Source organism: Ahaetulla prasina, chromosome 4, assembly GCF_028640845.1.
Source record: "Ahaetulla prasina isolate Xishuangbanna chromosome 4, ASM2864084v1, whole genome shotgun sequence".
NCBI classification, from domain to species: Eukaryota; Metazoa; Chordata; class Lepidosauria; order Squamata; family Colubridae; genus Ahaetulla; species Ahaetulla prasina.
This window is the reverse complement of record NC_080542.1, coordinates 35,759,371-35,892,359: the sequence shown is the minus strand read 5'-3', so window position 1 is coordinate 35,892,359 and position 132,989 is coordinate 35,759,371. Positions and strand designations below refer to the sequence as shown.

General features: G+C 39.3%; 2 protein-coding genes across 12 annotated transcripts; both read right to left on the bottom strand.

Annotated features, from left to right (window-relative positions):
* Positions 1-44,962: 44,962 nt before the first annotated feature.
* On the bottom strand, positions 44,963-71,773 carry SLC35B1 (solute carrier family 35 member B1). Of its 6 annotated transcripts, none has more exons than XM_058180279.1 (9): positions 71,330-71,769; positions 69,406-69,509; positions 65,432-65,562; positions 60,983-61,013; positions 60,375-60,535; positions 58,383-58,509; positions 56,483-56,589; positions 54,754-54,907; positions 44,963-53,674 (listed from the first exon to the last, which is right to left on the bottom strand). In XM_058180279.1, the coding sequence occupies exons 1-9, from the start codon at positions 71,554-71,556 to the stop codon at positions 53,622-53,624; spliced, it is 1,095 nt and encodes a 364-aa protein (XP_058036262.1). In that variant the 5' UTR covers positions 71,557-71,769; the 3' UTR covers positions 44,963-53,621. The 6 variants fall into 6 exon arrangements, with proteins under 6 accessions (XP_058036262.1, XP_058036261.1, XP_058036259.1 ...); XM_058180278.1 differs by having other exon boundaries at positions 44,963-47,446; XM_058180276.1 differs by having other exon boundaries at positions 44,963-54,907; positions 71,330-71,770.
* Positions 71,774-73,778: 2,005 nt separating this feature from the next.
* On the bottom strand, positions 73,779-102,759 carry FAM117A (family with sequence similarity 117 member A). Of its 6 annotated transcripts, none has more exons than XM_058182040.1 (8): positions 102,412-102,759; positions 89,915-90,081; positions 83,072-83,161; positions 81,931-82,044; positions 79,918-80,037; positions 78,016-78,244; positions 77,560-77,680; positions 73,779-75,300 (listed from the first exon to the last, which is right to left on the bottom strand). In XM_058182040.1, exons 1-8 carry the CDS (start codon positions 102,515-102,517, stop codon positions 74,967-74,969), a joined length of 1,281 nt encoding a protein of 426 aa, XP_058038023.1. In that variant the 5' UTR covers positions 102,518-102,759; the 3' UTR covers positions 73,779-74,966. The 6 variants fall into 6 exon arrangements, with proteins under 6 accessions (XP_058038023.1, XP_058038024.1, XP_058038026.1 ...); XM_058182041.1 differs by lacking the exon at positions 102,412-102,759 and adding an exon at positions 90,819-102,223; XM_058182043.1 differs by lacking the exon at positions 79,918-80,037.
* Positions 102,760-132,989: the final 30,230 nt, after the last annotated feature.

Sequence of the window (132,989 nt, the reverse complement as noted above, 5' to 3'; positions counted from 1 at the left end):
CTGAAACCTCTAAATTAGAAGAGAGACAGCATAAGGCCATTGAAAAAGTTTTACAAAAAGCACATTCCAAGGCCGGCAAGCCGCTCATGGCTACTCCTGAAGTTGAGCCCTCCCCCAGGGTGATTTCTACTCCTCCTCCTTCTCTACCCTCTATTCTCTCTGTGGCTCCAGATATTTCAGGGGTTTCCTTGTCTCCTGATGTCCCTTCTGCTGGGGATATCCCTCCTCCAGAGGCTGCCCTCTTATTTGCTCCTATTTCCAGAAAGCTAACTTCTCCCTCACCAAATGTGCCTTTGCTTGAAACCAGTGCTCCTGTGATAGCAGTCCTGCTGCAGCCATGGCTGTTTCTCTGGAGACACAAATTCCTCCCAAACTGGCGTCCATCATTTCAGAGGCCATTCGCCCAAGGCATTCAGCTGAGACCTTCCTCTAGAGCCTCTCCTTCTGTGACCTGCCTCCTTAGGCCCAAGGACCCATGAGACGGAGGATTCTACAATACAACATGAGAGGGTTAATTCCCCACGTTCGGGCAATCAAGCCTCTATTTCTGAGGAAGGCGAAATTCCCCCAGATCTGGAATTTTCGGACTATGAGGGCCTCAAACCAGATCAACCATCTTTTATTGGCCTCGTTAGACCTCGGGTTTTTAGATCCCTGTTATACAAGGCTCAAACTTCTACCCGGATGGGCAATCCTGTTTCGTCTTCTGAGCCTACTCCGACTGGGGTAGATCCTACTACTGCTCTCTTCACAGAACATTCCGTACAAGCTGAAATGATTCCTGTTCCCACACTCTTTTCTGACATGATGCAGAGGCAATGGTCTCCTGGTTCTGGTCCCCTGCCCAATGCCCTTGATAAACGCTTATATAACCTTACTCCAGATTTATCTGATCTTCTACAGGTTCCAATTGTGGATCCTCCTGTGGTGGCTCTCTCTACATCTTCAAATCTCACTGGCCCACCTGAGGAATCCTTATGTCCGGAAGACCAACGGGCAGAGCATAATCTCATCAAGGGGCACCAAGTTGCAGCCTGGTCTGTGAAAGCGGCTTTGGCCGCATTCTTTTTTAACCGGGCTTCTATCTTGTGGCTACAGCAATTGCAGGAAAGAATTCCTACTTCAGATTCTAGATCTCACCAGGATATTAACAAAATCAGAGCTGCTATTGAATTTTCGGCAGACGCTACCCTTAATGCAGTCAGATTTGCTTCCAAATCCATAGGTTTAACTGTCACTTCCAGGAGACTGCTTTGGCTTCGACATTGGCAGTCTGATACCAGGAACACATGGCATCTTGCATCTTCTCCATATCTAGGCAACAAATTATTTGGAGCCTCACTGGATCCCATCCTGATTGAAACTCAGGATGGTCAAAAAAAATTTCCTTCCTCTTATCACAGGCCAGAAGCTCAACATCAAAGCTCCTTTCGTTCCCAGTCCTTTTGGAGTTCAGATGGTGGTTTCCACTCCCAACGTCCTCAGCATTCTTTCCAGTCCCAAGGGAGCCTCTTCCAGGACAGTCAGGTCAGATAGGGTTATAGGTACCAACCCAGGAAGTCATTCAGAGGTGGGAGGGGTCACCCCTTCTACAGGTCCAAATAACACCCCTCCTGATTCCCTCGGCGGCGGTAGGCTCTTCTTTTTCACCAGTGATTGGGAATCCACTTCCATGGATGCTTGGGTTAGGGAAACTGTCAGGCTTGGCCTTTCCCTAGTGTTCAGATCAATTCCTCTGAGTGTTTTCATCCAACGCCCTGTGTCCAAAAACGGACAGGCGGGTTCTGGTGGAATCAGCCATCAAATACTTTTTAGATATTGGAGCCATACAGCTAGTTCCTCCAGAGCAGCACAGGCGGAGGTTTTACTCCCATCTGTTCCTGGTACAGAAATTCTTGGGGGGATGGAGGGCTATTCTCGACCTTAAGTCCTTGAACCAGTATATTGTTTATCGCCGGTTCAAGATGCACTCCCTTCAAACTATTTTAGAGAGCATCCATGAAAGGGATTTCCTTTCTTCTGTTGATCTTATAAATGCCTATCTGCATGTTCCAATTCGGCCCGGCCACTATAAATTCCTCCATTTTTATTATGCTGGCACACATTACCAATATTGTGCCCAACCCTTTGGCCTTTCCTCAGCCCCTAGGGTTTTCACCAAGCTGATGGCTGCCCTTATTGGGCACATTCGTTCTCTCCCAATCCGCATTCTTTTTTGTTTGGATGATATCCTTATCCTATCATGCTCCCCTGAGTTGTCCCAGAGGTACTTGGCCACGGCTCTTCAAATTTTACAGGCTCATAGATTTTTGATTAATTGGCGCAAGAATCCTTTAACTCCCTCCACCCGACTCCTGCATTTGGGAGCCGTAATTGATACAGTGACCTCAGAGGTCTTTTTGTCCCCTGAGTGTCAAACTAGCTTAGTGGAGTTGGCTGGCCATTGTCAAAGGGACCGCTCTTTTTCCATCTTGAGATAGTCCAGGTTGCTGGGGAAGATGGTTTCAGCTTTTGGCATCATCCCTTGGACTCGCCTTCACAGCAGGGAGCTTCTCCTCCCATTCCAACGGTCTCACAGGAACACGTCATCGACCGTAATTCTCTTGTCTCCAGTGGTCATTGACTCCCTGGCTTGGTGGACGAATCCAGCAATTTACAAGGGCAGCAGGTTCCAAGAACCCCAGCAGCTGACCTTCACCACCGACACAAGCTTGACCAGCTGGGGAGCTCACTTCGGCCCTCATTTGGCTCAGGGCCAATGGTCTCCACTAGACTGGAAGCAGAACATCAACTGGCTGGAGCTTCGAGTCATTCACCTGGCTCTTCTGCACTTCTAGGTTCTGGTCCAGAACCAGGATGTCCTCGTTCTGATGGACAATGTTTCAGCCAAGGCTCACGTGAACAGGCAAGGGGGCATTTACACCCGAGCCCTTATGGAGGAGTCCTAGCGATTGGGTCTGTGGACGGAAGCTCACTTAGCTTCCCTGTAAGCTGTCCACATCTCCGGGGCGGCCAACGTTTGGGCCGATTACCTCAGCAGATCTCAAGTGGATAAAGCGGAATGGAGTCTCCATCCCACCCTTTTTGAGGAAGTCACGGTTCGCTTCAGCCTCCCGACAGTAGACCTGTTTGCATCTCAGACCAACCGTCGGGTCACCCGTTTCTTCACCAGGTTTCTTACCCCAGGGGTGGAGGCAGTGGATGCCCTTTGGAGTCCCTGGCCTCCGAATCTCCTCTATACCTTTCTTCCCCTGGCCCTTATTCCCAGGGTCATCCAGAAGCTGTTGGAGGAGAGAGAAGAGCTCATACTCATTGCTCCCCACTGGCCCAGGAGGGCCTGGTTTGCGGATCTGGTGTCTCTGTCGGTGCTCCTCACAGGTAGATTCCCGATTCCAGAATTTCTCTTCTTCAGGGGGCACTGATTCATCCAGACCCGTAGCCTTTCCAGCTAACCGCCTGGAGACTGAGCAGTGCATTCTAACTAAAGCTAAAGTTTTTCCTAAGGTAATCAAGACTATTCAGGGGTGTGGCCAGTGTTGCGACAGAACGGACATGAACCCTGAGAGCTCTGGGGTGAGTGTCAAAAATCCCCTCGATATGGGGACCATAGCTGCCCTGCAGGTGCAGCAAAGAATGAGGGAGCCGGTGGAGCGGACAGGGAAGTTGCAAATTCCCTGTAGCTCCGGCTTTTTTCCCTCGACCCAGCGAGGAGGACCGCAGCCACCACCAGCTGCCTGAAGTCGGGAAGGCCACAAGAACGGGCAAGAGGATAAAGCATAAGTACTGAAAAAGATATTGAAGCCGGGTGAGTTAATACCAGCTCACGAAGAGGCACTAGGAGCAATTTTGCCAACAAGCATTTAAAGAAAAATTGAGAAATAGCAGCTAATTTAAACAGGAAATGAAAATGGAAGAAAATAATTAATGATACCTAAAACCTGACAAAAGAAAAACTTGGAATCTAAGTCTAGAGCCCTAATTGAATAGGAAAAACAGAAAAAAAATGACTTTTAATTAAAATTGACTTTGGAGAATTTTGGAGGCTTTTATCGATTATTTAAAGAGTATAAGCAAGAAGCAAAAGAGGAATTAACTAAGATTTTAAAAATGGATTTTAATTGAGCATCTCCCAGTTCCTTTATTCTTTATAAATTTGGATTTAAAAGATTATAATGAAACTATTTAAACAGGACTGAAAAGAGGCAACAAATTGAAACAAAGAGAAAAAAGGTGCTGCTCGAAAATGGATACTTTGTTAATTGTGGATTGTAACTGTAGATTAAAGACTGACACCTAAAGGCAGAAGAAGAAATGCAAGAGGAAAATGTCTTTGTGATTTCAGGACAATTTCAAAGGAGGATTTTTGTAACCAGATGGCTGATCTTTAAGATTCATAACATCAAAAAATAAAGTAGAAAACAATAGACAATAAGAAGTATACAACTGTCATTTAAGCAAGAAATATAAGAAATGATTACAGAACTGGAATATTAAAGAAGAGGCAGGAACTCTATGCCATGAGGGCGGTGTTATTTGCACAATAACTGGGGCAGATATGGCGGGAGTGGGGGCCCATATCATGTTCGGGGGTGCGCGCTCGCTGTTTGCAAGCGATCGCGTGCTTCGGTCCCCCTGACTTCTTGTTCCCCGAGTGGTCTAAGTCCTCAGAGCCTGGGCCTTCAGTTGATGTTGTGCAATGCCAGGTCCGTGGTAAATAAAATCCCCCTCATCTGTGATCTTATTCAAGAGTGGGGTGCGGACCTGATGGGCATTACGGAGACCTGGTTGGGCACAGAAGGAGGAGTTCCCCTAGTGGAAATGTGCCCACCAGGTTTCCGTGCATTTCATCAGCCGAGGGCCCAGGGTAGGGGTGGGGGAGTGGCGGTTGTTATCAACGAGAGTCTAGAGCCAAGGGAGACCTTTGTACCACAGATTGCCGGATGTGAATCCCTCTTTGTGAAGTGGGGCCTGGGGAGGCAGGTGGGCTTGCTGATCACGTACCTGGCTCCTTGCTACGTGACAGCAGCCCTGCCCGAGCTGCTGGATGTAATCGCCGGGATGGCAGTTGAGACCCCCAGACTTATGGTCATGGTGGATTTCGACCTGCCATCAGTGGGTGAGGAGTCCATGGCAGCTCGGGAGTTCATGGTTTCCATGACGGCCCTGGACCTGACCCAGTTAGTGACGGGTCCCACTCACATCGGGGGAAACACTCTGGACTTGGTTTTCGTCTCTGGACAGTGGTTGAATGATCTGGAACTAGGGGATATAGTTATTAAACCCTTGTCATGGTCGGATCATTCTCTCCTTCAACTCGACTTTCGAACCGCCGACTCACCGCAGGGAGACAGGACCGGTTCGCTGGGTCCGTCCCAGGTGCCTGATGGACCCAGAGAGGTTCCAGATGGAGCTTGGGCCGCTACCTGAGGACTTGGCCCACGGCTCGACTGGGGACCTTATCGCTGCCTGGGAAGGGGCGGCGGTGGGGGCTCTGGATCGGGTCGTGCCTTTGCGGCCTCTGACTCGGCGCCGCTCTCGATTAGCTCCTTGGTATTCCAAGGAGCTGAAAGAGATGAAGCGCGGGAGAAGACGCCTGGAGAGTAATTGGAGGGCCACCCACTCCGAATCTGACCGGACACTAGTGCGGTCTCAAATTCAGACCTACCTGGTGGCGATGAAGGTGGCAAAACGGGAGTATTTTTCCACCCTCATTGCATCTGCAGATAACCGCCCAGCCGCCCTGTTTCAGGAACCCGCTCCCTTATTCATCAGGGAGCGTTGGAAGACCCCCTGCAGGGGCGAGCTGAGGAGTTTGTACAGTATCTGCAAGATAAAATCACTCAGATTCGGGAAGGGTTGGATGCAGATTGGGTAGGGCCGGGCGAGATGGCGGAGGCTGGTCTTGATGTTTCCATCTGGGATGAGTTCGATTCTGTGACTCCTGAGGACATGGACAGGATACTGGGGGGGCTGAATGCGACCACATGTTTACTGGATCCGTGTCCCTCCTGGTTGGTGCTGGCTACCCAGGAGGTTACATGTGGCTGGCTTCAGGGAATTGTTAATGCTTTTTTGATGGAGGGTGTTTTCCCTTCCACCTTGAAAGAGGCTGTGGTGAGGCCCCTCCTCAAGAAGCCTTTTCTGGATCCAGCCATTTTATCTAATGATCGTCCTGTCTCCAACCTTCGCTTCACGGCGAAGGTTGTTGAGAGTGTGGTCGCATGACAGTTCCCTCAGTACCTAGATGAAACTGTCTATCTAGACCCGTTCCAGTCCGGCTTCCGGCCCGGTTACAGCACAGAGACGGCCTTGGTCGCGTTGGTTGATGATCTCTGGAGGGCTCGGGACAGGGGTTGTTTCCTCTGTCCTAGTCCTATTAGATCTCTCGGCGGCCTTCAATACCATCAACCATGGTATTGCTGCAACAGCTCGGGGGGATGGGAGTGGGTGGCACCGTTTATCGGTGGTCCTCCTCCTATCTCTCCAACCGGTCCCAGACGGTGTTGGCAGGAGGGCAGAGGTCGACCCCGAGGTGCCTCCTATGTGGGGTGCCACAGGGTCAGTCCTCTCGCCTCTTCTGTTCAACATCTATCTGAAGCCGCTGGGTGAGATCATCTGTGGCTTTGGGATGCAATGTCATCTGTACGCTGATGACACCCAGCTGTACATATCCACCCCAGGCCACCACAGCGAGGCCGTTGACGTCATGTCCTGGTGTCTGGAAGCCATACGGGTCTGGATGGGGAGGAACAGACTTCAACTCAATCCCTCGAAGACCGAGTGGCTGTGGATGCCGGCTTCCCGGTACAGCCAGCTTACTCCATTGCTGACTGTTGGGGGCGAGTCGTTGGCCCCCACAGAGAGGGTACGCAACTTAGGTGTCCTCCTGGATGCATGGCTGTCTCTTGAAGATCATTTGACAGCCGTCGCCAGGGAGGCTTTTTATCAAGTTTGCCTGATCCGCCAGTTGCGTTCCTTTCTGGACCGGGTTTCTCTGCGCATAGTCACCCATGCCCTCGTTACATCTTGCCTGAACTACTGCAATGCTCTCTACATAGGGCTCCCCTTGAACAGCACCCGGAAGCTCCAACTGGTCCAGAATGCGGCCACGCGGGTGATAGAGGGAGCATCTCGTGGCTCCCATATAACACCTCTCCTGCGCGGGCTGCACTGGCTTCCGGTGGTCTTTTGGGTGCAATTCAAGGTGTTGGTTACCACCTTTAAAGCGCTCCATGGCTTAGGACCAGGCTATTAACGGGACCGCCTACTGCCATAAACAGCCTCCCATCGACCTGTGCGCTTCCACAGGGAGGGCCTCCTTGGGGTGTCGTCGGTGAAACAATGTCGATTGGCGACCTCCAGGGGTAGGGCCTTCTCTGTGGGGGCTCCTGCCCTCTGGAACAAGCTGCCTCCGGGGCTTCGCCAACTCCCCGACCTTCGGACCTTCCGCCGTGAGCTGAAGACTCTTATTTCATCGAGCCGGGCTAGCCTGATTAAGTAATTTTAAATGGGGTTTTAGTTTTTTGTATTATTTAGTTTTTTAATATTTTGGCAACTATTTATGTAAATTTTAGTCTTTTTTTTTTTTTAGGGTAAAATTTTTATTTTCCATAATAATTCCCACAATTTGACCAGTGTACAATACAATCACTTATCCAACAATCAATCCTATACTCAAATTATACTCAATCAGGGCTGCTCGACTGCCACTCCCTCTCTTAATCCTTTCTTCCCTTCTCATCCTTCTTCAACTTTCCCCACCATCCTTCTCCTCGCTTTCCTACTTCCCCTCCTCTTTCCCACTTCTCACTACCATCCTTTCTAACCCTCTATCTTCTCCTTCTTCTTCTCCTATCCTTTCTTCTCCCTCCCTTCTTTCCTACCTACCCACCTGCCTACCTACTTTCTTCCTTCTTTACTCCTCTTTCCTTACCCTTTCCCTTCGGGAGTGGTTACCGAGCAGTCCCGACTTTACACCATTCCAACTTGTTTAATTCTACCATTATTCCTGTACAATGGCAACCAATCAATTTATAGTCTTCCCCTCCCCCCCCCCCCGAGACTTCCCAGAACAGAATACAGGGTATTGTAACTAACAAACATAATCTAAAATATAACATAAAACATATTCCATTTCACACTATCCCACTATCAATTCCCTTCTTTCTTAAACTAATACATAGCAATTCCTAACTTCACTCAAAAACTAATTGATATTTTTTAATCTGATACTTATTTTGAATATAATCAATCCACTTCCTCCATTCAAAAATATATTTTTCTTGTGTACAGTCTTTCAAGTAGGCAGAAATTTTTGCCATTTCTGCTAAATTTGATACTTTACTAATCCATTCTCCAATTGTAGGTAAGTCTTCTTTCTTCCAATATTGTGCAATCAATAATCTTGCAGCAGTTATTAAATTCAGAATCAGTTTTGTCTCTATAACAGTGCAATCTGAGATTATTCCTAATAAAAGAACTGTGGAACAAACTTGATCTTCTTTTTCAAAATGTTCTGCATAATCCACCATATTTTAATCCAAAAGGCTTTAACTTTTTTGCAAGTCCACCATATATGATAATAGGTAGCATCCTCACAATCACATCTCCAACATTTTGCTTTCACATTTGGATACATACATGACAGTTTTTTAGGATCTAAATGCCATCTATAAAACATTTTATAAAATTTTCTCTTAAATTTTGTGCTTGCGTGAATTTAACATTCCTCACCCAAATTTTTCCCATGTTTCTAACATTATAGGTTGTTGAAAATTTTGTGCCCATTTTACCATACAATCTTTAACCAACTCCATTTCTGAATCAATTTCAACCAATACATTATATAATCTCTTTATATGCTGTTGACCTTGATCTTTTATTTGTTTTACCAAATTATCATCACTTTGCCTTATACCAATTTTCTGATCTATTTTCCATCTAGATTGCAATTGTCCATACTGGAACCATGTATAATTTCTCCCTTCATCCTCAATTTCTCCTAGATTTTAACTGTAATTCCTTTTCCATAGTCAAAAGCTCTTTGTAAGTGGTAACTTCCATTTTTTGTAATATATTTATATTCTCTATCATATGTCTGGGGATGGTCCATATTGGTATCTTTCCATCTAACTTATATTGATATTTTTTCCAAATCCTCAACAAAGCACTTCTGACCATATTATTCTTAAATGTCTTATCAATTTTCTTGTCATATATTACATATGCATGCCATCCATATAACAAACCATAACCTTCTATATTCAAAATCCTTTCCTCTGTTAAATTAATCCAATCAGAAATTAAAGTTAAAACAACTGCATCATAGTACAATTTCAAATTAGGCATTTTTAAACCCCCTCTTTCCCTAACGTCTTACATTATTTTTAACTTTATCCTCGGTTTTTTACCCTTCCATACAAAATTACTAATCCCTTTTTGCTGTTCTTGTAAATTTGCATCTTTCTTCAATATTGGAATCATTTGAAACAAAAATAAAAATCTAGGCAAAACATTCATTTTTATAGCTGCCACTCTTCCCAACAATGATAATTGTAACTTCTTCCATTTCTCCATTTCTTTAATTACTTTTCCCCACAATACCTCATAATTATTTTTATATAATTTTACATTCGATGCTGTAATGTATACTCCTAAGTATTTAACCTTTTTAACTACTTCATATCCAGTTATTCTTTCTAATTCTTCCTCTGATGTGTATTCATATTTTTAATTATCATTTTGTCTTCTGTTGATTCACTTTAAACCCAGATACCTTACTATACTGATCAATTGTCTCCATCAAATATACAGCTGAATGTATTGGTTGAGATAAAGAAACAACCAAATCATCTGCAAACGCTCTTAATTTATAATCTTGATTTTTAATTCTAATTCCTTTTATTCAATCTAAACCATATCTTACTCAATAATATTTCCAAAGTTAGAATGAATAATAATGGTGACAGGGGACATCCTTGTCTAGTCCCTTTCTCAATCTTGAAAGATTCTGTTAATCCACCATTTACTATTATTTGAGCTGTTTGCTTTTGATATATAGCCTTAATTGCTTGAATAAAATAATCTCCAAATTGCATTTTTCTATTACTTTAAACAAAACTGCCAATCCAATCTATCAAAAGCTTTTCGCATCCAAAAGAAGAATGCTGCTGAGACCTGGCTGTTTCTTTCCAAATATTCAAGTAAATTTACAATTTGTCTCATATTATATCTCATCTGTCTCCCCTTAATAAATCCTGATTGGTCATTATGAATTAATTGAGTCATCAGTGGCATCAATCTAGTCGCTAATATCTTAGCGAATATCTTATAATCAGTATTTAAAAGCGATTTTGGCCTATAATTCTCTGGTTTAACACCATCTCGATCTTCTTTAGGTATTAATGAAATAAAAGCTGTCCTCCATGAGGAGGAGCTTCTCCTCCCCTTTGTATTCTGTTAAATAACTCCTTAAGTGGTACAATCATCTCATTTTGTAAATTTTTATAATAAGTAGTTGTCAAGCCATCTGTACCTGGTGCTTTATTCGCTTTAAGCTGCTTAATTGCAAACACTATTTCCTCTGAAGAAATTAATTGATTCCACTCTTCCTTTGATCTACTGTAATTTCTAAAATACCGTGGTCCTGTAAATATCTATCTATATCTTTATCATTAATCACATCTCTAGAATATAACTTAGTATAATATTCTAAAAAAGCTTTTTTAATCAAATTTTGCTGATATACTTCCTTACCTCTATATTCTATTTTATCAATTATACGTCGTTTCTGTTTCTTTCTTAATAAATATGCTAACCACCTTCCAGGTTTATTAGAATTATTAAACAAATTATGTTTTGCATATTGTAAATTAGTTGCCACCTGATCTGCCATTAACATATTAAATTGACCTCTTAATATATTTATTGACTCTTTTATTTTACTATCTCCTGGATTACATACCAATAACTGCTCCTTCCTTTTAATTTCCTCTTCTAATTCTTTTCGCCTTTTGTGCAGTCTATTTCTATATTTATTATTCATCTCTAATAAAATTCCCCTCATATAAGCTTTGCTGGTGTCCCAAACTATCTCTATAGGTGTCCCTTTATCCATGTTCAAAGAAAAAAATTCCTTCATTAGAGTTTTACATTCATTTACATTTTGTTCATATTTAAACAAGTTCTCATTCATCCTCCACGACCTCCTGGCCTCTTTTTCTTGATCTAGCTCAATCCATACCGGGCTATGATCAGACAAAGTTCTAGAACAAATTTTTGTCTTCTTCACTCTGAAAAACAAATCATTAGTAATTAAAATAAAATCGATCCTAGAAAAAGATTGATGTCTGTCAGAAAAAAATGTAAAATCTCTCTCTTTTTCATTGCGTTCTCGCTATACATCTCTCAATTCTAAATCTTCCATCAAATCAAAGAATGTCTTTGGCAGTTTTACACGATTGGAAATATTTCTAAGACTTCTTTTATCTTTCTGGGTATCCATCACTCCATTCCAATCACCCATTAATATATAAGTTTTATAATCCCAAGATGTTATTCTTTTATGTAAAAACTTATAAAATTTTTCTTGTTGTTGATTTGGTGCATAAACTCCTGTTAAAAGTATTTTTCTCCCCTCCAATAAAAGTTCAATAGCAATATATCTTCCTTGATTATCCGCCTCAATTAATGTTGCAGATAAATTACTCTTTATATAAACAACTAGTCCATTCTTCTTTTCTGTAGCAGATGCAACAAAATGTATTCCCAATTTTGAATTTATCAAATATTTCTGGTCTAATGTTCTAATATGTGTTTCTTGTAAACGTACAATGTCATTTTTAAATTGCTTCAAATAATGAAACATCTTTCTTCTCTTTTGTGGTGAGTTTAATCCATTAACATTCCAAGATAAAAGTCTAATTGCCATTATCAGCAATCGGAAACTTTTGAAGCACCAGCCGCAAATCATATCTTTCTTTGGGCCTTGCTCCTCCCACTGTTTCCATCTTGGTAATAGCAGATTGAGCCTGTTGAGCCTTTTCTTCTTGTTTCTTGCGTTTGACAGCTGCTCTTGTCATCCTTGGCTCTTTTGGAATCTCTGATCCCATCTTAGACACATCCAACGCTTGTAAAAGGTCTTCTTCCATTACTATCACTTCTTTTTCTTTAATTTCGCCTTCCTTTCTCCTACTATCCGGAGATGGTGGACTTCCAGCTTTAAGCACATAAGCATAAAACTCTCGTGCTTTACTGACTGTATTAAGACGATGTGCTTTCCCTTCATAGTAAACTATTATACCAGTTGGGATGTCCCATCTATACTCAATCTGACGTTTTTTAAGTTCGTTCACCAAAAAAGCAATCTCCTTCCTACCTCTCAACATTTTGGGGGGAATTTCCTTTAGTATTAAAATATCTTGGCCAGCCGCTTGAATCTTGTCTCCTTTAAAAGAAGCTTGTAAAATCTCATTTCTCACTGTTCTAGTAGTAAAATAAATAACAATGTCTCTCGGAAGATTTCTTTGTCTTGCTATCCAGGAATTCACACAATAAATTTTATTAATATGAAAAGCCACATCTACTGGCCGAACTGCCAAAATCTCTGCAAAGGCCTCCGAAAAAATTTACTTCAAATTCTCATGTTTACATTCTTTCAGTCCATGGATTCGTAAAGCAAGTTCCTTAGCTCTATATTGTACCAAAACAATTTCATCATCAACTTTATCCATTTTACATTGAACTGCCTCAATCTTATTTTCCAATTTTAAATTAACTTTCTTTATTTCTTCTACTTCCTGCTCCAGTAAAATCACATTTGATTCCAGACCCTGTACTGCTGACACCAAACCTTCTTTGACTTCTTTATTTCCAGTTTGAATTTCTAACATCTGTTTTTTCATCTCTGACATTTCTTCTGTAATTAATTTAAACTTATCTTCTATCTGGGAAGTTTGCCAATTCATAGCATCGTTAAGAGATTCTTTCATAAATTCTTTCAGATTATCCTGAAGTGCTTCCAAATTTAGTGATTTTGTATCTGCTGTATGTGCTGGAGAGACTCCCGGTGTTAATGTTCCTGGGGTTTTTGTAACAGTTGACTTTAATTATTTTGCTGGCATCTCTTAAAATTTCTCTTTAACTTAATGTTACGTATAAACCTTTTAAGTCTTTTTTTTTAAAAAAAATCAGTCTCAGTATCTCTTCTCCCTTCTCATTACAATGTTTTAAAAAAATTTCCAGCTGGCCTTCAGCAATAAACAGCAGACAGTGAGAATTGTAGCACTTTCGTTTTCAACTGCGTAGCTCATTAAAGAACAACCACCAATTTCGCTTTGAAGTCAAATCCAAAACTTAAAAAAAATAAATAACAGGGAATTGATTGATTACTTGCTTTTATAATTATAATTTTATAATTTTAATCTGTTTTTAATGTGTATTTATTGTATTTTTAATTGGCTGTTAACCGCCCTGAGTCCTTCGGGAGAAGAGCGGTATACAAATGCAAGAAAGAAAGAAAGAAAGAAAGAAAGAAAGAAAGAAAGAAAGAAAGAAAGAAAGAAAGAAAGAAAGAAAGAAAGAAAGAAAGAAAGAAATGAGCTGCATGCAGTAATGATAGAGAAGAATATAAAAAGCATGATATAATAATGTAAAACTAAAATTTATGTTAAAGATTAGAGGATTATAAAAATGTTGAGAAGAGGAGGAATGGGGTAACAAGGAATCTAATAAATTAAGAAAATATGCAGTTTTTAAACATATGTAGTGAAATTGAAATAATTTGAGATAAAACTTCCAATAGAATATTTGAATATAACTATGGAATTATGTGAGAAATGGGATATGTTTGCTCTTTTTCATTTTGTTCTTTTTATCTTGTTTATTATTTTAATTTTTTTTCTTATTTGGAATGGGATTATGAAATAATAAGTGATGGGAGACCTTTTTGAAATTAAGGTGAGATTTAATGTAGGAGAAATTTTTATAGAGATTACCTTGTTTCTATCTTTTTTTGTTACTGGTCTGTCTTTGATAACATTAGGGATAATTATAGCTATATTTTGTTTAATGAAGAAGGGAGGGGCAAGAAAGGGGACAAAAATGTGGGAACTAGATTTGATTTAATACCATTCAGGATAAAGGGGTAGAACAGATGTTTTGATAGAAATGTGCAAATAAATAAAATTTTAAGAGGGGAAGGGAAAAATATTGGATAAACAATACAATGAGGGGGTGAAATTTGAAAAGTGGTTAATTATGTACCTGACTGATATCTTGTTCAAAAGATTTGTATGTGATTTTTTTTTTTAAATTTTCAAAAAAAAAAAAGACTATTCAGGCTGCTCATCATCCTTCTACCAACCGTATTTATGACACCACTTGGTGATCGTTCTCCTGGTGCAGGCGCCACTCATTCACTCTCACTTCTGTTTCAGTCTTACAGATTTTGGACTTTTTGCAGGATGGGCTAGATTCTGGCTGCCATTTCATCAGTCTTAACTTGCGGATCTGCTACATCCATCGTTCAGGAACCTCTAATCCATAACTTTTTGAGGGGGGCCTCAAATCTCTGTCCTCTAGTGATGCACCGGTTCCCAACTTGTGATCTCAACAAGGTTTTGACCGCTCTTACCAAATTCCGTTTGAACTTCTGAGGGAGGTTTCCCTCCAATTTCTCTCTCTTAAGGTCTCATTCTTTCTGGCCGTGACTTCGGCTCGTTGCATCTCAGAGATGGCTTCTCTGTCTGTTCGTAAGGATCTCTGCATCTTCTACTATGACAGAGTGGTTCTTCATGTGGACCCCACCTTCATCTCGAAGGAAAATTCCTGTTCTGTCCCCCTTCGCCTCCGTCCGAGTGATGGCTTAATTAGCCGGCACTATCAGCTCTGGCAACAAAATAGCGAGCGTCTGCCAAGTGTCTCTGTTATCTCCCTCGGGGCCAATGAGTCACCCAGGAACAAACTTCAGCTCTTAGTTAAGCAGTTAATTTGCCTGCTACGAAGATGCACAGCAGCTCTTACTGCCTTTATATCCTGTGGGGTGTGGCTCCATGACTCAGCACTTCCTAGGCCTGCCCCACCCCTGCTTCTGTTGTTCCCGCCTCTCCTGCCTACGAAACCTAGGGTCCAGCCAGGCCTGATTGCCATCAGCTGGGTCTGAAGACGTGGCCTGGGGGGAAAGAGTCAGGGGACGGAGGCCTTGTTATCTCTTTCACCTGGCCTGCCTCTGGCTCCTAGAGCTGAGCCAGGGAAGCCGGTGCTCCCGAGTAAGTCCTGACGGCCCTTCCCCCTCACTTTCTAAGTCACTTTCTGGCAGGAGGCCCAGCTCGGGGGGCGCAGACACAACAATTCCCTTTTTCATAGGTCGCAGGAGCTGGTGCTGCCCAATTTTTACCCCTCTCTGTCCCATCGTCTTGAGCGGCTTTAGCACACGCTGGACATTTGTAGAGTTCTCAAGATTTACATATCACATGTCAGCTTTCGAAGCAGGAGGGGTTTCGAGGCCTTTCATCTGAGCTCCATGGGCTCCAAGGTTTCTGCATCATCTTTGGGACGAAGGATCAGGGCAGCCATCTCCACAGCCTATAAGGCCCAAGACTTACCTGTGTCTCTTAACATCACCACTCACTCTACAAGGAGTGTGGCTACTTCCGCTGCATGGGCTACTCAGACTTCCTTAGAGGAGGTTTGCAGGGCTGCCACTTGGTCCTCCCTGACTCCCTTCATTCGGCATTACTGCTTGGATTCCTATGCCTCAGCTGATGCCCCCTTCAGCAGGCGGGTGTTACAAGGAGTCCATATGGATCGGAATTAGATTGCCTCACGGCTCCCTCCCGATTGGACAACAAGCTTTGGTATATCCCATGCCTGACTGTCGTTTCCCCCAAGCAGGAGAATGGGCATTGTGCTTACCTGATACACCCTTTCTCTGTAAAGGAGAGAATGGCAGTTAGCCCCACCCTGGCTGGTTGGCCGGGGCGTCAGGGAGGGTGGCCACTAATTTTTTCTCATTCCAGATAAGACACGTCAGTCTGGTTCAAGCTCTCGCCGATAAACTGGAGTACAAGCAGGAAGAGGCGGGACTTTAAGATCAGCAGACTCGGTCCTATTGGCTGACAGACAAAGTCTACCATGCCTGACTGCCGTTCCCTCCTTTACAGAGAAAGGGCATATCAGGTAAGCATGACGCCCATTCTCTAAAGAGCGAGATCTTTGCATAATATTCACATTAGGATCATTTGAACCTAGTCAATTGTGCCTCAAATGAAAAATCTGAACCAATGATCCATTGGTTTGTTTTCTTGCTGTCCATAGTATTCCCAGGAATCTTCACCAAAACCAAGTTTCAAACACTCTTTCTATTCTGCTGTCTCTAAACTTTTCCTCCTATAGACTTACTGGAAATATCATTGCTTACAGTATTCTGATCTTTATAGATATAGACCCATCACAGCATCTGAATATCTTTTCCAAGACTTTTCATGGCTGCTCTACCAAGCGCTAGTCTGCTGGCTACTTCTTGATCAAGTCAAGGTTATTTTCAGTATACAATATAAAGCCAGTATCTATAGTATCTCAGTCTCCAGTGAGAATCATTGCAATCGATACTTTAAAAATGTAAAAATAAAATGATCCCACATAAGGACTTTGCATGTTAAAAATGGAGAAAAAGGATCTTGTCACTCTCCTACTGGCCTGATAGTCTATAGGCCATCTCCATTTATCCTACCTCATGTACAGCAAATAAAAGGGATTTGCAAGGATTTTGCTCCCAGGAAGGAAGGAGTTAATCACTTCTTCTCAGTCTGCCTTCTGGACAACCATGAATAGCCTTAAAAAGTTCCCGGTCCATGGCACACTCTCATATATGTATTGTATTAATGTGTGTGGAAATGCACATTTTCCATACAGTATTGGAATTTTCAGACTTTTTTTCAGGCTGTGGAATTTTTAGTTAAATAAGAAAAAAAATCTCAAAACAGGTACTATCCACCTGTCTAAACACACAGCAGTGAATCGTTATGAATGCAAACAATCAAGAAATGAACAGTGGAGCAGCTGCTGAATGTCAGGTGACAAGACTGGATGTACTTTTGAGAAACTGCTGTGGACAATTGGTGTCCACATGGGAGCCAACAAAATATTCTATTTCCTACTTCCTATGCTGTGACTGGCATTTGAAAATGACCATCCAAGCAATATGAGGCATATACTGTAGTTGGTTTGAAAAATCGCAACAAACTTTGTGAACTTTGACAGGTCTCCAGTTATAGCATTTTGACAGCTTTTTTTGTCCTTAAATTTATTTCTAAATCAATGTCCTTGAAAGCTATAGCATGCATGGGTTTTTAACATCTCCTTCTTAATATTCACTTTCTCTTCAGTTTTTAATTATTTTCTTTCTCCATTTTTCCCTTTCAATTTGCTAAAAACGTAGAAATGTAATTAGATGAAGGCTGGGCTGCAAGAAAGCTGCCAGCAGTTCTACATCATGATTAAATATATCAGCCCTTTCTTTACTGACCAAAAAGAAAAAAGAAAAAAAGAATTCAAACAGATTTCTTGCAATTATCTCCCTGTTATCCAGGAAAGAATCAGTAACACGTACAGATAGTCTTATTGAAAATGCAGCACTAATTAAAAACTCATATAAGCTCCTGATGATCAAGGCAATACAAAAACCATAGTTATTTAATTATTTCCTCTATTTGCTAATCTTTGTTTTAGCAAAACAGGAAAAAAATCCAAACAAAACCACACTGCTTTCACTGGAGGGACTTGATAGGACTTTTATCTATGCAACAGTCAAAACAGACAATGGAAGCTCAATTTGATTCACCTCTTATGCCACTGGGAAATTTTTACAGATTATTTTCTGAAGGTAATCTTAAAAAGGAATGTTTTGCTATATTCAAAAACAGCTTTCAGAAGACTTTTTCATTTTAGATACACTTCCCTCCCCATCCTAATGCTTAATTTCTAAAAAGAGGTGCAATGCCAGCCATATGCCTAAAGGATCTCACCTGTTTTTTTAGTTTCATATATTACACAAGTGATTGTCAAATACGCCATATCTCGGATTAGCTGTACTTTATTTCCATGCTAGTGTCAGATCCAATCTAGACATTTTCAAGGGCATAGGTATACTTTGAAATAACAATTACAGGAATTGCAATTTGGACAATCCCATGACATTAGGCAATGGGCGTTCTGAGTGTTCGGGGAAAAGGTTGAATGTCAGAATGACCCATTTGGGGAACATTCTGTTTACCCTTATTTTCAATGGTTAGGTAAACTCTGTTTTCTCAGATTTTGCTGAACTGTGATTCTCAGTATCCATTACTGTCAACTACAATGAGAGGATTTACTGAGAGTAAAAGTTCTTCAATATTTGCAGCGCTGTAGCTGCACTGACTGATGATAAATCTTCAGGATTTCAGAATGGAATTGTTCCCAATCCTATCTGCCAGAAATTGAATAAAGGTTTTGTTGCATCTAAAAGGTTTTTTTTTTTTAAATCAGGTTTTTAAATCACATTTTCATGCTTGGGAAAGGTAGCTCTTCGAGGAATAGCTTAAATTATGAGAGGTTCTACACGGAGAAAAGCTAATTCTGTTACTGTAGTCCTGATATGATTGTCCCAGACATATAGGTAGTGCCAGACCTATGACCATAATTGAGCCCAAAATTGCTGCTTTCTTGCCATAATTGTTAAATGAATCATTGCACTTGTTAAATTAGTGCTATGGTTGTTAAATGAATCTGGCTTCCCCATTAACTTTGCTTGTCCGAAGGTCACAAAAGGCTGTTAAATGACCCCAGGACACTGAAGCTGTTACACATCTGAGTCAGTTACCAAGCGTCTGAATTTTGATCACATGACCCATGGGGATGCTGTAATGGTTGTAAATGTGAAAAAAGTTGTGTCATTTTTTTGTGCTGTTATAGCTTTAAATGGTCACTAAATGAACTGTAGTATAGTTAGATTTCTTAGCACCATATTAGATTGTATAGTATTATATCTAATGTGGCCTTTGATGAAACAATAATGTATCTAATGACTGCTATATTAGTATAGTCTGCTAACAGGCAAAGCCTGGCCAACTATCATAACTAAAATGATAAATCTGTTTCTGATTGTTTGCATGAAATGCTGAGCCAATGCAAAAAGTTCATAGACTTATTACACTGCCACCATTTACAATTTTTTAACTAGGATTAGATGCTTTTTTGAGGTTTTTGTAATCTAGACTTGGGGTGGGGGTGGGGGGTTGGAATCGAGAAACAAACTTCTGTGTAAGTTCTAGTTTACATTTCACAAGGTGATAAGAACTAATATTTCAACATCCCTTTAAGGCTTTACCCAAATATATTGTTATTTTTTTATATTGCAGTTATTTTCTATTTTAGTTTTGTTTCACTAACCCAGACATTTTACAGATTGATTAGTCAATCTACAAATATTGTAATTAATATGTTTGTGTGTAAGCACACACACACAAACAAACACATATATCTTGGAGGAATTATTTTGCATAAGATAGCCCACACATATTTTCAAAATTCCAAATGTGCCTACCAGCCAACTAAATTTAGGAAATATTGGACTATAGATATTGCTATCTTGGGTCAAAAATGTGGCTTTAGTCCCCAAAGGCTAAGCAGAGTCAGATCTGTTTAGGATTTGAAAGAGAATCTACTAGGGAAAAATAGAATGGAAAGGTTAAAAGATAGCTTGGGAGAAGACAATTATTGCTTTATCCCTGTAATTACCGGTAATTGGGCAAGATTTGAAAAAAATATTTTTTTAGAATTCACTTGAAATTTATGTAAGTGGCTCCAAAAATAACCGGAAAATATGGGAAATAGAAATTGTGTACTTTTTAAATTAAGCATAGATTGAAATGAATCTGGAAGGATTCCCATTTTTTATCAATTATAATATTTTCTAAAGGTTGCTTTCTGTATTTCAACAAGCATTTAGCAGTAAGAGTTTCATTTAAAAAGCTGATTAGAAATTTGGACATGCTGTGACTGGTTTAATTTAACGGAGGAAAGAATTTTGAATATAGAAGGTTATGACGTTATATGGATGGCATGCGTATTTATTTTATGAAAAAAAAGTGGATAGGGCTTTTAAGAATCATGTGTTGAGAAGTGCTCTTTTGCGGGTCTGGAAGAAATATTCTTATAAATTAGATTACAAGATTCCTATATGGGCGAGCCCCAGACATGCAATAGAGAATATAAATATAGAACAGAAACAGGAAATGATTACTTATAAAGAACTTTTGTATGCTGAAGGAGGTAGATTGCAATTAAAATCATTACAGGTATTAAATGAAGAAGGGAGGAATTATACTTGGTTTCAATATGGGCAAATAAGTGCTAGATGGAAAGAAGATCAAAAAATTGGTATAATGCAAAGGGAGGAAAATTTAATAAAGCAAATTAGAAATCAGACCCAGGAGCATATAAAGAGATTGTATAATGTGTTGCTTGAAATAGATTCGGAAAAGGATTTGGTAAAGGACTGTATGATAAAATGGGCACAGAATATTCAGGAACCAATAATGTTGGAAACATGGGAGAAAATCTGGGTTAGAAATGTTAAGTTTACACAAGCACAGAATTTAAGGGAAAATTTTTATAAGATGTTTTATAGATGGCACTTAGATCCCAAAAAATTATCATGTATGTATCCTGATATCCAAGCAAAATGTTGGAGGTGTGATTGTGATGATGCTACATATTTTCATATTTGGTGGACTTGTAAGAAAATTAAGGCCTTTTGGATAAGAATTTGGTGGATTATTCAAAATGTACTGAAGAAGAAGATAAAGTTCCTGCCACAATTTTTCCTTTTGGGAATTATAACGGATTGTACAGGGATTGAGACTAAACTGATTCTGAATTTAATAACTGCAGCAAGACTGTTGATTGGACAATACTGGAAGAACCTACAATAGAAGTATAGAATAGAATAGAATAGAATAGAATAGAATAGAATAGAATAGAATAGAATAGAATAGAATAGAATAGAATAGAATAGAATATACAATAGAAGTACCTACAATAGAAGTACCTACAATAGAAGAATGGATACTGAAAGTCATTAATTTGGCTGAGATGGCTAAAATCTCAGCTTTTTTAAAAGACAATACGCAGGAAAGATATTTAATTGAATGGAAAAAATGGATTGATTATCTACAAAACAGATATCAGATTAAGAAATATCAGATTGCCTTTGAATAATTAGGAAGTTATTTTATGTAATGGGGAGGGGGTTGGGAGATGAAAAGCTTTGGATGAGGTTAATTGGATTGGAAGGGAAAATTTTATTCTATGTTTGGTTTATGTATAACAATACCTTGTGATTGACCGGGAAGCCGGGGGAAGGGGGTTTTCTGGGAGGGAGGGGGGAAAAGGGGGGGGAAATGTTTTTGTTTTTTTAAAACTTTTTCAATTAAAAAAAAAAGAAATTTGGACATGCTCAACTTTTCTTTTTTCTCTTTTGTTAAGTAAAATAACTTTTAATTTTAATAATGTAATTATATAACATGATCTGAGATTAATTTTGTATCATAGTGACATTGTATTCTTTTTTTACCCATTACAGCAATGTTTAAGAAACACGTGGCCAAAGCATATTATGGTTTGACTTATCATGTGTGAATATTTATCTACTATAATTTATCTACAATATTTATCTACTATAAAATCCATTTTCGCAACTGGTTCTATCAATATTAAAGCAAGAAAGTAGCAAAAAAATTGCAAAAATTGCAGACTAGATTTTAGTATATTGTGAATGTAACTTTTGTGATTCATTCAGAAAACCATTGTTTTCATGCGAGAGATAGAAATTCACATTAAAGAATTGGTAACTGGATTTACCCATTGCACAAAGTTAGGACCAAACACTGGTCTCGAATCCAGATTCAAATTTCAGCTGGGCATGTTTGTAAATTTGCTGAATATGATTTAGTATTAAGAGTAAGAAGCCTATCGGTGCTGTTGATGCAACACATTAACTTTAGTTGATATAATTTGCTTGTCCCAGCCACTCCAACAAATATACCAGACATCTGAGGATTTTTTCCAAAAGTGTGGGGGGGGGGAATACAAGTATACTTATTTTCTAAGAGGCTATTTGCTTAACCACAACTAGCTAGCATTCTGGGTCAGACAAGGTGTAGACCCATGTTTTATTGATTAAGCCATCTTATATATACTGATTATGGTCGGGGCATTCTGTATTAACACAATCTTGAGGAAGATATAGATTTAGTTTATGGACTAAACCCATTAACAATGCAATTTTAGCATAGGTATAGCCATTCTTTCAATCTGTATGTTGAAGTTATCTATGCTGAGTGGATGGCAGGATTGATTGAGTTACTATTTATTTAAAGCATGGGTGCTTTTGAACCCCTCCTTCCCTACACACTTGAATTAATCCTGCTGAGCCCAAGCCACAAGCACTGATGAAAAGGGAGGTGAGCACAGTGAGCAAACATCTTATTAAACCATCAAGGTCAGCATTTCCAGCTGTGGAACTTTGCATTGCAGATGCTAAGATTAAAATGTCTAGAACGTATTGCCTGCAGGCATGGCATGAGATGAAACTAGCTTTGTTAAATTGACCCGTGAGCAATTTGGGTTCTTTATTTTTATCATGCTTAATATGATCTGGGGATTTTAATTGGCTGTGTTTCAGATGAAACCTTTAGGTACACCTATGGGTTGCAGACATTGAAGATTATTATTTTTTTTGAGAGAGAGAAATGAAAATTAGACTTTAAAATGTGTAATTCTGAGGAATCAACTCTTATGCCTCAGAGTCTGTTTCTTGTTTCTTGTTAGAAGCATCTTTATCCTCAGTTCCCTGGTGAGCCTATCTCTTGTTTTCAGTGGCTAGTTGCCTTGAAGATATGTTTGATCCTGCATTCATTAAAATTTGATCCTGCTGCTTCCCAACAGCCCTAATGGTATGTGAAATTATTCCCCCCCCCTTTTTTTTTTTTAAGATACCACTAATTCAGTCACTGTCCAGAGGGCCAAGGAACACAATGAGCATGTGCCTGCTCACTCATGCATACCATACTGTACTTGTCAAAAGTCTGCCTGATTTATTCAAATCTGCTTTCCACCACAGAAAGAGAAATTAATCTTCGGACTTATCTGGGCAATTTGCTTTCCACAAAGGAGAAGCAGAAGATGACTGGAAGTAGTCTGAAGGCTTTTATTGGAAAGTTTTCTTTCCATCCAGAACAGGATAATTGGCCAAAAAGCATGGTAGTTGAAGAAAAGGGTGATCTATCTAGTATGACAACTGGCAAGAAATAATGAAAGCACAACTACTACTGCTGCCGCCACAGCAACAAATGAATACAAGGAGAAAGTATGCCATAATGGAAGGACAGATGATGAATGAATGAAGGCATGAATGGTGCAAGCTGGAGACAGCTACTACTTTGCAGATGCCAAGGAAAGAAAGAGAAGCATGTTTATAAAAGCAACATTTATTTTAAAAGCTGTGTACCCAGAGTATTATTAAGGATTACAGAGCAATTTGCAAGCCACGTGCATCTGCAAGAAAGATACCTTAGATACCTTCCAGAATATATTCTACTGTATGTGATGTGTAACTAAATCTCATCGCTTCCATTCCTTTCTATATATACAATGCATATAATAACATGAAATATGTTCACATTCATATTATGTTATGGTCAGCTTAACCATGGTTTATTGAATCGCCAATGCTTGGCTGAGTTTGCATAACATAGTTGTCAACAATGTTTACAAACAGCTTAAACCAAAACCAACAGCTACCTTCTATTATTTTTATGCACACCTTCAACTAACTCGTTGCATGCTAGGAGTTATAGTTTGACAACATCTGGATAAGCACTGATTCATTCTGCCTCTCCTTTGCTCCACGATAATGTTTTACAAGATGCTTTGCTCCCTCAATTCAAAAGAGGAAAAAAGAAAAGTTAGGGTTATTATTTAGCAGCAAGAGAAATGTCAAGTGTAATCCTTGTATTGCTTACATAGAAATGTGTTGGGTTTTATGAGCTTTATTTTCAGTGAAGCATGTTTAAGATTAAATATTCCAAAGCAGCAGCAGCAGCAGCATTATTATTATTATTATTATTATTATTATTATTATTATTATTATTATTATTATTATTATTATTATTATTATTTTCTTCCACACTAAGTGGTAATTAACCATAGTCTTTGTTCTTTTCATATGAAATAATTTGATAGTTGGTGGAGCCATATATTTTGATGATGATTATACGGTTTTTGACTGCCTCCTTCCTCCTCATCTGTAAATAATAGTGAAACAATCACTACCTGATGATTTACCCTTTCTGTCTGGAAACATGGTTTGAGTCTAAAGGAAGAGACAAGTAATCAATAGCTGCAACTTGGCAGAGGAGGATATACTTGAAAATTGGATCAGGTTAAGGTATATGGTAGGAAAATTGTAACCAAATTGTTGGGGCAAGTAGGCAGAAAAAATCCACAAGCCAAAAAGGCACTAACATTGCCAAAAAGGCACTAAAAGTTGTTAACCTAATCTTGCGTAGCTTCTTCTCTGGTAATATTATACTACTAACTAGAGCATACAAAATATTTGCTAGACCAGCTCATTTGTCTGGAACCCGCACTGCATATCGGACATAAATACAATCGAGAGAGTCCAGAAATATTTTACGAGAAGAGTCCTCCCCTCCTCTACCCGCAATAAAATACCTTATGCCACCAGACTCCAAATTTTGGGCTTAGAGAACTTAGAACTACACCAACTTCAGTCTGACCTAAGCATAGTACATAAAATTATCTACCACAATGTCCTACCTGTCAATGACTACTTCAGCTTCAACCACAACAATATACGAGCAAATAATAGATACAAAATCAAGGTAAACCGCTCTAAACTTGATTGCAGAAAAGATGACTTCAGTAACAGAGTGGTCAATGCCTGGAATGCACTACCTGACTCGGTACTTTCTTCCCCAAATCCCCAAAATTTTAAGTTTAAACTGTCTACTGATGACCTCACCCCATTCCTAAGAGGTCTGTAAGGAGCGTGCCTAAGTGCACCTGCATGCCTACCATCCCTGTCCTAATATTCCTTTTTACTTTTTTCATGTATCCAAATCATGTTTATACTTTTACCTGTTATATATGATTGACTAAATAAATAAATAAATAAAATAAAGCATGGCAACAACAAATTGAGTAATGATTAGTTTGCCTCCTTCCAGGACAGCAAAAACCAGTTCCCTTAGTAGGGGCTGGTAGTCAATGCAGAGCTGACCATTTTCATGGAAGAGAGGCTAAAGAAATTATCCTGCTTAAACTCCTCTTCCCCACTACGAAGAGTGGAAATTTCACAATGGAACACCACATTGTTTTGCTCAATTCAGACTATCTGAATTTCAAGGTCTTCAATAGAGCCAGCTTGTTCATATACAGTTACCATGAAAAGTGAAGCTTCTTTCTCTATCCACATTGCATTTTTATATTGCTCATTATACCACTAAATAAACTTCACTGCTTATGTTGACAATCATGATAAGTTGCTTCACTAGCAAGAATCATTCAGAAGAGGCCAGTAAGAACACAATGAGCCTCTTCCATTTTATAGCTTTATGAATTGCATCAGGGGAATATTTACTTATTGTAATTACTTACAATCCACCAATTCTCCCAAAGTGGCTGTTGTAAAGAGAAGTAAATAAATATTTGTTTGAAAAAGTAATACAGATTTCAAGGATCCCTTTCCATAGGACTGTTGATATTAATAGCCATGAATTAAGGAGAGCAGAGTTGACTTATGGAATGGTGCTGGGTGTTCAGTTTACCTCTCACTATGGAGATGTGCAAGACCCCTCACTACAGAGAAAATGCAGGAAATCCAGGAAGGAGAGGAAATAATTGCTGCTAACTTTATAAGATGTACTGGGAGATCACCTTTTCAGGCGCCTTTTCTTTTATGTACACTGAGAGCATATGCACCAAGACAAATTCCTTGTGTGTCCAATCACACTTGGCCAATAAAAATTCTATTCTATTCTATTCTATTCTATTCTATTCTGTTCTATTCTATTCTATTCTGTGCATTACATTGATAAGGTTACAGGATCTGGCTGAATGCATGCTTACTTATCATAGCTACCCCTAGATGGCAGCAAAATCTAATTCTTTGCTGCCATCTTCTGATTCTATGGAGTTTTGACATCCATAGGATCAGAATGCCCAATGTCATAACTAGTAAGCACTGCTCTGTCCCTGAGAGGCTACCCCAAGTCACTGCTGAAATCATTTGTTTCAGAGAAGAGCCTGTACATGCAAACCCTGAGCCCCAGAATATTGGTCACTCAAATGTAGCCGCTAGCTCCTTAACCCAGTGGTGGGATTCAAATAATTTAACAACTGGTTCTCTTCCCTAATGGCTGGGTGGGTGGGCGTGGCCAGGGGGCGTGACAGGCAGCACTCAGCCTCCTGCACCCCTCTGGGAACAAAAATGGGCCACGGAAGGGGGACACACACTACCCCCCGCGCCCTGTTTTGGGCCTAGGAGGCCTCCCTGCACCCCCACCCCCCTGGAGCAAAAATAGCCCTAGGAAGCCTCACTGAAGCCTACTGGGAGTGAAAAGGGGGCACCGGCCTCCTCCCCGCACCCTGTTTTGGGCCTACGAGGCCTCCCTGCACTTACCTGGGAGCCAAAATGGGGCACTCCTGGAAGGGAAGGGAAGGGGTCAGCCAGAAATTTAACTACTGGTTCACCCGAACCGGCTGAATCCCACCACTGCCTTAACCTCTTAATTGCTAACCAATGGGGAGATATTAAAATGGTTTGCCCAGGAGCTCTATTGACAGTCCAGCTCTTCATATTGCAATGACTGCATTTAGCAGAATCTCCTGGGTCAAGACACCTTTCTATCTTTACATGTGTTCTGCCTTTTAAAAATATTAGCTTAGTGTAGTGATTAAAATGCTGATCTAGAAACTGGGAGAGTGTGAGTTCTGCTCTCTTAGGCATGAAAGTTAGCTGGATGACTTTTGGCCAGTCATTTTCTCTCAACCCAACAACAGTCAAAGTTTGTTATTGTGAGGAAAATAGGATGAGGAAGGAATATTATGTATCTTCATCACCTTAAGGTATTTATAAAGTAATAGAGGCAAGATAAACATCTAATAAATAAACAGAAAATAAGTGTGTAGATTGTGATTAAATATAATTCTGTTTTTCATTGCCTGTTTATGAACATAAGACATCATGGACATATTAAATTATGATATATACTTTTAACAATAAGGCTCAGTGAAAACAGGAAAAGTTTCCTGAGGGGAAGAAAATTACAGAAAGTCTAGTCATACTGCTTATCCACAGTTTTTTACCTTTAGTTGCACCCATAATTAAACTTGTAACATGATTATTTGTTTGTCACTGGGTTATGAGAAAAATGCCACTGGGGAGTGGGGGCAGTATTTTCCTAGGTCAGTGATGGCTAACCTTTTTGCCGTCGCATGCCAAAAGCGGGGGAAGCGGGGTGTGTGTGTTGTGCGTGTTTGTGCCTACACCCATAATTCAATGCCCCTGTGCCCCCCCCACATATGCGCGCATGACCCCCTGCATTCCCCTTGCTTTTGACACATGATGGCATGGTGGGCCCGGTGGGCCCGTTTTTCGCTCTCCCCAGGCTCTAGAGGCTTTCTTGGAGCCTGGGGAGGGCAAAAATGGCCTTCCCCTACCCCCCACCTCCGGGAGGCTCTCCAGAGGCCAGAAATGGCCCATTTCCCAACTTCTGGTGGGCCTAGAAGGCTGGTTTTTCACTCTCCCCATTCTCCAGAGGCTTTCTAGGAGCCTGGGGAGGGTGAAATCAGCCTTCCCTTACACCCCCGGGAGGCCCTCCGGAGGCCAGAAACAGCCCATTTCCCAACTTCCAGTGGGCCCAGAAGGCTGAAAATCAGCTGGCTGGCGCACGCATGTGCGTTGGAGCTGAGGTAGGGCAACGCTTGTGTCCCACAGATATGGCTCCATGTGCCACCTGTGGCACGTGTGCCATAGGTTCGCCATCACACTACAGTCCTAGGTCTTACCTGATTTAATGAAAGCTATGTATGAAATTAAATGAACAAAAATAATTACTTTTCTTGAAATGTTTCTACAGCATTTTGGTTAGAAAACATTCTTTCTGGAATCTTCTTAGCATGTTGTGAATATCATTTCTTTGCCAACAGACATTCCAATATAACATCCACTTGTCAGCAGAGAAAATCCATGTCCTTAAGTGGGGCACCACTCTTGGTCATTTGCAAAGTCAGATTGCCCAGCTCCTCCCTGTGTTGGAGATAGGAAAAGTAAAAGTTTAGTCTTTTTGAAAACAAATGGCAGAAATCTATGGATTGAGCCTATGGAAGAGTTTGGTTCATTGTTCTCCCCAGCAGCTGATTAAAATGGAATTTCTCCAAAACCTGGAGGAAGTCCATATAAATGGACCATAAAAAATTCTGCTTCAAGAAAATGCTGTTTGGAAAACTAATCTAGCTAAAATTTCCATTTTTTTCTTTCAGTTTTCTCTGTGTTGGTAATATAATTGTTTCTATTTTCTTTTGCAACAGGGAATAATTGTATGTGTTTTCAACCAATATTGCATATTTCATGTTCATGATTTTATATTTAGAAAACTTAAAATCATTTTTTTTTCTTAGACTCTCTCTCTACTCTTACATTCTAAGTTGAGAACTGTGCATTTTTATTTTATCTTTCTTGTTTAACCTCATTGTCCTTTTTTGAGCAATTCTGAATTATTTACCTCTCACCAATGATGATGTCACCACTGGTTAAATTTAAAGTTTAACAAGTTTAACTTTAAAGGATTTTTATCTTTTACAAGTTTTTAAATTTTGTGTATCTCTTGTGATATTGGGCTATCTTCCAAGGGTAGCAGGGAGTGAATCTTCTACCCAGGTGACATACTAGAATTGATTCACTTCTTACGTGTGTGTGTGTGTGTGTGTGTGTGTGTGTGTGCGCGCGCGCGCATGCGTGCCTGCCTTTAAGTCAGTATTGACTCCTAGACTAGATCTTGTATTTTCTTGATAAGATTTTGAGATTGGTTCTCTCAATGAGCTGCAGAGTGGGTCAGAGATGGGTTGATACCGTGGATCTGCCTGGAGACTGAGTCATAATTTTTATGGCCACGCCTCCATATGCCTCAATCGACTCCAGTTTTTTGACTCAGTCGATCTGTCGAGACATATCAGCAGATTCTCAGCATCAATCTATCTCACCATCTGGATTCAGCTTCAGGTTCACCTTAATTTTCTTTTTAAAAAAGGTGGGGGGGATTCTAAGCGTTTTGGCCACTTCAAAGTGCTGAAAACACCGCCGCTTTCTTACAGGCAGTTTTCTTCTCCCCTCCCCCCATCGAATCGTTGGCTGAGGGCAGTTGGGAAAAAGGGGCTACTGCGGCTGGCATTGCCACACACCCCCCCAAGAAACCTTAACCTTTGCTTTTGCAGACGAGCGGGGAGCCTCAGTGAGCCGTGCAACAGCAATTAGCCGCCGTGGCTGCAGAAAAGCTGAAAAGCCGCTTCGGCACAACTTTTACTGCTCCCTTTTTGGCACACGCACCAAATTTGAACATCCCCAGCCAGAATGGCCATGCTCTGTCCTTCATATCGGGCATTTCGGAAGGCTTCTGAAAGGATCGTAGCTGGTCAACAGTGGTCAGATTGCCTAGCTAGTAAACAACGCGGGCTACAGGAGCAGCTCCTGCGACTGGGGACAGCACACTGACGATTTGGAGGACAGGCCTAGCCACCGCCATTATTGCAAGGCCTATTCAGCCGACTGGATCTCAGGCAGTTCATTCCAGCCTGCAACCATCCCAAACTAGAAAATAGGAAAAAAAGGGAGAGGGGAAGTCCCATAGGACCTGGGGGAAGTTCCATTGGAGCTGGCAACACCTCAGGATTCTTCCTAGGTAAGCCGCCCTCTTCATGGTCATTAGACTGTTTCTTCAGTGTGCTGGCCACACTGCACTCAGGTACTGCCACCACTGCTGTCCTGCCTGCGTGCCCCAATACCAACTTAAGTGGCAGACCACCATTCAGTCTCTGGTGGAAGAAAGGCAACAAGTAAGTCAGTTGCTGGACGCAGGGCTCAACAACAATCCTCCAAGTCAGAGCTCAAGGACCTTGAGTGCAGACAGAAGGCCTTGGAGAAACAGATCTCCCAGGCTGAAAAGAGACAAGCCCTCCTGGATGCACAATAAGCCAACACTTCGCATCCTGCTCACCCTGATTCACCTACCAATCCGCCACAATCCAGGGCCTTGTCACCTGAATGGCCAGGACAACTGTCACCTGATATGGCAACTGCAAACAGGGATCACACCGGCCTGAGTGACCCCTTCGCTTGCCCCACTCCTACAAAGGAACCTGACACTCAACCTGCCATAATGCCAGTTGACTTACAGCTGAGTAAATAACCTGAAGCAGTACAGGACTTGATCACTCGAGCCATTACAAAAGGCTTTGCGATAGGCCTTCAGGAGCATCGCTCTGCATCAATTGCTTCTGAACACATCTCATGTCATTGCCAAGTTTCACCATCTGCAAGCCACACTGGCTCCCCGCAACGTTCCCCTTCTCACTCGGGGACAGTGAAGCTCTCTTTCAAGAAGAGGAAGCCCAGAGAGAGCCTGATTTCTCTGACAACTAAGGAGCACCAGTGACACCCCGGTTTTTACGGGTGTTCCGTTTCCCCCCCCAACAATCCCAAGAAAAAGTCAGTCAAAGGCCTTCTGCCAGCAGTTTATTTACACTTGGCTGGATTCCTTTCGGCACAGAAATGTTCTGGCCACGTCTTCCCACACGCCTGCCAAAATCTCTGAAACGGTCTGTTACCGAGGTAACCAGGAAATTACAGATAAAGCAAAAGTCACTCACAAAGAGATTCTTCCATCCATTCTATGGTTAGATCTGTCATTTGTGCCCAAGGTTAACTCCTACTTTCATAAAGCCCAGGAAATTATCTTGCCTAACTTCTGTCTGAGGCCCTCCCTTGCCTTGGAACGGAAGTGGCACACCTTGGCAGTACGGGGAGCCTTTAAGATATACATTGCTTGCATCGTGCCCACAAGAAGTCCGAGGCCCTTTTCATGTCTTTCCAGCCAACCATGTTGGGCACTAAGGTGTCTTCTCACACTGTTGGCCGCTGGATCAGGGCGTGCATTGCACGTACTTATAACCATCACTCATTACCTGTTCCTAAGCGCATCACAGTGCCTTCAACTCATAGCGCAGCAACCACCGCTGAATGGGCCACGCAAGCCTCCCTCGAGGACATATGTAGGGCAGCTACCTGGACCTCACCTTTGCCGTTTATTAAGCACTACAAATTGGATGTATATGCTTCTGTGGAGGCATCCTTTGGCAGGAGGGTCTTACAACAGACACATTTGACCTCGGGGGCTCCAGGACCGTTGTCGTGTCCCCCTCCCCCTCCGACGACCGAGTCTGGGAAGTCTGTATCAAGCGTGGCCACAAAGCCTCTGCAGCTTTGCCAAATTCCTTTCAGATTTCTCAGGGCAGGCAGAATCCAAGGTGCAACTTCAGCAAACCAGATGAGACTTTGCTTGATTCAAATTCCTTGACTCAAGCTGGTCTTTTATATAGGCCATGGGGTGTGGCTCCATGACTCAGCACTTATCCAGGCCTGCCCCTCCCTTCCTTCTGCTGACGTCGCCTCTCAGATCTCCGAAAGTGAGGATCCTCCCACTTTAGATTGTCTTCTGCTGTTTGAGAAAGGGAGGGGTTGGAAGGAACAGGCCTGGGCAATTCCAATCCATGGCTGACTCCCTCTGATGGCTGCGTAGGAGTGAGGTTTGTTTGTTCATTCCTGACATCCCCTCCAGGCATGGGGCCAGGGCTGGGGGCTGGAGGCATGCCAGGCCATTCCTCTTCATTATCAGTCTCTGAATTTGATAGCAGGCCCGGCAGGAGATGGGAGGGGCCCGGCTGAGGAGGAGGGAGGACAAGGCAGGCCTGGCAGGAGATGGGAGGGGCCCGGCTAAAGAGAGGAGGGAGGACGAGGCACAACATTATCCCTCACCGCAGGGCCCTTTCCCCGGGGCTGACGATTGGGATGCCGTCGGGCCGGGTTCTGCTCGTGGAAGGCCCACACTAGTTCCGGGACGTGGACGTCGGAGGCATTGACCCAGGTGAACTCGGTCCCGTACCCCTTCCACGCAATCAGGTATTGGAAGTGTCCCTTCAGCCAGCGGGAGTCACGTACACTGTGCATCTTGTACTCCACCGCCCCGTCCTCGTCGATGGTGCCGGGTGGCACCGGGCGCCGGAGGGGATATGGTGGGGCCTCAGGGACCAGCAAGGACTAGTGGAAGATGGGATGGATCCGCATGACCGCCTCGACATGGAACGGACTGATGAACCGGTGGTCCAGCTTCTTCACCGGCCGGTCGGACAGGAGATGCTTCGTGGAGAGCCACAAGTGGTCTCCGACCGCTAGTGGGGGCGTTGCCCGTTGGGAGCGGTCAGCAACCTGCTTGTAGTCCTCCTTTGCCCAATTCAGCTGCCAACGCACCATCTGCTGGACTGCGTGCAACTCAGAGAGGAAGGTCTGCGTCTCGGGAACGGGGGAGCCAGAGGGAAGAGCCGCGAATGGTACCCCATGTTGGCCAGGAACGGGGTTGTCGGGGTGGAGGTGTGCTGGGAGTTGTTAAAAGCCAGGGACAGGTACTTGGCCCAGTTGTCCTGCTGTTGGTTCACGAAGCACCGGAGGTACTGCTCAAGGATGCCAATGACCTTCTCTGTCCGCCGTCGGTTTCCGGGTGGTGCGCTGATGACAGGCACACCTGCACCTCCAACGCGGCCATCAGGCTCTTCCAAAAATGAGCTGTGAACTGCACCCCACGGTCCGACACTATCCTGTCCGGCAGACCGTGGAGGTGGAAGACATGCTGCAGGAAGAGATGGGCCATGTTGGCGGCGATGGGCAACCCACGGCACGGAATGAAGTGCACCATCTTGGTGAGCATGTCCACCACCACCAGCACCGTGGTGAACCCCAAGGACGGCAGCAGGTCTGTCAGGAAATCCATGGAAATTGCCTCCCAGGGTCTGTCAGGAGTCGGCAAGGGCTGGAGGAGACCCGGAGGGGCCCCCGTGGTGGCCTTGGCTTGCCAGCATGGCACGCAGGACGTCATGTAGGCATGGACGTCATGCCACATGCGGGGCCACCAGAAGGTCTGCGTCACCAGGTTGAGGGTCTTGAAGATCCCGAAATGGCCCGCGGCAGGGTTGTGGCACTGGGCCAGGACGAGCGGTCCCGTGGGTACATACAACTGCCCCCGGAACTTGAGCATGTTCTCCTCCAACATCCACGGAGGCGTGGGGCCCTCCTCCGCTCGCCACTGCTGAGACCAGGCGTCTTGGCGCTGCGCCTCTCGCACCCAGGCCCGTAAGTCCACCGGTTCCCGGGCGGCGGCCAAGGCTTCCGCCGGCAGCACTGTCTGTGGAGGAAGAGGGTCCTGGGCACTCAGATACTCCGGCTTACGGGACAGGGCGTCCACCCTCTGGTTGTGGCTGCTGGGGATGTAGGCTACGCGGAAGTTGAACCGATAGAAGAACAGCGACTACCGGATCTGCCACTGGTTCAACTTCCGAGCTGTGGTGTGGTGCTCGAGGTTCCGATGGTCCGTTCGGACCTCCACCTGATGCCGGGCCCCCTCCAGGTGGTGCCGTCACGCCTCGAATGTGGCCTTGATAGCCAGCAACTCCTTTTCCCAGATGGTGTAGTTGCACTTGGAAGGATTGAGTTTCCGCGAATAATAAGCGCAGGGAAAAAGAGTGCCACCATCCACCGGGGCCTGTAGCAGCACCGCTCCGAGGGCGACGTTGGGGGCATCCGTCTCCACCACAAAAGGCCGGTGTGGGTCGGGATGTCTCAGGATGGGGTCCGTGACGAAGGCCTTCTTGAGAGCCGTGAAGGCCTCCTGCTGCGGGGGACCCCACCGGAACGGGACCTTCTTCTGGAGGAGCTGGGTGAGCGGAGCCGTCAGCGTGGTGAAGCCCAGGATGAAGGTCTGTAGTAATTGGCGAAGCCCAGCAGCCGCTGGACATCCTTCACCCAACGTGGGGCTTCTCAGCTGCACAGGACCTCCATCTTGCACGGGTCCATGGCAATCCCCTCACCCGAGAGGATGTGCCTGAGGAACTCGATGGACGTCCGGAGGAAGAAGCACTTCTCCAGCTTGGCGTAGAGCTGGTGCTCCCGCAGGCGCTGCAGGACCAGACGGAGGTGCTGGAGGTGACTTTCCCTGGACCGGGAGTAGATCAGGATGTTGTAGATCACCACGAACCGATCCAACATGTCCCGGAACACGTCATTCATAAAGTATTGGAAGACGGCAGGGGCTTTGGTCAACCCAAACGGCATGACTGTGTACTCATAGTGTCCGTACCGGGTGCTGAACGCCGTCTTCCACTTGTCCCCTTCACACTCCGCACCAGGTTGTAGGCTGGTCTTTTATATAGGCCATGGGGTGTGGCTCCATGACTCAGCACTTATCCAGGCCTGCCCCTCCCTTCCTTCTGCTGACGTCACCTCTCAGATCTCCGAAAGCGAGGATCCTCCCACTTTAGATTGTCTTCTGCTGTTTGAGAAAGGGAGGGGTTGGAAGGAGCAGGCCTGGGCAATTCCAATCCGTGGCTGACTCCCTCTGATGGCTGCGTAGGAGTGAGGTTTGTTTGTTCATTCCTGACATCCCCTCCAGGCATGGGGCCAGGGCTGGGGGCTGGAGGCATGCCAGGCCGTTCCTCTTCATTATCAGTCTCTGAATCTGATAGCAGGCCCGGCAGGAGATGGGAGGGGCCCGGCTGAGGAGAGGAGGGAGGACAAGGCAGGCCTGGCAGGAGATGGGAGGGACCCAGCTGAGGAGAGGAGGGAGGACGAGGCACAACAACAAGGCACAACAACCATCAACGTCCCGCCCTTAGGACTACCAAGCTTTGGTATGTCCCATCTCTGGCCCACTCTGCAGCTCATTGGGAGAACAGGTGTTGGTCTTACCGTGAATGCCATTTCTCCAATACTGCAAAGTGGGCCAGACACCACCCTGTCTGGACGGTCTGGAGCATCACTTGTATTCCTACTAACGTTATGGCTGAGCTTCTCTTTCAGACTGACTTCGCCGAAAAACTGGAGTCGATGGAGGCATATGGAGGCATAGCCATAAAAATTATGACTCAGTCTCCAGGTAGATCCACTGTATCAACCCATCTCTGGCCCACTCTGCAGAATTGGAGAAACGGCGTTCACGGTAAGACCAACATCCATTTTCCATTGCCTCTTTCCTACAGCGGACAATGACTGGCTCAAGATCACCCAGCTGGCTTCATGCTTAAGGCTGAACTAGAACTTGTGGCATCTTATTTCCTAGCCTCATGCCTTAGCCACTCCACCAAACGGGGTGTACTTACATTGTAATTGCCAAGGAAACAGAACAGGGTGCTCTCTCATGCATGTAGTGGAAGGATGGCAGATTCCAGAGGGCTATTGATATTCTACCTTCCACTGTAGGGACACAGCCATTCGGCTGCTTTTGACTATTGCATCAGGCTCTGTGATAATGCAACAATTAATTTAAGCAATACAGTACCCCCAGGCCTTGGCTTACAAGCAGTTTGGTCACTAAGTGAGGCAGACATTAAATGAGACATGCCGAATTTTATTACCTTTTGGTAGCTGTTGGTAAGCGAATCACTAAATGAATCATATGGTGGTTAAACAAATTTGGCTTCTCCAATTGACTTCACTTGTTAGAAGTCAGATTGAAAAATCATAAATGTCAATTACTTGTCCCAAGGACACTTTAACCATCATAAATGTACAGGCCAGTTGCCAAAATTTTGATTATGTTACCATGGGGATACTGCAACAGTCCTAAATATGACAACTGGTTATAAGTCACGTTTTTCACCGTCATTATAACATTGAATATAATAGTCACTAATTGAATAGTTATTAATTGAATGGCTGTTGAAAACTACCGTGTTTCCCCGAAAAAAAGACCCTGCCTTATATATTTTTTGAACCCTGAAATAAGCGCTTTGCCTTCTTGCCATGTGCTCAAAAACCCAATTGGGCTTATTATCAGGGGATGTCCTATTTTGGGGGAAACTGGGTACTTATATAAATCAGTTTCTTGGATCTTAAAAACAAAACAAGAAAATACAAGAACAGAAGAGCCGTTTTTAGTCTAACAACAGGGGATTGACTGTACAGGTAGTCCTTGAAGTACAACCTTAATGGGGCCTGCCCATTAAGGTCGTAAGTCAAAAACTTTATAAAATGAATTACACTAATTTTTATGACTTTTTTTTATCACACTCATTAAGCAAATCAACGGGGCTTGCTGTTTGCTTCAGTTTGTTAAATGACCTCTGCCATCATTAAATGAACTGAGAAGCTAAAGAATTTGCAGGGGTCTCCAGCTGGAGACTGTGGAGGGAATGTTGCCAACCACGCATCAGCTGTATTGGCAAGGCCAGGCAGCTCTCCGCCTCCAAACAGTGCTCAGACTTAAATTGGTGTGTGTGTGTGTGAATTTGCAGATCTCCAGGTGGAGCTTCTGGAGGGAACCACTGCCATCCACCCATCAACTGTTCTAAAAGCAATCTACAGTAATACACTAATTCCCAAAGCAAAAGCAAATAAACACAGCACAGTAGAATCCAAGGATCTTTCTGCAAGCAATTTCGAACTACATACAAACAAACAGTCCCAAAGGTTCTCTTTCAGGAGGCAGCTGGACTTTCTTGTCCAGAAAAAACAAGAAAGTCCAGTTGCCCCCTGAAAAAAGCACCTTTGGGAAGACCATGACCTGGGTGACTGAGAATCTCTACAGACTTTTATGCAAACAAACAATGCTGTAAAATGCAAAGTAATTTTACATTATTAAATCTGGTTTTTTTAGATGCTGGCTAGTAGTGCTGCAAGCAATCCCAAAGCAAACACAAACAAACACAATAATGAAAAACACCCTATCTTTATAAAGTACTTACAAACAAGCATAGCAGTTTATAAAGAACTGGCAAACAAACAGTACTATAATGAAAAAGAAAAATCCAAGGTACCTACAAAGGCAACTAACAGTACTCCAGTCCTCAAGGCAACAACAATAACAACAAAAGAAGCCACAAGGCAGCAATGAGAGATTCAGTCCTCTAATCCTCCACTTGGGAGCAATGAGGAGGGGGGGAAAAATGAAGCCTGCTGGAATTTGACTGTCATATGACCAGGGAAAAACATGCACCATATGGACCTCAGAAATTGCCTGTTGGAACTGTGGGCAACAAGGAACAGTCACGGGACAAAAAATGGCCATCGCTCAGGAGTGACTGAATCCAGGTCCCATGACTGCAGGGACCTCTTGCGGTTGTAATTTTGAACCCTTGTTGCAAGTACACTTTTGGGGCACATTTGTAACTTCAAACAGCTGTTAAATGGCCTTTCAGATCATGAGGATCCTCTGTAATAAATTCACTGTGCCTGAATATATCTGGTATATTATATAGCAAATGCCTTGTCCTCCTGCTATATGATTTTATCAATTAAAATGAACTCTTTAATATGGTCTTAAACCAACATAAGATAGGTGGGATATGGTCATTAAAAAACATAAAAGATGCATCAAGAATAAAAACAAATATCTAAAATATTATGAAAAACTAGATGCTATAAAGGATACATAAATTAAAGACAAAAGTGAGAATTTAAAAGAAGGGGTTGGGATTTAAATGAGTATGGAGAGCATAAAAGGTTAGTACAGTGTGTAGAAGACTATATCACAGTACAAAGCACTAAGGTGGTTAATTAATTGCTCATTAAATCTAATTTATAACACAGGCCATCATTTTGAGCAGTACTGTGCTAAACCTGGCATCATTGTGTGTTGTAGCAAGACTTGGTATTTGAAAACAAAAGGGTGGTATAAATTTGTTCTGTATGCTTTGTGCATCTATAACTTACCTTTTGTAAAAAAAATTTTTTTACATAGGAATAACCAGTACAGTTGATGTTCAACATTCCATGAAGTTTCTTAAGGTCAGAATCATCAAAGGCAAAGATGAATCACAAAGCTGATAAAAAATATTAAAAAAGGATAGTTTAGTAAGAGATGCAATTGAAAAGTCTATAGTTCTGTATCCAGTTAGTTGACATGTTGGCTGATTTTGAAAAGCTAAGCCACACCTGACCTGATTAGTATTGGGAGAGAGAGATGTTAGGAAATCTCAGAGTTAGGAAGCTAAATGGGGAAATTAAACATACTAGAAGAATGCAGTCATAAATTATTTCATTTATTTGATTTGATTTATATACCCTTTATATATTTATAGCTGATATGTCCACCAGAATCATCTGTAATAATGCATATCTCAAAGGAGCTTGATGGCAATTGAGACCCAGCCACTGTATGAGGCACAAGGCAGCTTTATTTTCCTCTACAATTATGCTAATCAAGAAGCACATTTTCCATTGACAAGAATTTCCCAGTTCCCATGCTCAAGACTGTTGCAGTCCTAATATTCACTCTAACCCAAGGGTGTCAAACTTGATTGCGTCACTGGCCAGATCGTGATGTATCACGACTTTTTTGCCTTTGCGGAGCCCGGGTAGGCGTGGCTGCATGTGATGTATCCAGCCCGCAGGCTGCCAGTTTGAAAGGCCTGCTCTAAGCCATGCCAATCCTCTGCTTTGTGTTTTCTTTTTTCCTCTCTTTTAAAAAAATTCTGACCAATTTTATTTATTAATAAAATGTATCTGCACTGAGAACCAGTTGAGACAGGAAAGAATGAAAAAGGGATGAAATACATTGCGATTCTTTCCCCCCACAAATATGAATCAAGTGCAAGACAAAATTTCAGCTTTTTAAAACTTATCAAATGGCCTTTTTCTAACAGTCAATAATACCAAAGTATCGTTATCTGCAGATCGGTTCAGTAGTCGTGTGAATAACCCACTCTTATTTCTGAGAGCTGAGAAGTTGCTTCAAATGGATTTCAATAGGAGCGCATTTTCAATAATAAAATAAAATACTGAACATAGTAAGTATGAACAGCACCTGAAAATAACGCATTTTATACAATATAACTGGTTGGTGTAATACAATTGACTAGTCTTCTTCAAGCGCTCCAAGAACTACAACTGCCAAATTTTTATTGACTTATCTTGGCTGTGAATTTTGGGAACTATCATTCCAATATTTCTAGAGAGAACCTTGGATGGCATAAAAAACCAAATATAGAAAAAAATGACCATTTATCTACCTGAATGAAACATTCACCAATGAAAAGCTATCTTAGGATATTCAAGAACTGGTTTAACCAGTTTCCTGCAATTCTTGAATTATCTAGTAGTATAGAATTTGCACCATTGGATACCAAAGGATGATGATATTAGAAGAGGCTCCAGAACTGGGGAGACTTCCAATGAAGAAATGGCAAACTGACATCCTATGGTCAGCAAAAGACAGCTGGAAATGGCAATTGGATCCTGGATTTGGACCAAAAAAAATCTCTTAGAAGAAAGGAGAGTTCTTGTGATCAGCCCTATGCATTCTTGACAGTTCGGGGGTGGGTTGTGTGTGAATATAGAGCAGAAATTTATTTATTTTTTACAGGTGCTTGCAAACAGTTGGAAGTTGTGGGATTCCATGAAGCTCATAGCCATCAATGAAGCCTTCAAAGACTCAAGTTTCAACCTCTTCTGAATCACTTTGGATTTTACTTTTTGTTCTGCTCCTTTTTAAAGATAGAGGACCTTCAAGTTTGATCATATTTACTGTGTGAGCTTTCTTCAATCTTTTAAAAAAGAGTTTTAATTAGAAGTTTAAAACTTTGCAAAATATGTATATGTATATGTGTTGTATGTGTGTATGCAAAACATTACACTTCTAATTTAATAGTGTGTATATAATACATACAAAAGGGTATTTACAGTGTTGATTTTAGAAAATTTAAATAGATTAGGGGTCAGATGGACTTGAATTAGAAATGTCCTCATGGAAAACTTGTTATGCTTATATCTGGAACTGATGACTTTGAAAGTTGCTCACTAAAGAGTCCAGAAGAAAATAAATAAATCAGTAGACCTTATAATTGATGTTTGTGATTTAGGATTGGAATTCTTTTAAAGTTATCTGCTCTTATAGAAAAATTAGATGATCCAAGAGGAACAAATTCCACTGAATAAAATCAAAATTGATTTGAATGTGGATTTTAAAATGACACCCTATAAGAAGCTGATGGGAGAAGATGAATTATTACATTTACAAATGAAACCAATGGATTTAACAATTAAAAATGATACACAAATACCAAACTTGCAGAGTGATGTGGATAACCTCTTTCAATTGGATTTACAAAAATGACTTGTTGAAGTTGTCTGTGATTTCATAAGAAAAGACAGTGAGAATATGAACAGTGATTTGGAAGGAAAAGAGAAAAGAATATAAAATCTGTTTATTTGACTAGGGTTAAAATAAACTGGTTACTATTTTTGGTAATGTTTAATGAATTTTTATTGATCAGGAACAGATGATGTTGTTTCAAAAGTTTTGTTTCTTTGAAGAGAGGAGATGGAGAGTTTCTTTAAATAGAAGAGGGTATATAAATAAGTAATATAAACATAAAAGGAAAGATTCAAACTGCCTATATTAGACATTATTTATAACTGTTTTGTTATTTCAGATAACCATTAATGGGCATTTTCTCATTAAGAAGAAGGAGATATGAATCTTTAGATATTAACTTTCAGAAAATTGAGATATGAGGAAATGGTTAGTTATATTTTAAAAGATAGTGATAAATTGCTCATGTTATTTACATTTGATGGGAAAGAAGGGGGATGTTCCTTTTTTTCCCTTTACACTTTTTCTATTTTTTTTACATATTTATATACTATGTTGATGGTATTAGTTTTCATTTGTATAATCTTTAATAAAAATTATTAAAAAGCAAACAAAAAAAGGTGCCAAGAGTGAAACAAACAGTGTAATTATTTATATTGTCTCCATTAATTACTTACACCAATCAGGAACTTTTCCTGAATGTGCTATGGTGGGCCCCAATAGTGAGGATGGTCTCCAGAATTTGATTCACAAAGGGGTTTTGCTTTGATCGGACAAGTTTTATAGCCCTGCAGTCTGCAAATTCTCATTCTCCCACCACCCATTTCCTCTGTTTGGGTATCAGAAAGGAAAGTTTAGATATTAATGAGGATTAAGTGCCTACCAGGCATTGGACACTTGTTATGATAAAAGAGGGAAGTAATTATCTGATTGTGGTTAAAACTGGAAGTTTGCTACCACACAGCTTGCAGGAGTAAAGAGGAGGAACTAGCTTGTCTAAGCAGCCTCTCTTCCAGATGTTAATTGAAAAATGCAAGTCACTTACAGGACACAGACTTGGGCACAACCCACTAAATAATTCCTCACATTTCTTTTTATGCTGTTCAACACTGGCACACCCAATTGTGACTGCACTTGACAGAACTTCTGACTGGAGAGACCTTTTTGAGACCGGGGCACAATGTAACAATTGTGGATTACAGGACCAAAATGGGAGATGATACCAGAAGCTGATGAAAGTGGTACACAAGTGAATGGAGGTAGAATTGTCTGATTATTTTTCTTTCTTAAGATACGATTATTAAGGAAAACAAATTGATGCCGACTTTCTGCAGTTGAAGAAAGAGGGAGCTTTGAAGACTACCAGTTGTAACCAGAAGCTAAAAGGATATATTGATCCAGACACATTGCAGCAACTGGTAGTATAGCTGTATTCAATAGATGCAGGTAGTGTTGGATATGTCCATTCTGGAAATGCAGCCAAGTTTGTGGCACTCCAGTTTCTGGCCAGAAGCCATTCAGTGGTGCAATGAAGTAATTTTAATAGTATTATGGCAGAAAATGTTTTCTAGATCAGGACTGGTGAAGTTTACTGTCAGTATCACCATACTATCAGAGGCTGGATGACATCATTGAAGACCCCCTACCAAACCTCTATCCTCATATTTATTCTTAAAAAATACATATAAATACAAACTAAAATAACAAGTAAAAAACTTATTCCATAGCCGAATTGTTAAAACCATATAAATAAGGCTGTTATCTCCCTAATTCTGCAGATAAAAAAAGAGGCCTCCTTTTGGCCAGTGGTCATAGCCCAGAGCCAGTCCTCAGCCTCTGAACCTGAAGAACTGGGCCTCTGGTGGCTCAACAGATTAATGCAGTCTGTTATTAACAGCAGCTGCTTGCAATTACTGCAAGTTCAAGCCCCACCAGGCCCAAGGTTGACTCAGCCTTCCATCCTTTATAAGGTCGGTAAAATGAGGACCCAGATTGTTGGAGGCAATAAAAGTTGACTTTGTATATAATATACAAATGGATGAAGACTATTGCTTAACACAGTGTAAGCCACCCTGAGTCTTTGGAGAAGGGCGGGATATAAATTCAAATTAAAAAGAAAAAGAAGCTGCTGGAATGAGAGCCACAGGAATGGTAAACCAAGAATCACATGAAGCTGACCAAAAACGGACACTACCTGGACAGTTGGAGCAGTTAGATGTGAATGATATCCTATCAGCTCCCACACCCATTGAGTAGTGAGAAGAACAGAGATATCCTATGAACTACATTATGAATATTCAATGAAGATGATGTATGGATATTTATTCCTTCTCAAACAAGGCAGCAAATTTCTTGATTAGCAATAGCTGACTGAAGTCTGATTTAAGAGGTAGCCCTGATCCACATTCTTTTGATGGAAACAGTTGTTGATCTTGCATTTGTTGATCTTGGGTTCCACCTGTGAAATTCTGTTTGGAATGGCTAACCTGATCTTGGAATTTTGGACTGATTTTAAGCTATTCTATGCAGTTCAGTTATTCATGCAAGTGTCCGTCAAAATACTGTTTAGGTTTGTACATTCTGACCATTATTATCTCTTTGACCTTGAGTAAATTGTGAACTTTTAATTGGGCCACAGTATTCTGGACTTTATATTAACTTATAAAGTCATGATGGTGCAGTGGTTAGAATGCAGTACTGCAGGCTACTACTACTGACTGCTGACTGTCAGCAGTTTAGCAATTCGATTTTCATCAGGCAAGGTTGACTCAGCCTTCCATTCTTCCAGGTTTGGGTAAAATGAGTGTTGGGGGCAATATGCTGACTCTGTAAACTGTTTAGAAAGGGCTGTAGCAATAAGCGCTATTATTCATGTTTTTAGTTTATATATATTTTTTTTAAAGATTGTAAGCAACCGAAAGTTATTTTGAGGTAAGATGGGTGGTCTATAAATACTATAAACCAACTATCATAGCAATTGTCTATGGAGATTCTCAGTCACCCAGATCATGGTAGTCCCAAAAGTGCTTTTTCAAGAGGCAATGGGATTTTCTGGTTTTTCTTTGCAGTTTCGCTTCTCATCCAAGAGTGAAACGTCTTCAAAGAAAAACCAGAAAGTCCAGTTGCCTCTTGAAAAAGCACCTTGGGACAACCATAGCAATTGTGTGTGAGTCAGTGTTTGAAACAAGAAGCAGGACACAAGGCTAAAGCTAGTTGGATAGGGAACTTTACAGTTTGAAAACACCCCCCAGTTGCAACATTAGTTTCTTAACGTTGTTGCAACATTAGTTCCTCATCTTGTAGTGAACACTTTATGTTCTTTCAGGTGAAGGGAAGCTCTTCCCAGCCTTCTCCTGAAGAACTCACAGTGAAATCCTGGCTGATGTATCTTCCAAGTTGTTGGAAATGCCATGCTCTTTATTTTCTTCCAACCTCTGGGAAATCTTGATTTTGGGGCTAGTGGTGCATGAAAGGTCCTTTCACATAGCATGCCTTTCCCAGCTGCTTACCAACTGAGCCACTGAGAGTCTAGCAGCACATGCTGAAGCTGTTCAACATGGGATTTTCTTTGGTAAATATCGGGAAGAGTGAAAGGAATCTTCTGCTACAACTCTGGCTAAGGGCTGTTCCATTTAGCAGCTCTTCTCTTTGCAGGGGATTATGCTTTCATGCTTCCTAGGATGGAGATGCAATAAAAGATGTATATCTTGGTCATGTCCATTGGTAATTCCTTATTTATTGGATTTATTACTTAGATTTAAGAGAATTTTGCAAGGTGGTTACAGTTTAAAGATATTAATGCCCAAATGTGGAAGATATTAATTTATTTAGCAGCAGCAGTAGTAGAATCTGAATTTGCAAGAATTCCAAAATGCAATATTTAAAGCAGGGTTTGCCAATATTGACCACCAAGGGTCAATGGGATTATCCATTGTTCTTTTTATTATAGTTTGCACACAGCCAGATGTTTAGGCTGGCATTTTTATCTATGCCTATGTCTATGGAGCTCTTCCTGAGGACTTGAGATAGGCAGGTACTATTGTTTAATAATATTAAAGATATTGTTCCACAATGGAAAAGGCTGCTTTTTGCAATTGACTGATGGTAATTTTGTCAGTCCTGATAGTGTTCAAGTGGTGCTTCAGATTATTATTTGGTCTGCTATTAGTTAAACTGGTATTTACAATGCAGAACTGCAGGCTACTTCTGGCGCTTGGCAGCCCAATCCTCACTAGCTCAAGGTTGACTCAGCCTTCCATCTTTCCAAGCTCAGACCTAGATTGGGGGCAATATGCTGACTCTCAACTGTTTAGAGAGGGCTGTAAAGCACTGTGAAGCAGTATATAAGTCTGAGTGCTATTACTATTTATTAAATTATTGTCATATAATAAATATTTGGGAAATCAATGAACAACCTGAAATTTCATTACTAGGTCAGTGAGGTGAAGCATTTGGGGACCCCTGATTAAAACAATTGTTACATTAAAAGCAAATTTATTTATTTATTTATTTATTTAATCACATTTTTATACCGCCCTATCTCCCGAGGGACTCAGGGCGGTTTACAGCCTGATAAAAACACAAATATAAATACAAGATAAAACACCAATTAAAAAACTTATTAAATAAGGCCGAATATTAAAATTACGATTAAAATAATAAAACCCCGTTTTCTAGTCCAGTCCTGCGCAGATAAATAGATGTGTCTTAAGCTCGCGGCGAAAGGTTCGAAGGTAAGGTATTCCATAAGTGAAAGACACCACCAAGGAGGAGTCCATCTGCTCTGTACCCCATGTGCCTCATGGGTGGGGACCCTGAACAAGACACTTTCTAGAGGATTATATGAGAAGACCAGATTTGATTTTGGCAATGCAATTCCTGGTATTTATAAAGAGGTCTGGGCATATTATGCCTGAACAGCTGCAGAAAAAATGATTATGTATTCCTGGCAAGATACCTGGATACCAGATTCGAAAGACTTAACAAAATATGCCAACACTGCTTTTGAATTGGCTCTTGATCAATGCGAGGGAAAGGCCAGGCAGCATGATGATGATGTGTAGTCAAGGTTCAATTTATTGTTAAAACAATAGTTTTTATACAAAACAATTTTCTTGTCATCTCCTCCAGTTATGTTAGTTCTTGTCTAGAAGTTTGTGTTCATCATATTTCAACTGTATTCACAAAACATTTTTTTAAAAAATCTTTTACATTTCATTATTTTTCTTTAAACAACGAAATTGTTATTATTTCACCTGGTGGACTCTCCATTAAAAAGCCCCTCTACCCAGTCCACTGTCATGAAGCCTGAAAATTGCTACAGCTTCAATTAAAAATGGTTGATGCAGGAGGAGATGATCATGTTGTTGTTGTTGATGATGATGATGATTGCTAGGTGCTTTAGGCTGGTAGAGGCTCTTCAGCCCATACTATTGGGTTTTCTTAATCTCTTGTACGAACAGTTGGGAGAAGGCAAGCAGCACAAAATAAATTGCAGGCTCTCTATGCCACAGTTGTCCAGCCTCAGAGACTGCTTGGCATGCTATGAGCAACCCTGAATCCTCCAAGATAAGAAAGGCTTTGCCCAGCAGCAGGAGAACAGCTTGAGAGAAGCCTTCTTCCATAACACTGGCCTGAACTGACTAAAGGACACGCAATTTGCTTCTTTGAGGCAAAGCCATTAGATCACCTCAGGGCTAAAATCACTTATCACTTACTTCACAATGTGGAAAGCCAACCCTTCTTCAAGGGATGACTCCAGCTCATTCTTCTAAATAATAGTGTGCCTAATAGTTGTCTGATGGCTTTGCTGGAGCCGCTATAATTTTCTGGCTATTCCAGAGACATGTAAAAGCAATGGAGAAAATTTGTAATAACTAACATATGTGATGCTTAAAATTTGTGAACCCTTTTGAATTTTCAATGTTTCTGCAAAAATATGACATAAAAATGATACGTTCTCCACACAAACTCTAAAGTAGATAAAGTGAACCTCATTAAACAAGTGAATCAAAAACATATTTGTTTATTTATTGAGAAAAATGATCCAAAGCTACATATTTGTACATGACAAAGGTATGTGAGACTTCAAAATCATTGTTATCAGTTCTCACATGAACTTTTTGCTTCAGGTCTTTTTACAGCATTTCTATAGGATTAAGACCAGGACTTCGAGTTGCCCATTCCAAAATATTAACCTTCTGCTATTACCATTCTTTGGTCATATGACTTGTCTGCTTTGGATTTTTGTCCCTACAGTATTACATGCCTCATACTTGTGTGGCCTTGATTGGTACACCCACACCCTTAGGGAGGGTAACAGAAGGATTGAGATTTGATTGATGAAACCCAAACTTTTTGGAAATAAGTTTATAACTTTTTCCAGCCTGCTAAGCATCAACAGCTGATTTTTTTTTTGGGGGGGGGAAGATTGGAGGTCCCCAGAAATCTTGTTTTTGAGTCAGAATAACACACTTCCATATATCTAAAGTATGAAGATCAGCCGTTGATTGTGAATATCCCAAATTCTGTTTTTTAAATAAAGCAGGACTTCTCATCGTATCTGATTGATTGATTGAAAACCGATTCTTAATTTCCTCTTCAAATGCATTGACAATCTTGGAGAGTTCGCATACTTTTGTCAGTAAAAACTAAGAGTTTGGAATCATTTTCTTCAATAAATTAATGAATATAAAGTTTTTTATTCATTTTTTAAAAAAAATTCTATATCTGGTTTTAAGACTTGAGGAGAATAAATCACATTCTTGACTAAATTTATGCAGAAATATTGGACATTTAAAGGGATTCAGAAACATTTAAGCATCACCGTATATATTTGAGTTTGGTTTGATTTTCCTTGGGTTTTTGCTATTACCCGAGTGCTTCAATAATACCTACATAAAATACCCAATCCTACTCTTTTGAATCCCTCTGCCCCTTCTTGGGAAGCCAGTGAACATCCATCGCTGCTCTTATGGCTGAAATCAGAGATGAGAAATAAACAATTAGATCAAATTTACCAGTAAGTTTTTATTTCTAATATTCTAATTTTAAAAAGGACACTTAGTCACATTTGTCACTAAACAACAACAGTCAGGTTTTTAAAATCACTTCAGATAGACAATTTTGAATTAAAATGTAAATGTGTTCTTTTTTTCCTTTTTGTAAGAATACCCAGTATAATGTAGCCGTGCTAAGAAAAGGAAGACGCTTTTTGCATGACACATTGAACCACAAACGAGCCAACTGCATTTTAGTCCAATATGTCATGCAAAGTCAGACAGTGTGGCTAACATAGTTCAGTATGCAGTAAAAGACCAGCAACAGGTACGACCATATAGTCTAGCCTACAACCATGTTGTGCAGAGTCTGCTAATAGATTGAATTCAGCTCTTAGTGTGAGGATGAATGGCATAATTTTCCAGCAGAAATGTTTGGAGAGCTGAAAATCAACACAAGAAAGAAAAGTAATCCTAATTAAGGAAAGCTTGGGAAAGCAACTACAAGGGAGCTTGAGGACAAGAAATATATGTATAGGGTATACCAAAGGCCAGGCCCTATAGGCTAATTACAATGTTTTACAGGTAGATCTTGACTTACAACTGTTTGCTTAGCAATCATTCAAAGTTACAATGTCACTTAAAAAAGTGATTTACAACCAGTTTCCTATACTTAACAATTGTTGCAGCATCCCCAATTTGGGTACTGGGCAACTGGCACATAGTTACGACAGTTGCATTGAAGTACCTGGAGATATGCAATCACCATCTGCAATTTTTTTTGTCAGTTTCCAACAAACCAAGTCAATGGAGAAACTGGATTTGGTTAACAACCACAAGATTCACTTACAAATGCACTGATTTACTTAACCACCTTAAAAAAAAACGGTCATAAAATCAGGCATGATTCACTTAACAATTGCTTTGCTTAGTAATGGAAATTCTGGTCCCAATTGTGGCCGTAAGTTGAGAACTGCTTGTGTTAATTATTTTTCTAGAGAAAATGTTACTGGAATTAGGAATGTTCAAAGGTTATGTGTCACATGAATAGAAAAGGGTTTAGAAGAAATAACTCATTCAAGCATTTAACTTAATGTATGTAAGGCATCTATATGGGGGCCTGACTTTTGGTAGACTCTTGTATTATTTCTTTGCTTTCCTAAGTGCCATATAAAGCTACAATTACAGCTTTAGGAATTTGATTAGTTGGTAATCAATTCATAAATATTCTTTTAGGTGGCTTTGTTTTGCATGCAACTATTCAGTTGCCTTACAATGAGGACAGCCCAGCTGCATGTTCACTATCATTTAACCACTCAGACCCTCAAGCCCTTCTCTGGTGGAGGAGATAATCCTCAACTTAAAACAGTTCGTTTAGTGATAATTTACTAAGCAAATTACAACAGCCCTGAAAAAGATGACTTATGATGTTTATCATACTTATAATCATTGCAGCATCCCTACAGTCCTATGATCAAAAAGCCAGATGCTTGGCAAACTGACTCATATTTTTTATGGTTTGCAGCATGCCGGGGTCATGTGCTCACCTTTTGCAAACTTCTGACAAGCAAAGTCAATGGGGGAGCCAGATTCATTTAACATCCGTGTTACTAACTTAGCAACTGCAGTGATTCACTTAACTGTTGCAAGAAAGATCATAAAATGGGGCAAAGTTCACTTAACAGATGTCTTGCTTAGCAGGAGAAGTTTTGGACTCAATTATAGTCATGAGTCGAGGACTACCTGTAGTTGCCCCTGCCCTCTTCTCAACTGAATCGCCTTCACAGGGTTGTTGTGGGGTCGAACAGCAGACTGTATTATTGGATTTATTATAAAGCTCCCTGGCATGATTATGTTCTTTCCCAACAGATGCTTTTTATATGTGTTTTACCACTTCCGTTACAAATTTTTAAAAAGTAACATGAATAACAAATGTCTTTTGTATCCCAGAGTTATTGGAATTTGGCCAGCATACAAGTTAAAACAAAACAAAACAAAACAAAACAAAACACACAGGCTGGGCACTATAAGAGCTATCTCCCCACCCCAATTGTTTTTACAATTTTATACAAAAAAAAGGGGGTTGCTTTTACATCATCCAAGGAAGTCACCGTTTGCAGAATTCACTAAAGAAAGGAACTGCCTTTTTTTCTCTGGTTGACTTTTAGGAAAATAAGGAACAGGATTACAATAATGCCTCTCGGTCCAATGTTCCAATATTGCAAAAGGTCTAATTTTGGAAAGAAGAGGGGGCAGAGAACAAGCACATCCAAAAAGATCAATGTAACCATCAGTTGAAGGATGAAGAGAAATTGGAAAAGATGGGGACCAGAGAGGAAAGAGCACATTTGCCAGCACCACCAAGGAAAGGAGATCAAGGTCCCATCTGGAAGGGCGAGAGGCCAAAAGCACAGAGCAGATGGAGCCTGGTTGCGACAGCTGGTGGAGACGCGCTTTCATGTGTAAAGTTTGCTCCATAGAGACCTCAGTCTATGAGCTTCCAAGGCAGCCTTATGTTAACTGCCCGCCCTCTTCCCATGCTAGGAAACTCAAAGGAGTATGCCTGGCGCAGCTCTCGGGGGCTACTGCTTAATTAAAACAGGGGGCTTTTTAAACATTTTATAATGCAGGTCTTAGAAGTTCAGGGAAGCATCACCGGGAAGGAAAAGAAATGAGTTTCTGTAGCAATACAGTCCAACTATTCCTCTAATACCTTCACTATTAAAAGGCAAGATGAAAATGGTGGTAAAAAGTGTCACCCAATATAGAACAATATCACTGATTTCAAGCAATCATCTTTAGACTTTCCCACATTAGCTTATACTGTTAAAGGGATGAATGTTAGGCAAAATATCCTTAAGACTTGCCTTCCTTCAAGTACACTATTTATCATGAATAATAGTGCCTGCACTGCCTCTTTGTTGCTGCAGGTGGCAGCAGATAGGCAGCCTTGGCTGAAAACTGACCTCACAGGCCAGTATTTGGATAAGAGCCCTCTGATATCCCCCTGATTGTAAATCAGATTGGGAAGAGGGTTGGTTTGGTTTTAAATTAGAAAAATGGTAAAGTATTTCAATAAAGACAATGAAGTTGTCTATGTGATTATGAGGCACCAAGCTTCGCTGAAGGAAGATGTGATGACCTCTCTATGCTTCTTGTAACTTGCCTTTCTTTCAGATACAGAAAGTTGCTGTAAATAGTTGCTATTTACCAATATTAGGAAAGAAAACGTTCCCTGTGGTTTCATGATTAATGACCTTTAGAAAGTGATTTTTTTTTTTACATTATGAGCTTCATCAGCAAGTTCCAAATTCTCTTATCAATTCATCTTTTTAAAGAAGGATAGGCCAATTACTATCCATTTTTATGCCAAACAATCCAAGCACTAAATGAACATTTTTGGAACTAGCCACTGCCCAGTCAATTTTGCATACGCCATCATAAGAATCAATATATTACTTCGTCAAAAGAAAAAATCTATGACTCCTCTGTACTCTGTTCCAGTTCCCAAGTACAGAAACCAGAATCATGAGCAATCTATGATAATATGCAGAAAATCACAGCTCCCAAAAGTGCTCCTTAATTTTTGTGTCATGCCAGTTCAGTATTAAGTATTGGAAAATTATACCTAACTAAATGATGATTTCACCCTTTGTTTACAAAAATATCACATCATTTTTATTTGCAACACAAATCTGAAAGCAAATAAAGGGAGATGTGCAAGATGAAAATTGCTTGTGGCTCTTAAGTTCTCTCCGATTCTGATTCTATGCTCCCAGACCTGTTATCAGAAACTTCCACTTTAGCACAATAACATCCTCTCATAGAATATGAAATTGACATTCCCTGGCCAGGCATATTCTGCCAGCCTGCCCCTCACAATTTCCCCTTTCCACTGTCTCCTAGTTTTTGACTTTTTCCTGTTTTCCCTGACCTAATTCTGTATTTCAGTCCTGGACTAAAATGTTGAAACAAATATATTGGTTTGAGCATGGACCATCTAAAACCCAAGCATATTTTCAAATGTTGAAATATATTTTGGACATTTTGCGTACCCCTAGGATCCAGTGATCTGAATCAAATAATTTTAATAAGTTCTTAATATGCTAAAATTATATCAATTTTAATCATGTTAAAAAATTTTAAAAGCCAAATTTTAAAAGTTTTATTGAGATCTTAGCCATTTTTAAAAATGTATTTTGTAAAAAAAATTTGTGGGTGTTAGTCATAAGGGCAAAATTGTGTAATGGTGATCACTTTCTGGAAAGTTTGCTGATGTCTGGTTGTTTGAATATACACTGGGAAGTACCTGCTATTCCTAAGCAGGTGAACCTGAAAGGCATCCGAATGTTCAGGGCTACGAGGCAGCTGAACTTTCTGGTACCTCTATCCCCTTCAGTTTTAAATAAGCCAGGCTGAAGCTGAGCATATTCATCTAAGAAGAAAACTCTGCCCAAATAAATGCTAAAGCAGCGGTATCAAACTCAAGGCTCAGGGGCCAGATGTGGCTCACGGGGCCATCCTGGTCTACCCAGTGAAGAGATCCAGATCAGGCCAGATCAAGCCAGTGTAGCTTTGGCCCGGCTGCAAAGAGGAAAGAGGAAAGATCCAATGCAAAGAGGAAATACTGGGCCAATGTGATGTCGGCCCGGTCAACCCAATGTGAAAAGGAAACATGCCAGCAATTGGGGGAGTGGCATCAAGCTGGCCATGCCCGCCTAGTTGGCCACAGCCGCCCAGTCTCCCGAGGTCAGCCACAGGCATGATGCAGCCCTCAATAAAATTCAGTTTGATACTCCTTTGCTAAAGCATAACATTATTTGCTTGCTTTTCGCTTAGTGTGATATAGAAATTAATCTATTATGATTTATAAAGACATGATAGAGTGACTGTTCTATAAATCAGTTTTTGAATTACCAAGATAGCATTGTGTGGGAATGTCATATTGGATAGCTACCTCACTGTTTTCTGGAGGGATAGGGCTTCTCCATGAAGTAGTTTCAGTGCTCTATCTATCATAAGCTATGCTACCAAACTTATGGACACCTCTTGTTAGAAGACTCTCAGTGCTTAATTTTAATTTATCTGATTAAGTTTTGTTTTATAGTATGTATGTAGGGTTTTTATTGGTTTGATTGGGCCAATATACTCAAGTGGAGGTTCTTAGTGGATAAAACTGAGGACCCAGATTGTTGGGGGGGGCAATAAGTTGACTTTGTAAAAAATATACAAATAGAATGAGACTATTGCCTTATACATTGTAAGCCGCCCTGAGTCTTCGGAGAAGGGCGGGGTATAAATGTAAACAAAAAAAACCAAACAAACATGCTGTGTAAATGGAGAGACAAAGCTCAGCCCATCTGCTGGTATGTCAGCTACTACCAGAAACATGTACTGATAATAGCAATATAGTCTTAAATACCGTTTCACAGTGCTTTATAGCCCTCTTTAAGTGGTTTACAGAGTCACCATATTACCAACAATCTGGGTCTTCATTTTACCGACCTCGGAAGGATGGAAGGCTGAGTGAACCTTGAACCGGTGAGACTCGAACCACCAAATTGCTGGCAGTCAGAAAATAATGACTTATTTTTGGCCAATGACAAAGCCAAAAAGGTGGCTTCTTTGATCTAGATATAGAAAAAGAAGATTGATTGGTCTGTGATGATTGTTTTATCCTATGATTAATATTTATGGTTACTGTACTGTTAAACTGCTCTGAGTCTCAAAGATAGGCAATATACAACTATTGTACAAAATTAAAAAAAACTAAATACTGTAACACTTCCTCTTCCACCCAGGCACAAGAGATGGAAAGTAAATTTTTAAACATAAACATATAGGTTTTTGTCTTGTCCCTCCTTTTATTTCACATAAAACATTTTTCCTATGTCACCAAGAATTTCCTTTTGCCATCCATTAACTACATTTTTGATTCCTCAGTAGAAATGGAAAAGCTACTTCTTTGATTTTTAGTAAAATAAAGCTACCATTAAAAAAAATTAAACACATTTTGAATAAAAACAACCCCATTCCTATGCTGTCCCCTTTCCCCAAGCATTCATCCTGAGCCAAATTCCCAGTAGAGGGAAATAAGACAATAAGTTAATAGTTCCTTATGCTTAAAATTTTCAAGAGAAACACAAAAATCTTCTTAGTGTGATGTTTTCTTCGATGTTTTCCCAAATTTGGCATCTAGGCCAAGTCCTGCAGAAAAACAAATAGGAACATTAACTGTGGTTGAAAATGATGCTACAGGGCAAAGTGTTGGGTTGGGGATGACTTTGAGTAAAAGAGGATGAGTGAACAAGGCTTCTAACTTGGGATAATTTTGGAACACACCAAGCTACTCTAGCAGCTTAGAAGCAGATTTTCAGCTTACAAGAATGTCCCAGAAATGATGATGTAGTTTTAAAAGCATCTCACTTAATAGTTCTCTGTACAAGTAATTATTATCTGTGGGAGTACAGTATGAAGCAGATTTTAAATCTGCTGAGCTAAGACAGAATAATTGCTGAACCCTGGCACAACCACTGAAAGTATTGTTAGGGTGAAAAGGAGATGATGTGATAACAAGCAAAATACAACCACACAGTGTAACATATCTTAAAACAAATTGAAGGGGCAGAAGAAGCAAAACAGAATAGGTTAAAACCAGTTGGGAAAATATGATTTAGTTTAAAAATTGCAATTCTTTGACTATCAGCAACTTTATCTGAAGTGTTAGCTCAGATTTTCCCAACCTAGGCACTCTCTAGATGTTTAGATTTCAATCCCCAAAATTCTTCAGTCAAAATAATACTTAGAATTCTGGGAACTGAAGTTCACAGTTACATCAACCATTCTCAGGTGCTCCTAGCACCTGTGATTAAGCAAGAAAAAGTATTCTCTTTGGTCATGGTGTCTCACATAGAAATACTATCTTCAACTCTTCAGGCATTTGAGCATCAGCAAATTCTTTCTGCTTTTTTTTTAAATCACCAAGCTTTTCCAGCATATTAAATGGGATTTGCCTAATCTTCACTATAGTTGAACCAGTGAAGACTAGATTTGGTGAAGTATAGTTTGAGAGAAGAATGGCAATAGAAAAAAGTTTACATCACTGTAGGCGCTAAGTACGCTATAAACAGATTTAAGTTAAGTTAAACTAATAAAACCCCTACACTTAAGAGAAGCGAGAAGCCCAGTGAAATAACTGACCAGGTTTCTATTCTGCAGGAAATCATACATTGGAACTAAGGTTGACATTTCCCAAATAATAAAGACAAAAGAATCTGGACTCTTACCAAGGAATACCAGGATAGTTCCCATCCACTGTAAGTTACTGATAGGATTGGCAAACAGAATGACTGAAGCCAAAATGGTGAAGAACTTGCGAGTTGTGGTGACAATAGAACAGGTCAGAGGCCCAAAATAGACCACAGTCATGAAAATGAAAGTCTGCAATTTAAAAAAAAAAAAAAAAAAAGGGGGGGGGAGGCAAACATGCAGGGTTGTTCAGAAATATGTCCTGCATCACTTTGATCTTGTAGCCTCTCTGTAGAGACATCTTCCCATCAACTGGTTACTATAAGACACCTTTTTTTTTGTTATTGAGTTTACACAAGACTACTTGTAATTATGGGATGTTTGAAAGAGAAATTACAGACAATCTTGGAATATAAAATAATCCCCCCCTTTGTCCCTTAAATCAAAGAAATGAGGCAAAAGTCTAATAATCCTTTTCAAAAGCAGTGTCCTTTGTATTGTCCTCAACAAACCTAAAGAAAAACAAAAGCAGGGCCACTTCCCTTTTTTAGCACTAAAGGCGAAAGACAGAAGGAAAGCAGTACTTTAAATCTTCTGAATTGGTAATGCAACAAAAACATGCAACCTTGGAAACAGCATAGAAGGAAGAAGATAAAAAACAAAGAAAATCCATTTCAAGCAAAGAGACTGAGGTGAAATTTATAATGGTAATAGCACCACAGTAGGAAATTTATTATGTGATTGGAACTTTAAAAATTGTTTCAAATAATAAATAGCCTCTGGTATTTCTGGAAGGCTTGCTTTAATCATGTCTTTATTTCATATATCATTTTAAATGATTCTGGAATTAGAATGCTTTTAATTTTGTGTAAAAAATTTTTTTAGCCAAGCCTGAAAAGGAGAATTTGGGGACATAACCAAAGAAGGAATTAAAGTCATCCAAAGCCATCTAAAATTTGTGAGCCGATAATAAATCTTGGATTAAAGCAGATGATTCTGGATTGTTTTGGTTTACATAATTATCCTGCATTCTGATAGCAAGCAAAAAAAAAAATCATCCACTTTAAGGTTGGACAACTTGCATATGCACCATGTAATTAAGTTCCAGTGTTTTGTTAAACCAATATTTCTGATTTAATGTGACCAGTCTGAATACACCAAAATATATTTCACACAAGAAAATCTTATGAGGAGAACAGAGATACTTTTGGAAAGGATGACTGAAGTATTCCACCCTGATATAATCTCACAAATAAGCCATTGGGCAGGCGGTGGGGGGGAGGGGAGGGCTCAAGATACAGGTAGTCCTTGACTTACAACAATTTGTTTAGTGATTGTTCAAAGTTACAACAGCACTGAAAAAAGTGATTTATGGCTGTTTTTCACACTTACAACTGGTGCAGCATTTCCATGGTCACATAAACAAAACTGTTTGGCAACTGATTCATATTTATGATGATTTGCAGTGTCCTAGGGTCATGTGATCACCTTTGACGATCTTCTGACAAGCAAAGTCAATGGGGAAGCCAGATTCATTGAATAACCATGGCAGGAAAGGTCATAAAATGGGGCAAAATTCACTTAACAAGAAATTTGGGGCTTAATTGTTGCCATAACTTGAGGATTACCTGTACTTGAGAAATAGCTGGTAACATCTTCCTTGTAACATATTACTACATAGAACATACTGCATTTACACGCATGGTTCAGCATAATGTTGACAGTTAAAGCGCCACAATGGCTTAGCAGAAAAAAATAGTTGCTTACCTGACCTAAAGCACTGGTTAGGCCAAAGAGAAGGATATTATAGATGATGGTAGGATAACGCTCAGTGAAACTCAAGAATTCCCAAAGCTCACCTGTAAAGAAAATACCTAGGAAAAAGAAAATATTATGAGAAAATAGAACAGAATAATAAAACCTCTCCCTGTGTCTCAACCATCTGGTGACCAGTCCTATTTGGCTCCCAAACCATATTCTTTTTAACTGGACATGTTCTACACAAGCAGTGAAATTCAGGGTAATGCAACATTGCAAGGGGCAGATTCACCAATACATCCCAGCATGGCTTCCTTTTGGGCTAGATGGGAAAGTCAACTCTTAACTGCTCTCCTGAAACCCAGGATGGAACTAGTAGACCTCACTTTCTCAGGGGAAGTGATAAAAAAGGGCCATTTCCTAGGTGCTGTCAAAAGCCATTCTCAAATAGATGGGACCTGGAATGAGTTGATCCTATTTGATCTGATTCGTTAGGCAGATCGGTATGGGAGATGGTGAATGCACAGATGACCTTGCTGAAAACCCTACAGGGCCTTAAATATGTAATCAGCATCTTGGAAATTCCTGGAAACCAACTGGTAACCAACACAGCTGATGCAGTAAAAGGAAGAGAAAGGCCCTTTTCTTCTAAAACAGATTTCCTGGAGAAATGGGAAATCTGAAGTCTTCTGGATGGGATGACCAGATGCTCCTAATCATTTATAGCCAGCCAATATGCTAATGGCCAGTGATGACGGGAACTGCAGCTCACAAATTTTGAAGGTAGTAAGAGAGGGAGCATTTTATCAAGGATGTTCTCAAAAAATTGAAGAGCTTGATAATCTGATGCTAGAAAAGTTTGCTTTTACAGAACTGGACAGATTAGACCTTACATTCAGCTGTGCACACTTCTTGCAGATCCCCACCAAGGTCAGAAGGCACTGGGGCATTATTTCTGTATGTTCTTTAGTCAACTCAGAAGCTGACTGGTATCTTGCTTCCTGGACACTTTAAAGAGGACCAGCCGATCAGCACACAAACCCTTTTTACAGCTTCTGCTGAATTGCACTCCACACTATTTTTGTAAATGCCAGTTGATTGAAAAGAGGGGAACAATTGCTCTCCAAATTACTTTGGCTGCAAGGGCTGCTCCTTTTCATTAATTATCCAATCTTTTCTCCTAAGGTAGTCTCTCTGGAGAGGATCTAACCATCACGCACAAAAATAAAGGGTATGGCTTAACTCTTTGCAGTCAAAGGAAATCAGAACCATGTCTATATTCCTGGAACAAGGGAGACACCAAATGGAGGAACAAAGCATTACTGCCAACCTGCCTTGGGATTCCCACACACCCCAAACTGGCCAGGAACAGCTTTTGGGAGAGAGGGGGTTGCCGGGTGGCTGCTACAGGAGCAACAAAGCACCACTGCGTGCCCTTCTGGAGAAGAGCTATCACATTTCTGAAACAAGATAAGATTGGGTGAGGTATGAATTGTGATATTAAAGCAAAATAAGGGCACATGCAAGTTCTACTAGGCTAGCCATCACTATGAGGTTATTTTAAAGAAGCTTGCTGAATAATTGAGTATTATACAAGGCAATATTTATCCTAATCTAATTAACAGCAATCTATGTGTAGAAACAATTTTAATTAGGTGAATATACAGTACCATAAAACATTATATATGAAGATGGAAAGAGATACTGTCTACCAATTAGGCAACTGATGCTCCAAGCTTTATAACACAAGGATTCCCACAAGTCTCTAAAGTGTTGTACTTGATTTGATTCCTTATGTGTGCACACACACATACAGAAAGAGAGTAACGTAAGCAATTTTTCTTCTGCAGAATTACTGAATTCAAATCAGCGATATTTTTCTTCTGCTGAATCAAAATAATATTCTTACCAGCACCCAGGACCAAAGTGGACCATAGATTAACATTTAACATCATATGATTGGAACCAGTCTGGTAGTAAGCTCTCATATGGTCTTGAGACACCCCAGTTAAACCATCCAAAGTCAAAGACAGCAACTAAAATGATGAAGGGAAGAGAATCACAGTCTAATATTGATGAAGAAAAATACTACTGTTTTGAACAATATACACCCCTGCAACCTCACAGGAATGTGAAAATACTGTCCTTCAGATTCAGATATTAATAACATTTACAAATTCTATTCACTGAGTTCTGCTCAATTTAGTTTTGCCCCTTAACTGACCTGTAAGGATGGAATGTTGTCATTCTTAAAATTTCATCTTGTTGGAAAACATCCAGAATAATTTTGATGGTAAACTTACATTTATGTTTTAATAGGGATTGCTTTCAGGAAAATTAATATTTCTACTGATCATCTTTTCCTGAGTCGGAAATACTAACTTCCGCAAAGCCTAATGTTTGCAAATTTGCACATGAACCAATCCCATCCTACCAGTCACATAATATCAACAATAATAATTATTTTTTCTCCCTTTCCCTTTTTTCATTAAACTCATTATGGAAGTCTGACCTTTAGAAGCAAACAAATTATTATAAGCAGATGGCAGAGAAATACTAAATATAGATATCATACATTTAAAAACATTAAATTGCATTCTCCATATTTTTGACCAATTTTCCAGCAATGCCAAATCATTTTCCATGTTATAAATACCCTCTGAACTTCATTATATTACACACTTTGGCATCATGGGTAAAAAGACAAACCTTACCTAGCAATCCTTCTATTATTATATCACCAACCAACAGAGCAAACAGAACAGGACCTATGGCTGAGCCTTATGGTACACTACCTGTGACTTGTCTGTGTTCAGATATTGCCCCATTATGAATCAGACACTGGGATCTATTCCTGAGCCAACTTCCTATCCACTGAACCACCCAATGGTTAAGCCCTAGTTCGTACAACTTTTTAATGAGTTCATTATATGAAACTGCATCAAATGCTTTACTAAAATCCAGATAGGCTATGTCCACAGCACTACTTTCATCCAAAATAGTTGTGACGTGGGTAAAAAGTCAATCAGATTAGTTCGACATGACCTGCATTCAGTAAAGCTATGTTGCTTTTGGTTCATTGAGTTGTACACTTTTAAACATTCACAACTTGATGGAATATTGATATTCCTAGATAAAGAAGTATATATTTTGCTTGGCTACACCCACAGCAGCTTAAATCTACTAAAACATCAATAACTGGGTTTTTCTTACTTGGGAGATGGCCAAAAGAATCACTATCAATCCTCCCTATGTTTTTAGCCTTCCAGAGGACCTAAAATCTGCCTTTTCCCCAAGTATTAAGGTAGGATGCTGATTGAGCTGGGAGGCTGTTGGATCTGGTGCCTGGGGGGAGGTATTTCTATGTTTTTAATGAGCTGTTGTTAGCAGACTAGAATCATTATATGAAATAGGCAGCCATATAACTCCTGTAAATAACATAATTAAATAAATACATGTAATATTGGAAGGGCAAAAAAGGACCTGATTCACAGCAAGGATTTGAATTACCTTTCTTAAAAAAAAGGGGGGGAGCACTTTTTTGGGGGGGGGGGCGCTACAGAACTCATTCCCAGACTTTCTTTTTACTTTCTACAGGCCCCTGCCCCCCTTTTTGGTAGATTTTAAATCACACATTACTTATTAACTCTTATTTTGTTAGCAAGATGGAAGCCTGACTGATTGTTCCATGCAATAAAATATTTAAAAAGAAATATTTACAGTGCAGTAAGTCACTGGCAGCTTAATGAAATGTGCAAATAAAAATGTCAAGTGCCAAAGTAACCAAAGATTATGTCCTTGAGAGGCATTCCTCCCACTTCTCTACAAAACATAATTTAGCATCTGGCAATTTTCCTGATAGGTTTTGTTTTGTTTTGCTTTTTAAGAGTTTAGAACTTACCAACAGGAGTTCCCCATAACCGAAGACATGCTCATCCCCAACACTTCCTACATTTTTCGGCTTGTACATAAATAGGGCCACACCTGTGACAATCAGTAGGACGCATAAATATTTGGACAATGGATACTTCTTCTTCAGCACTGTCACCCCCAGGAGCATGACTAGAAAAGGAAAAGAAATGTTGGAATAAGTATACTCACAATAGTCCTGGTAAGAAATTGAATTAACTAATGATCACTGCATATTATCTTGCATATTGCAATCATATGAATAATTTCCCACTGGTCATTCTTAAGAATTATGTGGAGCCTTCAGTCCTGAACCTAAAGCTGCTAGGGTATCTCACCTCACTCAGGTAAACAGCTGGTACTTTCAGATCTGAACATGAAATGATCCAACCCTATTACCACATAGTATCAACAGCTACTGCCTTCCTTTCCCACATTTTTCCTACTCTTCCCCCTTCCCCAAACACCAGGTAAAACTATTGTGGAACTTTAGAAGCCAATAAAGCTACATTAAATAATCAGGTTCAATTGATGTGGGCAATATATCTCAAAAGTTCCCTGGCACGCATGGTTTTCAGTATAGGATCAGGGATTGCATACCTGGGATGGGTTTACAGGACTTTCCAAGGACCTATGAAAGTTAAAAAAAAAAGGAAAAAGAAAAAAAGAGATTCACTTGGCTATAATCTTCTACATCGCTGGCATTTGAAGAATGTAAAAAACTCCTGGGTGGAGGAAAACTAGTTGCTTAAGGTGCAGAAATTAATCATGTTTGAAGTAGAAGCCACACACCTTTATAAGCTGAATATTTCCTCTTTTCTTTATAAAGCAGGGATGAAATCCAGCAGGTTCTGACATGTTCTGGAGAACCGGTAGTGAAAATTTTGAAGTTTGAGAACCAGCAAATACCACCTCTGGCTGGCCCGAGTGGGGAGGGAATGGGGATTTTGCAGTATCCTTCCTCTGCCATGCCCACCAAGCCACGCCACGCCACATCTACCAAGCCACATCCACAGAACCGGTAGTAAAAAAATTTGGATTTCACCACTGTTATAAAGCCATTACTTTCTATGCTTATTTTAAAGCTGTGGTAGTTCTTTCTGAAGCTCTTCATTCCCACAGCTATTTTTTTCTTTGTTACCTCTTTACCTCCTACTCTTGTATACAAAAAATCACATCTGGCCGTGCTTTTTCTCAAACTTCAGCTCCTATAGGCAGTGTGTGTTCCGTTGGTCTTGGGGTGAACAACTTTACCATTATCTGAAACTGGTTCTTCTACATCTAACACGTATCTTTAAGGCAGATATTACAAAATATATATACAAATTTGCTTGATCAACCACTGAGTTGAAGAGTTGAAAAACATGTTCATACATCAAATCAAAGTCTGGTTCCTTTAACAATATTCAAGATGTTATTTATTGGGGTTCAGCAAAGGAGCGTAAACATTCTCTTCAACAAAACAAATCACGCTGGGAAGTCACGCTTACATTGCCTTACACAATGTAAGCCGCCCTGAGTCTTCGGAGAAGGGCGGGATATAAATGTAAAAAAAAAAAAAAGTGGGAATGGGAGAAAACTCCTTCATTTGTGCTATAATCTTCTGGCCTTGGAGATTCCCTCCAGATATACCAAAGGAGCCATCTGGCCCAGACCACTGTGCACTCCTAGAGGGTCCCATTGATAGCCTCTCATGAACAACCTGAAGGATATTCCACTGGCAGCAGATCTGCTCAGCTTGATAAGACCTTCGATCAGGACTGCAAGAAATGGCTAATGGGAGCTCCAGAGCAAACCAACATACATCTTTTTAATATTCTTAAGTGTTTTATTTTTGGGCTCCCAGGAGTGGTATGGTGAAATAAACACATTTCTGACAGAGCGGAGACAAGGACCGTGGAAATACCAATGAACCAGCAAGCTTTTTGGAACCTCTCAAGATAAAAATATAATGAAAAATAAATGGAAAAAGGCAAGATTTTTATTTAAGAAGGTTATAAATAAATTAAAAGTATAGACAGTTTTGGAACAGCTTTTATTATAAGATTTATTTTATTTATTATAAAATGTATTGGCTGTCCATCTTACGATAGAGTAATAGAATAATATTTTGGAAATTACATAATTTCTGAGAATTCAAATGTTTTTGTCTATCTTAAGTCAAAACAGAAACTTGAAACTTTATTTCAGGAACTGGATACTATAAATAATTAAAGATTCCACGCAGAAAATTAAAAAAAAGTATGATTTTTTCTTTTGGTTACTAAGAGGATCCACAAAATGACACAAAACTCTGTAACATTAGAAATATTTCAAGAAATTTTCAAGTGGGGCTGAACATTACAATACACTACAATATCAGAAAAACAATGATATCTGGTTTTATGGATAGACAATATCCAAAAGAAATATTTGAAATACTATAGAAATACCTTAACCAGAAATGCTGTTTTTTTAAAAAAGTATGGTTTATAAAATAGAGGAGACAGCTAAAGTAGAATTAAAAATGACAAGACAAGAGAATGATTCTGATGAGGACTTTTTACTGGATACTACAAAAGAAGCAGATTAATGTTTTGAAAATCAAAGTGGAAATACAAAATAAAATAGATTACAAGAGAGGAGGAGTGAACGTGAAATTATACATCATAAGCCAAGAGAATCCGCCTATTAAGGTTTTTTAAATTGGATGTAGAAAAGAAGCTAGTTAAAACTTTGAAAATCAAAATGAAAATACAAACGGCAAACCAAAATAATGACCTGGATAATGATTTTTTTTTTACTGGATTTAAAAAAAGGTTTGCTAAATCTAGAAGTCTCTGCCGTGGGAAAAAGAAAAATTACAGACACCTAATTCTGACATTTGAATGAATTAAAAATCAAGATTGTTAGGTAAACTAAAACATCTTTTTTTTATTATTCAAAAAGTTTTTATTAGTCAAAAAAAGGTTTATACAAATACATATCAGGTATGGTAAATTTTCATTTTTCTTATCTAAAATAAGAATTTCCTTAGGTTTCAAAATTTGGAAGAAGTGGACCAAGAAGACTTGAGAGATGTTGTGACTAAATTGTTGGGAGAATTTCTTGGGAGAGGTGTTGATTTCATGAATTGGGATGTGGATCGAGTTTATAGAGTTAATTCGCAATATGCACGCACGCATGCAGTTCCCAGAGAGGTTCATGTTAAATTTGTGAGAAGAGAGACGAGAGATGAAATTCTTAGAAAACATAGGAGTGGGGCACTGATTTACAGGGGCAGGGAGATAGCCATTCTGAGGCAGATTCCCAGACAGGTACGTGAAAAAAGAAAGAAATATTATTTTTGTCAAGCAAATTGTACCAGAAGGAGTGGGCTTCAGATGGCTGATGCCAGAGGATTGATGATTTTCCGGGAGGGCATTACGAAAAAAATCAGTACAATTGCGGAGGCTACGGCCTATGTGGAGGAACACAAAGCCCTCCTGGAATCAGATGACCCAGGAATTGAAGAAGGGGAGGTTATAGATCATGGGGCGGAAGCGGCTGCCGCTGTTGCGGCCCTGGAGTTGGGTCAGGCTGAACCCAGAGTTCTGAGATCCAAAACTAGGAAGTGATAAAGATATTTGGGATTGTGTTGGTTTTCCTTATTCTCTTTTGTACGATATTCTGTTTATTCTTGACCCTTCTTTATTACGTATTTAAAATTTGTAAACTTAGTTACTTCGTGTTACCTGCTTGCCATATGGCTGTTGTATGTGTTAAAAAATTTGAGTAAAATTCTTATTTTAGATAAGAAACATCTTTTTATAAAGCCGTGGTAACTCTTTATAGACTTTTTGCTGACACCAGAATTCAAAAGTTGATTATTTCAGCATTTTTCTATTGATTAGTGATGGGAAAGAAAGAAAGATAATTGTTTGTAAATCTATAGAGGGTGAAAGTTATCAACTTAGTTTTTATTTATGATGAATATTGGAAGATTGAAAGTCATTTCTTTATATATTTCTTTTTCTTTATTATATGCTTTCTCTTTATTTTTCTTTCTTTGGAATCCTTGGTGCTCTTGTGAGCTAAGTTGTTTGAAGATATTTCATTACCCAATTAGGTAATATCATCAATCCCTTCTTTCTGTGTACCTTTTATTCTATTTCTTTTGCTTTTTCTGAGTTTACTTTGTATTTACTTTTACTACTGTAATTAATTTTTTTTTTTAAAAAAACCCTTTTATTCTTGACTTCTGGTTCTGTAAGAATCCTTCTGGTTGGTGTTGCTGTTTTAAACTGACTACAATCATACCTCAATATTTGACTGTTTTGAAATTTGTTGAATTTGGTACTCAACACATTTTGACATGAAAATCTTGTCCTAGCACTCGTTGTTTGTTTGGTACTGGACGCACAAGTTGGAACTTGTTGCTGTCATCTGCCCCGTGACTCACTACCCTTTCCAGCCAAAACAAAGGATGATGTGTTAGTCACATGGTTTGTTGGATACTTGTAGTTTAATACATTGTGGTTTGTTTGATATGAATCCCACCTCCGGAACCAATTAATGATGAGTACTGAGGTACCACTATATATATATGCTTTAAATTACATTTATATATTAAGGAATTCTACACCACTCAGATTTGGAGACACTAGTCTACATACCATATAGCTAAGTAAATAAATCAACCTCTTAGTCTTAAAAATGAGGGGATTTTTGCTTAGCAAAGTGCTTTGAGGGAAGGTAAAATTCTGTTGAAGTAAAGAATCTCTTTGAGCCTTGACAAAACTGTACTCTGAAAATACTGAAATCAAATCTAGAATTTCTTCTTTCTCCTCCCAATACAAATTCTGAATAATCATAACAATATAATGCCATTTAATATAAGCAATATGGGGATTAATTATCTGGCTCTTTTCTACAATATTATATGATTTTAATACATGCTATAGTAAAATAAACTGCCAAACTCTTTATTAGCAAAAGGGAAGAGATATCCCATTTTCTATCTAATCTCCCACCGGCCATCAAGCACCCACACCTCCTCTCTGCTCTTTTTTATTCTTTGCTCTTTTTCACCTGAGTTGGGTAGTTGACAAACTGAAGTGCTGAGTTGCTGGACACCATTGCTCCTAGATATGAGAGAGAACAAGCTGCGTAGAGCCAATTCCGAGTCCGGTCCACCTTGACAGCATCAAAAAACTGGATCACTGGTAGGAAAAGTTTACATTAAACACAAATATGTTTAATCTAGGGACAGCAAAAGGTAAAAAAACTTCCTTCCTTCCAAGGCAGAATATTTGCAGCTCAATGCTGAGCTGCAGAGTTCTTGGTATTGCGTGCAGATGTTTCACTAGCCAATGAAATTGATATGATTATCTTTGGGTAATGAAACACCTGAAAGCAATCAAGCTGAGAGAGCACTAAGAACTCCATAATTTTCTGTTTTCAAGATCTTGTCTCAAGAAGGGGTGTGTGTGTGAGAAGATGATCTGTCCATAAAGTACTTTTATGTTGTTTGCCAAGTTAGCAACAATCTAACATTCATTCAAATAAAAATGAAATAAAACCAAAATTAAATGTAAGCCTTTGCCTGGCAAGAATTCTTCCAGCCAAAGAGAATACAAATCCTCGACTTATGGCCAATTACTTAAGACCATGCAAAATTACAATAGACCCGTCAAAAGTTAAGACTGTTACGCTACAGCACCACCAGTCATTTGCCCTTATGACTGACTGCAGAGACTCTCCAGGATGCCCTCTTGCTAAGTCACCTGCCCCACTGAGTCTCCAAAGGCACTAGGCCTGCTTGTTATCCCACTAGATTCCATATCCTCCTCCCCACTTTGTTCACCAATCATTCACTCACCTTTCAAAGATCTCCAAAGCTGAAGTAGTCAGGGCAGGGAAAAAGGGCACGCTGCTCCACTGTTGGGCCACATGGCTGTCTTTTACTGTATGTAGCTATAAACCACTTTGACCCTGCAACTCCTGCAGGTGCACAGTGTGATTGTGGAAGCATTGGCTTGGAAAATGACAGTCGCTTGTGGGATCCAAGTAACAGAGACGTTTGCTTTCCGAAGAAAAAATAAGCTCCTGTGTACAGGAAGGTCCATTTTGCTTCACTGGCGTTACCAAGTTGTTTGGGAGCCAAGCAGGGGTAAAATGCTACTGATCGGGCGAACCAGTAGTAAAAAAAACCCTACCAGTTTGTCTGAACCGGTATTGCCAATGATCTGCTGTGCCACACAATTTATATTCGCTAGAAAGCAGGAAATCCTGCTTTCTAGCAAGTCTAAATCGCACAGCAGAGCTGTTCTCTCCCTCGCTGTTCTACTTACCTTCAGATGGTTCTTTTTCCCATGCAAAGCACCCATTTGGTGTGCACTGTGCATGCATGCGCATGCAGTGTGCGTTTTGCATGCACTGCATGTACACAGTATGCATCTGGCATGCAGCGCACATGCACAGGCAGCAAACCAGTGGCAACTGTGCAGGATTTCACCACTGGATCCAAGTCTTCATTCACTAGCAAAGAAAGCTGCTTCCCCTCCCCATTGTGCACTGACATTGTGCATTGTGCATTATTGCTGGCTAGAAAGGGGAGCCAGTTGTCTTTACTGGTGAATTAAAGTTTGGATCCCAGAGTTCACTAATACAGGCAGAGCAGAACCTCTCCATTTAAGACAGTTTTTCTTTTCTTTGCAAAGCAAAGATCCTTATTGCTTGGATCCTATAAGTGGTTGTCATTTTCCAAGCTGGCCCTTCCATGATCAGGCTGTGCAGCTGCAAACTGCTTCATTGCTGCACTGCATGGGTTGCTGGTTCAAAGCAATTTATGGCTGCACTCAGAAAAAGACTGCCACTTATGGATTGTGTCATGTGGCCCAGCAATAGAGTGGCCTGTCCCCCTTCTCTACCCCAACCTCCTGAGCATTGGAAATCTGCAAAAGGTAAGTGTGTGATTCTAACAGGGGAAGGGACAGTAGGAGGGCCAAGCAGCTGTGGGAACTCCCAGGAATGGGAAGTGGGGCATGTGATATCTCGGGGGGGGGGAGCCTTGAGAGGTCTGAGGCCCTCCCAAAATCTCACCCAAAAACCCCATGTTCCACCTAACAACCTGCATGTTCGTTTAACAATTGTATCAGGAAAATCATAGTGAAGCGGTTCATTTAAAGGCTGTCACAACTTCCAACTACAATGGGCACATTCCATTATGGTTGTAACTCAAGGACTACTTGTATTATAACGTGTATTACATTTTTTTTCTCCTAGCATTCTTCAATGCTTTCTTTCCAGAAGATGTAAATAAGTTTGATGTTAGGAGCAGCCAGTAAAAAAATGAAAAAAGTGGGTGCTCTTCAGACCTCTAGACATTCTTCGTCTTATGATCACAATTTGGAGCTTCTGTTGCTAAGTGGAGCAACTCATTAAAGGAGTTACACCCAATTTTATGACTATTTTCACAAGGTTTTTAAGCGAATCACTGTGACTGTTAAGCAAATCCAATTTTGCCTATTGACTTTACTTCTAGGAGGCTGGCTGAGAAAATTTATCACCTGACTGGGAATGCTGTAGCTATGGTAAATAGATGCCAATTGCCAAGGGCCCAAATTTCCTCTTTGCCATACAAGGATGCTGTGACGGTCGTAAGCACAGGAACCAGTCATTTTTTTCAGCATCTTTCAGTGGTCATTAAATGAATGGCCATAAGTTGTGGACGACCTAAATTACGTGCTGTACAGCTGTTCTGAGTTCAAGAGGGTTGTTTTAGGCTCAGAACATCCTGTAAGGTTAAGCAAAAAACAATAGCAGAACATTTATAGTATAGAAAATTACGTTGTGTAGTAAGCAGTTCAACTCAAAATGATTAGCATATCTCTAATTGTAATGTGTGTGTAGAATATCTTGTTTTACCCTAATCTCTAACTACAATTAAGTAATTGGAGGAAAATTAAAAGGGACTAAGCCTCTTACCTGTGGCTATGTTTAAACACAAAGGAGGTAATCACATTTATTAACCTGTCTATTATGGTTACTTTTCAGTTCTATGTATCATGGAGATTCATAAAATTGGTTAGTTCAATAACCCTGGGTAAGCATATTAATGCAATTTTGGTAAGAAGGGTTGGGACACTCAAGAAAATGCCAAGCAGAAGAGATTTCTACACAACTCTCTACCTCCCCACCTGCTTTCTCTTTTCCAAGGTTATACAATATGCACCCATGTCTCTGCCAATTGCTATTTTCTACTCATTTTGTCTGCAACAGTGGAAGAAGGGGGACAATAAAAAGTAAAGGAATTTATAATAATATATTTGAAAGGTTTCATTTTTTTCTGATGAGGAATGTGAAGGAAAGGACAGTATGTTTTAAATAAGGAGAAAACAACTTTTTTTACTCTCTCCTGCCCAAATATAATGTGCTGCTTTCATTGGAATGGCAAATACAGGAGACTTAGCACATGTAACTTATTTTTCATACATTTTAACAAGACACAGAAGAAAAATATATTGCTATCTTTCATGTAGCTTTTCTTTAACAACACATAAGCAACAGCATGCTTCTTTTTATATTTTCCCATCTATTATGCTAATCATCAATGGATTTCAATAGACATAGCTAGAGAAGAGGGCCTTTTCTAAATGTGGAGGGTGGGGGGAATAAAGAAATTCCTTAGCATGGTTATCCCATTCTTCTCTTTCTAAGAAGAACCACCAGACAACAATGACTATTGCCACAATAAGCAGCAGAAAAGAGAGATTGAAGTTTATGCATGGATTTGAAATAGCCAGGCAAATCAAATCACAGCCAGCAGTGTCCTCTAGTGGGGAGGAGGATGGTTCTCAAAAAATAAAATAAAATAGTGGTATGATGTAACTTGTGTCCACCATCTTGTTTTTCCTGCCCTCCTTATAGATTTCAGTAGTTATAGTACATTCTTTCCACAAAAAGAAAAAAATCGTGTTTGGATTTGGAGTCTTATAACAGATTCCAGAATCAAGAGAATGCAAAACAGATGATTTGGTGATTTCTTTTTTTAATGTACTTACTCAGCTTAGCGAAAATGGCATTCATTACACACTGAATAAAGACTAAAGACAGAGCATATCTGAATTTCTCCTGCTTTGCTCCTTCTCCATATTTGCCTCTTGTACTGTATGGGGAAAAACACATAGGAGGAAGAATCAGTTGCTAAAGATGCCATATATATTAAGGCATCCACACTACTTTCATATATGAATTCAAAATTTGCAAGACTCAGAGAACATTGTCCGTCTACTTCCATCCCCGGGTTCCACCAATGAGTCACAGACAATTACAATCTTTTCTCTGGAAGTTACATTCACTAAAAGGAAACTCAGCACTAAGCAAATGCTCTTGTTGGACAACCTTTGTCCTTTCCTAAGAATATGCTAATTATTACTTTTATTATATTGATGGGAATCTTCCCAGCAGGACCACTAGATCAGGGGTCACCAACCTTTCAGACCTCGGGGACCACTAAATTCATAATTTTAAATCCTGCGGACCACTAATATGAATTTTTTAAAAAGATAAATAATATTTAGTGCAATATAAAAATGCACATAATTTTTCTACGGACCACCAAAATTTTCTCGTGGACCACTGGTTGGTGACCACTGCACTAAATAGCAGCTTTCTAACAAAAGAAATATATTGACAGATATAAGAAAGATCATATATCATCTGTTTAAGGTGAAGGAGGAAATAAAAAGAAATGATTTAAGATTAGAGAGAGAATCATATATTGGAAGAGCCAATATAAAATCTCAAACCTCCTACAAATTAATTAGAAAAATCAAAGTACTGGTACTTACCGATACTCACATTTTTCAGCACTTATTTTTCATACCATGAAATCGTAACTTATTTTTTATATTTTTAAAGTAAACAATTTTTTAAAAAAATGACTTGAGGTTAAACCCAATATGAAAAAAAAATGGAATTAAGTTCATTGAACACAAACATACCTAGAATTATTTTTAAAAAAAATTAGGACAGTGAAATTCTATGTGAAGTATGACCAACTAAGTTCAATTGTTATTGCTAAATAAGTACAGCAAGAACTATAGCTTAAGGATATATTAAAGATAATGTATCATTGTGTATTTATTTTAAACCATTAACCTTAATCATTTTACTGATCAATTAAATCTCTGCATGTAATACAGAAATAATAAACAAACATTACAAAATTATGAGTGTGTTTTTAAAGAAACAATTGACTGGAACATGCTTCGCTATAAAATACTGCACTAATCTCAGAAAGGTATGTGACCAAGCTAAAACTATTTCTTTAGTTTAAACTGGCCATCTGTAAACTCTAATAGATAGCTTAAAATCTCAGTGAGGCATTTAATACACATATACTGCCAATTCCACTTTGTAGGAAAATTTCTATGCTTTTAATAACCATGAAACTGACACAGTCTGTATAATTATGTTTTTGTCCACTATCCATCCATAAGCAATAGTAAAGCATAGTCGTCTATGGGATTTCTACCTGCTGCACAACTTGTACTATAGATTTAATTAGACTAGATCCATTAAATCAATTGGCTTAAATTTAGACAGATCGTATCTGGATTACTATAAATTCTGCCGCTAGGTGGCCATTCTGATTTTTTACAGTCTGGATATAGCACATTAAGCAATACGATCGTGGTAAATTTAAACTCCGAAGGTGAAACAGAGACTGTCAGAAAGAACGACAGCAGATTTCAAGAGAGGAATTGGGGAACCTGCAGGTTGTTATCTGGGTCACAATAACCAAGTGTTTTCTTAAGCAAGTAAGGAGCTTAGACGGAGCGATCAACATCTATTAGGAACGACAGCAATTGAGCAATTGGGAAGGGAGAGTTTTTCGGAGAGCGCAGTGAAATCTCCACCAGCCCAGAACCAAAAGCATCTCTGCCAGCCCCTCAAAGAAGAAAGCATTCTCAAGTGACTTACATTGTCTCTTGCAGGACCCCGTACCAGAAGTAACACACGAAGACACCCAGACAGCAGAGAGGCAACCGTAGCCTCTCGGAGAAAAACCAAATCCCTCCACCTCCTGACCCCCCAGTCGCCCCCATGGCCGACAGTGCAGTTGTTTCGGGTACAGACACTCTCAGTGGAGATAGCTCCACGCACTCATCACGCACCGGCAACGACGGTGGTGGAAAAGAGGGCCTCATAGAGACGGCTGCGCCGTGGACTAAAAAGGACCTTTCCAACTCCACGTGGAGGTATCTAATACGCTGCCTGACCAGCCTAACCTTGCTGAACAGAAACTGCCGGACGAAAAAAGGATTTCGGCATCCTTTTTTTCCTTTTCCCCGTGCAGCGCTAATTTGCTTTCCCGTGCTGGAAATGCGCCTCTACACGCCACGAAGTTATATAAGGGCTTAGAAGGAGCAGGGCGACTGTTTTGGACGTCATAAAACGTGCCTGCCGTGATTACCCGGCCGAGTCGAACTTCGTGTCATGTTTTCATTGCTGGTGGGAAGAGGTGGGAATGACGTTGCCGAGAGCAACGGTTGTTGGGGGCCGGACGGCGAAATAGACGGCAATGAAGCTGCCTGAAGGGCATTCGCTTTGTTGCTCTTTGTTGTTCTTGTGTAGCAGTTTATTTGCTTACATTTTATTTTATTTATTTGACTGACTGACATTGACTGATTGATTGATTGACTGACTGACTGACTGAACTGTCCATCTCCATCAAAGAGGAACTGTGGGTGGTGCATAATAAAATGTCAAAATATAATTTCAAAATTATTTTTTTGAGAGGGAGGCAAGAATAATTATGTTAAAAATCATTTGAAAGATCGAAAAGAGGGCTCTTGGGACACCAGTCAATCCCACGACTGTGTGACTTTTTAGGCAATGCCTCATCCCCAGAGAGGAGTGTTGCACAAGGTGGGGTGTAATGGCAGTTAAAGAATTCTGACTGATGAGGTCTGCAGCACACCTTACTTGCCTGACTGGTAATGGGACAAAAACGGTTCTGTTAGTAGCCTTGCCCCATGCCATGTGGGGCTTTATATATCGCAACACATTGAATTGGACCCAGAACCAAACTGGTACCAAATGCAAGTCCCGTAGTGGAGGTCTTACAAATGCCCTCTGGGCATTCAATATAGCTCACGTGGCTACATTCTATACAAGCCGAACATCTATTCCTTTCAAGAGTAGGTCCACATACATTGCACTGCAGTAGTCCAAATGGGAAATGACTAGGGCAGAGTGACTGAGCAGAGAACCTCCCTATCCAGAAAAGGATGTAACTGGCATACAAATAGTTGAGCAACAGCTCTAACAATGGCTGCCATCTGCTCTTCAAGCGAGAGCTGTGAGTTCAAGAGATCCCCCAGGTTGTCCACGGAGTCTGTTTGGGGTAATGCAACTCCATCCAAGACCAAAGATGATTGGTTCCTGGTTGTAGAGGACCACACCACACCAGGTCTTACCAGGGTTCAGTGAATCTTTCCTTTAATTAAATCCATTGATTCTTGCTCTGCTTTCAGTTTCAATGGAAGGAGAGAGTATTAGATATGTCCACTCCAAATTATTTGTAAAAATAATAAAGGCAGGCTTTAAAAATGTAATTTACATAAATAAATGGCCTATAAGAAATTCCTACAATGGAGTATCCCTTTTATTTCTTGCTCCTTTTAATTTTATCCAGATATTTTCAACAGGATATTGAGGGACTTTAATTTCTTCCGAGACATACGGCTTTAACAAAAAACCCTAAAACCCATTCCATCTTTTTGTTCTACTTCTTTTGTACAAATAATATATTATGAACATTGTGTTCCACTCATGATTCTGATCCCATTAAATTTCTGTAAAACTTAAGCCTCGTTTACTCAAAGTTAGGCTTTCTCCCGTTTGTTACCTATGCATTAGGGAACAGAGTACCATTCTTATTTGCAAATTCTTTGGTCTAAAAACAAAGTGGTTGGACTGGAGGCTACCAAAGGTCTAGCCCAGGGTGGGGGTGGGGGAGTTAAGTTACAAGGATGGCATATTGCATGGGCTGTAAGACCAACCACACAAACCATACCAATTTATCTTCTGGTAACTGGATGTTTTATGACTGGCCTTTTTATCATGGCAGCCAGTATGAATATACAGACATTTTCTGAGTGTAACCACAAATATTCTCAAAATTTTAAATTTACTTTATGATTCTTGATGAACGTATCTTTTCTTTTATGTACACTAAGAGCATATGCACCAAGGCAAATTCCTTATGTGTCCAATCAGATAATTGGTAGATTATACATCACCACTCAATCCATCAGTCAGTTCTCATTCAGTTTTGATAGCGCAATGTGAACTTTTAAGGCTATAAATAATACAACTTCTCCTTTTTTTAACATAGTGCAGTATAAACATACTTGATACTCAAAAATTTTATCATTCTTTTAATTGGTTTAAACACCAAGAATCTGCAAAAACCTTTCATTAAGCTTTTCATGGTGCATACAGTACATTAACATTTACAAAAACTTCAAAAGTAGCTGCAAAAATACTGTCTTCAAAAGAAAATATAGTTTCTCTTTCAATTTCATAAAACCCTCCTAGTACAATCGATAAACTTAAGAACCAAATATGACTTCCAAATACACTTTGCAATCAAGGCATCACCAGGTTTAAGGCCTTTCTACTGAAGGGATTGCTAGAGGTATAGGATGAAGATGTAGGTGAACTTAGGATCTTTGGAGTCTTCTTAAAATGAATATAAAGTTGAGTGGATTTTCCAATTCATGGGTTAAAAGGGTTGTAGTGTCAAAATGCAACTGTTGAGTTCAATTTATTATAATAAAAATAGCATATGTTAATTCCATTGGCAGCTGCATCCCTCAAGAATGGCTTGGGCTTCAATTTCATTCTGCCAAGTTCTTTGAAAAAAATAATTTCAGGAGGTCCACTTGGAAACTGCAAATAGGACATTCCTCCTTTGCTGTTCCTTCTTATGAAGGAACTCAAAATCTTTATGACACACCTTGAATCATTTACTTATTCAACTATCTGGTGCGGCATAATCATTAGGAAAGAAAATACTTAAAAGCATTTAGCTGATTGTATTCCAGTGATGCAAGTGCCATACAGTGCAGAGCAGGATATGAAAAGAATCTTAACAGGGTATTGCAGACTTGAGACCCCATGAAACACTAATCTGCTCAATTTTTATCCAGTGACATCAACTGTTCAATCAGCATACACAAGTTCTGGCATCTTATATTCATTATATACTCTATTCTGTAGAAACCTTGAGAAACATCTCTAGGAACATTTAAACACCATCAATGAGCTCCTGCCTCACACAGCAAGCAGAGAGAAAGACAATCCTTGTAATTAATTGTCTTATGTATTCCAAAAGAGAAGATGCTATCTTTCTCTTTGGATACCAGAGTAGCAGAAAGAGACTGACAGAGATGCTTAAGGAAAGGAAGTGCTCCTTGAAAGGAGTCCAATAGCAATCTTTACTTTAAGGCTGTTGCTGGGATCACTCAGTTTCCCAGTATCAAGGCACTTTTTTTCTACAGGCCTTGGAAGGACCATGAATTTATTTTGCCTCTACTCCACTCCCTCTTCTTCAGACGGCTACAGAACTATGCAAGAGGGCAGGGTCTTCAGGTTGGTGCCGTTTCCAGGACTCCAAATCTAATGAAGGAGATTTTGGATTTTCACTGAAGTTGTCTCTCCTCAAGTCTTTCTGTAAAATGAGGATGGGGACAGTGGTAGAGGCCTGGCAAGGAGAAAATGTGCCTGGGGACTTTGGGCTGGGAGAGGAAGAGAAGTCTCTGTACGGGGTATTTACTTTGGGAATAAGAGGTTTCACCAGACTAAACTGGCAGAAGGCAGAGCCTGTTGGTTTGAAGTAGACTTTGCTCTTATCAGGACAAGAAGGCAGGACAGGCTGATCAGGCCTAAAAAGAAAAATCAGAATTAGAAGGTATCTAAGAATTAATGCTAACAAGTATTTTAGACTTTGATAGGTTATAGGATGACAGCACAATGAATAAGCGTTTTTAAAAATAGACATGGACTGTGTCTTTCAGGATTTTGCACTTTACAGCAAAAATGGGGGAGATGCTCACCAAGAGCTTGACACAACAAACATGCTGCTTTGTACAAAAAACATTACTGGATTTAGAAGTTTTCAGTTTACAATGCACAAATTCTTTATTACAGTGTCATAAACCCACTAATGTGCACAGTAGTTCATCCAAGAGACACTATGATTGCCAAGAAAGAAATACAATGCAAGTATTGAAGCATCTAATTACTTTTCAACCCTAAATATTATCCATCCCAAATCAATTTTGTATCACTGAACTGCTTTGGCAACGAAACAAAAATAGATGGATTGCATTCATACATTTGAAACTCTCCTCTAACCTTGTCTCAGAATAAATTCAATCCACATCACAAATGGGTTAGAATATATTTTGTTGATGGGCTAGAACAGAAAAGATTCTAGATGATTAAAAAAAAATTATGTTAGAAATCTGATAACACCCACATTTTGTTTTTTATTATTGTTCGCTTTGCACTTGAAATATGTAGCATAGCAATAAATATATTTAGCAGAATAGGTATCATCAGTTTCAGAGCAGGAGTGGAGAGAACAAGATTACCTTGAATCAATCCTGATCTTAAGATCAGTTCGTCTTTCAAGATTTCTATAAGACATGGGCAGATTGTAAAACAATTTCTTTGAAAGACATTTAGTATAAAGATGACAAATACTTATCTTTCAGTGCTTTGTGGAGTTGTTTGCACGCCACCCAGATTAGAATTGGTACTTACTTTTATCATAATTTTATCAGCATTATATGGAAGGCAGTTCTGAACTTGAAGCTCAATTTTTTGCTCTATCATCTGTAGCAGGGGTGAAATCTAAAAATTTTCCCTACCGGTTCTGTGGGTGTGGCTTAATTGTGGGCATGGCTTGGTGGTCAGATGACTGGATGGGCGTGGTCAATAACAATAAATAATAAAAATAATAAACAAAGTATACAAAACAATAAGAGGTACCAAAAACCAACTTTCACACTTTACACATACACAACACAACACAACTGACTCACACACACTGTAAAAGCAGCTGCACTTCACCCAAAATGGCCCCTGCAACAAGCAGGAACCTTACATAGTCACAAAAAGCTCAAAAACCAACTTTCACACTTTACACACACACAACACAACACAACACGACTCACACGCAATGTAAAAACAGCTGCACTTCACCCAAAATGGCCCCTGCAACAAGCAGGAGCCTCATACAGCCACAAAAAGCTCAAAAATCAACTTTCATACTTTACATACACACAACACAACCGACTCACACACACACACACACACACACACACACACACACACACAAATGCCACATACAGCTTTGTGAGATTTTGTGTGTTTGTGTAGTTAAGAGTGCAACACTACAAAAAAACATCGAATCTCAGAAAGCTGCACATATATTTTATTTTATTATTTTATTTATATTTTTTAGATCAGGGGTCTCCAACCTTAGTAACTTTAAGGTTTGTGGACTTCAATTCACAGAGTTCCTCAGCCAGTAAAGCAGGCAGAATGAGTTGTACACTGAGGAGATGGATTGCAGGCAGGCAGGCAGGCAGGCAGATTCAGTTGTTAGCTGATGCAACTGATGTAAAGCATGGCTTTGCCAGCCCGAAAGGAGCAGTAATTAGGTAAGTGCTTCCTAGCAGCCCAGAACCTCTTAAAAGGAGGTTTTCTACAAGCTCTTTGGCTGAAGAGCTTGTAGAAAACATGTTTTTTAAGGTTCTGGTGATGAGGAACTCAACTGGGATCGCCAGAGGAGCCTTTAAAAACCATTTTTTTACAACCTCTTCGTCCGAAGAGGTTGTTAAAAAACAGAGATTAAAAGGTTCTGACGATCTCAGCTGAGCAGCGGGAGCATCCAAGGCTTTTTTAAAAAAAACTTTTAAAGGCATGTTTTTGGCTGAAGAAAAACTGCTTTTAAAGGTAAAAAAACAACCACCCTCGGATGATCAGCAGAGGCAGGGGGCGGTGCCAGGGATTTTTGCTACCGGTTCTCCAATCCACCCGCTGCCATTGCTACCAAATCAGGCGAGCCAGTCCGAACCAGGAGCATTTTACCCCTGATCTGTAGTTACAAACAGTAAAGGTGACCTCTTACTTACACTACTTCCTCAGAAGCATGGATTTTTTCACAACCCTCTGGAGGCTCTCGCTTGAATACATAGGTGTGGTTGGGACGAGGAGTCAAAGCAAAAGAAAGGACTGGAGAAGTGATGCCATTTTCTGAAAGAGGAAAATTAAGGAAGAGAACCCATTCAGTCAAATAAATGTGGAAGGAATGAAAGCTCAGTTAATATGCTACCTTTACCATATACCAGCAGGATTTCTGTTCCTCAGATAGAACTATATACAAGTAGAGTTATATATCTTTTTTTTTATTGAAAAAGTTTTACAATATTTTAACAAATATCCCCCCCCTCCTTTTCCCCCTTCCAGAATTCATCCCTCAAGATGCTGAATGTCGAAGACCATTTAAAACAACAAGCCAATAAGCCACCTCCCTTCAATTTTTTAAAGCTCTGAACAACAACAGACTGCTACTAACCTAACCAACTTACCTCTACCTTTGTTCTCCGATACTAGCTTGGCTAAAAACCCGGGCAAATCTTCATCAGTAATCATCCGGGTAGGAGAATGTGAGGTTTGTCGAAGGTCATCTGAAGGGGATGGAGAAAGAGAAAGGCTGCTCCAGGGGTTACAGTTGTTTTCCAGTCGTGGCAACAAGGAATCTTCAGTATTTCTTTGGAAAGGAAGTGGAGCTCTGTGCCCATCTGGGACCTCCAAGATCTAAAAGAAAGCACACCCTCTAAGCACAAAGAAGCAGGCAGGAATGACAGAGTCATGGGGAGACACAGACAACATTTTAAAATATGTAAAGCATTTTATCCCTCTTTTTCCAAAAACATCCCTCTAGCAATTTATATAACATAAATATTGGCAAAAGTATAGCCTACAGGCAGGCTTACAGTTACCAATAAAAATTATTTAGGGAGAAGAGAAACTAAATGAAGCTAGCTTCTGTTCCTCTACTATAACTTGATGGAATATAGATATGATTCAAAAATAATGGTATGAAGGGCAGAGAGCTAGAAAACTCAAAGGAGTAACAATAATTTCCCCCACATAAATCATATCCCATAGATAGGACTATCCATAATTTAGATTACATGGCAATAATAGATTTGGGTGCAAGGCAAAGAATAAGGCGCAGTGATACCATGATGAAATTTGACTAAAATGTGATATGCTTTTATAAGTGAGCAATATCTAAAGCATTCTAATTCAACTTTGTGAAAAAGGCAGCATAAGGTAAAAGAACACATTTATCAATCCTCAATCAGGGTGACCTAGGTCAATATTTGCTATCAGTACTGGACACAACATTTGAAAAGAGTCAATGATAAGGACAAAATGCCCTGCAGGTGTATGTGAAAAAACTATCCTACTTTTCCCTCCCCCCCAACCCCCCTTTACTAAGAAATCATTGGAGACTTATTTTTTTTTCTCATAGGTACACTGTTATAAGTTCTATTGCAAAACCTCCTTGCTTTAGGGGTATTTATGTGTATCTTTGGAACCCTTTTGTTTTGCTGTCCCCAATAAAAGCCCTTGGAGAATTCAATTTTTTTTAAAAAAAAATTTCATTCAATATCAGCAACTTTCAGATATGTGAACTTCAATCCTAAAATCTCCTCCCTCCCAGCATTGCCATTGTTAAAAAATCTAGGAGTTGAAGTTTACCTATTTTATAGTTGCTGAAATTAGCAAACACTGCTGTAATATAATGTAATTAAATAGAATGCAGGGAAGACATTGGTTGGTTAGCATAGGAACATACTATCTTCTATTAAGAAACTAATAATGGGGTTTAGAACAGGTATATCTAATTCTCTAATTACATATACCTTGAAAATATAAGCCTAGAACCTTAAAATTATTTTTAACTTTGTCTCCCAATCAGGGGCAAATATTCTCAGGCTGAGATTCAGGTTGGAGTCTCTTTCAGACCGAGGTTTCAACCCATTCCCTCAAAATTCCTTTCTCCCTGCTGGGCTACACAGTGAGATGGCCACAGTTGCTATTTTTTAACTGGCAGTTCTACCCCAGAATCATCACAATCTCCTGCAAAGCAAAACGTAATTTGTCCTCAAAAGTGGACTTTACACATTTGCTCTGTCTGATGGTCTGTGAAGTGCAGTTAAGTGTACATCTCTATGAAATATATAGTACTTCATGGCCAGAAGAAACTTTGATAGCCAGAATTTCCCTTCCTCATTATGCAAATTTCAAAGTAGAGAATCCAAATCATGCATGGAAAAGCATGCGGTAGTTTTTGGATAAGAGGAGCTTGGTAATTAAAACTGGCAGTGAAAACTGTGTAAACATCCTGCAAAAAATTGACATGTTCTGAGTTCCAGATAAGGTGACTCTCATATCTCACCCCACCAGCCATAACTCACTCTGACGAACTCGTCTCCTTGCTCCTTTACAAATATCTCTTCCAATTCCTGATTGATACTCTCAGAACTGTTGTGCAAAGAAGATCTGCTCAAGGCTGGAAAAGATGCAAATGGGGAACCCTACAAACAAGGACATGCAGTGTTGTATCAAGAAGCCACTAACACCTTGGTGCAAGCATAGAATATTCTCCAAGATGGATGGATAGTACATAATTTAGTGGACTAACACCCCCCCACCTGTTATGAACATACGAAGCACTTTAAAATTTGGGAATTACTCCACTGATCCCCAATAGTCTGACAGCTGCTCTTATTTCATGATTTATGGACTACACTTGCCAATGTCATTCCAATTTTTTGAATTTTCACAACACGCTGAATTATTATTTACCTGCAGGGATCACATATAGCTAAGCTAATATATAGTTGACTTTGTGTGGGGCTTTTGGTTTCATTAAAATATAGGCAATGGTTCTTACAGATGTTGCTCCATTCAGCCTAGGACATCTGCGTATCAATAAGATTCTTACGCTGAGCAATATACCTTTTTCCTCTAATTGTAAATGAAAATGGTAATTGGAAGACAACTGGGAAATGACTGGTAAAGATATGGCTGATATAAACTGATGTGTCTAGTTTGGGAGTCGGCAGCTGTGGCTCCAGAGTTGCATGTGGCTCTTTCATCCCTCTGCAGTGGCTCCCTGTTGCGGCAGAGGGATGAAAGAGCTGTCACCCTGTCACGACAATGGCGATGGCCGTAGCCTTAGTGCGGGAGCGAAGTGGCCCTGCACTTGCCTTCATCATGATACCTTTGCTGTTGCTGCCTCCATGGCCTGCTTGCTGCTCTCACAGCATGTTGTGCAGCAGCGCGCTTCACAATGGGGGAAACTGGATCCCCTCCTCCTGGAGCCCATTATGATACGGAGCCCCAATGCAACCCTGAAGCGGCGGCGGGTCACTCTTGCCTCCCGGATGTCAGTTGCTTTTCGTGCAGAGCTGCCGGTGTTGTGATGCCCCACCTCCCAGCTGGTCTTTGGCTCTCCACAGACCAGCTGATCATCTGCACGCTGCTTCTGGGCTCGGTCTCCGGTGTCAGATTCCCACCAACCAGCACCAGTTCAGGGGTTCTTCCCCCTCCCCCCCCCCGCAGAGAGAGAGAGGGGGGAGGGAGGGAAAGAGAGAGACAGAGAGAGAGAAAGAAAAAGAGAGAGGGAGGGAAAGAGATTCAGAGAGGGAGGGAAAGAGAGAGGGAGGGAGGGAAAGAGGAAGAGGGAGAGAGATGCTTTGTATTTTAAAAGTCCTGAAAGTAGTTTTGCCATTTTGCTTATCAGCTTATTGAGAGAAAGAGAGGGGAGGGAGAGAGAGGGAGGGAAAGGGAAACAGAAAGAAAGAAAAAGAGAGAGAGAGAGAGAGACACAACATTTTTACAGAACTATAGATACGTTGAGGCCTTTGAGGAGAGTGGCCAGGAGGCAAGGCCAGGTGTGGCAAGAAGTGGCTGGGAGAGAAGGGAAGGGGTTAGGAGGGGCTGGGCATTTAACAGCCGGTTCTCTATCCTAGGCATGGCTGGGGGTGGGTGGGTCATGTGACTGGGTGGGAGTGAGTGATGTCAAGTTGGCCACGTCCACCCAGGTTTTGTGGTTCCTGATGTTTTCTTTTCCGTGGGAAAGGGGTCCAAATGGCTCTTTGAATGTTTAAGGTTGCAGAGCCCTGGTCTAGTTCATGCTGCATCTTAACTATGAATTCTAATGGATCTTTTAAAAAGTAATGCACAACTTCAAAATACAATGCCAATATAGTAATAGACACACAAAAATACCCATTTCCTTATATTATGCCTTAAGTTGAAGGAAAATAATTGCTCCAGCTTCCCTATACAAGCCATTGAGAATTGAATCCTTTACTTGAGAAAAAAAAATTCTCAATAAAACTTTCTTTCCCTCAGTCCAAGATATTTTCTGTTTCCTGCCATTTTCTAATTTTAAAGAAAAGATACAAAAAAGAAGATGATACCTTGGTTGATGGGAGCATGCTATGCTTGCCTTGAGTGGAAAAATTCTGGTCTTTCTCTTTACTATTCCAAACAGCAAGCTTTGTTCGCTGGAGCTGTTGCTTCAGTTTAGCAATCTAGAGAATGAAAAGTTACTAGCCTTAAGTAGAGTAATGGATGAGGTTTGTTTTAAATTTATTTTTATCCCACCTATATTATTTTTATAAGTAATTCAATGTTGCAGACAAACCTAATACTCCTTCTTTATCCCATTTCCCCCTTAATAATAACCTTGTAAGTTGAGTTGGGCTGAGACAGAGAAACTGGCCCAAAGTCACCCAGCCAACTTTCATGTCTAAAGCAGGACTAGAACTCACAGACTCCCAGTTTCTAGTTTGGTGTCTTAATCAATAGACCAAACAAATTAATAAACTGAGATGCAGTCCCCAAAAGATAGATGTATTGATGGTGGGCAATTCATCTGTTCATTTAAATAGTGTCCAGGCAGTTCTAGAGGATTGCAGTCTCTCTGATCAATTGCAGAAAGATCAGGTACAGACATTTCCAGACTTGCTAGTTTTACTCAGCTCCATCATTACTATCTCAGGAATTCTTACTTCTTTGTGAAATGCTACTGATTTATTATAATTTAAAGTATTTTTTTAAAAAAATTATTATGTATTTGGTTTTTGTAAGGCCTTGAAAACTATGGTAGACAAAAACAAGTATCACAGTATTTGTTAGGTAATAGACAAACAAAAAGATATATATACGCAAATAAGGTTATCAGAGCATAGGAAATCTAATGTTTTAATTTTTTTAAACTTGCAAACAAATTCCATCTCTGAATCTTTGTTCCAACGGGTCATCAGTTCTGATTTTTTGTTATATTTTCTTTTAAAGAGTGACCATAAAGTGCATTTGTGCACTTCCACAATTAGCTTAACATTGCGTGTGAACAGAATATATGATTTTTAAAATAAAATAAAAAATAAAATAAACCTACCTGCACTAAACCTACCTGCAGAGTAACCATTCTTGTTTTCCAGAAAAGAATAGAAAATAATGCTGCTAAAACAAGAAGTACTCTGGCAATTTAATCCCTTTTGCACATTACATAGTGGTAAGATAAATGGCACTTGACATACCAAGTGATCATCTTACCTCTCTACGATGATCCATATTATTCCATGAGGCAGATCGCTTACGATCTGCAACTTTTCCCACCTCTGACTCATGCCAAGATACTGGAGTCTGTAAAGAGGGAGGAAGGGACGAGCTATCAATATCGGATCAACATTTCCAATGTGGCAATCTTCTTCCTAAGAGTTATTCTGAAAGAATACTGATAGTGAAATTATTCTAAAAGTACAGAATAAAAAATATGAATCTCTTCTCTGTACAGAAAAAAAGCTCAAATTAAAGATTTCATAACTTTTACTTCAAGAAAATAATCCTAGAACTGATTTTAGGGAAGACAATTTTTTGAAGCACTGATATCCAGAAAGAACTGGTTCCATCAGCACTTTATGCCTTGAGTGTTTTAAAATTATGTCTTATTGCACACCTTAGCAAAAAGGCTGGATATTTCATGCTCTCTCAGATATGTGGATTTCAACTCCAGCCAGCATGTTAGGATATTCTAGTCATATCAGTTAGGAATTCTGGAACTGGTCCTAGCATATCTAAAGAGTACTAAGATTGAGAAAAGCTACACTAAATAAACAACACTTTATGTATATTAGCCCAAATATATTTCACATCCCATTCAATTTTTGCATACTTTGTGATAGGTAGTCACTCTTGGACCCAGAGATGAAAGATTACATGGAGTAAGAAAGCTCACATAAGCTCAGGCCTCCGTGGCAATCTCAATGTAAGGACAGCCTTCCTCTTTGGGATCTTGGTTGGAAAATCATGAACTCCAAAACACTTGGAGACACCCAGACTGAGGATGGCTGATATAAGAAGAACATTGTTTGAAGTACTCACTGCACTGAAGGGTGACAGTGACACTGGCAATTATTATTCATTATCACTAATTATCAGCAGGACTTCTGTAACAAAATATACACTCCATTCCATTAAGCGGGTTTGCCCTTTGCTGCAACTGATGTCAAGTAGTTTGCCATGCAATTACGCTAACAGGTACATTCAGTGCTGAATGTTGGATTGCACAGAAGTGAAGGTAATTATAATATTGAAAAGTCAGAGTACTTCCAGGTAAAGTACTTGCCAGCTTAGGCATTCTATTTTCCCCATTTCCAACATAAACTAAGGGACAAACGTTCTACCAACAGTATAGGAAATTGAACTGAGGGAAAAACATTTGTATTTCCTTGTTTCTAAGTATATATTACCCATCACAATTAAGTATCAAGATTTTTTCTACATCTTTTGGTTCACTTCACCCTGATCCCCTAATTTCACAACTACCAGAAGTAATTTTAGGAGGATTCATTTTGTACCCCAAGTTTCTACTAGACAAGCTGCCAAAAGATCATAAGGGCCCCATCCAGCACACAAAATTGATCTTCAACAGAGTACTTGTTATAAAATAGAAGGCTAGCAGCTACGTCTTTAAACAGCTATGCTGAAGAACCTTGGAGAGACAATGGATGGCACAGCCTCAACAGCTGAGCAACTATAAAAGTTTAGGAGCCAAGAAACAACTTTCCCAGTGAAAAGGCTTCGCAAAAATAAGGAGCAGAGTTGCAGGAAAGGGCTAAATACTGTTTGCGAAGGTCCCTCCTCTGCTAGAAATGTTGTGTGAAAAGTGACATTCTTTTTGTTTAGCAAGCATTTTGGGGCAGCAGCACATAACCAGCAATATCTAAATAAATAAAAATCACCATGGCTGTGATTCTAGTGAATTGGGGAAAAAAGGTCATTAGCCAATTGTCAGCCATGTTAGACAATTTCACCAAAACACACAAGGGATGGAGGCTCATAGCAAGCTATAGAAGGGTGATTTTAAAAAAAGCTCTGGCCATGGTGTTAAGCACAAATCTCTGCCTCAGGTGAGTGTGGGACAGCCTCCTGTTTCAAGCTACTAGTCTCTACAAAGAAAACATACACCATGCTACAGAAGATAGGCCAGTTGTATTTGAAGTTTACTTTTCTGTTTCTATGAATGCAAAGATGGAATCCTCAAGAACAGCCAGTTTCCCATCTATTCCTCTACTCTAGGCTTCCTTGAGGAAAAAAGTCTGAGAACAAAAACAGTATCTCTATGCTGAGTTTATCCAAGGCTTCAAGAAGCAACCTCAGTTCAGTTCAGCCTTATTTCACTACCGATATAAATTTTTTCTGGAATATGTATCTTAGTTGAACTGGCGGAAGTCTTAGCTGAACTGGTGTAGGAGAGTGCATAATGGGGTACAAAACTGTTTCTGTATTAAAATCCATACTTGACCTTTGAGTACATCCAATGTTCAAAATGTACTGGATGGAGCCAGAAAATAAACCTTAATATTTATGTATCTATTTCTTTGTTTTATCATAAAAGGTAAAATACAAAACAGAAAAACGAACGAACAAAACAAAAGCATACATCCAGAACTAACAACAACAAAAATTGTTGTAGAAAAAAAGAGAAAGAGGTGCTCCAAATATAAATCTAATAGTTAACATATAGAATCTACCCTGACTGTATGCTAAAAAAAAGGAAAAAACAGTAAATTAACCCCTTTTACAAATATACACATACACAAACACAAACACACATAAGAACAGATAACAGGTTAAGCTGAACATTACATAATCTTCAAATCCCTGTGTTAGCAATCTGTTATTTTTTTTGGCACATAGAAAGTCCACAAACGGTTTCCAGTCTCCTATGAAGCTGTCTAGTCCATTATCTCTGATCAAAGCAGTTGATATCGCCATTTCTGCTAATTCAGTTAATTTTAAAATTCATTCTTCAATAGTCGTCATCCCTTCTTCTTTCCAGTGCTTGGCAAGTACAGTTCTCACACAAACCTTAATATTAATTTACAATATAACTTTAACAAATGTTATTACTTCCCAGTATGAGGAAGTGTTTAGAAACTGCAACTTGGCTGGCCTTGGGGCATCAAATTCTGCAGATCTGCTTTCAAGTACATTACATAAATTTTCCTCCTGGTGGTTTATTTAAGATGCAAGGGGGTTTATCCCATTCTGTCTAATCAACTGCATATGTGTGTGTTTCAATACCTGTTTGGTAAAACTGGCAAGAAAGAGACAACCTTACTTTCAACCCTCTTTCTGCCCAACCCTGAAATCAGGCAGCCTATTAAGAGGAAGGAGCCAAAAGGCAATGCTCTACCTTCTTAAGAACTGGTGTAGGAGGGGAAAAGAAAATGTTTTATTGATTAGAGCTTTGGGAACTCAAAAATCTATAATAACTTTAAAAGGCATCACATAAAGTCACTGTATTCAACAAGTCCAGTAAATTTCCTGCCGGGTGTTAAGAAATCTTGGTCCCTCCTTGACTTTAGGAAAGCTGCAAAGACTTACTTGTTCTGTCTTGCAAAGATGGAGACAGTGTTATCCCTGGAGGTGGGGTTCATGGGCATACAAGTTTTATCCTTTCTGATTTAAAATATTTTTGGTTTTTTTATTTTTGAATAAAATGATGAAAGTTTGGGAGAAGGAAGCATATAAGTGCAACAAATAAATAATAAACTATGGAATTTAACTATGGAACTACTGAAAAAGACAATATTGGGACTGCCCAACAGTCCAAACTGCTCCAGTTATGCCAATAGTAAACCAGTAAAGATAATTAACTTGGGTGATAGATTTACTGCTTGTCACATCAGTCTCAGCAGGCAGCAAGGCACAAGCTGTGTCTACTCTCAAACAGAATGGAGATAGAGATAGAGAATAGAATAGAATAGAATAGAATAGAATAGAATAGAATAGAATAGAATAGAATAGAATAATCTTTAGTGGTCAAGTGTGATTGGACACAAGGAATTTGCTCCAGTGCGTAAACTTCCAGCGTACATATAAACAGCAAAACAATATGATCATAAGATACCAATAGGAGAAGGTATAGGAAAGATGAGAAGGAAAGCAGTAATATAGCTCTATTACTTAGGTAAATATTCTTAGACATAAAAGATCTAGTTAGGAAGCGATGGGTACAGGGGAATTCCATTCAGAAGGTTCAACTATCTACGGCAGAATAGAAAATTTCAAACATTATGCTAATAGCAGTCCAAATAGCTTCCCACATTAAGGAAAGAGGAGGAAACTGTTTTGAGAAGCAATCAACTCTGAAAACCACAAAGACAGATAATCTGCAGGAAAGGCATAACTCAGAAGTCTTATCCCCAAAGTTTAAAAATATTTTGAATGATTACGATAGCAAGCTACATGCGGCATTTCCGAAATGTGCAGAGAAAGGAATCTTATGGGAACCTTTTCGTTACAACTCATTGTGTGAGTTGTATGCATGCAGTCAAACCATTATTTTGCTCATAGGAAAAATGTATTATATATGAAGAAGGCTGAAATAGCTTTCTTCATTTAAACTATTGATCATTACATAACTTAGTTCCAGGCTATGTACTGGATTCCAGAAGATCCATCCTGTTGGATCCATCCATGAAGATACACACTGAATTCCTTCTTGGCAGACCAAGGTGGGGATTGGACGCAGAAAAAAGACCCTTTCACAGCTGACCTTTCTATGGAATTATTCTGCCCCATGAAATCTATATGAGGCCTCTCTACATCTTTTTTTTTTTTTGTAAAGCAACGGAGATCTTAGAAAAGAATGTCCAGATGAAGCATAGTTACTTGTATTACGTTATTATTGTAATGTAACAACAGTTATTCTTTATCAATATTTTGTTTAGATGTTAGCCATCTATAGTTGAGCAAAATGTATTAGTAAATAAATAACATTCTGGTGCCTTGTAATAGTGCTCGATTTCAATTTCAAAAATCCCCAATCAATAGGGGCAATGCTATCTGGAGACTATAAAAGTTAAAACTCAATAGATTTGGAAGTTATCTGAGAACAAAGACTTGTTGCCATGACTGCAGCTCAACCAAAGCTAACTAATAACCCAATTATCTCTACCTAATTTTTTAAAAATGTATTATAATAATTCCTAGTTGCAGCTGATCGCCATACAATAGTGGCTTTATTTATCATATAGCATATAAAGGGAGAATTTGCTGCAAATAAGTCATTTTGCAAATTTTTGTTTATTAGATGTATTCATTTATTAAATTTATGTCATCCATATCACTAACGATGACTCTGGGCAGATTACAAACTTCATGAAACAGAAGTATAAACTTTTAAACATGAAATTAACCAAAATTAGGTAAATTAAAAATCAGAAAACTATGGGGTGGAGATGGGATCTTCTTCCTTGTCCACTAACCACCTCCAACATGGAACGAACGACCATTGGGGCCCCAGGCCCACTGGCAGAGCCAGGTTTGAGGCTCTTATGGAAGACCAAGAGTTTGGGGGTAGGTTTCATCTCCAAGGGGGCAATGTTCCAGAGGGTGAAAGCCATGCAGAAAAACATATATATAGCATAATTATCAATTTACATGTCTATGATATCTTTTCGGTGGGCATGGAGTGATAATTCTCTTGCTTTCATATCCTGATTTACAATAGTTTTGCAAGTATATCATAATACATAGTAGAATACTGACATGGATTTTGAAAAACAAACTAAAACGATTACCGCTTACACATCTTAGCACTTGGGCACAGGACACATTGAACGATCAGATGCATAATCTTTGGTCTCTGAGAATCAGCATAAGAAAATAAGTTCAGCCACAGTATTCAATATACTTTAGTTGACCATGAATGGATAATCTTTTGGTGACAAGAGGCCAAGGGATCCCAGCAAGCAAAATAGTTTTGTACAATTAGTTTTTCTTCCTAGGGTTCTGAGGGAGGAGGAGTGGCTTGATGTGTTTTTTTCATTATTTTAAAAAAACAATTAAATATGTTTCAAGGCATCATTACTATTTCTGTTTCCTATCTCAAAATGCAAGACAGCATACTACTTCTTTTCAGTGATAGGCAACAAAAATAGCTCCGAGGTCTGCAAAAAAAAAAAAAAAAGGAACTTAGGGTTAAAGAAGTTTGTTACCCCTAACTCTGAAATTCAAATTGAGGATGCTTGCCAATTTGGCTTGCTTGCCTACTAATCTAATTATTATATAGTTTATTGTAAAATATTAAAGAGTAACCTAATTTAATATGGTACAAACCTTTATGGCTTGATTTTATTTAAGAAATAATGTACCAATAAAGCCGGTTCTAATTCATAATCTATTTTTAAAGGTCCCAAAAATTCTTGCTTTTGTTGCAAAAGGTATGGCTATTAAGGAAGACAGGGAATAAGTTATCAAAATTAGATAAAGAATGGTAAGTACTGAGTAACTATATCATTTTAGATTTCATACTTTTCACAAAGCATGTCTTTACAATTTTAGCCATGTAGATTACAATGTTTATTTCTTATGTCAGCTAAAAGTTAGGGTTCCTAGGACACCTAACCCATGCCAGAAACCACATTTCTGTAGTTGTGTAACACATACTGCAGAGCTGAACACTAGAAACTCAAGCAATGACCAGGGACAATCATCACTACGAGATGAAGGAAAACTTGGCACCGCATGTGTTTGGCTAGGTGGAACATAGCCTGACTGGAGATAGAATTGTACTGGATTTGGAAGCTATTGAAGGGGTGGTGTCTAAATTAGGGACAAGTAGAAAGGTTAAAGATACAAGGTCAAAAGGTTGATTTTTGAATTTGCAACCTCTCTTCCTTTGAGCCTTTTCAATTAAAATTAGGCATTCTGACTGAAAGTCTGCACTGAAACACGTAATGATTTTTCAATGATTTTTGATTTTTAAGGAGCCAAATTAGATAGCAAATTTAAAGACAGACAATATTTAGCTTTCTTGATTTCCAATTCTTCACTCTTTTCTGTTACATATTGATCTTTCTGTAAGCTGAAGGATAGACCCAGTACCTGAGTAGATTTGTCACTCATATGTGACATGGGAAGTCCTTCGGCATCTCGAGGCCACTGGCCCATAAGGTATGAACCAAGGATGGTATCTAATGATGATGTGTGCTGTGCTCTTGGAGGTCTGCTCCGGGAGGCCTTTTCCGGACCAGCAGCACATGGAACACTAGCTAGACAACAAGAAGAAGAAGAAAAAAAAGAATGAATGGATTTGCTACAAAATGCAAGCAAGCAGTACTTCTGTCAAAGTGCTTTCAAGCAGCTGCTTTCACATTCCTTCTCACATCTAGACTCAATTATTATTCTAGACCTTGAGGCTTCCTACACTGCCAGTCAGAAATAGCTTTCCATCCCACACTCCAGACCACTGTTGCAAATACCCTCTTCCCCAGCACAATGTGATGTGGGTGGGGGAAAAACATATACAACCATTAAAACCAAAGTGGGTGTCCCACACTTTAGAGGTATGGTTTAAAAAAACGGTTCTTCGGAAACAAATGACACAGTATTAGCTGACTATTTTTTAAAAAATTGATTTTATTAGTTTTTCTGTAGCCAAATATCTTTAATCCAACATTATAAGTTGCAAGCTTTAGTTTTATGAAAAAACAGAAACAACATTTTTTTTAAAAAGAAAAACCTAACAGTGGGGTGAGAAGACAGAGAAAATAACATCTTAGCAAAAACAGCCAGCAGCATTTTTTCCCCTTTTTCCAGACTTGGGTAAGTCAATATAAACGGCTATTTTCTCCTTTTAAAATATACATCAACAGCAAGCAGAGACAAAAAACTGAATATGAAGTTTATGTAAAAGGTTAAACAAGTAAAATAATTCAAATAAAGTTTCCTGTGCCCAGCAATCCAAATTCAAGGCTTGGAGTATGAAGGTATCAATAAATTAGCTTACCCGGTGGCCTTGGGCAACTCATGCCTTCTCTCTGTTGAATCTTCCCCAGAGGAGTGAAGATGAAATATGAGACAAGTTGTGGTAACACTCAGCCCTTGGGATAGAAATCTAATTGCATCTAAATATATTCATTTCCCAACTGCTTCTCTAGTCAACAAGAATGCAATTTCCTCCCTTATTTTTAGGCTGGGCCTGCTGATTATCTCACCTCCCTTATTACTGTTTTGCAAAACCTAGTAACTTTAGACGTTTTTCAAAAAAATTACTATTTCCTCAGTAATATCAGTGGAAGACCATTTTATACATTGTTCGTAGTACCAAAGGCTACAGCCACATTTATCAGCAGTCATGCACAGCAAAATATTCCATTTCCCTTTAGAGACATCAACATTTTTATGGAAGCTAAAGAATTTCTCAGCTATTTTTCCTGATACGAGATTTGCAGCTGTGCAAAGACTACAACTCCCTTTTCCTTGAATCAGTAATTATAATAGGAAGCCCCTGAAGGCAGGACAAGAAGGAATGGATGCAACTTATGAAGAAAAGATCCAACCTAAAAATGAGAAATTTTCTGACAGTGAGGACAATTAATCAGTGGAATGATTTGCCTTCAGAAATTGTGGATACTCCCGGAGATTTTTAAGAAGGAATTGGACAACAGTTTGTCTGAAATTATAGGGTTTCATGCTTGAATAGGGGGTTGGACTAGAAGACCTTCAGGATCCCTTCCAACTCTATTACATTACTCTACGCTACTCTACTCTAATCACAAAGAATGCAGGATTGGGGAAAGTTGAAGTAAGATGCAAGAACCTATAGGAAATCTGGCTATCCCAAATCATTATTTAGGAAAAAGACAAAAGGAAACTTACAGCTTTCTATATGTTGCAGAACTACCACTCACTAAGAAGTTCACCCTTCTTTAAATATTTCAAACACAAAATAACACATAGTTCTGAAAATAAAAATATTAGTAGCATTGCCCAGCTACACAATATTGTGATGTCTACATTTCTTTGTCCTGAGAAGAGAACGCTTTATTGCAATACACATTTTTTCTCACCCTATATCTAAAAGCCTTATTGGAAAGAGCCAAGGGTTTTTTTGTTTGGTTTTCTGTTCTGTTTCATTTTGAATCTCCCAAAATTTATGAGAAGATAACAAAAAGCTGACACCAGTATGAATTACGAGGACAAATTGTTTTCAAAAAGCTGTTTGCCTCCCGAGTTAACCTCTTTGCATTAATTTTATGAATTATATTAGCACTTAACAAGCCTTCATCCATCTATCAGTAAAGCTGACAGCATTCTGCTTTCACGTAACATGGGCCATTATGAACTATGTCCTACAGAGGGGAAATCTGCACACAGACACCCACTGATTCTGATAAGGGACCTGTAAAGCCAAGATTTCCTGGCTCCCAGCTACTGCATTTAAGTAGAAAAAAAATGCCAACAAAAGCCCCAGGCAGGGGTTTGTTTGCTTTTCATTTACACATAAATTAATATGCACTCTTAAGTAAAGCAGGGATCTCCTGGTCTGCTGCCAAGAAGATCTCTGGCAGCTCCTGTTCGGAGCTCAACTCACAACAGTTCAGCAGCTATTTAAGGCCTCTTCTGACTGGCTGTTGACCTCACATCAGGGTCTATTTGAGGCACATGCATTCAAGTTCAGTAGGATATGCCTGAATTTAAACCTTGCTTCTAGCATTCCTTCTTCAACTTAAAAATTCTGACCCAAAGGCAATCTTTCTTCATAGTGAAGAAATCCACAGTTCCCCTTCTCAGTAGCTTAGGACTGACAAATATGTCAATGATTGGAACTGCTTGTGGTAGATATCTGGGAAATAGGGGCTTCACACTGCTAGCAGAACTGGAAAGATAACAGATCTGCAGCTGATCTGAAGCGCTTTCCTGTCCCAATCAAAGCAGCACTACCTAAAAATATACCCGAGGCTGCAAAACAATGCCTACTTGAAGAAAAAGATGGCTTGTGAGAAAAGCAGTGGCAGGGTGGAGTGTCCTGTTTACAGGGCTGCTCTATTATCAATTTAGTCCATTAGGCTAGGACCAGACCAGCCCCACCTGGCTGTACTCTCTGGGATTAGTCCAAGCTCTGTATGCCAGTTAAGCATCTCCAATCAGGGCTGTGTCGAAAATGTAGGGAGTCAAGGCAGAAGAACATTTTGATAATAAAAACTATTATTATCTCAACCTACCAGTCTGGTAGCTGCCTTACATCTGTTTCTCCATATGGGACTTCTTCTTTCTCCATTCCCTTATTTTATTTTACATGCATGTAGAAATTATTAGCATAAGAGAGTGAAAATTTGTGCCCCATCTTCCCCAACTATTTCACTGCATCTACTCTTAGTAACACTGGCAATAATTCCTTTCCAGCTTCTCTGACTTCAGGATACACAAGAGGATCAGAACACAGCATTTACCCGAAACTCTGTAGGCTGATCACACATCTGAAACCCCACGAGACAGAAGCTGTTCCTAATATTCATTTCTACAAGTAGTTCTCCACTTATAACCATTCATTCATTAAGGGTTTCAAATTACAGTGGCACTGAACAAAGGGACTTATGACCGGTCCCTGAAGTTATGGCCATTGCAGCATCCCTGCAGTCACCAGATCAAAATTTGTGCACTTGACCGCCTGTCTGCACTTACAGGGATGTTTCGACTCTCCTCACCCACCTCTCTCTCCCCCCATGGCCTCTCCGCAGTCCCTGCTATCCTAACTTGATCATCATTTTTCCATTGCTAACCAAGCTTGTCCAGCCTAGCCCTCCATGAGGCAACTATATGGCTATATGAGGCTTTCTTCCCCGGGTCATGCAAGGTGGTTTTCTCATAAGATGATCTCATGTGGTCAGAGAGATGTAGAGGCCACGCTAGGCAGTGTAGTCTTTTTCTAGCCTTCCTCCACTTACAAAAATGCACGTATGCATCCTGGATTCTCTTCCCCTGGTCTCCCTTTGCCTACAACCCCACCCATCTACCCCCACATATCCTCTTCCTCTTAACATCCTCCAGCAGCACCCCAATTTGTGTGTCGGCTTAACTGGACTTCCCAGGGCTCCCCCTCCGCATCCCCTTGTAGCACTCCCACGCTCCTTATCTAGGATGCACTCTGCTTCCCATTTAACCACCTCCAGACATGTGGCACGTCTGGAGTTACAATACCAAATGGGACTGTCGGGATTGTGATCATGTGATGCTGTATTGTCCTTTACAATAGCGTCACTTAGTGAAAGTAATTCCAGCCCTAATTGTAGTCCTAAGTTGCAACTACCAATATATTTCACTCCTGCCCTATTTATCCTGCTAGCACAGCAAATATTTAAGTTTGTCTCTTTCATTCAGTTTTGTCTCCCTGATGAAAAGAAATTGTCTTTGTACAACTTGTGGGTTTATTTTTGGCTCAACATGTTGGCAGAACCCTGCTAGGTAAGCAATGTTCGATACATCATAGTTAAATCTTCCAGATTTAGTTTAGTTTTTGGCACTACGTGTAAACTCAGTTTTGGGGCCTATCCATTTATAATCAATTTGTCTGTTTTAAGACAAAAATACTTTCCTGTCTAACAAGGGAAACCAAAAACATGAAGGAACTGATGCTTTTGCAAATATTAACAAAGTTGATACAAGAAAAAAACTCGAAGTAATGGAACATTTGGGTTCAGATAACATCTTATATTACATGTAAAATTTATTAGCTAAATTGCACTCAAATGAAACCATCTTCATAAAGTCCATTAGTAACATCCACAAGAAGTAGTAAAACCTGCTGAATATTTTTTTCATCTATACCGTCTGCAACTTTTGGATAATCCGACAATGCTCCTTTTTTTGGTCTACCTTTAGATAACTGTGGCTTGCAATTCTGAAGTGTTATAATAGTGATCATCACAAAAAAGGTGCAAATATTATAACCACCCAAAAGTCATAAACATGCAGCAGTATAAATGGTTTCAGTAAAACTATATTAAGCAGATCAGAAGCACTAATACATAAGCAACCATAGTTATTAGCAATCTAAGGGAAACTGCTGCCAAGTATAGTATATGAAAGGGCAAATGGTTCTCCTACATAGTTTCATAATATATGAAACTATAAGCCACACACTAATACCCGCTTTTTAACCATTAAGCAGAATAAAACAACTACCATGAGAGTTCATGTTTGAGCTATAAAATAGGATTAAAAACATCAACTGAAGACTTACGACTTATACTGGAAACCACAACACTTCTATTTTTTTCTATAGTACAACTCTAAGTTTCTTTCAGCTTCCAGAATCTGTTGCAGCTCCAAGGTCAAGTTTACAGGCTTCTTTTGGAACCGCGATGCATTACAATGCAGGAATAGCCCAGAAAGATTGTTAACAGAGTCAGCACAATGTAGTGATTATGATGCTGGACTAGGGCCACTGAAATTGAGGTTCAAATCCATAGTCAGCTATGGAAATTCACCAGTTGACCTGGGCCTGCTGCTCTCTCTTAGTCCAAATGCACAGGGAGTTGCTCTGAAGGTGAAATTAAGGATATGTTAGGGGTAGGGGGGGGGGAAATTAAAAGAAAATTCTGTTTTGACAAAACTTTGAATGAAGCACTCTCTCAAAGATGCCTCTACCGTGGTCATCTCCTTTCTAAGACCAAAACAAAACATCCATACTGCTCTCCTCTGGTCTGCTTTGTAGCCTCTGTTTTTTCTGTATGACAGGAAAAGGCTCAAAAGAGAACCAAGCAGAATTCCATAGGGTATTGCAAGCACTAGCTAACATAAAGCTCCCCTTGGCACAACCAAGTGACTTCCCAAGCTGGGTAGCTGAAACCCCACAGCACACAGCAGTGGGGGAACCTCAGGCTTACTGCCTCCCACCTGATGGAAGTCATCAGTACAGAAAATTGCCACCCTTCACCTCTCCCATGCTGGTCAGCTGCCAAGCAGTTGAAAAGTCTGAAAGGGAGGAGATGAACTGTACAAAAGGGCCAAGAGTCTTTTGGGGAATCCTGAAGGAGAGCACTAAGAATACTACAGTACTAGATTAGTTGCTGACAAGATCTACAAGTGCACTAGGAAAAACACAAGCAGCAGCCAAAGATAGGAAGGGGCAGGGAACATAGTGGAAGCTCAGAGGGAGATCAGGTTTATTTCAGAACGACCAAGCAATAACAAGCCTTTGCATAAGTAGACGAAGATGCAGTAGCCGGTTAATTGTGAAGAGAACTATTATTCCTATTCCTAAATCTGGTTCTCTATTCCAGTGATATGTAAGTCCTATTACCTATACTTCTATTACATATACGAGCGCAAGAATAGTCCAGGTTATATTGCAGAACCATTATTATTTTTGCCTTAAAGCTACTCTCTGCTAATGACAAGAGAATAGTTAAATATTTGTTTGCAATATAAGCTTCTATTCCATTAGCTTCACTCTGTTTTACCTGCCCACACTGATGTAGAGTGGAATTTTGTCCTTCAGCATTGAAACATTTTCATGTTGCCAAGACTACACCCAGTCAGCACCATTTATCAGCCCCTCCACCTCCAAAGTGAGCCAACCTGCCTTATACTTTCCAAACCAAAGCAAAAGGTTTTACTCTCTCCAAGCAAGCAGCACCTAGGCAGCAAGGGAACTATTTGGCAGAGAGTTTCCAATGAAAAATCCCCAGCTACGGCCCGATGAGTCATCTTACTGCTTCACAGCAAGTTCCTGAAGAATAGACTAACTAAGCTGTAACCAGGGAGTGTGGTAGAAATCCTCCTCTGCCTCGGTTAAACTGCTGCCATTGACTTGCTGAGTTCTTTAATTCTAGAGTTCACTCTATTCCGTAACCTATTTTCTTAAATGAGGCAAGAATCATTAATTTTTGCTTTTTCATAAATTGTGAAAATAATAAGAGTCCACCCAGAGTTTCCATCTTTTGCTCCCAGGAATGCAGGTTGTCAGTGAAGAGCAAATAAAAAACAACAAAAACTATGAGGTCAAATAGGCAACAAATAGAGCAAGGAACACCCCCTGATTGAGGACGCCCCCCCCTCCATCCCAGGGTTTGAAAGCACCTCTCCAATATTATCTTTTTTCCTGCAGCCATAGTGAGATCTCTTCTGTAGTAAACAGATCATGTGTTAGAACCAGAAAAAGATTGTGGAGAATCCTAACCACTGATGTTTATCTATTATTTATTTGCATCCTGCATTTATTTTTTACAAATAAGCTGGTGAACATATCCAACATACCTCCCTCCTTCTATTTTTCCCACAACAACCCTGTGCAGTGGGTTGGGCTGAGAGTGTGTGACTGGCCCAAAGTCACAAAGTCTGTTAGCTTTTGTGGTTTTCACAGTTGGTAGAAAGTATTAGCTGGTATCTTGCACAGCCCCAGTTTTAGCCAATTTAAACAATGTATTTTTCAATCTGGCAGGAAAACAAGTTGCTCGCTGAAAAACAAGTTGCTCGCTGAAAATAAAATCTTCGTTAACTATAAAATGATGATGTACCAAAAATCCAAGCATGCAGCCTTATTGGTTCCTTAAGCAGCACTGTGTGCATTTTTTTGTTTCTCAGACTCCAAAAGCATCTGCAAGATGCAATTACCACCACCAAGTGCCTCTGCAATTATCTTCCATTTGATAAGATAAGAAAGCAGCCTTGCTCTCCATATAAAGGACTGAAAGAATAACACATTATAAAATATAGGCTACAACATGGTTACTTAACTATGAGCAATCAGTATTCTGTGAAACCAGTGAATAAAGTTATTTTATGGTTTTGTTATGCAAATTTAGAAAACTATGTTAATGTGATAAAACACAGTTATACTATCTAGGGTATTGTAAGTTCTTCAGATAAGAGATCAACATGCATGTTTGGCAGGTGAGATTTCAGGTGAAAAAAACCACAGCTTTAACAAAAATGGGGCAACATATGAAAGTAGCATCTCTAGATAGCAGAGCTGGCTCAGTTCTTTTCCTTAGTCATTGGAGTTAGCATCTGTATTGTGCTGCGCTAATCCCACATATGGAAAAAAACCTCTTCATTTAAAATAGCAATTTAATAGGTAGGTCTACCTTCCAAACTCAAACTAATTCTTTCAACTCTATCACCTACACACTTACTACTATTAAAGTCTATCTTGTACTGCAAAGAACCCAGACAAATAGGAGCACTAGTTCCTCCCATGCCATGTATCAAAGGGAACAAATCTTCACAATTGCCCTTACCACACATTTATAATTATCCTCTCCATCAAGCAAACTACAGTGAAGGCACAAATATTATCCTGGGCTTATTGCTGTAACTGTCCTAAAGAATATTCATCAACCTTCTGTGAAGAAATATCAGCAATGTAATAACTTATATCAACTCTTCACCTATAATGAAATGTCAGTTGAAAGGAAGGATGCTGCACCATCTAAGGTAAGTAGGGTAGCAACATTATGATTAAATGGCAACTAAATCTTAACAGAGAAAGGCTGCTATAATCTGGCCAAAATATAGCACTCTGCTGTTTTGATTTCTACACAGGAAAAGAGAGTGAGTGTTGGCAGCAAAAGATGTACTTATCATCTGGTGATAGGCACCTGGCAGGTTCACAGGATTCAGCTTTCCAATTGTCTGGAGCCAGCAGCACTTCCCTCTCCCAGCCAAAGGACAAGACTACATGTATTTGTGAGGCTGAAAACTGCACAATGAGAGTGGGAAAACTTCTCATGTCATCATTGAGACCATTTTATATTTGGTATTTGTAATTCAGCCTTGTGTGCTATTTATGGAAGAAAACAGATCTCAAAAATAAATAAATAAAATAAACTCAGGTGGTGTTGGCTGGTGAGAAAGCAATGTGCAAAGAATTTATTTCCCAGTACAATTAAAATTGTAGAAACAATACAGGGTAAAAATAAACTTATATTTTAAATATATATAATAGCTTGTGTCTACCATTGTTTTTTTTAATTGGGTTTTTTTAAAATTTAAACTAAGGAACTACCAGAGAATTATTTGCAGGAGATTAACAAAAAAGGAGTGTTTAGAGCAGAGGAGAAGAAGATGTGGCAGCACCATCATCACCATTCAGAAATAAAGAGTTAAATATTCCCTGAAGTCAAATTTGACTGTTGGTGATGACATAGGTATGTTTATGCAGGGTTTCTTTTCTTTTCTTTTTTTTGCAATAATACATAACTAGTTTCATAGTGCTTTCTTCTGGGATGTTATTTTAATTTCCCAGAATACCCCACAACTGATTTCCTGGTGGTCTCCCATCCAAATATTAATTAGATCCTACCCTACATATTTTTCAAGCTCTGCTAAGGTCAGCTAACTGCTGTCATCCGCACGTCAAGCCGCTTGTACTGGAAGAGATACAAACATTACACATGGATCTGTTTGTCAAAAAGAGAAGGAGGAAACATGTTATTTCTAGGATGCCTTTCACTGGGCTGTAGTTCAACACAATAAAAATAGCAGATAAAGACTAAACAGCAGTTAAAATTACACCAAAGCAATACAACTAATATACATCACAATATTATAGTCACAATAACAATAGCCAATTAAAAATCCTGTAAGGTTTCAAATCAACATACACTCTCACTTCAGTTTTTCCCTCATGGGACAGTATTTTGTGATTGCAATATAGCCACAGTATGTGTGTATGTGGGGAAGGGGTGACAATATAACACCTACCTTTCTTAGGACTCAGGTCCCTATCATTTTTTTTCTTTTCCAGATGGCTAGATCTGTTTCTATTTATTCTGTGCTGTTACCAAAGCCTGAGTATTTCTGAAAACGAAAGCTAAATTTCTCACAAAAAAACCCCCCCTTTTTAAACCTTTTTACATCATTCTGTGTATAGAGAGGAGGATGGAGCAGGAAGACACCTTGAACTGGGGGAGCAGCAGAGAGTCATCCTAGTCAATTGCCAAAACTGAACAGAAACTAGAATTCAGAAGGCTAGATGCCAGAACTTGACCAGAAAATAGAAGACCATGTTCACTGCATGTTCAAACTTGACCCAGGAAGGCAGGTTGCTTTGCACTGTCCTAGCTCACTTCACACCTATTAAGCTACATGAGAAAGCAAAATGCATGGATGTTTCTTCTGCAGTCACAAGCTTTTTTAGATTTTTAGTATACCAGCCGGAGTAAAGGTGAGATAAAAATGGCAGAGCAACTTATAAGCAGAAATTATGGGGACTGTTCACAACACTCACATTCCAATTTCTCTGTTCCCCCCAAAATGGAGCCTACCACAGGCTGTTTGCAAATCCACTCCTGCACAAGGTTCTCCTACTCTGCCCATGTACTGAAAGTTATCAGTGTCAGTCACTAGAAATCATATAGACCTTAGCATCTCATATGATTAACTATTAATTATTTTTGTAGTTTGGTAGCTACCCCCCCACTTCAGTGCATTTCTGGAAGATTCTTATGCACAAACCTACTTAAGTTTTATTTGGCTCCAGGATTTCTAAGTTACTTTACATTAAAATACTTGGCTAGCCTCACCATTTAAGTGAAGCAATCTCAAGGGCAAATTTAAACTCAGTCTTCAAGGAGTTTGTTAAAGATAAGCTAGGCATCTCCTCCTTTGACAAAGGACTGCAATCAAGAAAGGGAAAAAAGTGAGTGTAGAAGTAATGTCCAGAGCAGAAGAAAGAATTTAGAGGATGAGAACTGGAAGGCTGAGATTCCACAGCCAAACAAATCTTTCACTTTTTTTCTTAACTTCCGCTGGCCATCCACTTATACTACTGTGCAGCTACTTTCAGGCTTTTTTATTGTTGCAAATGTACTTGTTAAAAACTCCTTCCTTAATGCAAGTATTAAATCCCCTGAGGAGACAATTAACATGGTCTTTACAAGATCCTTGGTAATAGAGCAAAAATAGAAGTATCTCCTCAAATTAAGCTCAATTCCACTTACCATACCTAGATGCTATGTTGTTTACCCAGCAGCAATGAATGGTTCACCATTATCTTTTCCACATTTTTTTAAATTTCCCAGTCTAATCCATAAACTGGAGATTATCTGATGATCAACTATATACATACATACATAGATGCTTAGCTCTTTTTCCTCGTTAAGCTCAAATAAATGCAGCCATACTTAATCAACACTCTCAGTAAAACTGATACCTGGAAGAAAACTACAACAAATGATGTAATGTGTTGTTACAGTGAAATGAGATCAGAACAACTAAGATAGGGTAAAAAAATGCCATATGAATATGATTTATACCTCACCTGGTAAAATTCTCTGCTATCTTTAGCTATACCAGATATTTCAATGAAAATTATACTGTCATGCCATCATTAAGTTCTCCCCCTAACTTTCAATTAATTGGACTTTTCCAGTCATTATTGCTGTTTTTCCATTAAAAGAAATGTAGTCCCCATCGCTTCCATACCATTTTCCAAAGATTTGTTTCTCAATTTCGTGCCAGAGTATTGCTCCGTAGTCACAGCCCCTCCCCAGAGTTCTTTTACTGATCTCAGCATGGCTTTTCGACATCTACCTTTTGGCGAGCCACGTAACCCCATTTGCTTTCAGAAACTTGTAGAAATGTAGAAATTCCCAGTTTTCACAAACAAGTAAAGCACCATATATCTGTAGCATCTCAATCTAATATGCAGGTGCTTTTTCTGTATTATACACTTAGCCGATACTGTATTTTCTTTCCATATATAGTTTTTTAAGCCATTACCTCTAATCACTAGTACAGTATACCTAAAGTCTGCAACGGAAGCTCTCTAAAGCTCCTGGTACGCAAAATTTTCTGTTCACTTTCCATTCCATCTTTATTTTAATTGTTCTATTCGAGTAGCAGTCACCTTTCTCCAAAATACATTATATAATGTCCCACTTCACCATGGACATAGTGTGTTTACATACAGATGATTCCGAATGCATGCGTTTATTCCGCCACCCCCATTTTCAGTACGCTTTCCCGTAGGACCAAAAAAAACCCATCTTATGTGAACGAATACGGTCAATTCAGGCACCTTCTACAATTTCTCCCCTTTGATAAAGTTTCTCATGCGTCCCATGTGTCATTTCTATTACAGCCCGTTCGCATAATGGAAAAAGATGTATTCAGAGCTCTTTCCAAATTTCCGATCACTTTACAGTTATGTCACCTGTAAACTGGGCTTACTCCTTATTCAATTCCAGACTATTTCCATCAAAGGGCTTAACACCCTCCCACAAAATTCAGTCCAACAAGACCTGCCTCACCAATGTCTCCTCTGTCAGTGACATTCGGAACTTCATGACACTCCCCTTCTGGCTTCCCCTCGTAACACAGCCTCTCCTGCCCTCCACCATTCCTATCAATATGCCAATCTCCTAGCGATCCCCTTCCATGCTGTACAGTTTATTTCCTATTTCCGTATAACCACTCACTTCGGCCTCGTTATGCACATATACGCATGCCTGCACAGTGCTTTCCCTACACCCCCCCAACCCCCCACTGCCCTTCCCCCCACTCCTCTCTCTCAGCCATTCAGTACTTTTTAAAGCAATATTTAGGCCTAGGATTTACCGCCGCCCCCCATCCCCGCCCCCCGCCCCCGTTACCTGCCCGTTCTCCATCTCCGTTCCTCCGGGACTGCAATTGGAAAGGGAAGGTGGACTTGAGCTGCTGCAACCCGACCCAACAGGAGGAGGAAGTCCCCGCCGCCATCGCCCAGGCTGAGAAAGTCAAAGCCGCTTGCGGATTGTCGATCAGCCAAACAACTCCTCAACCTTTAGTCTTAACGCCCCGCTCGCAACTACGTGACGGGCGACTCGGTCCCAGGACGAAAACCGAACGGGAGGCATTTTCTCCACGCTAGAGGCGTGGCTTCGCGCAATCGCCGCCGCTCGTTGGCCAACAAAGTTGGACAAGGTGGGATTTAGGCAAAGACTCACACGGTCCTCTCCAGCGAATAACTCCACCTTTTCTACTGCCGGTGCGTTTCCTGTCTTGTGGGGAGTAAACGCAGCCTAGGGGAAAAAGAAAACAAAACAAAACAAAACCTTGGATTTCTTTTTTTCTGGTGGTTGTTCCGCTATTCGGTAGCACAATGTTCCCCTTTCCAGTTTGTTTTACGGGTGGGAAACTATCTAAACAAGGGGCCCTCCACAAAAAAAACCCCGTTTTATTGACAGGCTTGGAGATTATACTTTTTTCTAAATTTGATTCTTACGTGGTGATTCACGTTTTATTAAATTGTTTTGAATACATCAATAATTGGGGGGGGGTGTAATCTGGTGAAATACTGCAAAAGAAACGTCAAACAGAATAGCCCTTACTGCAAGCTTTAAATGATGAGGATGATACAACTTTGGCTGGACTCTAGAGATTAGTCCAGTACTCTTCAGCTATTACAGCAAGGTCCCTTTGCCTCTTCTGATATAAAGTTGAAATGTCTTTCTGTTCAAAAGAAACTTATTTTTGAAGAAACAGCCTTAGCACAGGGGTGAAATCCAGCAGCTTCTTACAGGTTCTGGAGAACCGGTAGCCGAAATTTTGAGCAGTTCGGAGAACCGGTTGCAGAAATTTTGTGTAGTTTGGAGAACCAGCAAATACCACCTCTGGCTGGCCCCACAGTGGGGTGGGAATGGAGATTTTGCAATATCCTTCCCCCAGGAATGTGGAGGGGATTTTGCAGTATCCTTCCCCTGGCACTCCCACCAAGCCACGCCTACCAAACCACAGCATGCCCACCAAGCCACATCCACAGAATCAGTAGTAAAAAAATTTGGATTTCACCACTGCCTTAACACTCTAACTTTCTGTACTGTTGTCATGATCTTAATTCTTTGCTTTAACAGTCTCCCTCCCCCAGTTTACAAAAAGGAAGCAACAGTGTATAATGGTAATTGCATGGTTATTTGTAAATGCTTGAAGGACACATCTTCAAAGGGAAATCACATTTACAAGTGTTACAAAAACCAAAAATAAAAATTCAACATCTGTAGACTAAAGGTACTCAACAATATGATTACTCAAATGACATAAATGAAAAGATTACAACCTATGTTTGTGCAGCAGTACTAAACCACAATATGCATCACCATTTCCTTTAATGGGGCAGCCAAATAAAAGGTTGAATTCAGATGTGGCTAGAATCGGAACCAGAAACAAAATTTCTTCTGCTAGTTACCAAATTTCAAATGCTTTTCAGTACAGAAATAAATCATAGTTCCCCTTCATTATTGTATTTTCAGTCACTGCATTAGATCTAGCTCTGAAATCTCTGGAAGAAAAATATTAATATATAGCCTTGCAAAATTGAGTTAAATTCAATGAGTGCTTGAGCTACAGACAAAGACAACTAGTTTGGTTATGAACAAACACCACACTGCTGACTTATATTTATTTATTGAATTATATTTATTGCTGAAAATACTGAATTATATTTACTTAGAAGAAAAGCTAGCTCCCCCCCAAAAAAATATTTAAAATAGAAGGGTTATCTGAGATTTACTGCCAATAGTATAATGATGAAAAATTGGATTTTATCCCTCCCATCTTCTACTCTTTCTTCTGGAGAAATAGTGCCTAGTCTAAAGCATGTTTGCTCAGGAATTTAATTACGTTTCCTCTGAGTTCAAGAGAAATTACTCCCAAATCAGTGAGCAATGAATATTCAGTGTAAACAATTTCATGGGAGCAATGGCATGTTCATTTCAAGGACTTAGATCAGCAACAGACAAACATAGTACCACCCAGATCTGAAGGTATTATTATTTATGACGACTGGCAATGCTATCTGCAGCAAATGGAAATTGCAGTTCAAAATATCTGAAAGACACCAAAATCCCTACCGTGGGAAAGAAGCAATATTATGCCTAGAGACATCCAAGAATCTGCAGTATTTCCACTGCAAAGATTAGGCTCCATTCTTGAACATTTGGAAGATTATGGACTCAAATATTTATTTATCTATCAAATTCATATAGACACTCATTTTCTCAAAGGTGATTCTGGATGGTGCAAAACAAAACGGCTTTACACACTGTAAGCCGCCCTGAGTCTTCGGAGAAGGGCAGGATATAAATGTAAACAAAAAAATAAAAATAAAAAAATAAATAAAGCAGCAAATAAAAAAACAATCTAGAAATCCAGAGTAATACATAACAACAAAAATTACTACCCATGAGTAGGTAATGGAGCCATCAAGACAAATCTCCAGCTCCTAACCACTTATAAAAATAAAAGTGCTGACCTGCAGAACAGCAAAGAATATACACAAGCATGCACTATTCTTCTTTTAGATATCTCCAATAGAGGACTGCAAAAATCTCAGTGATTACTTGATAAAAGCATAAAGCTTGCTTTGTTGACTTTGCTCCCATCTAAGTTGTCACTGGACTGATTGCAGACCGGATATGGTACTATACTACTCTCTGATATACTGTGTTCCTAACAAAATTCAACTGAAGGGGTTACATGTGACGGAATGTCTATGGACCTTGAGAGTTCAACATTAGAGTAAACATTTCTGAGACCAGGTGAGAGGAAAATGTGAGAAAGAGACTCAAACTAACTCCACTTTAATTGGTATAATTAGGTATAAATTGAATTAGAGCCATTCTGGCTCAGGTATTCTGGGAATTGAAGTTCACAGGTTGTAAAGCGGCCATAGTTGCTCACCCCTGAGTTAAAACTGTTGGAGCAGGAGTAGGGAGATTCTGGTTTTAACCCATCCTCAGCAATAGAAGCTTCTAGATGATATTGGGCTAGCCATTATCTCCAGATCAGCCAATCTCATAGAACTGTTGTTGTACGGAAAAATAGGGAAAAGCACTATATATGCCACCATGAACCCCTGAATGATAAGTAGAATATAAACTTTATATAGGAAAAAGTTGGTCTAACTTTTAAAAAATACCCTCTAGAATTTCAAAAAATAAGAATTTCTGAAGCAAATGAAAAGACTGAATATTGTAATACAATTTTACTACAATCTGGGTTAATGACCAATTCATAAACAGAATGTCAATTTTGCTTCAGTCTCATGTCTATCTCTCACTGTCTGGTACATCTGCCAACAAGTGGGTGTGGTGAACATATCTACTACAAAAGTTATGGCAGATTCTCTGAATACCTTAAAAAGATAAAAGAGGGGAGAAGAGAGCACCAGGTTATCTGGAGAAAGAAAAAAATAGCCCTCACATAACACAGCAAAGAAAAGCTCTCCATTTTATTCCCTAATTTAATTTGTAGTACTTCAAGTTTTTAAAAAATTAGACCACAGCTAAGGTCAGTCCTGCATGCTCATGGATTGTTCAAATTCACATGTTAAGCCATAGAGTCTTTCCCTACTTGCACTTAATCATGAAACAAACAAACAAATAGCCCTGGCTATGAGGGGTCCTTGGTGCTCTCTGAGCTTGGTTGTTTTCTTACAGACATTTCATTACCCAAACTAGGTAACATCATCAGTGCTAGTAATGAGTGGGGTTTGCTCTTAATTTATATTCTAGTAACTTGCCTTGTCAGTGCCGATGGGGTAATCTTAGATGTTCTTTGTTTACTGTTGGCTTGTTTGGCAATTCCTTGATTTGGGTTTACTTGACTGTTGGTCTAATGTTAATCTTGGAGTTAATCTATGCTCATATAGGTGCTGATTACTGGTGTGAAGGTATGTTGGTCTTTTTGCTCCCTTTTTGGCTTGTTGATTGTCTCTTGCATAGTGTAAATATTGTTTATATCTATGTCTCTATTGATAGCTAATATGTCAGAGTGCCAGGCTTATAGACATTCTCTAGCAGTTTTGGACTTGGCTTGGTCTAGGATGGTCACCATTTTTCAGTTGAAACTATGGTTAAGTCTATTCATATGTTGTGAAATTAAAGAGATTTCATCATATCTTCTGACTATAGTTGGTGTTCATGGATGTATTCTGCCAGTCTTCCACCTGCTTGTCCTACATGGTGGGTGTTGCGTCATTACACTGAATAGTGTAGGTGACTCCTGTTTTTTCCTCTGGGGCCATAGCCTCTTTTTGTTTACTTAGAATGTTATGAATGGCTTTCGTTGGCTTGTATGCTATAGTAATTCCATGTGGTTGTGGTAGTCTGTTAGTGGTTTCTGAGATGTTCTTGATACTTGACAGTGTTATTCTTTTCATTGACTATTTCTATATGGTATTTATATTATAGCATCTCTCTCCCCATTCCCATATTTCTAGAATATTTACCTTCATCTTATCTCCAGGATATGAGTGAGACAGGCTTATATCATCCAGAGCTGCCTGTTGTTAAGAGGAGTCTTGTTGCCTTTTCTGACTGCTGAAGCTGCACTAGAAGTAGGATAAAGAGGATCATCAATTTCATGCAAGTAGTGTTTTCTGCCAATGATGATTGATTAGTAATTCAATTCTGCAGTAAGGAAAGGCTTTAAACATGATTTGCTTAGTTTTAATTTAATGTATTGTGTAAAATCAACCATGTGTTTGTCAAACACAGGTTTAATATATTACATGAATATAGCTAATCATAATTTATTCAATAAACTAGTGAAGCAAATCTGACTTTATACACTGTCTGAAATTATTTACTGCTGTTACACATATCTTAATTCCTGTATTTACATATATTTTCCTTCAAATATGCAAAAAATCAAAAGCCTTTAGCTTCCAACATATATCTAATTGAGTTATGTAAAAACTTATAGTTTTAAATTATTTCACAGCACACCCATTAATATCTACATCTAGGTAGGTGAATATAATTTTAGAGTCTTAGCATCTTATTTAGATATATATTATTGTACTTTATAGTTTATTATATCATAGACTACAATATATGAGTACCACTAGTTGCCAGTTTGCTTCAGTCCAATGCAAGATGTTGGTTCTTATCTTTAAAGCTCTTCATGGAATTATTTCACCCCAATGGGATTTTCCTGTCCCATCCGCACCTGAAGGGCCATACTGCAGACTCTGTCAGTCAAGGAATTCTGGCTCATGGGGTTGAGGAAAAGAACATTTTCTACATTGTAGAAACAGGGGTGTCAAACTCAATTTCATTGAGGGCCACATCAGGGCTGTGGTTGATCTTGGAGGGAGCGGGGGGGGCAACTGGGTGGGTGTAGCCAACTGGGTAGGCATGGCCAGCTTGAAGCCACTTCCAAAACTCCTGGCATGTTTCCTCTCCTCATTGGGTAAACTAGGCCGAACCTATGTTGGCCTGATCTTTCATCTTCGCATTGGGTAGACTGGGCAAAGCTACATTGGCCTGATCTTTCTTTGCACTGGGTAGACAGGGCTGAAGCCACACTGGACTAATTTTTCTTCTTCACATTGGGTAGACCAGGATGGCCCCACGGGCTGGATCCAACCACATCATGGGCCAGATCCAGCCTGCGGGCCTTGAGTTTGATACCTCTGCTCTAGAACATCATGCCCACTCCTCAAGTTGAGATCCAAACCTTTTGGCCTCCGAAAAGGGCCTGGAGACTTGGCTCTGCTGATTGGTCTGGGCCCTGATGGAGGCATGTCATTCTGGAGGCAGACTAAGTTAAACCCCACCTTCTCCCCATGTGCTTCTTGCTCACTTGTTTGGCATCTTAGTCAATTTTGGTGTTACTATTTATTATTTATATATTTTATCTTGCTGTTTTTATTGATTGCAAACTGCCTAGAGCCAGCTTTAGATGAGGTGAATGGTCTGTAAATTTAATATATAACAGACAAATAGCAGAGGTGGCTCATTTTTCCCTAGTCACTGTATGCCAATTGCATAAATTTGGTTTAACATCTATATTATAATTCACTAAATCCATTTATTGAAGAAAAACTCTCCACTAAGAATGACAATTTAATAGGTAGGGCTATATTCCAACCCAAACTAATTCTTTCAACCCTGTCACCTATACACTTCCTACCATTAAAGTCTATCTTGTACTACCCCAAACAAGCGGAAGCAATAGTTTCTCCTATGCCATAAGTGTCAAAGAGAACAAATCTCCACAATTGCCCTTAATTCAGATTTATAATTATCCTCTCCATCAAGCACATCACACTGAAGGCCCAAATGTTGTCTTTGGCATATTGCTGTAACTGTCCTAAAGAACATTAATCAACCTTCTAACTGTGGAGCGATATCAACAATGTAATACTTAAATCAACCCTTCACTTGCAAAGAAATGTCAGCTGAAAGGAAGAATGTTGCACAACCTATGGCAAGTAGGGAAGCAATGTTATGATTAAACAGCAACTAAATCATAACAGTGCAAAACTGCTATAATCGGACCATAACATAGCCCTCCTGTTTTTTTTTTCTTTTCTGCATGATGGAGAGACTGAGCAAGTATTGGCAATGAAAGTTGCACTTATCACCTGGCAACTGCACAAAGCTCAGCTTTCCAAAATTTTGGGTAATAGACTGAGGTAAAACTCCACTATCTCCTCATGTGCATCTTGCTCCCTTCCTTGCCATCATTGTTAGCTTTTAGGTCAATTTTAGTGTTGATATATATCATTTAATCAAATAACAGGATAATGGAGTTGGAAGGTACTTTGGAGGTCATCTAGTCCAATCTGTTGTTTAAGCCTGAGACCCTATATCATTTCAGACAAATGGCTGCCCAGTCCCTTTTTTAAAATTTCCAGTGACAGAGCACCTACAACTTCTGTAATAACTTATAACTTCATAACTTATAACTTCATTATTTAAATGTTTTATCTTGTTGCTTTTATTGGTTCCAGCCCCCTAGAGTCACCTCTAAGTGAGATGGGTGACATATTAGCTTAATAAATAAAATATTATGAATAAAGAATAGGGGATAAACTACAATTAGATGTTTTTCTTCCTAAGTTCAAGTTCAAGATTCCAATCTGCAGAGTAATTGGCCTAGAAATTTTTTTTTAAAAGGGAACAGAGGCAAAAACAAATGTTAAATTGGAGCTAAAAATTACTCTCCCTGGCCCTACATACAGTACTACAAATGCTTCCCACAGTAAATCTTGTATCACAGGAGTGATTTTTCAGCATGAAACCATAGTGAAAAGGATGTTGCTTTCAAGTACATGTAAATGGTTCAAACTCAAAAATAATTGACTAGAATGATATAATAGTATATGTTCCCATCTGCACTGACTTCTCTTATTTTAAAATGCAAGAAGGATTAGATCACCAGCTTATCTAGCCCAGCATTCAGGCCTCATTTGTAAAAATATTCAGCAAAAGACACATGATCCAATTAATCATTGTGGGGCCTGTGCCTCCTCTCTCCTTTTTATGATTTGCCCTTGAACAAAAGTTATAACTGTATATAAAGTTAGTAATGTACAAATCTGGGAGCAATCACCAATTCCAGTTAGTCCACAGCAGAATTTGAAACCAAGCTATTAGTTATGGTTAATAGAAATGATGGCTTTAGCCTCCCTCTCATGCACAATTCTGGGATAGAAAGAAGTGGAAAATGGCACTGCACATATCTCAGTTAGTTGGCTAATTGCTATATACAACAGTGTCAGTGGGTGGTCCCATGTTCTAACAAAGTAACAAAGGGGGCGGGAATTATTCGCTTACATTTTCAAAATATGCATGATTTTATAGATCTATGGTTTGTAAAAAATATCAAAAAATCACCCTTTATTTATATAGTAATAGGGATTGAACTGACACTGGCTGATCAGGAAAAAGATACTGGACTAATGGCAGTTTGTTGACAATGTGAGTCCAATGTGCAGCTGCCACAAAAAAGGCAAATGCCAGTCTTAGAATCACTTCTAGCTCTTTATGTACAGCAGGTAGGAAGAAGAGGTACAAGAAATATGAACATAGTTTCTAATATAAATAGATTGCATCTGATGCACAGCAGCTTATAGAATTTTTATAGTATCATCAAAATTTTCCTACAAAAATGTGGTTATCTGAGACTTCATGTTCTATAAAATATATTCTTCTAGGTTTTTTTTGCACTGCCTGCTGAAAGTAATTGAGCAGTTACTTCCAACAGCTATTTACTTCCACTAAGTGGCAGACAAATTTTATTTTGATTTTTCTAGACCACATCCTTGACAATTTAACCTTTTGCTATTGCAGTCACTGCTGAGCTGCTAGCCCTTTGTTCCAGTATTAGAACCATGTAATACAGCACCAAAATCAGGTTGCAGCTCCGATAGATCACTTGACTAAAATCATTAACCAACTGACCAAACAGATGGGATAAGTCCAGCAACCATCACCAGAGACTGAACTGCTTCCTGTGGCTGTGTTGTTCTGCTCCTTGAGTTCCTTACCTCATATGCCCTGAGAATTTTAAGGCTACTAGTTTATGTGAGTTAAGGGAAATCATTCATAAATCATTTCTTGATAGGATATAGAAAACAATATCATGTTCTAGGAAATGACATTAATTTCATAATCAGACTGAGAGCTGTTTTCAAGTTTCCAGCCAGATGGGTAATAGCTATTGTCATATGGCAAGCTCAGAGCATGAATATATATGGCTAACTTGAGCTCTTTGCTGAAGATGTAGATTAGAAGATGCTATTCACTGAGTTATTTAAATAGGGACTTATTAACAAACTTGTGCAGGCCCTCTAGTTGCCACAGAATCTACCACTGTGATATAGATGATAAACACAAAAATGAGATACATTATAGGTGGGGAAAAGTGACATTGTTACTCTCTTTCTCAGAGTCTTTGGATATCAAATGCAAGCAGCTGAGAACCAGCAAACCTCTCTGCCTACTACAAAAATGCAACTCTGATAATATAAGATCATTGTTTATAGTGTGGAATTTTAGTATATTGTTCAATTTTGCAATGGGTTTGCTTTGCTATATTTCTCTGCTCTACATTGACTGAGATATGCCATAAAACTGGTGTATGAGTAATTTTGCAAGCATATCCCATGAATGATCTAAACTGGGCTTGTCAGGAAATAACTCAGCTCTTGAGGCTCACAAAGTTGGGCAAGGTCAAAGAAGCAAGAATTAACAGTCTGTAATAAAGACGCTTTAATATGTGAGGGTATTTGGATACACACACGGAGAATGTTGCAGAATTGTAAAAGTAATTTCTTACCCTCACTCGTTAGTAAATTCATTAAGACAGAGAAACTCAAAATTATTTTTAAAAAATTTCTCTTCTTTACACTTCTTGCCACCTGGGCTTAATTGCACTCTGAGAAAAACCATTGATGGACTGCTCCCTTCCTTGGCTGTTATTTTTACCCTTTCTTCTATTGTTTTCAAGCTGTCCCATGAATCAGGATGGGGGGGGGATCCAGTTCAGACTTCTGTATTCATCATCAATATTTGATTCTGTCTGTTACTCTTCTCACTAAAATTTATTCTGTAATTTACCTTCAAGCTCTGACAGATTATAGAGCTAAGGCAATTTTAAAAGCTATGCAACTATACAAAAAATATGATCTATCTATTAAAACAATTCACCCACTGATAAGGATAGAAACTATTGATGACAAGCTTTTGTGCTCTGGGCCATTTTCTTAGTATACAGTCCCACTTCATCTTATTTTTGATCAAGAAACTTACAGCTATCAACAGAAAAATGTGCTGTAGTTTAATGAATGCTACTTCAGTTTTTACAAAAGTAATGCTTTAGATTCTTATTTGATTGTATCCTTAGATGACATTGATCCCCCCCACACCAATCCAGATACTTATACTTAAGATGGCTCAAAACTTTGAACAATGACTTTTGCCTTGTGTTTCTTATTTTAGGCAGTTACCTACAATGGTGTTTTAATAATGGTGGTTATTAAATATGCTTTTTAGCACTGGTGCCACCTCTTGGAAAAAGTCTCACACTTCATCCAAATCCAATTTGGATTTGTTATAGTACACTGGAATTTGTATTGACTTCATAGGAGCATATAAGATCACATGGGCACAATTTGCCTTTTTTTTCACATTATCTATGTTCCAAGCTCACAAGAAAAGTTACACTCTTTCATGTAAGGTTGAATACTGTGTTCTCTATGACCTAGCTTTTGTTCTTGCAATTGCTGGGGGCTCTAAGTTCATTAACCAAATGTGAATGCAGTAATAACAGGATTTTTGAGTGCAGGCTCAAATTATGACCTTCAGGGAAAACTCCCAATTCATGATCTCTTTTTCTGGGAATAATGGAGTTTGGACCAACTCCTTCCCTAAGAGGGGAATTATTGAAGCTCAGCCACGACAGCAACCCAAATGGCCATTTCAGGCCTTCTCTTTAGAGACCTCTGATAGTTTCATATATTTATCCTTTATCCTTTCTTGTTGTTATCAAACCAACAAGTCTGCTGCACTTCTTCCTTTCCTTGAAAGGGTCCTGGGACACTGTTTCTTTGCACTTACTACTGGTACCTATCAAGGGTCTAGATAGTGTATTGGTGGTCATTGATCTTTTCTCTACATGTGGCTCATTTCATGTGTGGCGGGAGCTCCCTCTGGACTTGACATTGGTTGTTCCTCAATCACATTTTCTGCCATTAAAGCATGCTCAGTCACCTTATTCTGAATAAAGGCACACAATTCATATTCTAGCTTCAGGGAGATTTTATTTATTTTTTCTTCAATTTTCAAATGTTATATTTCACCTTTCCTCAACATATCTCTCCCAATCCAGTGATAAAATAGACATGACATTTGTTATATTAAACAGTATTTCTGTTGTTATATGAATCAAATAACTGACTTGAGCTATTGCCTATAGTCCAAAGGGCATATAGTAATTCTGCTAATTCTTCTACATGCACATCACTTTTTAAGATATCTTATCATAGCCACTCAAACCTGTTGCCAAACTCTCCTTAATCCTTACTGGAAATCAGACCTTCCTGGAAATCAAATGTATTGTTTGTTCCTGTATCAGTTTGTATCAACCCCGTTGGTCTTTGTGTGCAACATGCAGCTGCTGTAAATAAAACTCGCTAAGGTTGAGAAACAAAAGGGAGTATGCCAAACTTCATTAAAAAAGAGTACAGCAATTTTTCAATGTCAGACTTATCTAAAGAAAAGACAGTCTGGGAAAAAGATGAACAGACACCTCGCTGTGACCTTGCCTTAATGAATTCATTCATAATTGAGGACAGGAGTTTGCCTATTCGGTTCCCAAGGTTTTGTATCCTTATCTATTGTTTTCTTTAAAACATTAAACCTAATTAAACTTTTCAGAATCTTGCTTCCTGTGATGTTCTGCTAGAGGTTTGAAAAAAGCAGTGAGCGTCCACCTGTTTTCCAACATTCCCCTTTGATTCTTGAACAGCTACCCCCATATATATGCTTATATATTGTATAATTATTTCATGCTTATGCTTATATATACTGTGATACAAAATAAATAAATAAATAAAATAAATAAATGTCTTACATGCTCCTATCCTCCCCTCTAGTCCTAGTCTTAGACATCGGAAAATAAGAATTCAAGATGGATTCTATGGGACAAATTAGAACACCTGATTCATTGAAAAGGCTGAAAATAGTGGGTAGCTGAAAATATTCACAGCTTCTTTGCTAATTTGTTTTGCAATAGCCATATATGCTCAGTCCTCTTTCCAGTCTTTCCAAGACTATAGCTAACTTGGACTCTGAGTGGGAAGATGCAGATTTGAACTAGAGCAGGATGATAGTGGATTGGCTACTTACAAGGGATTTGATCTATTCCAGATTTCTGCTGCAGGACAGACTTCTGGATGAGTTTTATTTGAAAGAGAGCAATAAAGGTATCTAAAATTCACATTCTTTTTGGGCCCATGTCTGTCTGTGCACCTCAGGTTGCAATGGAGTTTCCTATCTATTTTCACTGGGTCAGCTACCTAAAAGGGAGGGGGAAGAAAACCACCAATCTCCCCTAGGCATGGCAGTAGAAAAATCTTGAAGGAGGCAATGGTATGCAAGTTAGTTTTCACAAGATCAAAAGTAAAGTACTTGATACTAGAACAGGCCACTCCATTCAAAGCAAGGAATCAATAGAAATTCTATCTCCTGGTTAGGAGGATAAAAAGATAATTGCTTCTCAACCTTTGATCAATTGTTTGATTCAATTAGCCATTTCCCTGGTCTTGTATAATTTCATTACTTCACAATAACAAAAAAAATCAACTTGTGTTGTTTTACGCAAGCATCTTGGCACCAGCAGATCTAAACTGAATTCTCAATTCATAAGCAAACAATTAAAAATGGATCCATTACCCACCAAGATATGCTCAAATTACATCCTTGGTGTAATTACTTCTAGTTTAAGAACATCTACTTTACAGAGTATACAGGAGACAGAAGTGCAAGAAATGCTGATCTGAGCCTTCAGTCCTGTGAAATTCCTAATTATTACTGAGAGAAGCCTGATATCTAGAATATTAATAAAACAAAACTTGACTTTTAAAGAAGCCACACTGGTTTCTTTTCAGCAAAGACAACATGAGAAAGTTGGAAGTTTATTTTGGTTATTGAGTCTAATCCTGTCTTTAGTGTCGACATCCAAATTAAAACATCCAGATTTTGGATTCTGCTTGAATCTAAATAATTAGTTTTACAGACAAATTGCTATAAATATAATATTCAGTTGAATTATCCCCTTAATGTAATTTATTGTATATCTGCTTTTCTATGCTTTGTTCTCTGAAACATTAGAGAACAGGTCTTGATCTTTTATGTACCATCTTTTTAGATATTTAAAGAATGCTGTCTCCCCCTTAATAATTTCATGTCAAGGCTAAGCATACCCAGAAGGTTCAGTTTCTCTTTGTAGGTCTTTTTACCCTTCTTTGAACTTGTTCCAGTTTCTCTTATTCCTTGTGGTGCTCACCCAATTTAGTTTAATCTACATATTTGGCATGTTCTTTCTCCACTCTTTGTTCAAATCACTAATAAAAACATTGAATAGCTCAGAGCTCAGGAATGAATCATAGGGCACCCCACTCAATTATCTCCCTCTACTTTGATAAACATTTTTAGTTTGATTTTTGAGCCAGTATTCATTTTATTCTGGTGGCATTCAGTGCACTTTTTTGATTTACTAATCAGAATGTCTTTCAGTATATTATCTAGTGCTTTGCTTAAATTAAGATACAATACTTCAAAACCTAATTTACTAAGGAAGTTGCTCCATAAAAGAATGCTAAAAGGTTGTTTTGCCAAAACTTGCTTTTGTCAAAGTGACTCTGACTTCTGATAATTTTATTTTCAAGATGCTTACATGTTACTCCCAGATATTGATGTCAGACTGATTGGACTGTACTTATTCAGACTTACCAGTTAATTTCTCCACTAACCTAGCATGCAATTCATCCATCCCTAGAAATTTAAAATTTTTACATAAATCAATAAATATTCCCTGCTGTTGTTTCTACTAATCTCTGTCCCCAATTATGGATCTTTATTCTTTACTTTGTTGTTTTCACTGTGCACCTCTATGTGTGTGTATGTATACAGTATAAATATAACTTAATAGATAACATAATATGGTTATATTTAAAGATGCTTATTGTTTTTATCATCCTTCCCAATTCAGCTCATTCTGAACTTTAACTTTCCTGATACACTATTGTTTCCAGGTATCTGTCTACATTATATCTTGGTATGTCTGCCTTTCCTCCTTCATTATATGCCTTTTATTTTCATATATTCAGTAAGTTTTTTATCAAGCCACATTGTCTTTCCCTGCTGACTTCCTGGTTGTTGTTTTTGGAACTTTGTTTTTTAGTATTTAACTAAATAGTCAGTGATTTGACTATTTTCCCCCATTTCTTTCTCTGCTATGGAATTTTGGCCACAAACCATTATTTTTTTCTTCTCCTCATTAAACATGTCCAATATCTATTCAACTACATTCAGGTTTGCTTTCATTTACAATCAAGATCTCCAGCATTACCAGTAGTCCTTAACTTACAACAGCTCATTTAGTGACTGTTAAAAGTTACAATGGCACTGAAAAAAGTGACTTATGACCGCTTTTCACTTACAACCATTGCAGCATCCCCATGGTCACAGGATCAAAATTCAGATGCTCGGCAACTATTCATGACTGTTGCAGTGTCCCGGGGTCCTGTGATCAATATACAATATACGAAGCTTGGCAACTGGCATGTATTTATAACAGTTGCATTTTCCTCGGGTCATGTGGTGACATTTTGTGAAGCAAAGTCAATGGGAAAGTCAGATTCACTTTACAACTATATTACTAATTTTGCAACTGCAGTTATTCACTTAACAATTGTGGCAAGAAAGATAATAAAATGAGGGAAATTAGTATATGTCTTGCTTAGCAACATAAATTTTGAGCTCAATTGTTTTCATAAGTTGAGGACTACCCGTACTTACTTAATATTCCACAGTGTTCCTATTGTCTCAGTTTCCATAAACAGATCTTCCCTGTTGGCTAGAGGTTAAATTTAACTTTTTGGTTAGGAGAAAGTTATCAACAATACATTTTAAGGATTTATTTAAAGACCATAACTGGCAGCATTCATCATTCAACAAAAGTTAGCATTTTAAAATGTGCTGTAATAAATGCTGGTGAACCTAGAAGTTTTATTTTAAATCTGTGAATTAGGTAGCTTTGTAACTTAACCATTTCTATTTGCCTCATTTCATTGGATTGCTTCCTGAAAAAGACAGCTCAGTCATCTATTGCTGTCACCCCAATCTTTTGGACACCAGGGACAGGTTCCATGGAGAGAGGTTTTTCCACAGACTGAAGGGGGCGCGGAGTTTTGTTTGCTGCCTGCATCCTGCAGATGGGGCTTCACTTGTTTGTGTGGCCCGGTTTCTGGCATGTTGCTGACTGGTGTTGGTCCTCAGATTGGGGGTTGGAGACCCCTGATCTATTCAACCTAATCAGTATATAAAGAACATGTAGAAGGGGAGAAGAAATGACCAAAAAAAAAAAATAGAAAAGGAAGAAAAAAAAAAGAATTTGGTACAGAAAAAGAAAATAAATACATAAAGAAATATTTTCTGTCTTTATCACAAATATAAACAGTAGTAATTTATCACCTTCTCTTAAAGTAAAGCAAATGATTTTTTTTCTTTCCATATCCCATTTTTTATTTTATTTTATTTTATTTTATTTTATTGATTGATTGATTGATTGATTGATTGTTTAAATTTCTATACCGCCCTTCTCCCAAAGGACTCAGGGCGGTTTACAGCCAAAATAAAACAATTGATACAAAAATTAAAACCAGTTTAAAAAGAGAAAATTCAAAGTTGGCTGGACACTATAAAACCAATAAAAACCCCATTTAAAAAACCATTAGGCCAGTCCTGCGTGATGAAACAGAAATGTTTTCAGCTCGCGTCGAAAGGTCCGGAGATCAGGGAGTTGGCGGATACCTGGTGGTAGCTCGTTCCAGAGGGTTGGTGCCCCCACAAAGAAGGCCCTCCCCCTGGGTGTCGCCAGCCGACATTGTCTGGCCGACGGCACCCTGACGAGACCCTCCCTATGGGAGCGCACTGGTCGATGGGAGGTCGCCGGTAGCAGCAGGCAGTCCCGTAAATAACCCGGTCCTATGCTTTAAAGGTGGTAACCAACACCTTGAATTGCACCCGAAAGACCACCGGAAGCCAGTGCAGCCTGCGCAGGAGAGGTGTGATATCACCCGCGCGGCCGCATTCTAAACCAGTTGGAGCCTTCGGGTGCTCTTCAAAGGGAGCCCCATTTAGAGAGTGTTGCAGTAGTCCAGACGGGAGGTGACAAGGGCGTGAGTGACTTGTGCATAAGGAATCCCAGTCTAAGAAGGGACGCAACTGGCGTATCAGGCAAACCTGATAAAAAGCTCCTCTGGTGACAGCCGTCATATGCTCTTCCAACGACAGCCGTGCATCCAGAAGGACGCCCAGATTGCGGACCCTCTATGTGGGGGCCAATGACTCGTCCCCCACAGTCAGTGATGGCATCAGCTGATTATACCGGGATGCCGGCATCCACAGCCATTCGGTCTTGGCGGGATTGAGTTGGAGACTGTTTTTCCCCATCCAGACCTGCACGGCCTCCAGACACCGGGACATCACTTCAACGGCTTCGCTGGGGTGGTTAGGGATGGAAATGTACAGCTGTGTATCATCAGCGTACAGATGACACCGCATCCCAAAACCACGGATGATCTCGCCTAGCGGCTTCATTTCATTCATTTAGCGAAGGTTGTAGAGAGTGTAGTTGCATGGCAGCTTCCCCAGTACCTGGATGAAGCTATCTATCTAGACCCGTTCCAGTCCGGCTTCCGGCCCGGGCATAGTACGGAGACAGCTTTGGTCGCGTTGGTGGATGACCTCTGGAGGGCCAGGGATAGGGGCTGTTCCTCTGCCCTGGTCCTATTAGATCTCTCAGCGGCTTTCGATACCATCGACCATGGTATCTTGCTGCACCGGTTGGAGAGTTTGGGAGTGGAAGGCATCGTTTATCGATGGTTCTCCTCCTATCTCTCCGACCGGTCGCAGACGGTGTTGACAGGGGGGCAGAGATCGTCCGTGAGGCGCTTTACGTGTGGGGTGCCTCAGGGGTCAATTCTCTCGCCTCTCCTGTTCAACATCTATATGAAGCCGCTGGGTGAGGTCATCAGTGGTTTCGGGGTGAGTTACCATCTGTACGCTGATGACACTCAGCTGTACTTTTCCACCCCGGACTACTTTTCCACCGCTGTCGAAGTGCTGTCCCGGTGCTTGGAAGCCGTACGGGTCTGGATGGAGAGAAACAGACTCAAGCTCAATCCCTCCAAGACGGAGTGGCTGTGGATGCCGGCACCCCGGTACAGTCAGCTGCAACCACGGCTGACTGTTGGGGGCGAGTTATTGGCCCCAATGGAAAGGGTGCGCAACTTGGGTGTCCTCCTGGATGGGCGGCTGTCGTTCGATGATCATCTGGCGGCCGTCTCCAGGAGGGCCTTTTACCAAGTACGCTTGGTCCGCCAGTTGCGCCCTTTCCTTGACCAGGATGCCTTATGCATGGTCACTCATGCTCTGGTTACATCTCATTTGGACTATTGCAATGCTCTCTACATGGGGCTGCCCTTGAAGTGCACCCGGAGGCTGCAGCTAGTCCAGAATGCAGCTGCGCGAGTAGTAACAGGAGCCACTCATTGCTCCCATGTAACACCACTACTACGCAGTCTGCACTGGCTTCCTGTGGTCTTTCGGGTGCGCTTTAAGATTTTGGTTACCATCTTTAAAGCGCTCCATGGCTTAGGGCCCGGGTACTTACGGGACCGCCTGCTGTTACCTCATGCCTCCCACCGACCCGTACGCTCACACAGAGAGGGTCTTCTCAGGGTGCCGTCTGCCAAACAATGTCGGCTGGCGGCCCCCAGGGGTAGGGCCTTCTCTGTGGGAGCTCCTACGCTTTGGAACGAACTTCCCCCTGGTTTACGCCAAGTGCCTGATCTTTGGACTTTTCGCCGTGAGCTGAAAATGCATTTATTTATCCAAGCGGGACTGGATTAAAAGTTTTACTTAATTTTAACTGGGGTTAGTTGTTAATTTTTAGGTAATGGGGTTTTATCATTTTAATTGTAATTTTAAATTTTGGCCTATTTAAATAAGTTTTTTAATTAGTTTTTGAGTGAAGTTAGGAATTATTATGTATTAGTTTAAGAAAGAAGGAATTGATAGTGTGATGGTGTGAAATGGAATATGTTTTATGTTATATTTTAGATTATGTTTGTTAGTTACAATACCCTGTATTCTGTTCTGGGAAGTCTCGGGGAATGAGGGGAAGGAAGACTATAAATTGATTGGTTGCCATTGTACAGGAATAATGGTAGAATTAAACAAGTTGGACAAACACTCGAAGGAAAGAAGGAGGAGTAAAGAAGGAAGAAAGTAGGTAGGTAGGTGGGTAGGGAGGGAGGAGAAGAAAGGATAGGAGGAGGAGAAGAAGGAGAAGGGGTGAGCTGAGGGCAGAGGTTGAATTTCCCTAAAGCCCCTGAGAAAAAAGGGGTTTGAAGGGTTAAGTTCCCTCCAGTAACCCGAAGTGCTCCAGATCCGAGGATTCTTCTGCTTTGGCGGAACCAATCACCACGACCAAACGCCGAGATTTATTTTGGACAATAAAGGATTATACCGGACAGAACGAAAGTGGGAGAACTTTAAGCAAGTAGCCAAGCCGATTCCCCGATACTTTGTAACAAGCTTGAAAACAGTAAAAAAATGGAGGCGAATTGTTAACAAGTTAACGAGTGGAAAGCGAAAGCGATACTTTCAGCATTCCGTCTGCAGTTGGTAATTTGCATGTTACTTGCTGCCTTTACTCTTTAACTCTTTGCTGCCTGCTGATAGAATCTAGGGGAGATTTTTAAATACTGCTTTAAAAGACTGTGTTTTTTAGAGGTTAAGAAGATTTAAAGTGAATATTAAGTTGGAAATAAATAAATATATAATTTTATAGAAGATGGCAGCCAAACAATTAAAGTCTACTGTAACAAAGAGCTCTGGAACTTTATCAGCTGGTGCCTCTCCAGCTCATACAGCAGAGACTAGAACATTGAATTTAGAGGCGTTACAAGAGAACTTAAAAGGCTTTATAGAAGAAAAATTTAAAGTAATAACTGATGAGATGTCTGAAATGAAAGAGCAGATATCAGAAATTCAAGTGGGAAATAAAGAAGTTAAAGAAGGATTTGTAATGGCAGTACGAAGTTTGGCAACGAATGTGATTTTATTGGAGGAGGAGGTTGCAGAAATTACGCAACATAATTTAAAATTAGAAAATAAAATGGATGAATTTCAAAGTAAAATGGAAAAAACAGAGGATGAAATAGTTTTGATACAATATAGAAATATGGAATTTGCTCTTAGAATTCGAGGTTTGAAAGAAAATAAGGAAGAGAATTTAAGGGAAATTTTTTCTGAAGTATTTGCTGAGATATTAGCAGCTCGTCCAGCAGATGTGGCTTATCAAATTGATAAAATATATCGTGAATTCTTGGATAGCAAGGCAAAAAGTTGCCAAGGGATGTTGTTATTTATTTTACAAACAGAACAGTGAGAAATCAGATTTTGCAAGCTTCATATAAGGGGGAGAAGATTCAGATTGCTGGTCAAGATATTTTGATATTAAAGGAAATTCCACCAAAAATGCTAAGGGCTAGGAAGGAATTTGCCTTCCTGGTGAATGAACTTAAAAAACATCAGATTGAATATAGATGGGATATTCCAACTGGTATAATAGTATATTATGCAGGAAAGTATATCGTTCAATACGGTTGGAAAAGCAAGAGAATTTTATGTTGAGGTATTAAAGTTGGAAGTCTTCCCCATTGGAAGCTAGAGGAAGGGAGGCTGAAGTGAAGGAAAGAGAAGTGAAGCAGGTACAAGAACAGATTGTGATGGAAGAAGATTTATTACAAGTGTTGGAAATACCTACGACGGGTTTAGATTCAAAAGAACAAAGGTTGACAAGAGCTGCTGCTAAACGCAAGGAACAAGAGATGAAGGCACAACAACAACTGGCACCTACTACAACGGAAACAGTGGGAGGAGCAAGGCCTAAAGTAAAATGTGATCTGCGGCTGGTGTTCCAAAAGTTTCCTGTCTTGGAATGTTAATGGCCTGAACTCACCGTAGAAGAGAAGGAAAGTATTTCATTATTTGAAACAATTTAAAAATGACATTACCTGTTTACAAGAAACACATATTAGATCTTGCTAAATGTTGGAGATGATTGTGAAGATGCTACTTATTATTATATATGGTGGACTTGTAAAAAAGTTAAAGCATTTTGGATTAAAGTATGGTGGATCATGCAGAATATTTTGAAAAAGAAGATTAAGTTTACTCCGCAGTTCTTTCTACTAGGAATAATTATGGACTATACAGCTATAGAGACTAAATTGATTTTGAACTTAATAACAGTTGCAAGACTTTTGATTGCTCAGTATTGGAAGAAAGAAGACTTACCTACAATCAAGAATGGACACTCAAAGTATCAAATCTGGCAGAGATGACAAAATCTCCGCTTACTTGAAAGACTATACACTAGAAAAATATATTCTAGAATGGAAAATGTGGATTGATTATATTCAAAATAAGTATCAGATAAAAAATATTGAATAGCATATGAGTAAATTTAGGAAATATTTTGTATTAGATATATTTTTGAAGGAGAGGGAATTGAGAGTGTGACTAAGTGTGGTGTGACTAGAGATTATAATTTAGGAATTATTTTGGATTATGATTATTGGTTTTGATACCCTGCATTTTGTTCTGGGAAGTCGGGATGGGGGTGGGGGTAAGGGAGGGAACTGGGGGTTTGGTAGAGATGGCGTGATGGTTAATGTACAGGATTATTGAAGAAATATAATTAATGTAGGATCGGGTCTGCATAGTTACCATTTTAGAACGGTGAGGAGGGAGAAAAGAGAGAGTAGGAGGTAGGAAAGAGGAGAAGAGGAAGGAAGAGGGATAGTAGAGGGAGAAGGTAGGTGTAGGGTGGAGGGAGGAGCGGATGTAGATAAGAGAAGGAGAGGAAGGTTTGGAAAGTAAAAGAAGGTAGAAGAGGGAAGAGTGTTAAAAAGAGGGGTGGTGACTGGGCAAGCCCGACTAATTGTATACAACTGTACATTGGATGAATTATTTGATATGATTGTAAAAATAAAACTTTTTATGAAAAAAAACAAAAAAAAAAAAACAACCTTCGCCACAAAACGAAGGTTGGAGACCGGACGGTAGTTCGATAAAACAGCTGGATCCAGGGAGGGCTTCTTGAGGAGAGGTCTCACCACAGCCTCTTTCAAGGCTGTAGGGAAGACACCCTCCCTCAGAGAAGCGTTAACAATTCCCTGAAGCCAGCCTTGTGTAACCTCCTGTGTGGCCAGTACCAACCAGGAGGGACACGGGTCCAATAAACATGTTGTTGCATTCAGCCTCCTCAGTACCCTGTCCATGTCCTCGGGAGCCACAGTATCAAACTCCTCCCAGATGGCAGCCTCAAGATCCACCTCCATCATTCCATCCGAAACTACCCAATCTGTGTCCAGCCCATCCCGAATCTGAGCGATTTTATCGTGCAGATATTTTCCAAAATCCTCAGCACAGCCTTGCAAGGGATCTTCCCTAGCTCCCTGAGTAAGAAGGGAGCGGGTCACCCTAAACAAGGATGCTGGGTGGTTATCTGCCGGCGCAATAAGAGTGGAGAAGTATTCATGCTTCACCGCTCTTATTGCCACTAGATAGGTCTGAATACGAGACCTTACTAGTGTTCGATCAGGTTCAGAACGGCTGGCCCTCCAACCACTCTCTAGGCATCTTTTCTGGCACTTCATCTCTCTCAGCTCTTCAGAATACCAAGGAGTCGGTCGAGATCGGCGCTGGGTCAGAGGCCGCAAAGGCACGACGCGGTCCAAGGCCCCCGCTGCCGCCCTTTCCCAGGCGGTGACGAGTTCTTCAACCGAGTCGTGGGCTGGGTCCTCAGGAAGTGGCCCAAGCTCCGTCAGAAACCTCTCCAGGTCCATCAGGCGCCTGGGACGGAACCAACGCGTCGGTTCCGTCTCCCTGCGGTGCAGGTTGGCAGTTCAAACGTCCAACCAAAGGAGCGAATGATCCGACCATGACAAGGATAGAGTGACTAAATCCCTTAATTTTAGATCATTCAGCCACTGTCCAGAGACAAAAATTAAGTCCAGCGTGTTTCCCCCAATGTGAGTGGGACCATCAACTAACTGGGTCAGGTCCAAGGCCATCATGGAAGCCATGAACTCCTGAGCTGCAGCAGATGGCTCACCGAGTGATGGCAGGTTGAAATCCCCCATAACCATAAGTCTGGGGGTATCAACCGCCAGCTCGGCTATCATCTTCAGTAGTTCGGGCAGGGCTGCTGTTACGCCACAGGGAGCCAGGTACGTAATCAGCAAACTCACCTGTATCCCCTGACCCCACCTCACAAAGAGGGACTCACATCCGGCTGTCTGTGGAACAGTGACCTCCCACAGTCGCAGATCCTCGTTAATAATAACCGCCACCCCACCACCCCTACTCAGGGCCCTCGGCTTGATTTGTTATTTATAAACAAATCATTTAGGCATTGTTATTTCAGTCTTGATCAGCAAACATCCATTAAGGGTTATATAGCAACATAAAATCATTTTATATTCTTTATATTCTTTCTTTTTACTTCTAATGATTTTAATCTTTAGTCCTTTCAAATAATGTCCTACAGCTTGATTTCTATTCATGGTTTCTTTGTTCCTTCTTACAAAATTCTTCAAAGTTTTAACAAGCTTTTTTAAAAAAATCTAATATTATTCAGGTTAGTTGCTTGATTGGTTATTTGTATATCTGTTTCAATTATTAAGACATCAGCTGGTTTCTTTTCATGTCTAGTGTAGCATCTTTTTCCAGATGATTCTTGTAGCCTATCATTTTTAAATCCACTTTCAGATCAGTCTCAATATAAAACTTGTTCCTCTTCCATAACATCTTTTGAATACAGTTTACCTTTTTCTCCATTGATTTGAAGCATTCCAGGGGTGGTGACAGTGTCAAAGTACTCAGTTATCACACAATAGTGATAGCCTTATTTTAAAATTAAGAAGTCTTCCATTACATTATTTTTATGACTCCCATTTAAACTGTAAATTTTTCAATCCTATCCCCGCCTCTTCCTTTCTGTGCCCAAAACCCAACATTAAACTCCCATATAACCAACATTTAGCATAAAAAAACAGAAAAAGACAAAAGACAAAACAAACAATAAAATACAAACAATCTTCTTCCCCCACATCCTCGTCGGTTTCCCCTATATAAAGAGAATGGGGGAGAGGGGACGTGCCAATGTCCGGGCCACTTCTTTCGGGCTGTCTATTTAAATTCGTCACTCAAGAAAAAAGAAAGTGATGGCTCTCTCCCGCATTCGGCTTCGTATTTTCCAAGACTCTTATCTGCTTCTTCTCCTACTGTATCCTCACGGCTTTTCTTCTGTTCAACCAACACAGGTGATATTTCTTTCCTCTTTAACCCTTTAGGGTCTTGCCCCCCAATAGCCCCTTTTTCTTCTTCTAGGGTTGATGTTTTCACATGTATTCCACCCATCTTAAGCATTTGATCTTTTATCTCCATTAGATCCTCCACCTTGATCAGTCCAAGCTCCCGTAAATATAATATTGCATCTATGTCTGGGGTAATTGTACGCATCCTTCCTTTATAAAAAAATTTCAATTGTTGTGGTGGCCTCCAGTTATATTTAATTCCATTATCTCTCAAAACCTTTGTAATTGGTTTTAAAAAAAATCTCCATGCCCTTTCTTCTCTTGATATATCCGGGAAGACTTGAATAGTCTTCCCTTCAAACTTCAAAGCATCTCCCATCTCTCTCACCTTGGCCATAACTTCCAGCTTATCACCAAGATTTGCGAACCTGACAAGCACATTCCTGTTAGAGCCATTTTGCCTTCTATATCCAATTCTAAAAACACTTGCCAGATCTGCTATTATAAACGTAAGTTGCGTGTCGAGATCATTAATCCATTTTAAAACCCGCTGTTTCAAATTATCTACCTTTTCTTCTGGGATCCCTCGGATAACCAAATTATATTTCCTCATCTCTTCTTCCAGGAGACAGATTCTCTTGTCTTGCTGCTCATTTTTGTAAAATATTTCACCAATTTGCCGATCCACTTTTGCCTCATGTACATGGATCTGCTCAAGTTCATCTTTAATAATTGTCATTTCCTCTCTTTGCTTTGCAAAATTTTCATTCATTTCTTGTTTTATTTTTTTCATTTCCAATGTCATTTCCAATGTCATATTATCCATACGCTCCGATAGTCCTGCTATTTTTTCCCCAATTTTATTTAAAGCTGCAGCAACTTGCTGCATTTCTGAAGGTTGTTGAGTCATTTTATAAAGTCTTAAAAAGTTTTCAAACTAGTATTTCAAACCACTTTTGCAGAGGGTCTTAATGAAGATCAAGGGACAGCAGTTTTTTAATTGAAGCCGAAGCGGCTTATTTTGCACTCGAAAATTTATCTCTCAGTAGCTTGTGACTCATAGTTACTCCACAAAGAACACAGATAACTCACAGCTTTTAAACAATAATCAGCGCCATTTTTTCTCCACGTCAACAGAGGAAAAATAAAAAAAATAAAAAATTTACTGCTTCATTCCAACTTAAACTTCGGGGAAAAATCCTTCCTTTGTTATCTGTGATCATAAAAGCACATAAACAAGCTGTTAATTTCCTCTCAAAAAAAAAAAATTGTCCGTCAGAAGACAACGCCCAGTAAAATCCTGCTGCTGCTCCGGTCAAGTTCCCCACACAAAAGATCAATTTAATTTTCAATTAAATTCTTCTCATTGACAAATTCAGTCTTTAATATTCACTCCTTGACCTCAGCAGTAAAACACAGAACACAATATTTATAATAGGAAGAGCGAAAGACAGCAATTTATTCCAAACTTATCGTGTCTGCCAGTCGGCTGGTCACCCCCATGCTGTAAAAACTCCTTAATTCAAACAGTTTCAGATGACCTACCGGTTTTAAATTCAGTCTGCTGGGCTGTTAACACTTTCACTTCACAATTTATTAACTTTCATCCGTAACGGTGCATTCCAAACACATAAATCCTCATAAATCTTCATTAATAAGCCCTGTGAAGTGAAGGAAAGGTCCTTACCCCACCACGGTCATGGCCACGCCCCCCAAGGGATGTGGAGGGTACAGGGAATCAGATTAAAAGAAGAAGATTGGAATTTAAGATTAAAAGAGATTTACCAGATATTTTATTTCTACAAGAAACCCATCAGAAATCTGAAGATTCAAATAGAATGTATATAAAAGGTATGCAAATATATGAAAAAGCATTTGGAACTTCAAAAGCTAGAGGAGTCGCAACATTGATATCAGATAGGGTGTATTTTGAAAAACATCAGGTAATTTTGGATGAGGATGGAAGATATGTAATAATTGTGGGAAATCTTAATGAGGAAAAAGTGACACTTGTTAATTTATATTTACCGAATGAGAAACAAAGGGAATTTCTTGAAAAAATAACAAAAATTTTGGAGAATGAAAGTGTAGGGAAAGTAATTGTGGCTGGGGATTTTAATTTAATCAGAAATAAAATAGATAGTACTAACCCCACTCGTTGTGGAGGAGCAAATAAAATGGGGATTTTAAATACGTGGATGCTTCGAAACGGCGTAGTGGATGTGTGGAGAGAGGTCAAAGGAATTGAAAGAGCATATACTTTTTTCTCTAAGATATATAATACATATTCTAGAATTGATTATATTTTTCTTTCTAAAGATTTGCTGAACAATGTGGATAAGGTAGATGTGGGAATTTTTAAAGATTCTGATCATGCAGAAGTTATGGTGGATTTAGATTTTAATTTTGAGAAAAAAAGAAGTTATTGGAGATATGATGAGAAACTGTATAAAAATGAAAAGGATAAAGAATGGATACTTAAAAAATTGGAGGAAAGTTGGAAACTAAATGATAACGGGGAGGTTAAATTTGAAATTGTTTGGGATGCGATGAAAGCGGTGTTTAGAGGGGAGAGTATTAAATTATCAAGTAGGAAATATAAAAATTATAAAATTAAAATGGAAAGGGATAAAAATCAGATTAAAGAATTGGAAAATCAATTTTTGCTTACTAAAGAAAAAAAAATTCTTCAGGAGCTTAATATGTTAAGAAATAAAATGATAGAAGAGGATACAGAGTTGGTAAAAAGAAATTTGAGATACTTAAATAGGAATTTTTTTGAATTTAGTAACAGAAATTCTAAGTTATTGGCAAAGATGGCGAAAAATAAAAGAGAGAAGAGAGAAATTGGAGCTTTGATAGATGATAGAGGTATAAGATGTTACAAAAAATTAGAGAAATGTGAAGTGGTTAGAAACTTTTTTCAGAATCTATATTCAAAGAAACCAGTTAATCGGGGAAAATTGCAAAGTTATTTAGAAAAATATGTGGTGAAAATTGATCAAACATATAAGGAATTGATGGAAGAAGATATAACACAAGATGAGATTAATGGAGTTATACAAAAAATAAAATTAGGGAAAGCTCCAGGTGAGGATGGATTACCTGCTGAGTTTTATAAAGAATTTAAAGAATTAATAATACCAAGATTGCAAAAATTATTTAATGGAATATTACATGGTGGAGAAGTACCTTCGTCATGGAATAGAACGGTGATATCCCTAATTCCTAAGCCAGATAAAGATTTAGAAAGGATTGAGTCCTATCGGCCCATTTCTTTAATTAATCAGGATGCAAAGATATTTACTGCTATTATAAGTAATAGATTAAGTAGATTTATAGATAGATATATAAGTTACAACCAAGTAGGTTTCGTGAAGGGCAGGTATATGAGTGATATTGTTAGAAGAGTATTAAATATTATAGATGTAGCTGAACATAATGGTGATAAAATTGGTATAGTATCATTGGACATTTTTAAAGCTTTTGATTCTGTACAATGGGAAGCTATTAAAGTAATTGTGGAGGCTTTAGGCTTTGGTAACAAGTTTATACATGTTATTTCAAAATTGTATCAAAAAAGTAGTGCAAGAGTGAAGGTGAATGGAATATTAACTGAAGAGATAAAATTAGAAGCAGGTACGAGACAAGGATGTCCCTTGTCCCCAACATTATTTTTATTGGCTATGGAAATCCTGACAAAAATGATAGAAAAAGATGAAGAATTAGAAGGATATAAGGGGTATAAGATAAATTTGTATGCGGATGATACTTTAATTATTTTGAAAAATATAGAGAAAGACCTGAAAAAGATATACAAGCATTTGAAAGAATTTGAGGAAATGACAGGTCTGAAAGTAAATTGGTCAAAATCAGAATTATTGATGGATAGTAATGGTAATGAGCGTGAGAATATGCAAGAGCAATTTGGGATAAGGATTAAAAATACATTGAAATATTTGGGTATAGTGCTCTCACTCAAGGTTAAAGAATTGAAAAAACTTAATTATGATGTGGTGATCAATGAAATTGAGAAGAAGATAGATAAATATAAAATGTTAAAGTTGTCTTGGTTTGGTAGAATTGCAATGTGTAAGATGATGTTGCTGCCCAAGTTTAACTTTTTATTCAAGATGCTACCGTTAAATTTGACAGAGAAAGATATTGAAGGATATCAGAAAAAATTGGATAAATTTTGCAATGGTGGGAAAAGACCTAGATTAGTGAAGAAAATGTGGTATCAAAATCAAAAGGAAGGTGGATTAGGAATCCCCAAATTATTTAATTATTACTGTGCATATGGTATCCGGATAGTGGTAAAAATACTTAAAGGTGAAGATAACTATTGGAGAGACTTAGAGTTAAGGGATATAGAGAAATTTGGATCAAGGTGGTTTTTAGATAAAGCAAACTTAAAATGTGTAATTAGAAGTTATTGGTTAAAGGGATTAAGTAAAAATGTGGAATAAATTTGTTAAAATTTTAATTCGGATATAATCTTTTGGGAAGACAATTGAAATTGGCCCATTAAAAATAATATAAGAGTAATGAAGTGATTAAAGAGGAAAATATAGAAATTATTAGAGATTGCATAAAAGTTATAGAAAATGAAAGGAGGAACAAAGAAATGACTGAAAAATTAGGGTTAATTTGGTTTGAAAAATACAGATAGAAAATGGACAAAAAATTAAGGGATAACTTCTCGATAAATAGATGTGAAACTGAATTTGAATATTTAGTATCTCGGATTATGAAAGATGAAATTGGGCTAAAGGGACCCGTTAGCAGGGTTTATAAGATTATAAACTCTGATGAAAAATTACAAAGAGTGATGAGGACAAATTGGGAAAAAGATCTTAATATTGAAATACCAGAGTCAGATTGGAATGTGAATTGGAATAGTAGAATTATGAGAACTTTATCTATAAGGATTAAAGAGCATAATTATAAAGTTGTTTGGAAATGGTATTTGACTCTAGTAAGATTGTCACAAATGGATAAAAAAATTAGTAAAAAATGTTGGAGATGTGAGATGGAACTGGAGACTTATGAACATATGTGGTATAAATATGATAAGGTTAAAAAGTTTTGGCAACAATTGGAGAAAATGATATTTGAAATGATGGGGAAAGTAATAATATTGAGAGTGGAAACTATATTATTGTTGGTAATTAAGGAAATAGAATTAACAAAATATGAAAAAGAATTGATCAGAATTATGATTATAATAGGTAGAATTATAATAGCTAGATATTGGAAATTAGATGTGATTTTTAGAATAGAAGAGTGGAATTCTGAAATGTGGAAATTAGCCTTAAATGATAAAATGACATGTGATATTAAAATTAGAAGTGGTGTGTATAAAGAAGATATTTTCTGGAAGACTTGGAAACCATTTGTGGACTATGCGCTTGGAACATTGGACACCTCGGTACCTGTACCTCGAGAACGTGGATTTTGGCAATCATGAGGATATATCTGAAGACCCAAATCTTCCTTTTTTTTTTATGTATAGCACAAGGGTGGAAAAATGTATTTTCTTTTTTGTTTTTGTTTGTAATGTTAAAAAAATTTAAATAAAATAAAATAAAATCTTTCACGCTTTGCTCTTTGAAAAAAAAAATTAATAAAAAAAAGAAGTATTCCATTAAATTAAATGAACCAACACCAATTTTGTCACAAGATTCTTAAACTTGTAAGTAAAACATACCGTGTTTTTCAGACTATAAAACGTACCAGAATATAAAACGCACCAAAATTCTGAAGAGGTAAATAAGGAAAAAATGTTTTTGCCTTCCCCAGCCCCCAGGAGCACCCTGCAGGCCTCCCAAACCCTCTGCACATCTCGTTTTTGCAAAAAATGGGCCCATTTTTCACAAAGGCAAGATGTGCAGAGGGTTTGGGAGGCCTGCAGCGTGCTCCTGGAGACTGGGGAGGGCAAAAACGCAATGTGTTGGAGGTTTGGGAGGCCAAAAATGAGCCCATTTTTTGCAAAAACAAGGAGTGCAGAGGGTTTGGGAGGCTGCAGTGCTCCTGGGGGCTGCAGAGGGCAAAAACACCCATTCTTGCAAAAATGGGCCTGTTTTTGGCCTACCAAACCCCCACCTGTCACGTTTTGCCCTTCCCAGCCCCCAGGAACGCTCTGCAAGCCCTCTGCACATCCCATTTTTACAAAAAACGGGCTTGTTTTTGGCAAAAATGGGACCCCTGGTGCGGGGTTTTGGGAGGCCAAAAATGGCTGTATTCAGTGTATAAGACGCACCAACATTTTCACCCTCTTTTAGGGGAAGAAAAAATGTGTCTTATACTCCAAAGAGTATGGTACTACATTTCAAGATTAGGTTTAAATGTTCTTAGTTGCTGTCCCTTCTGAAATGTGTGCTTACAGTAAGACCATATACATTGGATTTATAAAACATCTCAAGTTAGTTTAATTTTTCACTGTAAATGTTGGGGGGAATTGTAGGAAATTATCAAAGGTTTCCATTATGCTTCTTAATAAAAATAAAAGCTACTGCGGTAATGGAGTCTTTCTGATATCTTTTTTTGGATATATTTTTTTAAATGTGAGAAATACTTGTGGGTCCAAGAAAAGATATTAGATCTGTTTCTAAATGAGTAACACTTTGAATTAGATCCACAAGTGGCATAAATGATGTCCATCTGCATAGCCAATGCATATTTTTTAGATCTTTAAAGTTAGATTATCTGGATTCTTTGAACCTAAAACAATAGGATACAAATGTTGCTAAAAGGTGAGTTTTTTTAGTATTTAGCTCAGTAGAAATGATGCAAGAGTATCATGAAGTACTAGGAATGCAAAATAAAACACTCCAATAAGTTCAATCAACTGTGAGGCTGCAGATCTAGAAGCAGAACTGCAATCTGATTTTAAGATTCTTTTTCTCTGATTATGTAAATGAAAAAGCTCTCTGCTATAGTTAATAGTATTGCTATGAATAAGTGCAAATCTAGGGTTAGCTTCCATGAGTTTTAGTTAAAAAAATATAGTAAAAATATAGCTGAGTCTTCTTTAGTCTGCACAGATTGTGTGATTTCTTATCTGGGAATAAATACTACTGAACATAGCAAGATTTTTGTTAAATTGGCTTAATAAGTACCAGATGTACAGATGATGTTGTTAGATGATACTTGGAAGATGCCATACATTTATTAACCTTCAAAACAATAAAAAACTTTGGGAAGTGGGTTACTTTTTATCCATTGCTTTTAATCAGTAAGGCAATATACATTTATATACTCCAAAATCTAGCATAACAAATG

Coding starts and splice junctions, on each gene's coding strand:
- FAM117A (XM_058182040.1), bottom strand. CDS start 102,517: ATGGCGGCGGGGACTTCCTCCTCCTGTTGGGTCGGGTTGCAGCAGCTC. Junction 77,681..78,015: donor ATCGGAGAACAAAGGTAGAG/GTAAGTTGGTTA, acceptor TTCCTCTTTCAG/AAAATGGCATCACTTCTCCA. Junction 75,301..77,559: donor CATGCTTCTGAGGAAGTAGT/GTAAGTAAGAGG, acceptor TTTTCTTTTTAG/GCCTGATCAGCCTGTCCTGC.
- SLC35B1 (XM_058180276.1), bottom strand. CDS start 71,556: ATGAGGCCCTCTTTTCCACCACCGTCGTTGCCGGTGCGTGATGAGTGC. Junction 65,563..69,405: donor TGCCATTTTCGCTAAGCTGA/GTAAGTACATTA, acceptor TTTTCCTACCAG/TGATCCAGTTTTTTGATGCT. Junction 58,510..60,374: donor GTTATGGGGAACTCCTGTTG/GTAAGTTCTAAA, acceptor TCATCATTTTAG/TTGCTGTCTTTGACTTTGGA.